The sequence below is a fragment of the Ixodes scapularis genome, unplaced genomic scaffold (assembly GCF_016920785.2).
Source record: "Ixodes scapularis isolate PalLabHiFi unplaced genomic scaffold, ASM1692078v2 PGA_scaffold4__175_contigs__length_147842914, whole genome shotgun sequence".
NCBI classification, from domain to species: Eukaryota; Metazoa; Arthropoda; class Arachnida; order Ixodida; family Ixodidae; genus Ixodes; species Ixodes scapularis.
In genome coordinates this window covers 102,634,733-102,764,828 of record NW_024609879.1, presented here as the reverse complement: position 1 = coordinate 102,764,828, position 130,096 = coordinate 102,634,733, and the positions used below count along the sequence as shown (strand labels likewise).

Genomic DNA, 130,096 nt, shown 5'->3' with positions numbered 1-130,096 from the left:
AGCGTTTCCGCTTTCAGAAATGCGGACCCTATACATAATGTGTATAGGGTCCGCATTTTACGGACCCTAAAAATGATGTGTCTATAAATAGGAAATATTATTATTTTTAGAGTTTAATATTTTCGGGACCCTTTTGTGTCTCTTATTGTGCATAGCTTTCAAAGTTTCCTAGAGATGACGCCTTTTTGAACGGAATTTGTATGGGCTTTTCTATTATTTTTTGAGGTTTCTCTGGATAGCCGACACATCAAATAAAAATGTCGACGCGATGCTGACTCATTCGGGCGTTAGAAATACGCACTTACGGCAGAGCCAGACTACGGCACTCGCACGAGCAGCTGACCGGATTCGAATGTGTAAACCAGAATATCTAGCGTGAATCTAACATTGTAGATCAGTGAAAAACGGCATGGAAAATTACAGAGCGTTCCTGTTTGCTAATATCCTAGAAACTTCATTTGGTGGTAAGTGGTTTTGTTTTTTCATGTCAAATAAAAGTTAAATTTAGAAGTTTTACGTGCCAACCCAACAAAAAGCCTCTGGCACGCGCCAGCCGAGAACTAAGGATTAATTTCGACCACTTGGGAATATTTTGACGTGCAACCGAAGGCTTGGTAACTCGGCGCCTTCTCCGCAATAAGCCTCCGTCAGATTGCGGGCACCTCGGCCTTTTATAGAACCGTTGAATTTGTCAACAGAAAACACAGAACGCGACAGCCCGTGTCGCAGGGGTTTGTAGTCATTCCAGTTGAGTCAACATATTTACTACCTCATGCCTTGCATACTAAGACACTCCGCGTCTTTAGAACTTCGCCAGTACGCTGCACGCTTGTGTTACGTTTTGTTTTCGTACTACCTAACTCAAAGATACCATCTGAGTGCGGATAGCATCCTGAATCCGAAATGCTATCTCTTTCCCCCAGATCCACTCTAGGTAATGAAAGAAGTGATGTTTCATTCACTGCCGGAACGGAAACATCGTTCTCCCCCGTGTTTCCCCAATTTCTCCCGCCATCCCGCCATCGGGCAGGGAGGCGCGCGGCCGGCAATCGAGTACTCTTGCCCTCGCCTTTCTCACGTCTAAAGGCCTGTCCAAACAGGATACTACAAAACTCACGACTCCGGCAAATCGTGCCGCGCTCTGCCGCGATCCGCTTCCGGCCGTCGGAGGGAAATTTCCCTCCGTCAATTCTTCCCGGGGGGAAACTTCCCTCCGTCAAATCTCCCCCTCGCTTCCTCCACGGCGGCCTTGCTCTGCTTATCACGTGGGTCCGGAGAGCCACTCACACGCTCTGTTGGCTGTCGGTCAATCGCTCAAGGCCTCCGCTCACAATACGGAACCGCGTCGGACGCCATCACGACGAAAGTGAATCTCGACAAAGAAAGCAGATCCGGGGCGGGCGAAGCGCACCCTTCGACGCAGGAATGTCCCAAATCCACCCGAAGCCGGATCCCCTTGGCCTTCGAGCCGAGGCGACAACGGTACGCGAGGTCGTTGGCGAAGTGAGCCAGATACAGGTGGCGTGTGACGTCAGAGAAAAGTGGAGGAGGCGAGGAGAGCAGTCGTGATCGTGAAAATTTTCACGACTCCTGCAAAAATTTTTACGACTCCGACAAATCGTAAAAATAAAAGCGTCCGCTTCGATTTTCACGATTTGTCGGAGTCGTGCGTTTTGTAGTGTCCTGTTTGGACACCCCTTAACAGCCAGGAAACAGGGGCGTTCGTGTTGCCTAAAGTTGATAATAATCTCTAGTTGCATAAAGTATGACCTTGGCTTACGTACTAAACTGTAAGAAAGTAAAAAAAAAAAAAAAAAACGGACGCAATTGAGATTTTGAGGAAACCGTTTGGCAACTCGATACGCTCAAGCCGTGGCTTGAGCCAAGGCTTGAGCGAACTGCGAGCTTCTCTCAGAAACTCGCAGTTACGCTGACAAAGGAAGATCAAAGCGTCACGCAATACAGTTTTCGAAAAATTACCCAAGCACCATGGGGAATGCTCGGAATGTGGGTACAGGTGTCCCACATGCTCGTCTTACCTAAAGAAACGTGCCATTTGTTTTGGATTAAAAGTTACTGTTCAAGACGCCAGCACGTGTAACTACTTTTGTAGCATGCATATGCTCCTTGGTGCTTAAGTAATTTAGCAAAATATCTATAGACCATTCCAGAAAAGCGGTTCTGGTTGGTGCCTTTTTCAGCGTATACGTGCGTGTGGCGAGTACTTTGCTCGCCTTCCAAAGCGGCGAACATGCGCGTGCTGGGCTTTGACCTAATCCATGTAGACTGAGATTTTCGAAAACACTGCAATGTATAGACGACTGAAAGCAAGGTGACTGGCTGTCGCCATGTCTCGGCTCGTGCGAACACGCCCGTGCAATTGCAATCTTCCCAAAGCAACGTTAGTGCTTTGGGAAGTTTGCCAATAGTGGCAAGCTGCACGTGTTCCACGCATAGGGAACCAGTAGGGGCACCATGCTTGAACTTGTCTATAAAGTTTAATGAACGGCATCCGTGGAGGCCAGATGGCAGGTCACTGTTAATGAAGATTGTGCTAAAATGAAAATTAAAAAGTCCCCAACCACCAAGCCAAACATCAAGGTGCAATGAAAGGCGTTTAAAATAACGTTCTAGTCATCTTCGTGATCAAACTGAGCTTTGGCATCTGAAAACCATTGTTTGGATTTTACTAAGACCTTAAGACAAGTTTTTTTTGTTTTAAATAGTGGTGTGATAGTGGGCCCCTTTGACCCGCCCTTTGGACACAAAGCCAGGACCGCCAGACATAGAAGGGAGTGCATCAAGAAACAAGTTGTGCTCAGGTTATCATCACTCCGATTACCGATTGCCACGTGGCCACCGTCATTTTAGTGCTAGGTGCAGAGAGGGCGCAATGAGCGATGGTTACAATTGAAAAAGATGCCACTTCCTGAGCTTCAAAGACGATGTCAGAAATCTCAAGGGATACTGCCTTACTCTGTCGCGAACTCTCCTTTGAAAAATCGCCGTAATTATTTTAAGGCCTATAATGACCTAAATGTCGTTAATTAATTCGTACTTCATTTAGTGCCTTGAGAGACATTTTCCCATCGGTCGAAGTGACATTAAGTAAAACAAAAAGTGCAGAATAACAATACAAGCTTTTGTTTTGTCCCCTACCGAATTAATTTCGCTTGTGTATAGCCTCTTAAAAAGCACGCTGAACATTCTACATGAGCATTGCCTCTTTTTAATGTGAAAGCATTAACTAGGCGGTCCCATGGAGCGAACCGGAGTTTTCAGCTTTCGAAGCCGCGCCCTAACGGCACCTAAATTCCCCTGTCCCATGGAGCGAAGCTTGTAGTTTGTATCAGCGAATTGATGGATAAATCCCATTGGCTGGGGCGCGGCATAGTTCCAAGGAACGCCACCCCACAGAGAAGCCCTCTTCGTGGCGCAGCGGCCCGGCCGCCGGTAAAAGGGAGAGGGTGGCCGGGCTCTGCCAACACCCCCTAGACAGAAGGCCTCCACACGCGTCATCATAGTCAGATCGATCGAGGCGAGAGATTGGGCACGAGTGCTGCGTCAGTGTTCGGCTGCGGCTCGTGGCCAATCAGCGCGTCGAAGGTCGGGCTCGGGTCCAATAGCCGACCGAGCGTGATCCGATTGTGATGACGTTTCATAGAAGAAGAGGAAACCATGGGGAGGCCTTTTGTCTAGGTGTTGTTGGCTTTGCAGAGCGGCCGGCCGCAGAGCCCGCCCGGGCAGCCTCCGCAGAGGTCGCCCGGCCAGGCTCAGCGCGACGCGCAGCTTGTGGGAATATGTTACGTATACGAATGCTTTCGCATTCCTACACGTTAGCAGTGTAAAGTATCGTCGCAATTTTTTTTTGTTTTCCCCCAACTAGTAAACGGTAGGTGGGAATGCTTTCAAAACCTTTAACTATTATTCTATTATACGTTATGTGAAAGTTTGTAAATTTGTGTATACGTGCATATGCACCTTGTATTAATGCGAGACCATCTTGGGCAATAACAAATGCAGCTGACTTGATTTTTTTTTATTGGAAACCCGGTATCTGTCTTAATATCTAGAACGTGATTAACACAGGGTGCTCTGTTTAGTTCTTAAAACCGCAATTGTCACTCCGCCGATTTTTTGGTAGACTTCGATTTGTCTGGAAATTTGCAGACCGCGTCAATAGCCCTTTCTCAAATGATAACCAAAATAGTTTAAGAAAATACAAATTTTCCGTGAAGTTATTGAATTTCCAAGTTACGCCGACCGCGAGGGTTCCAGGAGGCGACTCTCTACTGGCAACAATGAAAGATCCCTACTTTTCCCTACCCGCGTACGTCACGAATGCGCAGGCAGACGAGCGACTCGGGCAGCCGCGGCCCGCGAAGTGGCTTTCCGGACGCCAGCGATCGAGATAATTTTTCTGCAGCTTCAAGGTTGGAAGTTCCTTTGCAATGGGTAGCAATATGTGCTTCGCGATAGATTGTAGAAACTGTGCCGGGAAAAAGCTTCTTTTTTTACCCTTGTTTTCGTGGGAGAAAAAAAAAAGCGTTCCCCGGCAGCAATGTAGGCCAGCCGCGTCAAGTTGCTTTTGCGCGTGCTGTGTGCCGAGAAAACTAGTGTCACGTGAAACGTTTTCGCTTTTGCTCGGAATACTTTATGGGACCGTTCGGCTGGGCCAGGGGGCGCGCCGGAGCGATACCAGTGGCGCCGCGCCGTGGCCAAATTCGCCCTACTTAGCCGTACGCCCGTCTCATCGCGCTGCAAGATGCAATGGCGGGCACCGCGTTGAAGCTTTCTGTCCGTTAAAAAACTGCGATCGTTTTTTAGGGAGGCGAACCTCCGCAAAGAAAGGTTACCTTTGTGTCAGGTCTCCGGGGTGGAGCAAATAATCCAGGCATAGGAATATTTGTCGTTTGCGAAGTGTGTCTCGCAAGTGCAAGACAGCGTCGACTGTAACGTCCGCCTCGAGATAAATGCTCTTTTTCTTTATGGTTTCGCTAGCTCTTCAAAGTCAGGCCTATTCGGACAAAGATGAGGATGCAATATTGTTTAAATTGTCTATTCGCGCACAGCTGCGCTGTCGCATACGCACCTTGAACTCAGTTCCCTTCTCGGAGTTACCGGCTGATGGAAGCATGCCGCGCCTGATCTAATTCATCCGAATGAAGTTAATGACGAGGCGCGTACAGCCTGATCGCAACACTGGGTCAAGTTCTAATAAGAAACCGAAACGGTACGTCAATAAGGCCTCCGCTTTTATTTTGAGTGGGTCTAACAAAAAAAAAAAATATATAGTATATTACTCTACGCCGCAACACTTTGCTGTGTTTGCGCGCATCTGTCGCTGCCCTCAGAGCGGTAGAATCGCAATTCATGCACGTCCGTCAGTAACCCACTTTTAATTTTATTATTGAAGAAAGGGATCTCCAATCGACTTGCATTTGCGTTGTAAAGCGTCCCATTTTTTAAACTTATTTTTATGTGACCGCAGAATGATAATTTTGAACTGTTCCGGTCCACAACAAATAAAAAAAATTTGTGTCACTATTTGCTTTGTTAGCTGTTTAGGCACAATTAAACATGATATATCTTGAGTCTGCGTGCCAGGAGAGCATCGTCAATATTACTTTTCTCTCTCTCTCTCTCTGCAAGAAAATATTACTTAATTTTAAATTTCAGCTCTGAATGTTTAGTTATTGGCCTTTGTGGCGTGCACTGTCGTCGTCCCCTTTTATGATGCTTTCAATTTACACATCTAACATTGCCAACACACTCTTATTGGTTGACCATGGAATGTCCGGGTTTGATGTTTATGAGTTACTTGGAAAGTTATTATGCCTGTTGTAGGTTAACTACATCATTTTAATAATATAAAAAAAAAACTAGAGTACGGCCGTCAGTGTAAATCTCTTTTAGACTATGCGCTCAAGTCAGTGCTCAATACGGGTTATGATTATCTGCCTCCCCTCATATCTTTCGCTGCTTACTCGCCTTCTCTTGTAAGCATCGGGGAACAAAATTGATAGAAATTAATGTGAGAGCGCAGGCGAGCCGGTGTGTATATTAACAATTTGGATGAATCGCTCGAGACTGGGGTGAAAAATCTTAAAATATTAACCGTGTATGAGAGATGCCACTTTCTGTCAACGGTTGATTCTAGTTTTCTCGACCCAGTCTCCACTAATGTATCAAAATGAAAAATTGGCTAGTAAGCAAAGTGAGCTGGGTTCTCAAATTTAAACTTGTTTAATAAATAGTAACTGCATAATCGGGTTTATTTTGTCGACACCCACGGGGAACCATCCTAGCTATTACATTAGGAACATCTAAAATCGCCAACACGCTCAAATTGGTCGACCCAGGGACGTTCTAGTGTCTAATTTTGTGACGCCCTAAGGAAGTAATTTTGCCTGTTGTGGGCTAACTACATCATTTTAATATTATATAGAAAAACTAAAATACAGCCGTCAATTTGTTTTCAATTACGCGTTCAAGTCAGTACGCAATAAGGGCTATGATTATCTGCCTAATTTTTCCCCCCAAGTCTGTTGCCGCTTACCCGCTTTCTCTTGTTAGCATCGGGGAACAAAATTGGCAGGTAAGCAAAGTGAGCTTGGTTCTCAAATTTAAAGTATTTTATAAAAAAAAAAATGGTAACTGCAGATTCGGGTTTCGTTTGTAGGCAGCCATGGGGAACCATCGTAGCTATTACATTAGGGACTTATCGTAGAACGTCAGTGTCGGATTGCGGGCCCCACGGGCGCCAGCTCATACCGCCCCCAAGCAACGCAAAACCCCTGCATGCTCTCACGTGTGACCTACGAAAACTCCCTATTAATGTGACAAGCAAGCGTAGCTGCATTATTGAATCACGCGACAAGATAGAGAAACAATAATTAAACCTGTCCTCCGCACAGCTGGCGATTCATGCTTCTGGCGATCTTTCTTGAATCACCTCCCAGGAACTAAACAAAACTTTTCGGGAGACGGATACCTTTCTGTTTAATACGATGCTGTGACATCTGGGTGCCTTTTGCATTCGCTACATTACTTTACGAAGCGCGAGGCCAGCACGACAAGCGCACCAGCCTCCTGTGTCGTCTGCTCCTGGTACTTCTAACAAGTATCGGCGCGCCTCGCCAGGGGGAGGAGTGGCGCTGCGCATGCGCAGCGAAACTTCAGCCGCACAGCCCGTGCTGCGAGTTGAGTTTCCTTCAGCAGCTGGAACAGCTTCAAGAGCGGCAAGCGCAAACTCAAGCCGGCTGTGACCATTACGACACCCGTCTAAAGAAGGGCGCTAATAATATCGAGAAATATAGTACACGATCTAGCACTATAGTCGACATTTTGCACAGTCTCATTTGTTATTCACAATTGGTTCAGTGATCTTTTTATTTTTTTTTATTCGTTTTTTTTATAAACACTATATTTGTTTCGGACGTCGAATCTAGCTCGAGCTACTCTCGGAGTTCCACTCACGCGGCCGATATGTTGAAGACGATAAGTGAAACGTCTAAACAAAGTTCAAGTCTGAATTTAGACATGACTTTCGACATATGGCTATTCCTGTCTGATATTACAGAGGTTTATGGAGCAGGTGTTGAGCTCCATTAAAATACGACAGAGCCTTGCCTGGTTTGTTAAATGGTTGGCGTGCATTATTCTCTGCAGAAAAAGTGGTGAAAACGTCTTCGATTTATTCTATTGCGAAGAAAGTTTATATAGGGCTGAAAAGTTTTTTTTTTGTTTTAACTATGAAAATATTATTGTTGTTGAGGGGAGGCATTTCAGATTTACAGCTGATGAAAACTGTGCTAAACCAACTTAATTTAAAAAAAATCTTATATAAAATTACCCTTTTCCCAAGTGCTCTCGTGGATGGGTGCTTGAACGCGTTGCATTCTACTCAAAAAATAACGAGAAAAAATACGGGTACATATTTTTTTAGCAACTTTTGTTAACTTATTTTTAATTGAAAGATTTATGATGTCTTTCTGTACCTCACGCACTATTGTATCTTCAAGCAAATATTCTTTGTTTTGAGATGAACAGTGTATTTCTGTATTTTATACGCATTCCAAACCAGTCCCATGACCTGTATTCAACACTTCTACAATATCCTCGGGGGAGCAGATATTGATGTTTTTAACCCAAATTTTCTTGCTTTCAAGCCTGTTGTAACTAACCTGTGAACATTTTGTTGTGCATCATTACCAAGGCGTCAAGCTGTTCATGAGCACAAAAAAAAAAAATAAACAAATGATTGAATGAATGAATTCCATTACACCCTGATGTTTGGCTTGGTCATTTTGACACGATCTTCATGACCAGTAACCTGCCATCTGACCTACACGAATGCAGTTCATTCTATTCTATACATTTCATTGTTTACGAGAATCACAGTCTACATGTCTTAGGTCCCAGCCCAGCATGAACATGTTCATCGTTTTGGAAGGCGAGCAATGTACGCGCCACACGCACGAACGTTGAAAATGGCATCGACCAGAAGCGCTTTTCAGAAATGGTCTACAGATCTTTTGATAAATTACTTAAGCACCAAAGAGCATATTCATGCCACATGAGTAGTTACACGTGCTGACGCCTGCAACAGCAACTTTTCAAAAGGAGATCTAAAACAAATGGCAGGTTCCTTCAGGTCATACGATCGTGTGGGGCATCTGTACCCACATTCCGAGCATTTTCCGCGGTGCTTTGGCAATTCGTCAAAAAATGTATTGCGTGACTCTTCGACCTTGCTTCGCCAGCCATCTTCTAATAAAAGGATAACGGGTTTACTGGCGATATTACGAAACTAGCGAGCCGCGGCTTGAGCGTAGCGAGTTGCAAAAACGGTTTTATGAAAATTCCAATTCCTTCCGTTTTTCTTTTTTTACTTTCTTATAGTTAGGCACGTAGGCCAAGGCCATAATTTGTGCAAATATAGATAATTATCAGCTTCAAACAGCACGAATGGCCAGGTTCTTTTGCTGTTAGACGCGAGAAAGGCGGGCGCGAGCGTACCCGATTGCCGGCCGTGCGCCTCGCTGCACACAAGTGCTGTCACGCTTGGGCGGCGGGGAAAACTGGGGAAAAACTAGGGAGAACGATGTTTCGGTTTCGGCAGCAAACAAAATATCACTTTATTAATTAACTAGAGTGCATCTGGGAGAACGACGTAGCATTTCGGAATCAGGAAGCCATCCGCATTCAGATTAAGCCTTTGGATTAGGTAGCTCAAAATGTTGGCGGAGTTCCCCTTTAAAGAACCTAGGAAGGTTGAGAGTCGATGTTCCGATCAAATAACTGGCATTCAATTAAATTATGTTAAATTATGCAATATAGTGACTAATTACACAGCTGAATATCAAGTTCCAAAAAGTGACGCAATAGTTTATGTAAACACACAACGACAATACCATACACACAATAGACCCTTTTCAAAAGTTCGCACCGTTTGTTAGCTGCTACGCCAGTAATTGCAAATAGTGAATTACGGGGCTAGTCGGTGTATCGACATAATGAAAAAAAAAAAAGGATCTTCAAAAGCAGGCGAAAAAGCGCAAAAGTAAAAGTGCGAGCAGCGCCTGTCAGGTTTGTGTGCATTTCTCCGACTTTGTTCCGTCCTTTCTGCGCTTTTTCCATACTGTTAATTCTCCGAGTCCGTCATTTGTTTGGGAACGCAATCTGAGCATTGGGCCCGAGTGCTGAGTCAGCGTTGGACGCGCACTCGTATCCTATTATACGTTCCGTGCCTAACGACGAATTCGGGTGGTCGCCTCTCTCCGCTAACCTTGGTTCAACAGAGCACCCCGAGCTCCTCCCCTCCAGAACTACTCGGAATCCTTTTTAACTAATCAAAACTGTTGGTCTATAGAGCGCTCTGGCATTCTCGGACCGGTCAGGGAAATAAAACTTCTTGACATTAGCGATGGATACAGAAAGCCTCGAGGTACACCTTAGCACTTCTTATGAGTTGCGAATGCGAAAGCATGAATTTCGTTCTTGCGCTCGAGCGGACTCTCCGTGGGAGGCCCGGCTGCAGCCAAACGCCTCATTTTCCCGGCGCGCTCTGGTGCGGGCACGTAGCACCATGAGGTGGCTCCCATTGAAACTTACGTGCATCGGCCAATGGGAGCCTTGTTCCTTGAAATTATGGCGCGCGTCAGCCAATGGGAGCCCTGTCCAGCAGAATTCGGCTTCACTTGGAGAGGGGAATTTATTTGCCGTTTGGCTCTGATTTTGCGCGGCTTCAAAGCTGGGAGCCTTCAAATCGAGGCTTAACTTCGCTCCGTTGGAAGAGGGGAGTTTATTTGCCGTTTGGCGCGGCAGGTGATGACGTCGGTTCGCTCCATGGGACAGGTAATGCTTTCGCATTGAAGGTATTTTTATAGCGTACGATGGACGACTGAGCAAAATTTACACTCGCAACGTCATGAACTAACGGCTGTGACGCACTACATACTGTTCTACGCATCAGCCTGCTAAAAAAAAACAGCATGCGCATCGATTTTTGCAGAACGGAACGAACGCCAATGTTTGGAAATAGCTAGTTGTCAACACATCGCTTTTGCGGCAGTGAAAGCGATGCGATAGCAATCATGCGTACGGCAGAACTGGCAAATATCAAATGGTTAGTAAACTGCATGTTTGTTTTTCCCAGCGGAATATCGTGCAAGCATGACCCTCATGAAATAGCACGTATCGTCATGTAAAACAGTGCATTGTAGTCGTCTCTCTCTTTATTTTACAACACAAACCTTTGAACGCGCTTTTACCAAACCTGAAAACTCCTTGAAGCGTCAACAAAACCCTGTAAAACAGCCGTGAGCTCCGAGAGCTGTTTCTTCATCAGTTAGATTTAGCGGGTTTACCACCGTGAGATGAACAATCTCGTAAAAGCACTGGGAATAATTCCCGCGCCGAGTTATCCCGTCACTGTCACAAAAGAATGTCGTCCCGTCCGTTGTAATTCTCGCACTGTCAAACGCGCAAGCACTTTATAGAACCAGATTTCCAGCCCCGCACTTTAAAAAAACAGGTTTATATCCTTACACCCCACAAGCCCACAAACCTCAGATTGTAGACATATTGTCATTGATGTAATTCGCCGATATTCCACCGTATATTGCAGCGCTTGGCTTTTCCGCGTGCTTTGCGGGAGAGCAGGTGCTTTAGATTTTTTAGAGTGTAGTTTGAAATGTTAGATTTCGTCTGCGACGCAGGAAAATAAGCTATCGGAATTGTAAGAGTAATTGTTCTTCATTCCTCTGTCCTGTCGTCTTGCGTTTTCACTTACTGCCCTTGGTTGGCATTAAAGTATACGGATGCAGGCATTGGCGTCAAGGATTAGGACATACAATTGTTAATCGAACTTTTCTTGAAAAGGGTGAAAATGCCGACGTGGCTTTGATTTGATCAGAAACGACGGTGACGCGAGAGCGCAGCTGCCAGCCGCGGCAAGTGGAAACCAGAATTTATTGCATACGGGGCACGCTACATGAGGAAAAAACAACATGAGTCTTCACATCGTGCTCCTGCTTGCTTTACTAGAAGCGTCATTTGGTGGTAAGTGGCTGTTTTTAGAGCATCTAACACCATCAAACCGAAACAAAAAAAATTGGGTTGTGTGTATATTTATACAGCCTAGAACTTGGTCTGCATGGAAGGGCGACGAGTTTCCCAGCTGTAGATGAGAAATTTAGCCAGTGGGTCTTTAACATGCATCACGCAGTAGTGATACACGACCGCACGCCAGTACGATGCTCATCTAGAACTAGGGATGCCGCGAACTTTTTTCGAATCGAAGTTTCGATGATCGATTCAAGCGGTTCGAAAGATTTCCAATTGTCGACCTTTCCATGTCGAGAAATTCGACGGAAGTCGAATTTTCGAACTTACTAAACTAAGAAGTTCGACGCTTTTCAAATTTCCGAACTTATTACGCTGCAAAATTCGATGCTTGTCGAACTTTCGAACTTAATAGACTAAAAAATTTCGATGATTTTCGAACTTTCGACCTTATTGCACTCAAAAGTTCGAAGCTTTTCGTACTTTCGAACTTCCTACGCTAAGAATTTCGATAATTTTCGAACTTTCGAACCTATTAATCTAAAGAATTCAAAAATTGCAGAACTTTCGATTCCTGAAAAGTCAAAAGTTCGACGAACTTCGAACTTTTAGGGTAAAAGTTCGACCTTCGTCGAACTTCGAAAGACCGGCGGGCGGTTTCATTTGGATTCAAGCAGTGAGGTACATCCGTATTTCTTTTTTTCGCAATTTTACATGGAGTGCCGGATTCCTTGCGAAAGACAATGCGGTTTATTTCAATCATCTGACATGCTTGGTTTTACAAAAATAGATTCCCGAAGGAGCGAGGAAGGACGACGGGTTTTTGACAATTGTCGTTTGTGCCATATTTGACGCGCGCTATAGCCGAAGCTATTTATGGTAGAGATATTAAACTTCTTAAGAATGATCTATGTATAGCCTAGGTGAGTGTCGTGTTAAGAAATGATTATTGTTGTTCAAGACGAGTTTCGAATAAATATCCAAGCATGTACTTACGGACAATTATGCCCTAAACTTGGTTTTTTTTTTCGCCTACATTGTTTGGGGTATTGCATTTAAATTAACACCAGAGACAGTACATATAATTTCCATCTGCATAATACAAAATAATGTATTTATTGGTTTTTCACGTTGAGGATAAATTAACTCATGGGGGAAAATTTCTAAAATTGGTTCAAGTTCAGCGCGTCATAAAAAAAAAAATTATATTTTTTCTCATTTTACGTTTTTGGGACGTGTTCCTTTTGGCCTGTCCACATTTTTATAGGAGAAACTTGTTTTATAGTTCTGGGCCTCTGAATATGCAAGAATACAACACTTCCGACGGCTTCTTGATAGCTTTTTTTTCTCTCCAGCTTTTTTTATTTTTGCATGTATTGTAATGTTTATTTATTGATTATTTTTTTACCAATGGCACAGTTATTTAGGTCGAAAAGACATAGCTTTGAACTCTTCAGCCACCGAGCATGTGACGAGTAGTGCCTCCTGACAACGATTTTCTAAAGGCCTGTTCACACTAGGGTGGTTCACACATGCAGCGGAGCGCCAAAAGCATAGCGATGACCACTTGCTAAGCACGTGCCGACGGGAGCGTTCACCAGCTTTGTATCGCACCGTCAAAACTGTTGCTCATGGCATACGATAAGTACCTGACGGCACGTGAGCAGCGTTACATCAGCGCTTCGTTGCATGTGAGAAGCGGCCTTAACAATGGCCATCCACGCGATCTTTTATGCAGTGAAGAGCGACAGTAGCAATATAAATGCCTGAATAATTTCAGATTAAAATAAGCTCGACCATGCCCTCTTTCCCCGTATTGTTTTCTTTAACAGTCCAAAATATGTGGGAGGGGGAGGGGGGAGACTGGACCTTCCCCCCCCCCCCCCCCCCCCTTTGTTTTCCTCTTCGGACGGCACTGGTATGGTAGAACGCTCCTCGACCTCAAGTTGCGTCGGCTTCTGTGCTTTTTGCTCGGCGTTTCTTCCGCCCCAGAAAATAAACCTCCAAAGCAATTACAAACAGAAACATTGTCAAGTGAAGGCGAGCAGGTTTGTGTTGATCATGATGCAAAATCCCGAGACTGGGAATGAAATTCGCAAGAAATAGTGTAAGAAGAAAGAAAAAAGGGGACAGGACAACGTCTCAAACCCAGCTGAGTTGAGTTTGAGACGTTGTCCTGAGCTGAGTTTTCAGCTGAGTTGAGTTTGAGACGTTGTCCTGTCCCCTTTTTTCTATCTTCTTACACTTTCAGAGCGCAGCTCTTAGGGGCCCGTTCCCGGCTTGAGCGGCGTCGGCGTCGGCGTCGCCGTCGGCGTAACCGCAACCCTCGTAACCCTCGTGAGGGTTACGAGGGTTACGAGGGTTAATCTCATGAGGGTTACCCCAACACCTCCTAGAAGACAAGGCCGTAGCGCTCTTCTCGTGACGTCGCAAAGGAAGGCCATCGGGGGAGCGCGTCGAAGCGAAGGCAACGCGCGTGGATCGATCGTCGTAACGCGTTTTTAATCACATACGCGTGTCATATTAGCTAAAATGAAAGCTGCACATGGCAACGGGTCTAGAAAAATTTTATTACACGAGCAAAATATTACACCGCTAAATAATCGGTACGAAATGGCACGAGGTATGCGTATAAGACGTCTATAGAAAAATGTGATTGTTTTAAGTCGAAAACATTGAGTCATGCAATTATTGTTGTAGGAATGCATATTTTATACAAAAATACTTCGACAAAATGGCGAGACACGCAGTGATTTGGAAACCGCAAAACAGGACAGTTAAAAATCAGGTAGACGTATACAGTCAACGCGGACAAGGCAAGACAAGTGTTTCTCACGATCATGTAAGCGACGTTATCGCGTGCAGTCACTGAATTCTTGCATCATACCCCGGCCACATGGCAAAATGAATGTAATTTCGATCGAATGACATTATGGGGTCGACAAATCCGCTTACGGCGCTCGTATAATCACTCAATACCGCGAGCTGATTAAATCCTATATGACAGAATGAAAATATATTAACTTTTCCGTGTGGCAGGGGTACTAAGCGTACTACTTAGTCTACTAATTTACCTATCCCTGTGGGCTCGAGCTGCCTTAGAACAAAACATAACTTATTTTGTATATAGTAATAGTTAATACCTTAATAGTTAAGATTCTAGTATAAACGCGGTAAAGGCAATACAATAACCTTAGTATAAATAAACACAGAACCACAAACAACGCACTTTCAATAATCACACAAACTTCTTTTTCACCTTCCAGTGAAAACTAGATTACCGCGCATATTTACAAACGTCGACGCAATTGCATACGAATAACGAGAAAGAACAAAATTGCAATCTATCATGCGATTTAAAAACAAACGATTGCAGCATTTTACTTGCGTCCTACATGACCAAGAAAGCCCGTAAATAAGTTGTTTCTCACCTGTCGATCGTATCCATACGTCCCACAATATCCGTGACGAACACATTTGAACACGAACACCAAGCCTCTCTCTGTCGAGAGAGGTCTATCGATTAATCGACCAGAGTCTTCGTTGGCTAGTTGTCACACAAGTCACTCAAACCGTAGCAGGACTTGTTTCACGAATCCACGTAAATGCCATAGTATCAAGCGAACACAAAAAAAAACTGCCCGAGACTACGGTGATGACAGAAATACGACGGGAAACAAGTCTCAAAAGTACCACACACGAGAGCAGCGGCGACGAAAGGCTTAACGTTGTCGACCGATCTCTTGCTGGTGTGCGCTCCCGGCGACAATGACTGGATTTCTTTTCGGTTTCCTTCCCTTCTGAGATGTCTCAGCGTTCCTTTTCAGACAGTCAGCAGCTCACACACAACATAAAATCACCAGAATATTTAGAACGCAATTAAATGCAAAGGTGCAAGCGAGCTGGACAAGAATGATGAAAATAATCCCTGGAGAAGGGGAACAAGAGGGACAAAGGACAAACACAAATCTCCAAACACAGCTAGGTGACTGGTGCGCGACCGAAAAAATTAGCCTGGTCCGGGTATCGAACCCGGGATCTCTCCATTACAGGTGGAGCGCTCTACCAATTGAGCTAACCAGGGGTTAGACATCAGTAGAGCAAACGGGTTTTATCAGCTGCCACCAGTCTAACACCAACAAGGGTGAAGCTTGCAATTTAAGGTTATAATTAGAACGCAATTTTAATTGCGTTCTTTAATTGCGTTCTAATTATAACCTTAAATTGCAAGCTTCACCCTTGTTGGTGTTAGACTGGTGGCAGCTGATCAAACCCGTTTGCTCTACTGATGTCTAACCCCTGGTTAGCTCAATTGGTAGAGCGCTCCACCTGTAATGGAGAGGTCCAGGGTTCGATACCCGGACCAGGCGGATTTTTTCGGTCGCGCACCAGTCACCTAGCTGTGTTTGGAGATTTGTGTTTGTCCTTTGTCCCTCTTGTTCCCCTTCTCCAGGGATTATTTTCATCACCAGAATATGTCCATGTGGCATCGGCAGCATCCAACGTTGGCAGCATCGCAGCCGGTCCTTTCGAAAAGTGTGGGGTGCTGCGGAACGGCACGTAGTCCCGTGGTTACGGGGATACTCATAAATATAAATTTGGTACTCTCAACCTTGGTAGCGCGTTGTATATTACGTTTATATATTAATGTCGAATAAACGCGCATGAACGAACACCACCGCGCCGCTTGTCACGGAACATTTTTTTTCACGTCGATAGCGTATTCTCACGTAGTTGCGCCATGGACTTCCTTCCTCCGCCATTGTGACGTAACCTCTCAGAGCGCTATGGCCTTGTCTTCTAGGAGGTGTTGGTTACCCTCTCGAGGATCACGAGGGCCACGAGGGTTACTTACCCTCGTAACCCTCACGAGGGTTACGAGGGTTAGTTACCCTCAAAAGGGTTGGTTACCTTCACGAGGGTTACCCTCACAAGGGTCACGAGGGTTATGAGAGTTAACCTCACGAGGGTCACGAGAGTTACCCTTGCGAGGGTCACGAGAGTTACCCTCACGAGGGTCACAAGAGTTGCCCTCACAAGGATTACTAGGGTTACCCTCACGAGGGTCACGATGATTACCCAGGTCACGTGACCCCCCCCGGGTCACGTGACCTGGGGATACCCCCCCCGAGGCCACGTGACACCCCGTTAACGTCATAGCCACTGATGACGTAATCAGTGACGTCACTGATGACGTCACCGGCATCCGCATCGTCATCGTCATCATCACTGATGACGTCATCAGTGACGTCACTGATGACGTCACTGGCATCCGCATCGTCATCATCATCATCACTGATGGCGTCATCAGTGACGTCACTGATGACGTCATCGGCATCGTCACGTGGCCTCAGGTCACGTGACCCCCCGACGTCACGTGACTCCCACAAGGTCACGTGACCCCCAAGGTCACGTGACCCCCCGCCTCCCGAGGTCACTTGACCCACCCCCCAGTACCCTTCCCTCCTCCTCCTCAAGAGCTGCGCTCTAATTCGGCGTTACAGGGAGTTGTAAACGGCTTTCATTTTTCTTTCAAATTTCATTCCCAGTCCCAGGATTTTGCATCATGTACAAACGAAACTTACGATATGCCAGCGTCACTCGGGCGGCGTTCGATCGAATTACTACCAGCGTGCAAGGGGGTAGGGGGGCAGTTTACCAGATCACTTCAAGGTTTTTCTGAACCTCAACCACCTGCCTGCCCCTGGCCGTTTCGAACTGGATGAGTATCGTTAAACAGTGCGTTCGTAGGATCACTACTTCGCAATGCACGTTAATGACCACCCCGGGCTGGCGGTCACAATTACTGATCTATTGTTACACGTCATTGCACTGGCAAATATTCCAGCAGATCCGGGGCACTCGTCGCCTCATTTAATTGCCTGACCAACTTGGCGCAGTCTAAATATCACACCCGAACTTTTCTAAACCTGATTTCGTGAAAACCAGTGAGGTGTGAAAACGTTATTTGAAACTGAAACTGTGGCGGAACATGAAAACCGGACTTCGAAGTTTGCGCACTTGGACTTCAAAGAAATCAGAAACCTTCGAAGTTTTTTTTTCGATTTTAGCCTTAAAAGAGAATCGAAACTTTTCGACCTTTATGTAGAAAGAAATTGGAAATCTTCGAATTTATCGAACTTTATGTCTTTAAGAATTGGAAACGTTCGATTTTTCGAATTTTAGATCCAAAGAAATTCGAAAAATTCGAATCTCTCAATTTTCAAATTAGGGAAGTTCGAAATCTTCGAATTTATCGAACCTCAAGTAAACAAATATTCGAAATAATCGAACCCGAACTTTTAGAAACCGTGAAAGCTTCGAACTTTTTGAATTCAAAACCCCACGATTTTGGAAAGTTCCGAATTTTTCGAATTCAAACCTGCCTACGGTCGAAAATAGCGAAACTTTTCGAAATCAAACATCAGTCCGGTTCGAAAATATCGAAACCTTTCGAATTCGAATCTAGGGGGGTTCGCGGCATTCCCATCTAGAACCATCAACCGAAGACGAAGAGCAGTGTATGGGTGATAATTTCTTTCTTGGTTGGTCATTTTTTGGGAGTTCTGGTCATTTGAAAACATAATTCACCTACTATCTTCAGTCTTAATAAAAAGGAAAAATAGCGTATACAGGACTTGCACTCCCTCACACCAGCTGCCTTTGTGATTGTCTTGCTAGTGGGTGGGCACCTTCGGCAGCATGCATTTTGCACCATCGAATTCGCTATACTCATCCAGAACACGTAGTAAAGACTATCGCGTGGTGCACAAGAGAGTGACTTCTAGATAAGGGCACCTTCTGTAGCCCTTTCTGATAAGGAGCATGACTATAGTATTGGCAAAACCTCAGTCATGCATTAGGGTTTTCTGGCTTTTTTACTTCGTGTTTTTATTTGGGTATCTTTCCTTTGCGCATGTGTTGTTTGCGATGTTAAAGAGTCCTCTAATAAAAAAAAAAAGTTGAAAGTACACCTTGTCTTTTGCTACCTCTCACTCTTTGTCTCTGTGTCTGTTTTTTTTTTAACGTAAAACCTTAGTATTATGAATATGTGATAAGTATCACTGGGCACGGACCGGTGCCAGAATCGAAACAAAATTGGTCTGGACGCAAGGTTAGAAGCTAATCGATGCACTTGATTTTTTTTTTGTTTTCACTTTTTTTTTAGAGTTACGTACGCTTTACACACGCGCCAGATTACAGCCGCCATTGTTGACCTTTACTTGTCTCTTTGGGATCTCGAGCCACTGAAGCGGGCGTCGACAAGCCTTTACAAGGGCCTATGCTAGGGACAAGGACGCAGTAGAATCTAAAAGGGCAATAATTAACACGTCCTGTTGTAGTAATGGTGATGTAAAGTGAACGGAATAAGAAGAGACGAAAAATGAAAGACGTTTACAATTCTCTTTAATGCCGAATTAAAGCGCAGCTCTTGAGGAGGAGGAGGAGAGAGTATGGAGGGGAGGGTCACGTGTGACTTCAAACGTGACGTCACGTGGGACGTAATGAGAGTAAAATCTTCCCGCTAAATTGAGCGTGAAAATTTCCCCGCTGAATTTAGCGGAAACATTTTCCCGCTAAATATAGCGGGAAAATTTTCCCGGGTTAAGTGGCGTCACGTGTGACGTCGTTATAAGAAAGGTCCCATAATGCAACGCGCGGTTACGCCGACGGCGACGGCGAGGGTGTTGCCACTCAAGCTGGCAACGGGCGCTAAGAGTTGCGCTCTAAAACTTAAGGTCGGTCATGGCAGCGCCCATGCACAGCTGCCGCAAAGCTTCTATACACCTTTTCAAGAAACACTCGACCCCAGGGTCGGCAAACCATTTTCGAGCCCAGTCACTGGGTTTGAGGCTAGACTCTCACCGGCGTCCCTGGTAACCCTAATCAAGTGGACTGTGATTTCGATAGGCGCAGCCTGCGTAGGCGCAGTTTCAAACACTGCTGGCGGAAAAATTCTCGTCTTTTGCCGCTGTATTTTGTGTTTCATTGTGCATGTATTTTCCCGATGTCATTGAGAAAGCATTGTACCACATTTGAAGAAAAAAAAGTAATAAAAACCTATAAAATATTTTTGTTGTGACACGCGCGACAGAACGAATGCGACTTGAATGTATAGTTCCAGTTTTTTGTGTTTTTTTACGATAAGTTTTGACGGCTCCGCGCGATTCGCCGCATGACAAATGACAAAGCAATTAGCTGTCAAAAATGAATTACAACAGAAGAGAACCGAAAGGCATGCATTTTTCACCCTCACAAATAACGTGTTTACCGATGGACAGGACACGGACATACAATTTGGAAAGTGTTAACATTTAAACAATATATTGTACGTACCACACGATGCAGCATTATCTGAAAAGAATAAAAGCGCGAAACACATGTACGACGAAACCTTCCGATCCGACGTGCGGACTGCCGGAATGACCTTGGCGGGAGAGGGTGTTCGTAGCATCGGAGAGCGTTGAAAACCCTCGCCTCCGACCGTCGTATTGCGCGGTCGGACGTTGGATCGGACGGTTTCGTCGTACATGTGTTTCGCGCTTTATTTGAGAAAAATCTCAAATAACACAGTCACATTGGACGACAGTCACATTTTGACGATCGGATGGAATCCAAGATGACTTCGTTTTGGGCACGTTTTTGGGAGAGCTTCCTTTTTTCACAACAACACCAAGTCAAAGCAACGACCGCGACTGACCCGTTTCCCACCCCAACCCGGACAACTATTTTTGGAGATGACTGAGGATTCTACGCGGATTATCTCTGGGAGGGGAGAGAACAATGTTCGCAAAATCGCGTCGAAGGTCGTTGGACGTCCTTCACCTACTTCGTTTCCCGTGAATGTCAAGCAGAAAAGCTTGAATGGCAGGCACTTACCAGCCTTATTTCTCACAATGGAAGTTAACACGGAAAGGGTACGCAGCACGCATAAAAAATTAAGTGGTAACTTTCAGGAGGGGCGAAAAAACATCGAATACGAAACCCCAAAAACATATGTAGAGAACCGCGCTGAGCGGGTCTTCACAGTCCAAGAGAGTGGAAGAAAATTCCTAGCTGATAGAGGGCGCGAAAGTCACACCAGCCGCATCAGCATCACTAACATGGCGGCGGCCTAAGAGCGTTTTTTTGGAAAGGTGTATACTCTATTTCACCTTATGATGGGCTGCAGCGGATGCAGCAAGCCAACCCAGCCAATCCAGCGCTGTGAACGTGTCACGTGACGACGCGCTCTGCGCTTCACTGGACCCCTTCTGAAGGTCACGTGAGATTGACATGGCATGGGATTGTCTTGGTTGGCTCGCAGTGTCCTCTGCGGTCAATTATAAGGGGAAACGGAGCGTGCAGAGAAAGAAACCATGACCAGTTTCATATTTTATTACTATCAGCCATTATTAATTCTTGAAAGTATTTAGCGAAAACACTTTCTCGCGTGTCGTTTCTGGTTTGTCGTTTCTCGCTTGTGAATAGATATTTCAAATGGTTCGATTTTTTACTGGCTTTGTAATTCAGGCGTCTAGAAATGTTCCTAACCTTTCTTTTTTTTTTTTTTTGGGGGGGGGGGGGGGGGGGAGCGGGCGGGGGGCAAAGGTGTCATATTTCTTAGGTTAGGGTATGGTGCCTGGAACACGTCTTCGACTGGTGTGTTTAGCGTCCTATCCTGCCCATATAACAAACGTGGTCTGGAAGTGGCAACAAATGACATCACAGAAGCCGGAGTGTCATGTTGTCGGATGTCGAGATCCTGGCGGTTGGTCGTAGAAATGCTGGCGGAAAGGACGGGCGAACGCGAGTGTCCCTAGTCGTCATGGCGTCCCAACTTCTGGCTGCTGAAGCTTCCGTGGACTGTCACACCAGAGAGCAACCTGCAGTAGAACAGGCGTCTGCTACACCCACCACCGCTGCTGGCACACCGCCAGGATCGCGACCAGCGACAGCATGACAGTTTTATGACGTCACCAGGCGGAAATTGAGGGACCACTTTTTTGGACGCGGTAAACACACCAGTCCGAGACGCGTTCCAGGCACCATGGCTAGGGCTAAAGCTCTCTTGTTTAAATGGTTCTACAGATATGTTAATTTCCTGATGAAGAACTTTTTCTTTATAGTTGTGATTACATCAAAGCGGGCTCGGCCTTTTGATAATAGTTCTCTTTAGTTTATTTAACAGTAATGGTCCTTCGAATAATGAACACTTTTAACATAGTTCACTTTGTCTTAAAGGCCGGCGACCAGACTCGAGATTCTGCAAGGCAGAAGATCCTCCTTATTATGGGGGAGGAGGAAAGAAGCAACGGTGGACGTGGTAGAAGAGGGGACAAGAGGAAGTGGGAGGAAAGTAGAAAGCGCGAATTGCTCGTCGGTCTTTAAGCAGACCACGAAACTAACCTTCGGGCACAAAAGGAACTATTCTGCATTTTTGGTCAGTGCGACGTGATTGTCTCTCCAGGTGAAAGCATTTGACGTTTTTATAAGTGTTTAATCGTATACTTTATGTAAATCATAGCTAAAAAAGGACCTTCCTTGCAAAAATTATGTGTCGTCATTATAGACGTAAGAAAAAATGCATTAAACAAAAGTCGCGAATTGCACCTTCGATAACACTTTTTATTTTCCTCTTTTTCAATTGAAAGCGCCGCTCCTAGAACGTGTTGTCTATCCCAAGCTTCTCGAAGCAAGAGGCATCAACAGAGAAAAGTTACTGCATATCGAAGACGGACTTGTACTGACCTTGGAGAAAAGCACAGTCCTAGCTGAAGATTTTATCTTGGTTCATGGCGACGGCAGAAAGCAACACGTAGGTATATCTACCATGTAAATTAGATAATTTATTTATATATTTATTTCGTTATTTATTATCTTCAATTACTGACCACTGTGTAATGCCCATATTTTAGTACGCCAATACGAACATATTTGCACATAACGAATACCCTCAATTCTTGGGTTTCAGATGAGCGGGAAAGAGCTGGAGAAGAATCTGTACCATGACAGACACCACATGTCAGCTGTCTCGATAGGGGAAGTGGACGGAGGCTTGCAGGTGGTAAGTGCCACTGGTACAAATATTTTCGCTGATCATTTGAAATATGACTGGGGGTGATTCACGAAATATATTTCGAAATTCTTTATAAACAAAGCATCATCATAAAGAGAACAAAGTTCAGATTCAGTCAAAGGTAATTACATATATGTTTTCGGTAATTGCTAGAAAATGTTTACACTAACAATTGCAGAGAGGAGTGCTGACCGAGCATCTAAAAATAGAACCTTTGCCATTGAATGCGCGTTCTGAAGATGGAAGAATTGCGCACAAAGTATCCAAGATTGAGAAGGCAACGAATTACGAGAATGATTACAAAGGTAATATTGGCACGCATGCTGCATCTATTTATCACGTGTATTGTTTTATTAAGCCTAATGACTTTTTAGGACGGTGTCCAAACTTCAGTGTACCTTTCAAACCACTGAGAACACACGCACACAAAAATACTAATTACCAAAAAGTTATTTAGGGATTACGAATAAAAGGTGCACAACGGCACCTAAAAATTACCGCTTTAAACGTTTTGCAGGTATCTCTCCGCGGTCTCTCTAGTGGGAGTGTTCGTAAGTTCTCCAACCAGATGATGTGTTTTGGAGATATTGTCTGGATATCCTATGCTTTGGGTTATCTCTCGTGGTTCCTATTTGCACACGTTCATTACTTATGTTATACGAATACTACATTTAGTGTAATATTTGGGCACAAGAAACTTACCTCTGTGTTATTAATCGCGGGAAGGCTTTACAGCATAATATAGCAACATTCTACAAGATTCTACTGATATAGTACGATGCAATACGGTATAACACCTAGACTACAATATATTTAAATTAAGTACAATTATACTCAATTAACTTTACGTATAAAATACAATGCTAACGGTACGACGCTTTCCAGTGGCCCCTGATTACGTGGTGGCTGAAAGATCTGCAAACTCACCTCATAGTGAGTAAAATACCTGTTCAATTTCTTGCTCAATTTCTTTTCTTATTTCCATGCTCTCAAAGCTTGACAGAGATTATCTGAACTTTATTGAATTATCGTTCACACCGCCCAAACAGGCGGATAGCATGATGCACTGATGTCAACTCGGTGGAGTTACTTTTTCATCTTAAATATGTATTCTATAGGACGTCTTGTCCTGGAATGTTGCAATAATCATCTGTTTCAAAATTTTAAAATTCCCTAAGCCGTTTTAAAGTACCCTAATTTTCTTTCAAAGGAAGTATTTGGGACAATAGCTTCATCTGTTTTTCTAAATACAGGAAGTTTGCAAGAGAAACTTGTGTCCCATTTGACCCCCGCCTCCTTAAACTACCTAGGTCTGCCGACCCAGGAAGCTTGCTAGACACCTCTGAAGGTCGGTCCAGCACCGTTAACATGAAGGAGTCGATTGGTCCAGCAAGTCTTTTTCGGGGAACGTTGCCAACACTAAAATGCTCTACCATGTGGAGCTATCAACTGAGGGAGCAACATGGGTCCTTTAAGTGTCGTTAAAGTCGTTAAAGTCGTTAAAAAAAGTTTCGATTTAGACATTTTCGATATGACAGACTTTCTTAAAATCATCGTATATCTTGCCACATTACTTCTATACACAATGTAAACGGTAAACATGTTTTCAAAGTCATGAGAAGCATTCAAAAACTTCATCAGCATGCTGCGCAAAAAGTAGACTGCGAAAAGCAATGTCTTCACGTGCTTTGCTTCAGTGCATTTGATGAATGGTCCGAACTACAGAACGCAGGCGGAAATCATCCCGTAGTAGTTCTTTATTTACTGATTTTTATTGATATTGTAAACACAGATGGGCATTTAGACGAGTGGTAATTCATACAGATCCTACGTAATACTTCTTTTTATTCCATTGCGCGTGCTCAGAATTTCGCTGTCGTCCGCAAGCACCGGCCCCTTTGCCACCTTGTGATCACCCACCATAGCAAGAGGGTAATTATGGTGAACGTTCAAGCTTAAAGAAAAAAAAAAGCGAATTGGGTTGGGTTGTTATGTTCTGCATATGATTACATAAGACAGTTCGTCGATTTCAAAATATTACGGCTTGGGGACACACGAGGATTTGCGCACACAAGTTTGAAAATCAATGCAGCGTCCCTAAATGTTGCATGGGAATTGAAGCTAAGACTCTCGTAATAATGAATTGCATTGAATGACCCCTGTGCTACTTTATACCTCTGACGCATACATGAATGTCGGTCAAAATCGCTTTTGATGGGAAAAAGCGCAAGTAATTAGGAAGAGAAGGAGGGGGAAGGACAGAACGTTTACTTCCAACTTACATGCAATGAAAAAACAGAAAAAGACAAAAAGGAAGTGAGTGAATCATGAGTATTAAAGAAGAACCATCGAAAAGAAGGGAAAAAAACGAAAGAGAAAAAAAATGAGAAAATAAAAAGGAAATTAAACGCATTAAAACCATTTTAAAAAATAAAGAAAACTTAAAAGAATCATCATCAAATTGAAATGAAGATGTTGAGAAAAGTCATGTGAAGTGTTCCGAGTATAACTCTTTGTTGGCTGACAGAACCACAGATGGTGCTCTAATACAGGACGCTCCTTTTGACAAAATAGTCCGTGTCTCATAAAGTTCACGGGCTCTCTTGTTGTGGTAGCGCTTTAGGATCAAAATATTGTCGAACACTGTGGAACAACCTCAGTCTCGCACGTGTATAGCTAAGTGACCAGATGGTGACTATTTGAGCGAAGGGGCATGCTCCCGCAGTCTCACGTTTACACACCGGCCAGTTTGTCTCACATAAACTTTTCACCAAGTGCACGGGATTTTATATACGTTGCCAACGCAGCAGCTAGTATACTTGTGCACGTGTCTTGCGTCGCATTGGTAGGTGGTGTTTTTTGGGCGTGTTGACTTTGGGGCAAAGTCTCTTGAGTTTCTCCGGCGCCGAAAAAACAATAGGTATGCCAAATCGGGAGCTAGGCTATCTTCTTCAAGTTATGAGATACGCCGTGGATGTACGGTACAACGGCAGGCCTACGTTTCTTCTCAGTTCTTTCAGACCGTCTGTTGAGATACGCCGAGCAATCAGAGATGTCAAACAGAAATGAACTAGGATACCCAGAATCTTGGAGTCGTTCAGCCTGCGAGTCGAAGCTATTCTGGGCCGTGTGGTAGCATGATTTAATAAGTGCCGCGCTAAGACAACTTTTTGCAATTCCTCGTTTTATAATCTTGGAATGTGCCCAATCAAATGGAAGAAGGCGTTTTTTTGACCGTGGTGAATACATCCCGCAATTGTGGTTATCATGAAATGTGAGCATCAGGTCTAAAATTTGAAGCACGCTCTCTGCTGGTAACTCATGTGTAAACTTTAGCCCTTGAGCGTTATCGACGATGATATTGCGTATGCTCTCCACCACTTGGTATGCTCTCCACCATTCCTCACCACCACTTTTTCCCATTACGTTTTACGAACAAGCCCACCAGTTTATTTTAATACAAAATCGTCTATGTTGAAGTGATGATGATATGCGACCTTCCTCACCACACTCGTCGTTACTTCAAAGGGACAGCAGATGTGAACATGCTCTCGCATTTCATACACAACCAACAATAGATGTTTTTGCACTCAATTTTGTTCACCCCGCGACAACACGCAGCCAACGTGATGCACCGATGTCAACTTGGTGGTGTTAATTTTTTTTATATATTTTATTGAGATGTTTTGTTCTGTAATATTGTAATACTTGTCTGTTTCCATATCTTAAAATGTCCCAGCTCATTTTAGCACATTTTAGTTTTTATTTGAAAAGTATTTCGGATAGTATCTTCATATATTGTCCAAAATGAAGATTGATTACAAGAGAACCTTCTGTCAAATTAGCCCTTCATCATCCGCCCTAAGCTATCCAAAAGTTCCAACTCAGAAGGGTTGCTAGACACCACTAAAAGTCGATTCAGCATCGTTAACATTAAGAATTAAATTAGTCAAGCATATATTTATGTACTGTACACGTTGCCCTCACTTAATGTCTTACCACGTGGAGCCATCAACTGAGGGGGCAACAAACACTTAAATTTTGAGAAACCTTATGACAGACCTTGTTAAAATTCTCGCTTGTCTTGCTGCGTTACCTCTCTACACGATGTAATGGTAAAGATGTATGCAAGGTTACCATGATGATGTTAACCTGAGACTGGGGCAGAAGCAGGAAAATATATTACAGTGTAAGAAAAAGTAACAGGAACAAACAACGTCTCTAACTCCGCTGATAATTTTTATTCAAAAACCCCTAACACAGCCACAACCGCTACAGAACTACCGAACATCCTGTTCTTCAAGGTCGCGCGCACATCACAACCCAAACAAACAAACAAACCGCGGCAAAACCGGTAGTTTTGCCGCGGTTGTGGTTGTGTATATAAAAAGGATGGTTAAATAGTATTAACAGCTACGTTAGAGACGTTTTCTGTCCCCTGTTACTTTTTCTTCCACTGTAAAAAAGTATTCCTCCTGCCCCAGCCTCAGGCTAAAATTCTCGTGGCAAACATCTGCCAGCTCACCTGCACACTGACTGTAATTTCGACATGCAAGGTCGTAGTGGGGAATGTTCTGAAAAAAATTCCATCCTGCGCAAAAAGGAGGTTGTTAAAAGCAACGTCCCCTGTATGCTGTGGTTTAGAGCATTCGATAAATGATGGGAACCTTTCATGTTTTGATAAATGGTGGAAAGCTTCTCATAGTACTTCCTAATTTACTGATATTTATTGATAATGTAAACGCTCAGGGGCTTTTATAGGGGAGGGGGGGGGGAAGGCGAACAAATACCGCGTGCTACATTTTTTTTTTTTTTTTTTACTTTTGCGTATTAACAATTTTGCTGTTCTCTGCTATCAAACTTCCCATCGGCATTATGGGATCACGCACACAACGAGAGCGTAATCAGTGAGCGTTCAAACTTAATTAGGAGAGTGAAATGGGTTGGTTAATTACGTTTTGCATACGGATACATAAGACAGGTGATGTTTAAATATTAGAACCCGGGGACACGGGAGGTTTTATACACAAGTTTGAGAATCAGTGCAGCGTTCCTAAATGTTGCGCAAGAATTAAAGCTCGAATTGAAGTAATTTTTATTTGTATTGAATGACCTATGTGTTACTTACTTTCTCCTTTGATGCACACAGGAATATCGCACGATATCATCTTCGTCGAACTGCTGGTTGTATGCGACCTTCATCATCATAAGCACAGTTACTTCAAGGGTTCAGCAGACGTGATCCTCTACGTGTCAATTGCAATAAGTTCGGTATGAAGTGATCATTTTATAACAAGAAGCAAAACTTAACCGCTCCATGCAAAGGCTTTTACTGGTTTTAAATCTTCAATTCATACAAACAATTGGGGTTTTGCTACAGTGCTTGGAAGGTGTATCCGACTGTCATAATTTCCGCACCTCTATTCTGTTTTATAGTCTAATCCCTGATAGACGACACATAGGGCAAACGCAAAGCTGGCCTGCGCTCTAGCTTTAGTTTATTTTGCCTCGTCGATGCCTGCCTGGTGACGCCAGAATATGAACGACATATATTACTTTCTTTATGATGCACACAGGAAAGTCGCACAAAAACGTCCTTATCCCAGTGATGATTGTATGCGATCTTCATCACCATAATCAGTTACTTCAATGGGACAGCAGATGTGATGCTCTACATATCAATTTGGATAATTTAAATATGAAGCAATTATTTAATAATTTTATATTTATAACATATTGCCGCGTCCATGTTTCAGAAGATAGCTTTTCTGGTCATCTAGAAGATTCGCGTATACTCTTACCCTGAGCATAAAAGATAAGGAGGCCAGAATGACCTTGCCTAGCAAGACTCGCCCTAGCTCTTTCCTGAATCTAGGTCAAATATTTGGGATGACAAGCATCGTAGATAAAGAACCGAGCGCCGAACTGCGATTCATTCACTGATACTCTCTCGCAATAACCAGCTGTTACGCCGACGTACCGTCGCTTGCTGCTACCCCCGTCGACGCTCGCTTGTGCATTCTCGACGTCTATTCTTTTTTCCGTTTATGGCACAAGTTCGCTCTCATCAAACCTTTAGTTCATACCGTTTTCTCCTGCCTCATCGTCTGTCATTCGTGAGATATATTTAGTTGTTACGCGTAATTTTTAGCGTCTCCATGTTTCGGTGCGCCAGCACCAAGACCGTATAGTTGTTCCTGTGCACCTAATAAAATTGATGCTTGATTCTTGATAAGCCGGTTTCGACTACAAGTGGATTTTATTCCTTTTACATCTTCAATCAATAGAACGATTGGCGTTTTCCTGCAGCCCCTGGTAAGCCTTTGTTCCGTCTGATGTTCAAAACCTTAGAGTGAGGAAAAACGAGGCAAAGGGCAAACGCAAAGCTCGCCTGCACTCTACATTTAGTATATGTTGTATCCTCAATTTCTGCCGGATCGAACGTCGGAACGGAGGAACGCTGAACATGGTCGCACCGCAGTGTAGGAAGCGTTGCGAGTGATCACCAGACGTCCCTCTTCTAACACTCAGTCGTTCTCTATTAATGAGTTCAGAAAAAAAAAATCGCCTTGAACCTTACGAATAAAGTCGGTGTACACACTTTGTTGCCTTCTCTGGGCTTGTGGCGGACTTTGCAGTTACTTTTCTTTCCCTTAAGATTTTTTTTTCTTCGGGTATACGAATAGAAACTGAGGGAGAGGAGATAAGAACGCGCGGGGACTTTAAAGCAACGAGTTCTGGTTGTGGTAGAAAGTAAACACAAATCTGTTCGAAAACGAACGTCAAACTCCGACGTCTGGCGTTCGGCGTACGTGGTCTAACAATAAGTAGGAATTCTTATTCTTTTTTTTTTTTTTTTTTGTAGCGCAGTGGTAGATTTTTGGGCTCATAAAATACTCACGGGGGCGTCGGTTCGATTCTTTTCAGGCGGGCGAGTTTCGAGTTTCGTTCTTTCGTCTCAAGCAATTGCTGTTTTTTTTTTTTTTTTTCTTGTTATGAGATGCTTTGTATAGACTGTCAGCTGAAGTAGGCCATACAGTTCGTAACAGTTTCCGTGGTGTAGCGCCGCACTTTCCTCAAGGATTCAAGCTCTTAAATACACACGTGAGCTAGGAGAGAGCATGACGTCAGCCTAGTAGCTCTTTATACCCCCTTTCTTAGATACTTGCAAAAGATTTACGCATAGGTAAGAGCACGGTCAGCATATCTGTTCTTGTTCTTTTCTTTATATCTCGGTGTAATTCCTTGGTAAGTTGTTACACCATACCCAACGTGCTTACCTCAAAATAGTACCCTCTCCTGAGCTCTTATTACCTCATTAAAAATATAGTGGGTAGACCTCAAGGCATCTAGCATTGAGGTCTACCCATTATGATTTCAATCGAAGCCAGTCAGAATTCGACGTCGTTCTGACGTCACTGCAACGCTTGCGCAGGAAGCAGACGACTTGCTCTCCGCATACTCCGTGACAAGCTAGATACCCTTCTGCTAGAACTTTCTGCCTTCGATAACGCTTCGCCACACGCGCAGCTAAAATCCGGCAGAAGAGAGTTAGCAGGTGCTGAAGGTGGAGCATCTGCAGTGTTCTTCTTAACTGTCACCGACTTAAAGAGCTTCCCTTTATTGTGTTTAATTGGCGAATCTTCTTTCTGACGAAGGTAAACCGGCGATACGCAGCGCTAGATAATCCGAAAGTGAAGTTCGTTCTCACAGGTGTCACCCTGGCCGAGGTACGTACGCCTAATTGAACATAATCTCTATAAGCGTAACATTGGCACTTTTAAGCACTCTGTGTTTTACGTACGTCTTAAGCGCGAGACATATGCGCGAAAAATCCATCCGATCCGACGTTTGATCCGGCAATACGACTGCCTGATTCGAAAAGTTTGGTCGCTTCAGACGTCGCATCGGCGATGCTGCGTGCGTCCAACGTGCTAGATAGTTTCGCACGGCGGACGGACTGTCGGAATCGTCCAGCCAATGACAGCACAGCTAGCGCGAACGGCATGATGACGTAATGGGTCTGGCGGGACGAACAAGAAAACTGGACTGACCTGGGCGAAGGGAAGCCAAATGCGTGAATCCCGCTGACGCATTCGAGAAAGATGGCCCTAGCAAAAAATGCACGCGCTGGCTAGAAAGCTGAACCGTCAATCTGGAAGCAGAAGCGGACCTCCACTCAAACGCTTGGATCTCAAGCGCGGAGCCGAACGGATCGTCGTGTCGCATGCAAGGTCGGAAGCGCGTGTCTCAAACTGTCGCGTGCGGCAATTCGGAGCGGCGTTCGGACTGTCGGATCGGACGTCGGACCGGACGATTCTGCCGTCCATGTGTCTCGCGCTTTATACGTACGTCTTATACGTCTTATACATCTTAAACGTACGTCTTATATAATTCATTTCAGAACGACGCCTACGCAGTAACAATAACTCGTCCAGACCCAAGGAATTCGTTCCGTAACATCACGTACCTCCTCGCAGAAGATACGCTTGTGAGATTAGCGTGGATAATTAAAACAGAGTATCTCAAAGTTGTGGCGGACGTGGTCGTTTACGTCACAGGGTAAGCATGAAATTTCTGCACGCATAACAATTAAATAATCTTATTTCAACAAATAATTTGATTGCTGCAACTTCGCGGTTGCCTCAGATTTGGTTTAACTCATTAATAGGCTCATCTAAACTAGCAATCCAAACTGCAGGTCACAATACTTTTTTCTCACTAGGTTATGGATGTACCAAGCTTGATTTGAGAAGCTGAAAGGCTCTCCTAGTAACAGTAAAAACGTGACTTAAGATCTTTTTATACAGAGGTAAATTACAACTTGTTCCCGACGAGCTACAACAAAACTACCAAGATGACAAGGCCTGTGCCTTTCTCTCCCAAACGTCATCACTAGTGGGTCCATGCAGCGCCGTCCACCCTTGCGTCAGTGTCGACCCCAGTCCGTCTCGCAGCTTCTCACAACAAGCGCGGCGCTAACTGGTGGCGACGTCAAGACGCGTCAAGACGCTTTGCGGCGCCTCTCGTCAAGCTTCAGCGTGTTTTCCGCTTGGGGCAGGTCGGAGATCCACTAATGATGACGTCATGCGCGGGCCTTGTCTTCTAGCTGTTATTGGTTGCAACAAGGCATCGAGGTAGGAATAAGTGGAGGCGACATACCGGCTCAATCCAGCCAGACGAGAAAACTCCAAGTGAAGCCGGAAGTAGACGTCGCGGTCGATGGGAGCGCCCCCAATGGTGCCCAAGTCGGTCCAATAGAGTCTTTTGGTTCTTGGTCATCGTTGCGGGCGCGTTCCTTCAAACCCAAAGTCTACCCTGGCTTTACCTCCGGTGGCGTCATGTCGCCTCCAGAAGCTTCCTACTCACATGCAAGAAGGTTGGCGTCTACAAAACAGAAACAAAACACGCGCAAAATTAGTTTTTCTTTTACCGCCTGTTTGACTTACAAGTTGAACAACGCTCTCTCAATAGCTATTTTAAATTTATATATAGTAAATATCGTGCCGGGAAGACTAAAGACTGATCTTTCTGAAAATGTGTTTAGTTCGTGTAGCTTGAAAAATTACCGGAGCTCCCGTTTAATCTAATCATGCCGTTTAACACATAAAACTGGTGCAAAAAAGGAAAAAAAAAACTTTGAGTCAAGGGAACGAACACAGAAGGGAACGCTACTACCATCTCGCCTGATCTCCATTTTAAGCTTTTTCTCTTGAAGGATCCTATATTCTAAACCACGTTTAGCAAATATATCCAAGTACTGTGGTAACACACTAGGAATTATTTTTCAACACCAGTATTAAAATCACTTGCTGCGATCATCCGCTGGTTAGTACTAAAGTTGTTTAAAAGACAGTTAAATTCCTCGCAGAAGGCAGCTATACATTGTAGTTGGGAGGTCTGCATATAAGTATCAATATACAAATTAACAGGAACGTGTGATTAATAACGTGCGTTGTGCACGTTATGAATCACGCGTTCGCGTTTTGTTTGTATAGTGATAGTTCTACAGCTTCTGCATGAATGAGTGACACCTCTACAGTCTCTGACCCCCAATCACCCGTGACAATCGTCACCACGGCTTTAAGACTTTTCGTCGAAAGACAATTCGTAGCATTCCATTTGGTAGCACGGCAGTTCGTCACATAGGGCATTTTGCCATAGGGCACCTCATCGCGGTGACAGTATGTCAGATTTGAAATAACTGTTTTCCCGTGCCACTGTTCTAGTGCCTAGTATATTACTTCCAAATCAGAAACATCGGGGTGAGTGTATACTGACACGAATGGTTCGAGTCTCTTTCAATAGCGGGTCTAATCCCTGTTACTTTCGCAATCGAAGCTGTCTGACCCACAATCTGGGTACGACGTAACTAATCGGAAGAAAGCGGCTAATATGCAAGTTTGTCGAAATGTATTTAGAAAGGGTCACTTTACCATATAGATATATTAACTCATAGGGAAATGCTTCGGGCACACGCCTCGAAGATGTCTGGGCTGTAGGTTTCGTCCTAGCGTCAGAGAATCGTTTCAAGGCGCCTTTCTCCTGCTTCTTGCTTCCTCAGCACCCTTGTCGAGACGTCCGCTTGCGGCTTGGGTTAATTTCATTTAACCCAGCGCCCGACCTTTCTTGAGCGACTCCAGCAACATCCGAGCATTCGGTAATGCACAACCGACGTGCGCCCGAAACATTTCATTGTGAATATATTACCGCGCGCGCAGCTGGCGAAGTTGGCAGCGCGCGCGTGGCCTAACGGTTATCGAGTTTGCTTTCCACGCTGAAAGCCAGGGTTCGATTCCTGGCCGTGGAGGCGCATTTTTGTTGACTCTGTGAAGTAATGCTCTGGTAAATTCGAGAAGCATGTTGCTTGTTCGAGCTCAGAATGTTCTGCACGCCGAACCTTCTACGCCGATTATTCCAGAAGCCCACACGTGTACATAAGGGGCTCCGCGTGACAATCTGCTTTCAGTTTCGCCCCAGCGTTCGACTCTTCTGCTACGCCGGCTTCGACGCCCGCGACGCACTGTTATTATCGTTTTTACCCCTTTTATTTTTGGCACAAGTTCGCCACATTAAACGTTTATTTATTCCTGTTTATTTCTTGTTTATTGGTCACCACCCGTGACATTTTTGGTGGAGGTGGTGGGTACCGCATATCCGTGCAGCGCAGCCCTCCGAGTTCCCGCAGTACAAGTCCGAACCCAAGCTCCCGAGGACCCAACGAAGACCAGATCGAGACTCGATCAAGTCGCCGCACCCAAGGGCTACACCCGGAATACGGACTTTTACCACCCAGGACCAGGCAGCCAACGATGGCCAACCAGTCGCAGACGCCCGCCGCTCCTGCCGTCGTCTACCTACCCGTCGCTCCTTGGACACCGGCTCCATTCCACGGCGAGCAGTACGAAGACGTCGAAGACTGGATTGACCAGTATGAACGCGTTGCCCGCCACAATTGCTGGACCGACGAGCAGCGCCTGTACAATGTCTATTTTTCGCTTGAGAGGACCGCCAAGCACTGGTACGAGAATCATGAGTCTTCCCTGACGTCGTGGGACATTTTCAAGACCGATCTCAAGGCTACCTTCACCAACCACCACCGCCGAGAGAGAGCCGAGGACCTACTGCGAGCCAGAACCCAGGGCCCCAACGAGAGTGTCACCGGCTTCGTAGAGGACGTCCTGCGCCTGAGCAGCCGCGCCGACCCTCAGTCCACCGACGAAAAGAAGCTGCGTATCCTGATGCGCGGCATGAAGGACGACATTTTCGGTGGGCTCGTACGCAACCCACCGACGACGATTCAAGGATTAGTAACCGAGGCGACGAACATTGAGCGTGCACTGCAAGCCCGAGCCAGCCACTACCAGAGGCTACCCGGCGTCAGCGCGGTTCCGCCGTCCGCTTGCGACCTTGGCTCCAGCATCCCAAGCATTCGCGAGATCATCCGGGACGTCGTCCGGGAGGAAATTAAGAAGTTCCTGCCTGCTACTCACCAGCCGGCTTCGGTGTCAATAGCCGAAGTTGTTCGCGAAGAGGTTCAGCGGTGCAATTCAACTGGAGGCTCCTGCCAACGTAGCTGCACCCGAGGAGCCCACCGTGACCTACGGCGCAGTGGCCCGACGGCCACCGCCTCCTCCTCGCGCCTATGTCGCGCCGCCCCGACGCCAGACTCCTGCGCCGCAGCACGACCTACGCCGCGACGACCAGCCCCAGTACGCCAGCCAGGAGCCCCGTGCACCCCGGAAGACCGACGTGTGGCGAACGGCCGACCGACGCCCGCTCTGCTACCACTGCGGGGAAGCCGACCATGTGTACCGCCAATGCCCATACCGACGACTCGGGCTGCGCGGGTTCCACCCAAATGACCCGTGCCCCCGGTATGGTGAACGCCCTCGGGAGATCGACGAGTACCTGCGGCGACCTCAGTCCCCCGAGCCTGCGTCCCGCCGAGAGTTCCGGTCGCCGTCACCGCGACGTCCAGCTTCGCCGATGCACCGACCACGACGTGAAAGGCTGTCCCCCCTCGCTCCTCGCCGGGGAAACTAGGCGCGGCAACCCCTGGAGGTGGAGTGCCGAAGACGACCGACGCCAAGATCCTCCACGAACGTCAAGGGGCCCTCACTCGAACGCTACCAGAGACCAAAACGACGCCGCTGCAGTGGTGTCCAATAACCTAAACGTCGTCATCGACGGCCACGACGACGAGTAACGTCGAGATCCGCGGTGAGACGTGCCCTGTGAAGTTCATCGTTCTACAAGACTGTTCCAGAGACGTTATTCTCGGCATGGACTTTCTGTGTGAATACGGCGCCGTCATCGACCTTGGTGAGAACAGATTGACGCTGCGTAAGCCTGTTCCGTCTTCAGAGAAACCTCAAACAGCATCAGCCGCCGTCCGAGTCGCTGCCGACCACGTGAACCTGCCGCCGCGATCAAGTGTTGTCGTACCCGTAGTGGCTGATGCAGCTACCTGCGGCGAAGTTGTTCTTGAAGGCAACCTTCAATTACTCCTAGAAAGAGGAATAGGCGTCGCAAGAGGAGTGACTGAACTTCAGGATGGGCGCACCGTGGTCTTCGTGACAAACTTTCGACGAGAAGCGCAACACCTCACGAAAGGTGCCACTGTAGGCTACGTCGAGGAAATTCGGAACTCCGCCGAAATCGCCGCGATTGCTGAAGAATCATTCCCACCTCAGCAACACATTACGGCGCCAGCGTAGCTCGACATTGACCCCAAGCTTCCAGGCCCGAAACGACGGCAGCTAAGTGGCCTCCTCGCCGAATACAGTGACTGCTTCGCGACGTCGTCGAGGGTGCGCCAAACCGCCATCGCGAAACACCGCATCGTTACCAAGGACGACGCGCGCCCTGTGCATCGATCGCAGTACAGAGTCTCCCTTAAAGAAAGGGAGGTGATCCAGGAGCAAGTTCAAGAGATGCTGAACGACAACATAATCCAACCTTCAAGCAGTCCTTGGGCCTCCCCAGTCGTACTGGTTAAGAAGAAAGACGGGACGTTTAGGTTCTGCGTGGACTACCGGCAGCTGAACGCAGTGACGAAGAAAGACGTCTATCCACTCCCCCGCATCGGCGACACGTTAGACCGGCTGTGCCATTCTCGATACTTTTCATCGATGGACCTGAAGAGCGGCTACTGGCAGATCGAAGTCGACGAACGGGACCGAGAGAAGACAGCCTTCGTCACACCGGACGGGCTATACGAGTTTAAGGTGATGCCCTTCGGACTGTGCACGACGCCAGCGACGTTCCAGCGTGTCATGGACACCGTACTGGCAGGACTGAAGTGGCAGAGCTGTCTCGTCTACCTCGACGACGTCGTAGTGTTTTCCGGCGACTTTGACAAGCACTTGCGACGACTCCGAGCTGTTCAACAAGCCATACGGACTGCCGGACTCACCTTCAAGCCGTCAAAGTGTCGGTTCGCCTATGACGAACTGAAGTTCTTAGGTCACGTGGTTAGTAACGAAGTCATTCGTCCAGACCCAGAGAAGACCCGCGCCGTCGCAGCATTTCCAGTGCCAAGAGACAAGAAGGCCGTGCGAAGGTTCCTTGGGCTATGTGCCTACTATCGGCGCTTCGTTCGAGATTTCGCAAGGATTTCGGCACCGCTCACAAACCTCACGAAGGACGTCGAGAAGTTCGAATGGGCCGAGGGGCAGCAGCAGGCATTCGACGAGCTGAAGCGACGACTGCAGACGCCTCCTGTTCTTGGACATTTCGACCCGGATGCGGAAACCGAGATTCACACGGACGCAAGTAACGCAGGACTTGGCGCGGTACTGGTCCAAGTACAAGAAGGCACCGAGCGAGTCATCGCCTACGCAAGTCGGACATTGTCCAAGGCGGAGCGAAATTACTCCACGACTGAAAAAGAATGCCTTGCGGTCGTCTGGGCGATCACGAAGTTTCGTCTGTACTTATACGGAAGCCCGTTCCGCGTAGTCACGGACCACCAATCGCTCTGCTGGCTTGCGAACATCAAGGACATGTCAGGACGCCTTGCGCGATGGAGTCTCCGACTACAAGAGTTCAACATGACCGTAGTCTACAAGTCAGGCCGCAAGCACAGCGACGCCGACTGCCTGTCCAGAGCTCCCGTCGAAACACCTTCCGACAGCAGCGACGACGATGACGACGAGTGTTTCCTGGGCGCAGTGAACACCGACGACATGGCCCGACGTCAACGAGACGATCCTGAGCTGCGCGCACTAATAGAGCACCTGGAAGGGCGTGGGAGTGCCGTACCACCTCTTTTTTCACGAGTCCTGCCGACCTTCGCCATTAGACCAAGGTGTTCTCTACAAAAAGAACTTCGGCAACAACAACTCGACGTGGCTGCTGGTAATCCCGACCGACCTTCGAGAGGAGATCTTCCAAGCCTGCCACGACGACCCGACGTCCGGACACCTTGGTTACAGCGGGACACTGGCCCGTATTCGCGAAAAGTATTACTGGCCCAAGCTCCCAAAAACCGTCCACCTATACACACGGTCATGCCATGAATGTCAGCGACGAAAGAAACCTCCGACGAGGCCGGCCGGACTCTTGCAGTCAATTCCTCCGCCAACGGCCCCTTTCCAGCAGATCGGAATGGATCTACTTGGCCCTTTTCCGCCGTCAACATCGGGAAATCGCTGGATCATCGTTGCCACAGATTATCTCACGCGGTACGCCGAAACGAAAGCCCTTCCTTCCGGGACTGCTGTGGAAGTTGCCAAGTTTTTCATTGAATCCATCGTCCTCCGGCACGGCGCTCCCGAAGTCCTGATCTCCGACCGTGGAACCTCGTTCATGGCCCAGCTGACACAAGAAGTCCTTCGTCTCAGCCACACCAGCCATCGTCGCACTACGGCGTACCACCCTCAGACCAACGGGCTGACGGAAAGACTCAACAAGACCATCGCCGACATGATTTCCATGTACGTTGACGTGGAGCACAAGACATTTTTATTTATTTATTTATTTATTTACAGATACTACTGCCTTCTCAAGGAGGGCGTTGTAGGACGGGCTTCTAAGCAATGACTGAAACGTACAATATGGGACAAGGCCAGTGCAACGAACATATTAAAGAGCAGAAACCGTGAAACCGACAACCGAAATACTGCACAACAATGAAACGAAACAGTGAGCATCATTACACTTTGCCATGTACATTTTAGCATTTACGCTAGAAAGCGAACAAGACATTGAACGATGTTATATACACAAACGACCAACACAACTTAGTTCGAGATATATAGCTGCCAAACTATTTCAGGAGCAGTGCATTGAAAAATTGGCTAACAGACAGCAGTCACAACAAAATCAAAACAATAAGCAATAAGTAGTCTCGAGGTTATTTAAATAATGAAAAGAGCGAGGCTTTAAATGATTGGATGGAAGTCGTGTTTACGATGTCAAAAGGCAGCTCATTCCATTCAGTAATGGTTTTAGGAAAAAAAGAAAACTTGAAGCAGTCGGTATGGCATTGATAGTCTGTAAGTGATAAGGCATGGTAGCTACGTGTGCTTCTCGCAGATTTTAGAGTGACATAACGTGACCTGTCTATTCTAAACCCATCGTTTATCAGAGTGTATAGGAAAGTGAGTCTGTTAATTTTCCTACGCGTTTGGAGGGGCTGGATACCGGCTATGCTGTATAGGGCACTCACAGAATCTAATCTTTTGTATTTGTTGTAAATGAATCTTAGTGCCCTCTTTTGTATTCTTTCGAGTTTATTTATGTTCGATAATGTGTGTGGATCCCAAATAATGTCAGCATATTCTAAAAGTGGCCTGATGAGAGATTTGTAGGCTATTAATTTTGTTGCAGATGTAGAGTGTCTTAAGTTACGTTTCAGATACCACAGTTTGAACATCGCCTTCTGACACAGCGAGTCAATGTGGGCATTCCATCTGAGATCAGAAGATATAGTGACTCCAAGATATTTGAATGAAGAAACTTGTTGCAGAGCAGAGTTATTTAAACTGTATGAAAAGACCAACGGAGACTTTTTACGCGTTATTGTCATCGAAACACATTTTTCAAGGTTTAACTGCATTTGCCATGTCTGGCACCAGTCACTGATTTTTTTCAGGCTCGAATTGAGATGAGCTTGATCTGCGCCATTTTTAATTTCAGAAAATATAACCAGATCGTCGGCAAATAGGCGAAATTTTATGTTTATGTTATCTTTTACTACGTCGTTTATATAAACGAGGAAAAGGAGAGGGCCTAACACGGATCCCTGGGGAACACCTGAATGCACCGGCAGTAATGATGATCGTTCCTTCTTTACCTCAACAAGCTGTTTCCTATTGCATAGGTAGTCTTTAATCCACCGAAGCACTTTGCCATTTGGTAATAATTTAGATAGTTTTACAAGAAGTTTGGGGTGTGACACACGGTCGAAGGCCTTCGAAAAATCTAAAAATATTACATCCGTTTGCCCCCTTTTGTTAATAATTTCCGAAAAATAATGAACCGTTTCCGTAAGTTCCGTAGTCCTAGAGAGCTTACGCCTGAATCCATGTTGTTCAGAACAAATAACGTTGGTTGTTTCGAGAAAAGAAGAAATATGATTATGTACTATATGCTCAAGCAGTTTGTTGACCGTGCAGAGCAAAGAAATTGGTCTATAATTAGTAGTGTCATCGGTGCTCCCCGATTTGTGGATGGGAACGACTCTTGCGCATTTCCAATCATCTGGCACTGAACCTTCTCGTAGCGATTTTTCGAATAAACAGTATAAATATTTAGAACACCATTCCGCGTATCTCATTAAAAATTCATTCGGTATATCGTCGGGACCAGAACTTTTTTTAGTATCTAGACTGAGCAGAGAAGCGAACACTCCTTCCTCAGAGACGGCAATATCAGGCAGTGACTGTGCAAACTGAAAATCTGGCGAGCTCGGTTCGACACCGTTGTCTTGCGAAAACACACTGAAAAAGTACTGGTTAAAGGCGGTGGACATTTCTTTCCCCGCAGTTACGTCTACTCCGTCAACAATTATTTTATCTAGCTGTTCCTTCTTGGGAGAAATGTATCGCCAGAATTTCCTTGGGTCTGTTATTAAAAAACGAGGTAGTGAGACGTTAAAAAAGTTATACTTGGATTTGCGTATAGAATTGTTTAACACCTGCTTTTGCTCCCTCATCTTGTCAGTATATTCTCCTAGTAGAAGATTGTGTTTATTTTTGCGCAGTTTATGAATTCTGCGTTTTAAGTGAATAATATTACGCGTTAACCACGGTTTGTTATGATTTTTGGAGCGGAGAGTTCTTTTAGGCACATAAAGATTCAAACACCCATGAACTAGCTTTTTGAAATACAACCACATTTCGTTAAAGGGACCATGAAATGATTTTAAAATCGAGTTTCATCCACCGCACGTCGTAAAAGGTGTGAAAAGAAACACAAAAACACAAAAATAGGGAGCCCAAAAAAATTATTTGCTATAGAACTTTTAAAAGAAAACTGGACTCTTTTGCGCCTTCCTTCCTTCGCCTGTTCACTACGATGCATACGCAGAATCGGTGCACGTCAGCCGAATCCACATCGCCTATTGGGTAAGAGCCTACCTCACCAGCACCGCGATCGTAAACAATAAATAGCCGGCGAATGTTTCCTAAAAGTTTTGTTAAATAATATTCAGATCCACATTTTGTAGCATAATTAGAGATGTGTGGCGAAAATTGCCAAATTTGATAATGCTGAGAGCCAAGCGCCATCTATCGTGTGGTAAACGAAGCAACTACTGCGCGTGCGCAGTAGGGCAGGGCCGCCAGTTACTTGGGGGACGGCGACCGACGAACATTTATTTTCTTTGTTTTCCTTCCTCTCAAAACTCTGACTGACTGAACGTTTATTTTTCTACGTGTTCTTCCCGCGCGTGCCGACTTCAAGCAGCAAGAAAACAGTACTGAAAACAGACCACGACGAACAAGAACGCTGGATTCACCGACTCCGACGAAGCGTATATGCCTAGCAGGCATTCCGACTCGGCGCTGCGTTGCTTCGTCGCAAGACCGTCTGCCTACGACCGGCTGGCGTGCTAAATGGAATATGCCCGCGCGACCCTTGTGGACCCTTCCCGTATTATAGTTTGATCACTGACCTCAATTCTAGATTAAGAGGTGAGGAGGTCAATCTCTTCCCCTTGTTTTCCGAGGCAGTGTTGACGAACACTCGTCGAAAGGGGACTCTCGTCGATTCTATCTTCTTGTTTTGTGTGATATAGAGCTGAAATAAACGCCGTATGGATTGCCTTCGTAACACGGTATGTACACTTTGTTATTGGTATGCCATTTTTATTCTGACAGACTGCACGTCACTGTCGACCCCGGTCCAACCTTTCTTTGCCGAGTGTCGCGTCAGTATCGAGTTGCAATCGTAAAAGAACGGTCCCGAAGCGCTTACCAACAGCGCGAATACAAGACTTCCATCAAGCGCGCGCGTCCGCTCCGAGTGTAAACAGGTATTTACGTGGCTCTTGCTGACACTCGTAGTTCAAACGTATCTTTTTTAACGTCGGCTCGCTCCTGCATCTCCGAGGCCGCGAAAAACGCCATCTACGTCGCTTTGCAAACGACTGACACGGGCCGGCCCTTCTGCCAACAATGACGGGGTGGTGACAAGACTCGCTGCACTTCCCAACAGGCATACCGGCGTATGGGACTAGTCCCATGCTGTCGCTGTAGCGCAACATATCTCATTGAATTTCGCTCAGCTGCGATGCGGCGATGAGAGGCGCCGATTCAGGAAATACGTCGGTGACATCAGCGCAGTAAAACCTACCGGCGCACCCCAACTCGTTGCCGCTAACACTCCCATTCTCCTACTGCCGAGAGAACTTCCGGTTCCGGAAACGGTCTACGTCACGGCTTCTTTTGCGGTCAGTTGGAGAGAATGAAAAAGTCGATATTTCAATAATTTTTTGTGTAAAAGTTAATAAACCGAGACGAAAACGGATGCCTGTTCGGCATTCAGTGAACATTGACGGTTTAATGTAAAAGTTATCTGGAAAAAGTAAAAAGGTCATTTCATGGTCCCTTTAACATTATTTTCTGGCGAAGAGTACAGACTAAGAAAAACGTCATGTTTAATTGCAAATTGGTCAATAACACTTTCGTCGAGCGCGTTCTTAATATCGTACACTCTGCGTGTGCTCCTACGAGCAGGACTAGCACAACCTACACTAGAGGGATTATATTCAAAAACAACAATGCGATGATCTGAGATGCCTCCCGAGACCTCACATGAAAAGGTGCGCTTCGCGACATCACTTGAAACAAACACGAGATCAAGAGTATTTGACGATGAACCTTGAACACGTGTGGCTGTAGTGACGGTTTGATACAGGTTTAGATTGAACGACATTTCAGTTAACAAGACAGAATCAGTACAGTTGTGGTTCAAATGAGAAAGATTTTCCCAGCTAATATTGGGAAGGTTAAAGTCACCTGCAATAATAACGTGCTTATTTTTTTTTACAATGGGCGTGAGGTGTGAGTATAAATTTTCTAAAAACGACAAGTCAGCATTAGGGGGACGATAAACACCACCAACAATAATGGGAGGAGAAAATGAGTTTATTCTAGCCCAACAAGAGTCGGTTCCATCAACATCATTCATAACCGTAAAGTTCAGCGTATCTTTTAACATTATTGCGACCCCTCCACCTCGAGTGCACCGGTCTTTTCGAATGATTTTAAATCCGCTGGGAACAATTTCAGAGTCACTGACAGAGCTATGAAGCCATGTTTCAGTGATGACCAGTACATCGGGGTCATGCTCAGCTAACAAAATGTCAAGATCGTCAAGCTTGTTCAAAAGGCTACGAGCCTTTACGTTAATTAGCTGAAAACTACTTGGCCCTGTAAGTTGACGTCAAGGTTGGGAAAATGAAGAAGCTGCATGCAGCCTTTCACGCTGAGCAGTATCACAGTTCCAAACATAGGCGTCACCGTTGATAAGGAGCTTATCATAGACGAGTTTAACCTTTTGTTTGTTAGCTCTCTCGGCTTGGGAGCTCTCCCATAAGTTACGACGCAATGACTGTACACGAACAGAGTAATCTTCGCCAATAGCGATATTAGTACCTTTTAGCTTCGTAACATTTTTCAAGAGGGCCATCTTATCATTGTAGTCAAAAAACCGCACTGTAACTGGTCGCACTTTGTTTCTTTGATTTTTCCCTAGCCTATGCATGCGTTCGATGGAAGTTACCGTGACGCCTAGCATGCTTTCGAAGATGTTCACACTTACATACTCTTTTAAACCGTAAAAGGTCTCTTGAGCTACCTCAGGAATACCATAAATTATTAGGTTGTTGCGTCGTGATCTGTTTTCAAGATCGTCCAGTTTCAGTTCAATATGCGATACGGAAGATGTTAGACCTGTTATTTTCTCCTCGCAATCTTGTATTTTCTTTACTTCCATGCTCAGGTTTTCAATCGTCCGTTCGATAGAATCTAAGCGATTATCAAGTTGTGCAAGCGCTTGATCGAATGACGATTTCCACGTTTTGATGTCCGCTACGTCTTGAGCCATCTTGTTTTGACTCTCGAGAATCTGCGCAAGCAATTCCTGAGTTGTAGGCCCAGGGTTCAGTTCTACATCGCCCGACAAGGCCAACTTGATTATGGAGTTTATAGCGGAAATGAAATCAGAACATGCCTGGGGGCTTGGCAGCAGTAAAAGACAGATGTTATTGCTTTTGTGAGAGTCAGAATCAATTTGACCAACCTGCACGAGAACGAAGAACAGTTTAGGCGTCATGTTGGTTTGCTGCTGCCAAGCCCAGTGGTGGATGCTGGCCTCAGTCGCTTTTTTATACCCCGGAGGCGCTGGCGCTGTAGTCGAAGATGGTCTGGTGACTTGTGACGATGCAACTCTGGGGCTCACGCGGAGTGGTTGTCGATACGACGTGAAGTTTAAGGACAGCAAGTTCACACGCGGCAAGTGTACGTTTACAATCAGCGCTGTAGCGTGGTTGTTTCCTTGGACGAAGTGACTTGTAGAATGGTAGTCGACTGGCCACGGGGATGCCATGATCAGCAGCTGCACGAGAACGAAGAACAGTTTAGGCGTCATGTTGGTTTGCTGCTGCCAAGCCCGGTCACATGGGACGAGGTGTTGCCGTACGCCACCTTTGCCTACAATACGGCCGTGCAAGAAACCACCGGGGTTACACCCTTTCAACTGGTTCATGGTCGCAAAGTGACGACAATGCTGGACGCAATGTTACCCCACGAACCGACTGTCGACGGAAGCGACGACGCCCAGGTGGTCGCCCAACGGGCAGAAGAAGTCCGTCAGCTCGCCAGACTCCGGATTCAAGCCCAACAACGTATCGACACTGGCCGCTACAATCTTCGTTGCCGGGACGTCCACTTCCAGCCCGGAGACAGGGTGTGGGTGTGGACACCGATCCGCCGCCGTGGTCTCAGAGAGACTCCTGAAGCGCTACTTTGGACCCTACAAAGTGCTTCGTCGCCTCGGCGAGCTGAACTACGAGGTGATGCCCGACGGAACACGGACTTCGTCACGCCGCCCTCCACGACCGGAAGTCGTCCACGTCGTGCGACTGAAGCCGTACTACGCTCGATAGGACTGTGGACCTCATGTGTTCCAAATGACTATTTAGTTTACCGTTCTTTTTATTTGCTTTGCTTTGTTTTTGGGTTGCATCGGGACGATGCACTTTTTAAAGGGGGGAGTAATGCCGCGCGCGCAGCTGGCCAAGTAGGCAGCGCGCGCGTGGCCTAACGGTTATCGCGTTTGCTTTCCACGCTGAAAGCCAGGGTTCGATTCCTGGCCGTGGAGGCACATTTTTGTTGACTCTGTAAAGTAATGTTCTGGTAAATTCGAGAAGCATGTTGCTTGTTCGAGCTCAGAATGTTCTACACGCCGAACCTTCTACGCCGATTATTCCAGAAGCCCACACGTGTACATAAGGGGCTCCGCGTGACAATCTGCTTTCGGTTTCGCCCCAGCGTTCGACTCTGCTGCTACGCCGACTTCGACGCCCGCGACGCTCTGTTGTTATCGTTTTTACCCCTTCTATTTTTGGCACAAGTTGTTGTTGTTGTTGATATTTTATTTGCATCAAATACAGAGTACATGATACTGGAGGCTTGTGGAAAAAGCGGTCACAAGACCAGCTTGACAAAGCCACAGGCCCCCACATTGGCATTTGCAGCACTATAAAAAGAAAATTATCAACATACCATACAGATTACAGCATTAACAGAAAAAGCAAGATAAACAGAATAAAAAGAAGCAACAATGGACATACTCAAATTACGTAACAACCACGCGATTGTAGGATATCTTGAAAGGCACCATCAAGAAAAAAAAATAAAAAGATTACTTACATGCACAACTAGTTTCACGTTTAATAATATTACACAGCAGACTGCCAAGGTTACTATTTAGTAACCTTGGCAGTCTGTTTTTCAACGTATCTTGCCCGTAGATTGTTCTGTAAGTGCTAACATTCCAAGGCTCACCATGGCGCGTAGTGTAGGCGGTAGTATTGCTTTGAAAGTTAGCTAGTCCTTTTAAAAACGATGTTTTAGTTTTTACCTCTTGTTTAAAAGTTTTAGAGAGCCGATAATCGTACATTTTATGAATCGGCAATACATTATATTTTACGAACAACTCATGCGTGTGAAAGTAAGACGGAATATTTTCAACAACTCTTAGGAACCGTTTTTGTAAGACATGTATTTTATGTAGATTTGCTTGAGTTGTGGATGCCCAGACTAAGTGGCAGTAGTTAAGCCTAGATGAAAACAAACTATTATAAATTAAAATCATAATATTTCGTGGCAGAATGTGCCGATTACGATAAACAAGTCCGACTATTTGGGACAGCTTAGCGACTACGGAATCAATATGTGTATCCCACGACAAAGTTTCTTGAAAAACAACCCCTAGTACTTTAAAACTAGAAACAACTTCAATGGGTGTCGAATTTAGCATTATTGGTTGATTTAACATGACACTTTTATTTTTACTACGAAATAAGACGGCTTTAGTTTTGTTTATATTTATCTTTAAGCTATTTTGGCACGTCCATTCGTCTAGTTTTTGTAACGTCGAATTTGCTTTATCGACTATCTCATTATATACATTTCCGGTTATAAATATGCTGGTATCATCAGCGTAAATAATCATATTAACATCTGATCCAACAGAGACGATGTCATTTACATACATATTAAAAAGAAAAGGACCCAGAATACTCCCCTGTGGTACACCGCAAGAAACAGGAAGTGGATCGGAGAAATGATCGTCTATACGGACTGTTTGTAAACGATGAAGTAGATAAGAGGTTATTAAGGATGCAGCCTTCCCTCTAAAACCATAACGTTGAAGTTTTTGAACAAGCAATGTATGATTTACATGATCAAATGCTTTAGTTAAATCTACAAAGATACCAAGAACCAATTTTCCTTCCTCGAGTGCGGTCAAGATTAGTTCTTTCTGCGCGAGCAGTGCGGACTCTGTACCGAGTCCTTTACGGAAACCAAATTGAGATTCATTTAGAAGGTTATGCTTCTGCTCAAAGTCAATAAAACGGTTTAAAATTATTCTTTCTAACGCTTTTGAAAAAATTGGAAGTATCGACACGGGGCGGTAGTTTCCCATGTAATTTTTATCGCCTTTCTTATACAACACATTTATATGGGCAACTTGCATTCTTCGAGGAAAAACAGCTTGACTAAGGCAAACGTTAAATATATGCGTTATGTAAGGGGCAAGAAGTTCAACAGCGTGCTTAATTGGTTTTATCTGAAATCCATCAGCGTCTTTAGCCTTGCTGTTGCTTAAATTTATAATTGTAGTGATAACTTCTTTTTCATTTACAGGGTTAAGAAAAATAGAATTCGGGTTGGACGGAATGTTCACGAAGTTACAGTTCGTTACGGTTTTATTGACAATATTCACAAAATATTTGCTAAAAGCATCTGCAAGTGCTTTTCCAAATAACTCACCATCATCTGTGATTATCTTGTTGACTTTGTCGGGGGAAACATTATGCTTTAAGACGGCATTTAATCTTTTCCACATTAGTTCAGAGCACCCTGCCGCAGAAATGAATTGATTTGCGAAGTAATCGCGTCTTGCCTTTTTCAGTTCTTTATCTAGACGGTTGCGACAGGTTTTAAACTTGCGTAATATTTCTTGGTCTTTAGTTTTAATAAATTGACTGTAGAGCTTGTTTTTTTCATTAATACTTGCGAGAAGCTCGGAGTTAACTCATGGCTTACGAATCTTTCTGCTTTTCCTAATACGTACATAAGAAAAACTTTCTGCATATATCGGTTTTAAAATGCTGAGAAATTCGTCATAGGCGTCATTTGCGTCATTACTGTTCAGTACAATTTCCCAAGCTGTTTGTGCAATTTTATCACAAAAGATGGTCAGGTTTGCTTCTGTTATTTTTTGTACTGGGTATGCCGACTGCAATATCTTATTTTTTACATGCCCCTTCGTACAGATAAATATTGGTAGATGATCACTTAGGTCACAGGCAAACACCCCTGCTTTTACTTGGTTCGAGCTTATATTTGTTAAAAACAGATCAATTAGAGACGAAGAGTGCTCAGTCACTCTTGTGGGTAGCATAATGAGATTCCGCAAATTATGAGTCATTAGTAAAAGATCTAGTTTAGACCTCGTTGAATCACTTCTTAGCATATTAATATTCATATCCCCGCTGCAGATGAAATTGAAACGATTTTGTGTAATAAAGTCAAAAATTGATTCTAAGCAATCCAAGAATGTAGCTGCGGTACCACTAGGAGGGCGGTAACAAACGGCAATTACCGTGTTTTGTACTTGAATTGATAAAAGTTCACAATCACTCGTATTTACAGTAAAGTCTGACAATATTTCACAGTTATATTCTTTTTTGACTAAAATGCATACTCCACCGCCGCGGCTACTAGGGCGATTTAAATAAAAGGTACTATAGGATGGGCGACGAAATACATTTGTTTCGTCAGGTGACCATGTCTCGGTTAGCTATATTGCATCAAATTGCAGCCCAAAATTATCAAATAATAGACAAAGATCGGATTCTTTATTTTTAATTGAGCGTATATTCAAGTGAAAACATTTAAACGACCGCAAGAACGGTTTTCCTAGATGCCTTTCAAAAGAATTCGGAAGTATGATTTGCTGGCTGTACTTGCCATAGATAGTCGATTGCTCATCCACATTAAACGCCACATTAAACGTTTATTTATTCCTGTTTATTTCTTGTTTATTGGTCACCACCCGTGACATTATTGTCACGAATGGCAGATGACGAGGCGACGAATGAACAGAAACTAAAAGTGTAATTTGGCGAACTTGTGCAGAAAACAAATACAAAGAGTTACCGTCGCAGGCGTCGAAGGTCGGCGGAGTAGCACGATCGAGCGCAATAAAGAGACTGACTCCGGACAGCCACACGGAGCATCTTTTGAACCCGCGAGGGTGCCTGGAACATTGGGCGTAGAACGTTTGGCGCGTAGAACATTCGCAACTTAATCAGATAACAAGGTTCTTGAACTTAGGAGAACATCTAGCTGAAAGAATAAATAGAAGAGGATTTTGCTCCCCGGCATCAAACCTGGAGTCTCCGCGCCATAGCCAAACACGGTCACCGTTCGGCCACGCACGCACTCGCTCGGCGACGCGCGTGGCATTACTCCTCCTTTTAAAAACGCATCGTTTCGAAGCAACGTGCCAAAAAACAAAACAGGAAAACAAACAAAAAAGTTGCAAACTATGGAGGATTGTAAAACACTCTCCTATCGAGCGTAGTACCAAAACACAGTTCAGAGTCCTATCAAGCGTACTAGAAAATCGTAGTTCAAAGTCCTGACGTGCGTAGTATGGCTTGAGACGCCCGACGTGAACGACTTCCGGTCGTGGAGGGCGGCGCGATGAAGTCCGTGTTCCGTCGGGCATCACTTCGTAGTTCAGATCCCCGAATTGACGAAGCACCTTGTAGGGTCCGAAGTACCGTTTATATAGCCTCTCGCTGAGACCGCGGCGGCGAATCGGTATCTACACCCGTATACCCTGTCTCCGGGTTGGAAATGAACGTCGCGGCGATGACGGTTGTAGCAGCGAGAGTCAAAACGTTTTTTTTTTGGTCCTGAAGTCGGAGTCTTCCTCACTGCCAAGCCTCCTCTTCTCGTCGGCTTATCAACTGGGCGTCGGCGGTTCTGCCGTCTCCTGGATCGTGGGGTAGCATTGCATCGAGCACCGATGTCACCTTTCTGCCATGCACCAGCTGGAATGGTGTCATTCTGGTGGTTTCTTGAACTGCAGTGTTGTAGGCAAACGTGGCCTACGGCAACACCATGTGCCATGACCTATGTTCAAGGTCAACGTAAGTACATGGCAGTCATGTCGGCGATGGTCTTGTTGAGCCGCTGAGTCAGTCCGTTGGTTTGCGGATGATATGCCGTGGTTCGACGGTGTTCGGTGTGGCTCAGGCGAAGTATCTCCTGGGTCAGATATGACATGAACGACGACCCCCAATTTTTAATGAGGACTTGGAGAGCGCCATGTCGAAGGACACCGACTCGACGAAGAACTTGGCTACTTCCACGGCTGTTCCCAACGGAAGGGCTTTTGTCTCGGCATATCTGGCTAGATAATTGGTGGCTACGATTATCCAGCAGTTTCCAAATGTTGGCGGTGGAGAACTACCGAGTACGTCCACTCCAATCTGCTGGAACGCTGCGGTCGGGGGAGCAATCGGTTGGAGAAGACCTGCCGGCTTCGTCGGCGGTCTCTTGCGTCGCTGGCACTCGTGGCACAATCATGTGTAGAGGTGGACAGTCTTCGGGGTGCTTGGGCCAGTAATATCTCTCACGAATTCGAGCCAGCGTACTGCTGTAACCAAGGTGTCTGGACGTCGGGTCGTCGTGGCGGGCTTGGAAGATCTCCTCTCTAAGGTCCGTAGAGATTACCGGCAGCCATGGCGAGTTGTTGTCACCGACGTTCTCCGTGCAGAGTAGACCTTGTCAATTGCCAAAGATCGGCAGGGCTCTCGAAAATATACGGGGGAAAGTACCCCGTCGTCCTTCGAGATGCTCGATTAGCGAGCGCAGCTCAGGATTGTCTCTTTGCCATCGTGCTATGTCGTCGGTGTTCACTGCGCTTAGGAAGCACTCGTCGTCGTCATCGTCGTCGCTGCTGCCGGGAGGTGTCTCGACAGAGGCTCCGGACAGGCAGTTGTTGTCGCTGTGCTTGCGGCCTGACTTGTAGACCACAGTCATGTTGAACCCTTGCAGTCGGAGAATCCATCGAGGGAGGCGTCCTGAAGGGTCCTTGAGGTTCGCCTGCCAGCAGAGCGAGTGGTACTCCGAGACTACGCGGAACGGGCTCCCGTACAAGTACGGGCGAAGTTTCGTGATTGCACAGTCGACAGCAAGACATTCTTTTTCAGTCGTTCAGTAATTTTATTGCGCCTTGGATAGTGTCCGACTTGCACAGGCGATAACTTGCTTCGTGCCTTCTTTCCCTTGAACCAGTACCGCGCCAAGTACTGCGTTACTTGCGTCCGTGTGAATCTAGGTTTCCGCATCTTGATCGTGATGTCCAAGAGCAGGAGGGGAATGGATTCGTCGCTTCAGCTCGTCGAATGCCTGCAGCTGCTCCTCGGCCCATTCGAACTTTTCGACGTCCTTCGTAAGGTTGGTTAGAGGTGCGGAAATCCTTTCGAAATCGCAAACGACGCGCCGATAGTACGCACATAATTCAAGGAATCCTCGCACGGCCTTCTTGTCTGTCGGCTCTGGGATTGTCGCAACGGCACGAGTCTTCTCTGGGTCCTGGCGAACGCCATCGTTGCTAACCACATGGCCTAGGATCTTCAGTGCGTCATAGACCAACCAACACTTCTATGGCTTGAAGGTGAGTCTGGCGGTCTGTATGGCTTGGAGAACAGCTCAGAGTCGTCCCAAGTGCCTGTGGAGTCGCTTGAAAACACTATGACATCTCTGTTATTCTCTGTTATTCTCGTCCTGCAAGCACGGTGTCCATGACACGCTGGAAAGTTGCTGGTGTCGTGCAGAGTTCGAAGGACATCACCTTGAACTCATACAGTTCATCCGGCGTAACGAAGACTTACTTCTCTCGGTCCTGTTTGTCGACTTCAATCTGCCAGTAGCCGCCCTTCGGGCCCATCGAAAAATATCAAGGGTGGCTCAGCCGGTCTAGCGTGTCGTCTATGCGGGGAATCGGATAGACGTCTTTTGTTGTCACCACATTCAGCTTCCGGTAGTCCACGCAGAACATAGGCTTTCCGTCCTTCTTCTTAACCGGTACGAATGGGGAGGCCCACGGACTGCTTGAAGGCTGGATTATGTTGTCGTTCAGCATTTCTTGCACTTGCTCCTGGATAACCTCCTTATATTTGACGGAGACTATGTACGGCGATCGATGCACAGGGAGCGCGTCGTCCTCAGTAACGATGCGGTGCTTCGCAACGGCGTTTCGGCGCATCTTCGACGACATCGCCAAGCAGTCGTACTCGGTGAGGAGGTTGTTCAGCTGCCGTCGTTTTGGGCCCAGAAGCTTGGGGTTGATGTCAAGCTGTGCTGGCGGCGTATTTTCTTGCTGAAGTGGCGAGAATTCTTCAGCAATCGCGTTGTTTTCGGCGGAGTTCCGGAGTTCTTCGACGTGACCCACAGTGGTACATTTCGTGAGGTCTTGCGTTTCTTGTTTGAAGTTTGTCACGAGGACCACTGTGCGTCTATTTTGAAGTTCAATTATCCCACTTGCGACGCTTAATCCTCTTCCAGGATCCAGAAGAACTTCGCCGCAGATAGCGGCATCGGTCATGATGGGTACAAAACTTGATCGCTGCGGCAGGTTCACGTGGTCGGCAGCGTATCGGACGGCGACTGACGTTGTTTGGAATTTCTCTGGAGGCGAAACAGGTGTCCGCAGCGTCAATCTGTAGTCTCCAAGGTCAATGACGGCGCCGTATTCACACAGAAAATCCATGCCAAGAATGACGCCTCTGGCACAGTCTTGTAGAAGGACGAATTTCCCGGGGCACGTCTCGCCGTGAACCTCGACTCGGGCAGTGCACCTTCCGACGGCAGTAATGAAGTGTCCTTCGGAGGGTTCAAATTTGTGGTCCATCCCAGGGCGTTGCAACGTTTTTTTCAGGCGGCGAGAGAGCCTCGCGGACAAGACTGAACAGTCTTCTCCGGTGTCCACGAGGGCCGATGCGTCGTGGCCGTCGATAACAACGTTTAGGTTGTTGGGCACCGTTGCATGAGCGTCGTTGCGATGCGTGGCGTCAGTAGAGTGGGAGCGCTCCGGCGTTTTTGGAGGCTCTTTGCTTTGGGCGTCTTCGGCAACGCCACCTCCTGGCGTTGCCGCGCTTAGTTTTCACGGAGACGCAGGGGGGACAAGCTTTCTCTGCAGGACCGACGAAGGGGCGATGCCAAACGTCGTGGAGATGGTGAGCGAGATCCCCGGGAAGGACCCTGAACTGAAAACGGCGGACAGTACAAGCACTCCTCGATTTCCCTTGGCAAATTGGTCGTTCGCCGCAAACTCTCTCAGCCCCATCTGGCGAAAGCTGCACCGTCTAAACACGTGGGCGACCTCCCCGCAGTGGTAACATATAGGGCGCTGAGCGGCCGTTTGCCACACGTCGGTCTTCCGGGGTGCACGGGGCTGCTGGCAGGCGTACTGGATAGTCGTGGCGTCGGTCGTACTGCGGCGCAGGGGACTGACGTCGTGGCGGCGCGACATAGGCGCGAGGAGGAGGCGGTGGCCGTCGGGCCATTGCGGCATAAGTTAGCGTGGGTTCCTCGGGGGCTGCCACGCTGATGGGAGCCTCCGGTTGGATGGCTCTCTTGACTTCTTTCCGCACTACCGCGGTGATGGAGATCGAGGCGGGGCGACTAGCGGCGGGTAGAATTTTCTCGAGCTCTTCCCTAACGATGTCACGGGCCATTTCTCGAAGGTTTGTTGACGCCGATACCGTCCTGGTCGAATTGGGAAGAGGCCTGGGTCGAAGCAACAGGCTTACCGGCGAGCCGGTTGCAGTGGCTGGCTCGGATCGGACCGACAGGGCACCCTCGATGTTCGTTACTTCGGCAACAAATTCATCGACAGTAGTTGGTGGGTTGCGAACAAGGCCGCCGAAGATGTCGCTCTTCATGTGTCTCATCAGGACGCGCAACTTCTTCTCCTCGGTGGACTGAGGTTCGGCCTTCTGCTCGGGTGGAAGACGTCTTCAACGAAGCTGGTGGCTGTTTCGTTGGGACCTTGATCTTTTACTTGCAGTAGTTCTTTACTCGCAGTCGTCGTTGCTGGTTCGTTACAGTCCTCCTGAGTTCAACCGTGCAGATATCCCATGACTTAAGGGAAGCCTCATGGTTCTCAAACCAGTGCCTTGCAGTGTCCTCTAAAGAAAAGTAGAGGTTTTGCAAACATTGTTCAGCTGTTCACCCTTTGTGGTGTGCCACGCGTTCGTAATGCTGAAGCCAATCTTCCACGTCTTCATAGACGTCACCGTTGAAGGGTGTTGGTGTACGTGGAGCGACACGGCAGGAAAACGACGGAAGGTGGTGTGAAGGTCAACGTAAAAGACAACCGTAAATCCAAAGGCGCGACATACACAGGGTTTCGGTTTCGTCTTTCTTTTCGCTCAGTGATAACTTTAAAGTGAGCGACGTGGCTGTGGCTCGAGCGAGACATGGAGAAAGAAGAACGGAAGAAAGGGGCACGCGAATGGGCCGTGAAGAACGTCGGTCGGGCAACGATTCCATCTGTACTGTAAATAGACGTTTCTTTTTATTTTTCTCTACTTGATGGAGTCCTGTCAGTTATTTTTATGACCACCAACATCCGCAGACCATCGGGGTTTTTAGTCATCGGGTCCCTGACGCAATCGTAAGAAAAGAACGAACCTTCACTGGTGGCACCGGAGTTTGCGAGGACTGGTTGTTCATGGTCTACTGGTCTTTATTTGGTGTTTTTGGCAGTTGATCAAACTCCGGGGACGGTCCCGGGATGCTAGGGCTTCCTCAAATCTCAGGTTTTTCAAATAAATTTGTTTTGGTCGGGCTTGGGTTAGGACTCGGCTGATGAGTCCTCGGAGGGGTGTTCAATATGGGCAATCCTTACCCGCACCTCCACCCAAATGTCACGAATGACATATGATCAGGCAACGAATGAACAAAAACTTAACGTTTAATTTGGTTAACTTGTGCTGAAAACAAAAATCTAATGAGGTAGCGTCACAGGCGTCGAAGGACGGCGGAGTAGCACGATCGAGCGCGATAGTGAGACTGACTCCGGACCGCCACGCGGAGCATCTTTTGTAGCCGCGTGAGTGTCTGGAAACTTCGGCGTAGAACGTTCGGCACGTAGAACATCTGTAACTAGATCAAACGACAAGGTTCTCAAACCAGAACGTAAAGTTGGAAGAACAAATAAACGAGGAGTTCGCTCTCTGAAATCGAACCTGGAGCCTCTGCGCGTTAGCCAGGCACGTTAACCATTCAGCCACGCACGCGCCCGCTTGGCAACGCGCTTGGGAGCATGTATCTACAGGGTAGTGTGACCATTTCGAAATTAATTCGTTTTGACAAAACTTCTATATTTGCCGCTGTCTTCCGATTAGTTTCCGGGGCGACTCGTACCTGGATTGTGTTGGAGTCCCGGGAAATTAGACTGCGTCTATAGCAAAAGCAACGGCGATTCAAACTATTGTAAGGGACTCCCAACATTTGTGTCAGGACGTCCTCACCCGAGGTTTTTTACTTGGGAACAGTATACCGGAACTTGAAAAATGGTACGGAAGAACAACGTACTTTCAATAGTCTGACAAACTGTCACTGCGACGAATTGCCTTTATGGTGATATGCCCTACGTGACGAACTGCACTGCCACCAGTTGACCTGCTACAAATTGCTTTTGGACAAACTCCCATCAGCACACCTTCACAATTTCTTGTTTCGCTGTACAAAAAATAAGAACCAAAACCATTTGTTTCAGACCCTGAGCCAGCATTCTGATAAACATAAATTTATGTTATTTTTGCAGACTTTGTGTTCGTCCGTTTTTTTATCGTTCCCCATCTCAGGGTTTACAAGATGACGATTGATTACCAGCTCGCCTGCACTCTCTCACTGCTTACAATTTGAAGATTATAGTGCCATCTAAGCGCGCACTTTTCATCTGCTTTGCTGCTCTCTCCACGGGTGTCCCAATTAGAAAATGATTGAAATGAGCTTTGCTCTTCTACGAATTATGATGAAATTTATTGTAGTAAACATTTTAATAGATGCATTCTTTCTCCTCTGGAAAGATTTTTCATACAAATGCATACAAATTAGTAGGATATCTTCTTCTGGCCTCCTCCAAAACAAAAATACAACCTAAAACTGACATAAAAATGCCTTCGGAGTCTAGTTGTGTTCGATTTTTTGTCCTCAAGGTATTGCTCGCTTTCTCTGAAACCTAAACAGAGATCCGGGGAATTTTTTCTTCTTTGGCATAGCTAAGATTTAACATCGAGAATTTCGTGATTTTAAAAAGTAGTTGTTTGTGAATTTCGTAGGTTATGAGTGACCCTGCCGCAGTGATTGGTCGGGAATTTCAGCCGGAAGAAAAAAATTCCACGACTGGCCCCCAGTTGCTGTGTCGGATGTATCTCGCACATTGATATAGTGGGAATAGCGTCGTCCTGAAACTGACAATTTCGCCCATAAATTCCGATGGTAGCTTTTGTCGGGTGCCGCCTCAGAATGCTGTGCGAAACGCAGACAATTCAATATATAGCGATGTCATTCTGAGTTTTGTGGCAATTCCCCATTGTAGAGGAGGGTGGGTATACGGGACCGAAATTTTGAACAGATATTTTTATATGGTATTTATTTTAAAAAAAAACAAAAAAACTTTCTACTCTACACGCATAGACGCCTTTGAAGCAAGCTGCAGGCAATAATTACATTGAAAACTAAAATTAAACTGGTTTACCATATACCAAAAAGTGACAATATACCTGTTTTATAATCACAGCTTGGACATGGGAAAGCTGATAAGAGGTGAATTTAGTCCGAGAATGCATGGTAAGTATTAAGTGCATTATCTCTTATATATATAGTTCATTGTCAGTGAAGGTTATATTTTTCGGAAAATATAGCTCGATCGTTTTGTTTTATGTTTTTTTTTTCTCGCCGGTTTGTGATTTCTGGTTACATTTTGCCATGATGTGCAATGTCTCTTCAATTTAGTTGTTTTACCTATTAATACTTCGTGACAACTGAGTCTTCAGGGAAGATATAACAACTCTGCAGTATTTTATTTCGAGCCATTTTAATGCTGCTGTTATCTAATGAAGACGAAAACCGAACAACTGTGGTAATTTAAATTCCTCTGATCAGGTTTCTCGTTTCCCCTAGAATGAACTGTTGCACTTACAATAGACCTTTCGCCGCAAAATACCCAAGCACCAGTAAAGGAACATGCTGCGAGTGCTGTTGAACACGCTAAACATCCTGGCTTCTTCTGAAATAATTTTTTAAAGGAAAATTTTAAAGTAAATAAATATTTGCAAGTGCGTTCGTCAGCATTAGTACGAATTTTTCATGTAGATAAAGCGAGTGTGTGCAGTCATATGCCTACGTTCCTCCTATGTTCTTTGGTACTTGGGTAACATACCTATCTCACCAGTCAGTTTGACATACGCCACCGCTGCCACAATGTCTTGTGGGACCTTTAGTGTTTCTGCACGTGCGACAACCTCGCTGGAGATCTGAGCATGTATACACCACGAGACGGCACGAGTCCTCTTGTACACTGCCGTCCTCCTCCAATGATCTACAGCTATGTTGGGGTCGTTACCCCGCATGGTGAGACCCGAGCTGTACCATATTTCTCTTTTTTTTTTTTAAATCGGCAATGTCCTGCCTAGATCTAAACTTGCTTTCCAGGTTGAACATAATGGAATAAAACAGCGCGAAGATAGAAAAAGGAAGAAACAAACCAGACAGGACAGAGCGCTCTGTCCTGTCTGGTTTGTCTCTTCATTTTTCTATCTTCGCGCTGTTTTATTCCATTATGTACAACGATTACCAACTAGCCCAGCTTTCAACCTTTCCAGGTTGACTTCATGTTGTTCGCGGGAAGGGTTAATAAACGTTTTATCACTTACTCGAGTTATGTAGGTGTCATGCATGCGCCGAACGCTGAGTGAGATCAGTCAATATGATAAACGACCTATTTCTTTATTATGTAAAATCAATAAAGTTGTTGGCGATGTCTTCCGACCAGCTACGCTTAGTCCGGATTTGTAAAAAGTTACATTTTAGTTGGTCAGTAATGGAACTGTTTTTTGTTTTTTATTTAGTATTTTGCCTTTGTTAATGTGCTCTGGGTACATTTTTTTTTCCTTTTTTTTAACACGTTAGCGAATTTTGTAAACAACCGCCTCCCCTCCCCCTCCCCACTTAATCTTCGCCAACTTGGTTTTTTTTTTTTAATAGTAATAAAAGTAAACATGATAAAATGCGACAATATACAAAATATCTAATAAAAATGACAACGTGATTCTTTTTGTGCGTGAATATCTAGGGTGTCTGAAGTCACCAGGCTCGATCTAAAATGAACCGTGAAAATCGACGCCTGCACGAAACAATCTAAACTTTTCGTCAAAGATATGTTTCACAGGTCCGTTTGCTTTTTGTTGTTGTTGTTTTTTTTCATGCAAAATTGCACAGTGTAGCTCCCTTTTTGTGAAAAATAGGGCCAAGGAACGCCAGGTTCAACGGCGGGCTGCGACGCAGACGACTAGTCGAGCGACGGGGCGCGTTTCGCGCACGTATTGATAGATGGCGTTACCTCCTTATCGAGACTGCTCGTGACGACTGCGATTTATTAAAATGAAGATAATATTTTTGTAGTGTACCTTTGGTTGTAAACTAAATGCGAACAATAAAAACAAAACTTAAATTAAAAAAAAAAATAACGCGGTTGCATAACGACGGCGTACTTGCTACCGACGGATATCGTCGCTGGTTGGCTACACCTTCCGACACTGCTCCCGATGCCATCTATCAATACGTGCCCCAAACATGCCCTGCCACTCCACCCGGTCGTCTGCGTAGCCGTCTGCCGTTGACCCTGGCCAGTTTTTTTAACCTATTTTTTAACAAAACGAAAGCAACGATTTGTAATTTTACAAAAAAAGAAAAAACGGACTTGCGAAATATATTTTTGACGAAATGTTTAGATTGCTTCGTGCGAGCGTCGATTTTTACGATCCATTTTAGATCAAGCCCGGTGACTTCAGACACCAGGCACGATTTTTTCAAAGATCACTATATCATGTTCTTTATTTTTAGTAAAATCATGAAGAATCTAAACAAATACAATGCTATGACCGGCTACTGCACAGTAAAAAGTAAAGAGACCATGCAGACACCAAAAAGAAAGCTAAAAACAAAAACAAAAAACAAGCTTGAAAAATTGTGTGCAAATAGTAGTTTGAATCAACAAGCGCTATGACATTCACAGCTTCCTCAATGCAGTAAACATTCACGACAGACCACCGGTTCTCATTGCAATGTTAAGACTAGGATTGGCAATGCGCTATTCAATTTGAAGAAGGTTTGGCATAAAATATTTATGAACTACTATTGTGACGCAACGGCCTTTTTATTTTCACAAATCTTAGGACTAGCTTACAATGATGGTCTCTGTGGATCAAACAAAGTCGCCGAAGTCGAAGATATTCCAGGATCCTTTAGGTTGATCGACATCATGACGCACGAATTGGGGCACATGTAAGTCGATACTGCGCATAGCAGTAATAAGAATTGAACTTGGCAGAACAAAACAGAATGATGAATGAATGAATGAATGAACGTTTAATACAGAAAGTTACATCCAGCCCTTTTGACTTAAGATATCTGGGTCGGGGGATGATGGGTTAGGTAGGACATTGAGGGCGGTTTAGATGAATGAGGAGAGACCTGCTGACTTGATAAAGCCCAGCGGGTAGTCCAGGTTTTCCTTGGTGCTTCGCATCTCCAGTTGGGATGATCCATTATGACCATATTGTTGGTCTTCGAGCACTGGAAATTTGTTTTTCCCAGAACATGTGATGTACGCCTTTAATGACTTGGCATTCGTGGCATTGGCTGTCTCAATGAGGTCCCGGTTTCTTTCTGTTGTGTATTCTTTTCCTTGACGCATCGTGGCTGTCCCGGTGTGGAGTCTATGTAGACAGACCCTACCCCATCGGCCAACGAAACGAACGCGGTTAAATCATTTCGCTGCCGTGTTGCTCCGCTTTAATATATATATTCATTTTTACCCGTGCTGTACACACTCCCATTCTAACATTACAAATAACAAAGTACCCCAAAACCAGCACATAATTGTTGAAAAAATATTTCCATTTAGGAACACGTAAGGTTTAAGTATACTGCCATTATTTCGATTAAACATGTGCACCACCCCTACGGGTTCGAGCTGAGCTAGTTGGGTCATGCTTCTGAATGGTGCTAGCTGAACCTATCAAGAAGTTCTGAGAAATGGGTGGTCGCTAAACTAACAACTCTAATAATTATAATAATAATAAAAAAAAAACACTTTCTTTTTCCACCTACCATATAGGCGCTACTTTCCGGATTGAAATTTCTATGCCATGCGTTTAGTTTTAATTTATAATTATGATTTATTATACGGTAGATATGCTATGTAGACTAAACTGGACGTTGCATTAATTAAAGAACACGACAACATGCTTCATCATTAAACTACCTCTCAACAAGACACCTACCAGTCCATTGTAGAGACTGCCAATGAACCGCAAGGTTCACAACATCAAAATCATTGAGAAAACAAAGACAAGCTTGTCCGCGACGAGAAAAAAAAAAAGTTATTTCGTGGGACCACCCCTCCGGGAATATAAAAAAGTTTCGCTTTTTAGACATTTCAAACAGGAGTGTAGCGAATACACAGCAGTGAATAAAAATAAGGCTTTTATTAGTTACACAGTTCTTAGGCCAGCAATCATCAATTTTTGTTTCCTTATAAATTTATGGGATCACAGAAGTAAAGAATTTATTAGAGGATTAAAAATATCAACAAAAAAGTCACCAAAGACAGCGACTCATTCTGAAAAAAAAAAGAGAAAAAGAAAAAACAGTCACACGAACCTTGCGGCACAAGTTATTTATCCTAAGCAAATGCCTGTGGCTTGTGGTGCGAGAACCTTCACCGGGTATCTAACATGTGCGTCTTTCAAGCCTGGCCTAAAGGGGTACGGAAACGAAATGTCAGATCTTATTTCTTTGTTTAACCAGAAACTACGTTGTGTCAGCACCTTAGAAATAACAGTCTTCCGCTCGTAAACGCACGAAAACTAATCTTAAAGCGACTAAAACGATTCCTCAATATTTCATGGTAGGTTGGATGCCAATGTAGTTATGACGTTGAATTCCTCCCGCCCCAGCGCCACTCACGGAAGTACAACGCAAATGTATTGTCAACTCGGACTTGAATGGCATCGCAAAGCTTGGCGAAGAAATCCACTGTGGTTCCGCAACGTGCGTTTCACACCATCAGGATCAACGTTCTTAGCAAACTCCTCCAGCAAGCGCCTTTAGGACGTCGTAACAGACGCCGTCCAAGACGCCATTCTCGACGTCGTTCTCGACGTCGTTCTAGACCTCGTCCTTAAGGTCGTCTTAGGCGTCCTTAATGGCACATGGCGGATGATTAGATTATCGTCGCACTCCGCCGCTGCTAGCTTTGCGTGTGTTTCACGAGTGGTAACGGGGGATCGGTGGCCGAGTGGGCTAGCTTACACCAGCTCAAAGCGCGTGGAGCGAAAGCTCGCGCTGCTGAACCCAGGGATACCTGGGTTCAATCCCCCCCCCCCCCCTACCCGTTTCGACCTGGATGAGCATCGTACCAGCACGCTGTCGTGTATCACTACTGCGCGGTGCACGTTAAAGACCCTAGGCTAGCGGTTGTACTGCACTGGTTAAATTGTTCAGCTACGGGGGGTGACTCGTCGCAACTTTGAAAATGGCTCATCAACTACACGGTGTATAAATATCCACACAATTCTAATTATTTTCACGAGTGGTAACTTTGGCGCGCCTCCGTGTTTCCCACGAGCTTCGAGCTGCTCTAAAAAGAGTTAGTTTAATGGTTTTGACGACGCCCAGTACGTTTCTAATTTGAACCTTATGCATGTTTTCACTAATTGAAAAGTTAATGAACGAATTTTTATTAATTAGCCGACTTATCGCAAAGATTTGCCACCCACCTGATGCCCCCCGGCCGTATAACTCACTTGCACGAACAGCATAAGTAACTTTCAGAGCTTTTTCTAAACAAATCTGTAAAGCTTAAAAAAAAAACTCTATATTAAATATTTGCATGGCCAAAATCTGAGGTCTCAAAAAAAAATATTACTACTTGCACTTACTGACTTGTGGCACAGTCACACATTCTAATCCCTTCCAATTTGCATTGAAATTAGCGTGAAAAGTACGAAATATTCTATGAAATTACGAATATTTATTTGTAACTCCAATGTATTGTGTTTAACTTACGAAGATTCATGCACTGAGCGTTAGGTTTTTAATGCGATAGTGTTAAGGAGCTCTTTTCGCAGAAAAGCCGGCCTAGGTGGCGTGACAGAAAATCCGACCTTGGTGGCGTGACAAAAAAGACGGCGTCGGTCGCGTGACGCGAAAATCCTGATTGGTGGAGAGGGTCATGACGGCACAGCCACGTGACCTTACGCGTGGAAACAAAAAATAAGTATTCCATTTGCCTGAAAAACACTTGGAGAATTTCAGGCACGATTCAAACCCACGACCCTTCCGGTGCAAGCAAGACACACCACTAACTAGACCATGTCCGTTTTTTTTTGTTTTTTTTTAAGGATATTTTTAAGCAGTTTGTGTCGCAGAGAATCCGGCATCGGCGTCGGTGGCGTGACGGGAAAATCTTGATTAGTTGATATGGCGATGACGTCACAGCTACATGCCATCAAATGATTTCACTTTATAAAGTAATTCATTTGCCTTAAAACAAAATCTTACGAATTTCAGGTGAAGGCGGGATTCTAACCCACAATTTTTCGGTTGGAAGCAGACACGCTACCAACTAAGCCTTTTTTTTTAATTCAAATCTTATTATGTTTTTTTTTCTTCTTTTTTTGTGGCACAGGGTGTCACAAAATACATAGCAGCGTTTTTTTTACCGCAAAAAATAAACTAGGCAACGCCGAACGCTCATTCTCCGCCCAAAGGTAGCGGTAGAGGTCACAGCCAGATGCCAAAGTTTCAGCCCGATCCGATACCTTATTCAAAATTTATAAGCGCTTTTCTGAAAAGTTCAATGGGAAAACGGCGGCCGACCGAGTTTTTGAATGCATGGGGCTCTATGGGCACCAGAAGCCGAAAACGGGCAAAAATGAACTCCATTTTCCCATTGAAATTTTCAGAAAATCACTTATAACTTTTGAATAAGGTGTCCGTTCTGGCTGAAACTTTGGCATCTGGTTGTGACCTCTAGCCAGACTTAGGAAGTATTCTGTTACAAGCAACAGATTACTTGTAATCCATTACTTTTTCAAGTAATCTTATAATTGCCACGTTACTTTTTTTCGGAAGTAATTTGCAATGTAATTTTGTTACCAAATATTGTTAACGGATTATTACTTTTTAAAAATATGAGCATAATACTAGAGCAATACGAGCAGCACATTCAGCAGCATAAGGAGAGCAAGTTCAACAAAAGAGAAAACATCAGGAAGGCGTAAATAGCCGAAAAGAAAACACGATTTTTTTTTTATGACCGGTCGCTATAAAACCACTAGAAAAACAGGCAAAGCATGTACAAATTTACAAAAGACAAAGGTCAAGTAAGACAACGCCGAATAGGCTCTCCGTCGCCTTCCATCGTGTTTTTCTTCTTCTCCCGGGCAGGAGAAAGCACTTAGTGTTTTGTTTTTGTCCTTTACACCATTTCGCCCTTTCCAACTTTTTCGACGTCTCCCACCACCTGCACAAACATCAAACGCGGGTGCGTACCCCCGTAAGCTAGCGGGATGGCGGGTATGGCTGCAGCTTTTGGTGCCTTCGGTGCCTTGTCAAGCTTACAGGTGACCCGAGTGCACCTACATTCTTTCTCTTAGATACAATATTTTATTTTTACAAGGACTACCATAATACGGGTGTATGAGAAATGAAAAGTGGTGTTTCAGAACATTTTGAAAAATATCAAAATTGTTTCTATTGTTTTATGGATAAGAGTACGGAAAAAGTAATGTGAAAGTAATTTGTAACGTAACGAGTAAAGTAATCCGTTGCTTTTCAGCGAAAGTAATTTGTAATGGTAATTCCTTACATTTGAAGCTTGGTAATTTGTAATTGTAATCCATTACATTCTGCAAGTAACGAGCACAAGTCTGCCTCTAGCGCTACCTTTGGGCAGAGAATGAGCGTTAGGCGAAAGTTAGTTCATTTTTGCGATAAAAAAAAAGCTGTAATTATTTTTTATGACACCCTGTCCATATGAAAAGCCCCAACTCATGTGAGCGGAGGCGGATCGCACTTGGCGTTCAAACTGTTCTCAGAGAGTATAGGGACCACGAACAGGTTACATACCCATACAGAAGTGACCCCAGTGGGCACCATAAAACGTTTAGAAGCTCTATCAAGACAAACGTTTTTGGAACGCCTTCCAGTCATATCCTGCCCACTCTCTTGCACTGAAGACTGAAAAAACGTATTGGAAGTCATAAACAAAATAGCGCCGCGCAGGTTTCCTACCAACTGCTACCAGGTGATGATCTGTCCTTGAGCGCCAGATAGCATGAGACCAAGGAGGTCTAGCGTCTCGAGACAGCTTCAGTCTATGTCATTGCCGAACTCCAAACTTTTACAGCTTTCCTATTCTGGGTAGAGCTGGACCTGAAGCGTTTGCCTTAGCTGGGCCCAGAGCAATTGAGCATTCGTGCAATCAAAGAAGACATGTTTAGGTCCTCGCCGTAAAGGCATAGTGCACAATTCGTTGACCATGGAACAAAGAAGCCCTTCTTGTCCAGCCATGTTTTGACGGGTAAAGCCTCAGTGTTGAGCTTAAAGAAAACGTCTTTTGGGCCAGTGTGAACGGGATAGCACGAAAGCCTTTTAAAAACACTGCATGATGTGCCACGATGGTTCGCGCGGTACATGGGCACGACGCGAAAGGTTTTCGATGCTTGCTTAATATCTTTGTAGAATCTAAACGTGCAAGCTCCCTTGGACCATTCATTATGCACCGGCATCGACGGAGCTGTGCTTTTTCCGCCATGCTTTTGAATTGCTTTCTGTAAATGTTCATTGCGTTGACTGAAAAACAAATCTTTGCACTTGGAGCTTGAGTTTAACATTAACTGGACCAAGACCACACTTCTCCGAGCAGAAAAACGAATTGCTGCGCCGCATGCGCTCGAACTTAGTCTCATTTGTAAACAGCACAGACCCGGTTCACTTTCTGTGTATCAATCCTTTTACAGACATCGCTTGTGCCTCGTACCAAACGGTAGGAACAAAATCCAGAATTACAAACCCTACTACGGTTAAAGAAAGAGAACTATTTCCCAAATCAGTTCTGTGCTTTGGCATGCAAACCTTTCAGATGGATACCCGCGGCACCAGTCCTGAGGCACCCGGGGGTAGAGCTTATGCCCAGATAGTTAGTCACTGAGAAGCTCCATGAAATGTCCAGGAAACTCTCTCCCAGGCTCCCAACTGCGCACCGGTCGATTTCTTTTCGTTCAGTCGAGCACCCGAAACACTACAGGAGTCAAAAACGTGTTTCAGTGCTAGACTAACCTCACTGTGTGAGGAGCACAACAGAGCTAAGTCGTCTGCGTATGCAAGTACCGTTAGCAGACTTGGTGCACAGTTGAATCCTGATGGCACTGTCGTTGATGGCGCGCCGGCATACTGGTTCAAGATAAAGTGAGAACAACACCGGCGACATAGGGCAGCCCTGACGAACCGATCAGTGAACAGGGATAGGTTTGGTGAGGCCTCTGTTGACCTTGATGTTGGTCGATATTGTAACCGATGGATTGGCGAGACGGGGACTGACGAAGGTACTTAACGTTAAATAAGGCGAACTTGTACCAAAGCAAACGTTTAATAACAGGCGTCGAAGGTGAGCGTCGATGACGGCGAAGTGGCAGGATCAAACACTGGAGAGAGACTCACTCCGGCTTGGCACGCGGAGCCCCTTTTGTACACGCGTGGGCTTCTGGAACAATCGGCGTATAAGTTCAACGCGCAGAACATTCTAACCTAAAATCAGCAACACAGTTCTCGAATTTACCAATTTACCAGAACATCACATTACTGAGTCAACAAAAACCTGTACCGGCGGCCAGGCATCGAACCTTGGCTTTTTGCGTGAAAGACAAGTGCGTTAACCGTCAGGCCACGAATGCGTTGCCTACTTGGTCAGCAGTGCGCGCAGCATTATTCCCCCTTTTAAAGAAAACGCATTGTCCCGATGCAACACAAGACGAAAACAGAGATACACAACAAAAGGACCGCAGAATCATGAACCACAGTTCACAGTTCACTCTTTGACGAGAGTCCAAAGTTCCATCGTTCGTAGTATACGGCTTCAGCCGGACGATGTGCACCACCTCGGGTCGTGGCTGGTGTCTTGCAGATGGGCGCGTTCCGTCGGGAAAAACTTCGTAGTTCAAATCGCCGAGGCGTCGTGTGATCTTGTAGGGTGCAAAATAGCGTTTCAGAAGCTTCTCACTGAGACTGCGACGCCATATTGGTGTCCACACCCAAACCCGGTCTTCGGGTTGAAAGTGGACGTCACGGCGACGAAGGTTATACCGACGTGCGTCGACTCACTGTTGTTCTCGCATCTTGATTCTTGCCAGTTGACGAGCTTCCTCCGCGCGTTGACAAAGCAGTTGAGCGTCGTCGTTGTCAAAGTCGGTTGGCACGTGAGACAGCATGGCGTCGAGCATCGTGGTAACCGTCCGGCCGTGTACCAGTTGGAACGGCGTCATTCCCATGGTTTCTTGACCCTCTGTGTTGTACGCAAACGTAACGTACGGCCACACCTTGTTCCACGTCTTGTGCTCTACGTCGACGTTAGCCCGTTGGTCTGCAGGCGATAAGCGGTAGTTCGTCGATGGCGGGTGTGACTCAGCCGAAGAACCTCTTGGGTCAGCTGTGCCATGAAAGATGACCCTCGATCTGTGGTTAGCACTTCAGGTGCACCATTTCGAAAAAGAATGGACTCAACGAAACATTTGGTGACTTACAGCGCTGTTCCTGATGGAGGGGCTTTCGTCTCGGCGTATCGTGTAAGATAAACGGTCGCAACGATAATCCACTGGTTTCCTTACGTCGATGTTGGGAACGGCCCAAGTAAATCCATTCCGACCTGCTGAAGTGGCATAGTCGAGGCAGATATCGGCTGCAGTAGTCCTGCTTGCTTCGTCGAAGACGTCTTACGTCGTTGGCACTCATGGCACGATTGTGTATAGAGATGGACGGTTTTCGGGAGTCTCGGCCAGTAGTACTTGTCACCAACCCGGGCGAACGTCCTGCTGTAGCCAAGGTGTCCAGCCGTCGGGTCGTTGTGGCATGCTTGAAAGATTTCTCCTCGCAGGCTGGCCGGGTTGCTGGCTCTGAAGTTCTCCTTGATGAGCCTGCCTCGCCGCAGAATGAAGCTTGAGAAGTCTCGGGCCCAGGCTCGCAAAATTAAGGTTCTTTGACCATCGAGGTGCTCGACCACGGGGCAAAGTTCCGGGTCGTCTCGTTGAAGTGCTCCCATGTCGGTATCTGTAACTGCGCCGGAAAAACGGGCGTCAAGGTCGTCGTCGGTGCAGTCGGGAGGAGATTCGACTGGGGCCATAGACAAGCAGTCGGCGTCATTATGCTTGCGGTCAGACTTAACCACAGTGGTTACGTCGAGTTCTCGCAGTCGAAGACCCCAGCGAGCGGGGCGTCCTGACGGGTCCTCGAGGTTGGCGAACCCACAGAGAGCGTGGTGGTCCGTGACAACGCGGAACGGGATCCCGTACAGGTACGGGCGGAACTTAGTTAACGCCCAAACGATCGGTCGTTGACTAATTTTGCTCTGCCTTGGACAGTGTCCGGCCTGCGTAAGCGATCACCCTCTCTGCTCCTTCTCGTAGCTGAACGAGTACCGCACTGACACCAATATTGCTGGCGTCCGTGTGGATTTCTGTCTCCGCCGACTGATCAAAATGCCCGAGGTTAGGGGGCGACTGGAGCCTTCGCTTAAATTTCTCGAACGCTTCTTCTTGCTCCTCTCCCCACTAGAACTGCACGTCGTCCTTCATCAGATGCGTCAGCGGTGCAGACATCTGTGCGAAATCACGAACGAAACGTCTAGTAGGCGCACAACCCAAGGAATCTTCGGACGGCCTTCTTGTCTGATGGCTTTGGGAATTCGGCGACTGCGGACGACTTTGCAGGGTCAGGGTTTACACTCTGAGCACTCCCGACGTGGCCCAAGAATTTCAGCTCACCATAGGCGAACCGACACTTGGAAGGCTTGAGTGCCAGCCTAGCAGACTTGATAGCCCGTAGCACGGCTCGCAGTCGTCTCAGGAGTTCGTCGAATTCGCTTGCGAACACCACGCCGTCGTCGAAGTAGACGAGACAGCTTTGCCATTTCAAGCCGGAAAGGACGGTGTTCATTACGCGCTGGAATGTTGCCTTCGCAGTGCACAGCCTGAACGGCATTATTTTAAATTCATACAGTCGGTCCGGCGTGACGAATGCCGTCTTCTCACGATCCTGTTCGTCAACCTCAATCTGCCATTACTCTTTCTTCAAGTCCATCGACAAAAGGTATCGGGCGTGGTGTAGCCGGTCCAGGGTGTCGTCGATGCGGGGCAGCGGATAGACGTCCTTTTTTGTTACTGCGTTAAGCCGGCGATAGTACACGCAGAACCGCAGGGTTCCGTATTTTTTCTTCGCCAGGACTACTGGGGAAGTCCACGCACTGTTTGAGGGCTGGACAATGTCGTCATCAAGCATTTCTGACCTTGCTTCTGGATGACTTCCCTTTCTTTCACGGAAACTCAGTACGGTGGCCGATGCACAGGAAGTGCGTTGAGTGGTTATCAGCAACTATTCGATGCTTCGCAACCGTCGTCTGGCGTACCTTTGATAACGTGCAAAGAACTCATTGAAATCGGCGTGGAGGTCGGTCAGCTGTCGTCGGTGGGGAAGGGGGAGGGTTGAGTCAATCTCGAGCTCTGAGTATGACGCTGTCTCTCGTTGCCACGAAGGGTATCGAGTCTTCATGGATTCTGGCGATTGCGGCTGTATCCTGGAGTTCCTCTGTGTTCCACAGTGGTGCCTTTTGTAACGTACGCTGAGCCTCTTGTCAGAAGTCCGTTACAAGGACAGCGGTGCGTCCATCTTGGAGCTTTGTTGAGCCTCTAGCGACACCGATCCCTTTGCCTAGGAGCAGTTGAACATTACCTTCTAGCAGGGCGTCTCCGCAGATTTCTGTTTCAGTTCCGTCGGGCACTAGCACACTCAAGCGCGATGGCAAGTTCACGTGCGTAGGCAGTACACGCACTGTGGCTGAGCGGCCGACGTTGTTTCCTGATCCTCGGCCGTCATGACAGGTTTCCACACCGTCCTCTGGTCGGCTTCCAGGTCGATGATGACGCTGTATTTGCAGAGAAAGTTCATACCGAGTATAACTTCTCTTGCACAGTTTCGTAGAACAACAAATTTCACCGGGCATGTCTCACCGTGAATCTCGACGCGAGCGGTGCACCTCCCGACTGGTGTGATGAGGTGCCCACCGGCTGCTCGTATCTGTGGACCATTCCATGGCGTCGTCACTTTTTGAAGGCGGTGGGAGAGCCTCCCATTGAAAACGGAGTAATCTCCTCCGGTGTCGATTAGAACAGACGCGTCGTGGCCGTCGACAACAAAGCTCAGGTTGTGTGGTACCGGTGCAGTAGCGTCGTTTTTTCGTGCAGCGTAGTTACAGTGGGGGCCTTCCGACGTTCGTGGAGGACGTTTGCGTCGGTTTTCTTCGGCAACACCACCTCCAGAGGCTGCCGCGCTTAGTTTCCCCGGCGAGGGGCCAGAAGCGACAGGCTTTCACGGCGGGGCATGTGCATCGGCGAAGCTGGGCGTCGTGGTGATGGCGATCGGTATCTTCGGGAGGGAGCAGGCGCTGGAGACAGTGCACGATGCAGGTATTCTTCGATGTCTCGCGGTCGTTCTCCGCTCTTTGGGCGTCGCCCGTGGGGCGTCCGGCGCGAACCCGCGAAGCCCGATCTGCCGGTGGGGCCATCGCCACAACACATGGCAGCTTCCTCTTAGTGGTAACACATCGGGCGTCGGTCGGCCGTCCTCCAGATGTCCGTCTTCCTCAGCGCAGGTTGCTCTGGGAGGACGTACAGCGGTTGCCTCGGTGCCGGAGGCTCATGTCGCAGCTGAGGCGCAACGGGCGTTGGTCATCGCGGGCTATTCCGGCTTAGCTCAGCGCCGGTTCTTCGCGAGCTGGGGCGGTGATGGGAGTCTCCGGCTGGAAAGCTCGCTATACTTCCTCTCGTACCGCCTCGGCAGTCGAGATCGAAGCCGGGTGGTTGGGAGCCGGCAGGAGCTTCTTGAGCTCGTCTCGGACGACTTCGCGGATGATCTGTCTCAGGTGTTCGATGCCAAGACTATCGACATCGGAGCGAGATGGTGAAACAGTCGAAACCGTTGACACACCGGCGGGTCGTTGATAACGAACAGCTATGACCGACAGCGCTCGCTGGATGTTGGTCCCTTCGGCCACGAAGCCGTCAACCGTCGAGGGGGACAGCGAACAAGGCCACCGAAGACTTCGTTCTTGACGTCCCTCATGAGGAAGCGCAACTTCTCCTCTGCGGCTTGCGGGTCGGCCCGTGTACACAGTCGTAGCTCGTCTTCAACGAAGCTGGTCACGCTTTCGTTGGGCGCTTGAGTCCGTGTCTGGAGCAGTTCCTCCGCCTTCTGTTGCCGGTGTTGGCTCGAGAAGGCCCGCTTCAACTCGGTGGCGCAGATGTCCCACGAAATGAGCGACGCCTCGTGGTTCTCGAACGAGTGCCTCGTGTGCCTCCCAGCGAGAATTAGAGGTTCTGGATGCGTTGCTCAGCGCTCCATTCGTTGTGGCGGGCCGCCAACAGTGCCATCTGTCATATTTGCACATAGTAGGGTTCTACGGTTACCGTCAAACGGCTTGCTCACACTCACTCCAAATGGTCCAAGTCATTATCCTTATATAGAGAAAACGCATTTTAGTACTGTCAGATAAGTGTACATGTTTTATCTTCCCTTAAATACTCAAGGGCCACTCTATTATTCGGCTCAGTTAGTCACGAACCCAATCGCAATGACGCCATCTTTTCTTCGAGGCGCGGGCCGATTTCGATTTGAAGCGCGCCAGTTTTACTGAGCAACTTTAGAATGAATGAAACCCACGGTAAGTGACCATGTGCTTTATGCACTCTACCATAAATGCAGTGCATGAATTTTAATGTCTTACTTCTTTGAAATTATATCCTTCAGCAACGCACAGTCGGTACCTCATAAACACTTTTCGTGAATCGTACACTGTTGATTGCAGTTGATTGCCCAGCATTTTAGCCCAGAGATGTACTTTATATTTCCAATAATAGAGCATGAGAAATATATGTAGGATGGCACTACCTCAGAATGTCCTGCAGCCCTCCGGGATGGTTTGTCATGTAGCGCTGCTAACGCCCGTCAATACCTTCCAATATCATTTCACCAAAATGTTGCAGTAACCCCTGACAAGACAAGTACATCCAAAGGCCATCCCTGGAAAATCCCATTGTAATATGGCAATATCAGAGGGTCATGTAGCAATATACAACAGATATTCTGGACACATCCTTAGGATATACAAATGGCTACTTTGAGTTTGTCTCAGGAATTCTCCAGATATTCTCAAAGTGGCCATTTGTATATCTTACGAATGTCCCAGAATACCTGGCGTATATTGGTACACGTTCTTCGGATGTTGAAATATCACAATGAGATTTCCCAGTGACGGCCCTTGGATGCACTCATATTGTCTGGTGTTACTTCAACATTTTGATGTAACGTTACTGGAGGGCCGTTAGCAACGTTTGGCAACGTTAGCTGACGATGTTCCAGTAACGATGTAGTTAACATCTGACGATGTAAGTAACATAACTGACGATGTAGGTAACGTAACTGACGATGTAGGTAACATCCAGGTAACGTAAGCAGTTACGTTACTGCAACATTGTGGTGTAGCGTTACTGGATTGTAGAATCGGCACTCGTTAGAAACGTTAGCTGATAACGTTCCAGTAACATCGTGCAGCTAACGTCCAGGTAACGTGTACAGTTACGTTACTGCAACGTTGTGGTGTAAAGTTACTGAATTGTAGATTCCGCGGTTGCTAGCAACGTTTGGCAACGTTAGCTGATAACGTTTCAGTAACATTGCGGGTACATTTTGTGCTACTTTGGGGTCCGTGATGAAGTACAAATATGACAGAGTGGCGTACGCTATTTACGAGTGGCTGTTATATATATCATGGTATGGGCGACCATATAATAAAATTGCGAAGGCTGACCTTATGTACTCAGGATAATGCCTGTCACGTCAACTGCACTAAACAACTGAGCCGTTCAACACAGCTTATACTACAGGACCTCTATATATTTCAAACTTCCCAATCGAGCTCCATTTTTCCCATCATTTTTTAGAGTATATAGGTACGTAATTATTAAAGGCTCTGCTTTAGTGAAATAGCCAGACTTGTGCCGAAAGCGTTAGAAGTATTTTTTTGCTTTTATGTATAGCATGTAGCCTAACACATTTAAAATACTTTAGACGGTCCGCAAAATAGTTATTTCAACGTATCGCGCTGCAATTTACTACAGAGGTTCAAGCAGTTCGCCTCGTTCAAAAACGAAAAGAAGTAGAAAAACTTGTTCTGGGCAATCTACGCCGCCGCTTCGCAGACGATGTACGGGTAGAGAGAAGTGTTGCCGACCGATGGCGTACGCCGCGTCGAGGGAGAGCCGGCCGATTCGGGTTCTTTAGCGAGGTCGTCTGCTATCAACCCGAATCGGCCGGCGCTCCCTCGACGTGGTATACGCCACCTGTCGGCAGCCCTTCTCCCTACGCGTGTATCGTCCGCGAAGTGGAGGCGTAAATTGCCCGAAACAGTCTGTCTTAATGCGAAAGCATGAACTGTCCCAGTGAGCGCAGTCGGCGTTGGCTGTGACCGCAAAAAACAGGCATCTAAATAAACGACAGTTAAAATGGCTGCGACGCGTCATATCGGATGCTTCGTCACGGAAGTTGGCGGGGAGCTCAAGGTCAAAGCGGACGTGTTCAGAAATAAAAGCACAAAGAAAAGCACAGCAACGCAGATGCATCGTCACGGAAGGCGTGGAGGCGGCGGAGTTCGCCGGGCCTGCGCAGGGGGGGCGTGATCTCGCCGCCGCAGCGCCCTGTGCGATAGGAAGACGTGGCTCGGAGCTTGTAGGAATCCGCTCCGTGTAAGAATGCTTTCGCATTCCTTCATCGTAAGCAGTCTTAAGTGTCATCCTGTAATTTCTTTTAACAAGGCAAGTTGAATTTCTTCTTATTGCAAACCTTCGACATTTGCTTGCACACTCTTTAGTAAATTGCAGCGCGTTACGTTGAGAAACCGATTTTTGCGGCCGTCTAAAGTGCCTTAAAAGCGTTAGTTTACACGCTATGTTACTTTATTTCGGCAACTACGTGAATACTTGGTTACTTTTTGAGATAAAAAAACGAGTAATATAGTTTCGTTCGTGTAGCGGGAGTAAGGAATAATGTAGTTAGTTACTTATTCTTCTGGAGACTAACGTCTCCAACACAAGTACCCAACCTAGTTTTCACCCAAGCTCGTTCCTGGACTTTCAAGGCAAAAAAAAGAAAACGCTAAATAAACAATGCAATATATGTGCACAAGGTAAGTCACTATAGTTACAGCTATCGCTGAGCGAATGCTTTAAAAAGCGAGGAAATATTATTGATGCCGAATATTGAAGGGCAGCTACTGCTTCAAGAAACGACACATTCAGAGTAATGAGAATTTAGCGCGGTCAAAAGGCATGTTCACTGAAGTGGTTTAAAAGCCTGTCGCAAGCTATCGGCAAGAGACGAATAAAGCGAGTGCTGCAGATCTCTGTTTTTACTGCGTAGAATTATGAAAGAGAAGTTGCGTCGCACAATAGAAAAGCGTAACCTCCTTTTATTCACACAAATTTTAGATGTGGCAGCCGCCATGATGGTGAATATCCAAATACATGTGATCCTTATCAGGGATACATTATGGCCCCTGTTGGACGTGGCGTAAAAAACTACCTATTTTCCGACTGCTCAATACAACAGATTACAAGTTTTATGAGGTAAGGGTTTTAATTGTGTATAAGTATCGTACAGAATTTGCATGTTAGCAAGATGATGCTCGTAAGTGTTTAGAGCTTGGATTTACCAGTTAGCTAGTTAGAATTACATGACATAAATTTGTAATATCACCTTCGCAACGCATCAGAGATGAATATCTGCTGCGTTTTCGGACGTACCTATTCCATTTATTTTTTTTACTTTTTTTTTCTTGTATGCATCGAAAACCCGCAGCTCCTGTAAAATCATTAATGCGGGGGACAATGTTTTATAATAAAGATGCGCAATCTCGAGGAACATAAGGTCTGCCGGTCGTGAGTTCATTTCCGTGATGGTCCGCGCAAAGGAAAATTGTATATAAATGAGAAAACGATAAAAATCTACATATTACCCAAAGAGCATAATACGATTCAACCGTTAGGTCCCATACGGTTGTACCAACATACGTACGGTGGTGCCGTGACAGCTAGTAACCAATTTGCACCTGTAACCTTAGGTGCCTACGACTTGCATATCTAGGAGCAATAACTGTTGTAGTTTCCTTAAATATTTTTATTTTGAGCGTTACCGAAATTTGTGCTGCAGGCAGCATCGGTGTTTGGAGTCGTTTGCATTATAACATAGTGGATGAAGTTGATAAATTTAATGAAAACAGACGATTAAGTTGTCACTGTTATTTTTATATTATCAACCTTGTATAGAAACCTGACCGAAGACTGCATTAACGTGGCATCCAATGTGACTATCCCGACTGACTCCCGGGAGCTTCCAGGAACCAACATGAGCACGTCGGTTTTATGCCAGAGGCTCTACCCCAATGGAGGATTCGCTGCGCAGGTAAGACACAGAACACGATGAGGGCTGCACTATTGTTTTAGTACACCAAGCCCGTTTATGAATCTTCAGGGTGGAACACGATAGCTGCTAGTAACAGAATTGAGTTGAATTTTATTTAGATTCTTTTAGGCTAATCCCGGTATCAAGATAGTGATAAACAGCATTTCTGCCCGTCTGAGGCCTCTATTCCACGTAATTTGCAGCAGCTACATGAAATTGTAAAAAAAAAAAAAGTATTTAGACTAAAAAAACATATGGTGCATTCATGTCTACTAAATGTACACGCTTCTCTAAACAAAAAATAAAAAAATGTTAAGACTTGTTCAACAAAAAGTCGTCATAGCTTTTCTTTGCATATTGAAAGAACATAGGACACAAACAACTATTTGGACAATCATTGGAGAAAAATGTCATGTTGAAGAAATCATTTCTAAATTCTCAATAAATAATAAATATTTTTTTCTAAATAAATAAACTACTGAATAAAAACTTCGATCTTAAAACAAAAGAAAAACACAAAACAAAAACCATCATTGAGAGTGCAGGCGGGTTGGTGGGAGTTTACCCATTAAATGGACCCTGAAATTAAAAAAAATCGTTTAGGGGCTTGGATGGGACACATAATTGTTTTGCAAAATTTTCAGAGCAAAAACTTTCTTTTAGCCCTGCTCTGGGTTTTGCCCAGGGCTTAGATCACTAAGCACCTTTTCTCGACTTTCGTTGCTTGGAGAGTTGAGTTACGTGTCAAATGGTGGTTGCAAATTTGTTTTTCCGTGCCGTAATAGTATCAATCGACAACTTTCTTATGGTGAATTCCGCTCGCAGATCTCGAGCGCTCCAAAAGCGCTCCATTTGGAGCGCGCATATTCCACTCGCAGATCTGGCTCGAGTTGGTCATCTTCCGCTCGTAGATCTCTGGCAGCGCCCGCTCCACGGAGCGCATCAAACCCCGCCGAACTTGCTCTGCGGAATTTCGCAGATCTCTCCGGAGGTTGACAGAACGGCCCACGTGATTTCCGTCTAAATCAGCGGTGCGCATGCGCGGCGAGGTTGGAGAGATCGGCGGGCCGATCGGGTCGTGGAGTTGGATCTGTGCGGGTGCGTCGGTTGTTTACGCGGGATTGTGACGGCTCGAACGTTCCTACCTCGCGTAGATCAGGGATACAAAGCCGGGACTGTGGAGCGTGGTAAATCGTAAGCGCTGACATCTGTGATCGTGAGAGGAAGAACGACAGAAAAGCCGGAGGCAGACGCAAGGTTAGGCCTGTTCATTCTGCAGCCATGATTGTATACCTTTTTACACTGCATTCCGCCGGCGTTTTACCGTGAAATAAAGCAAGAAGTGATTAGGCAACGACCGCGCAAGTGATTGTTTCTTACCTCTGTGTTTATTAAAGTCGTACCAGAAATCTGAACTCCACCGCTGGCAATCGCTGTCCGTGCCCCGCCGCTTCAAGGCGGCCGAAAGGTATGCGACGGTACCGAACGCGGACGTATTCGTGATTTGCGACATGGGCGCCGTGGTATACGTATAATTTCGCCCGGCCTGTGTCGCGTGTTATTTCTGCATCTAAGCAGTGACAATCGTCACTGGTCGTCGGAAAGATCGGTCGGTTGAGGCGTTGGTGGGCTTGTCAAGTTCGAGCACTGGCCATTTGGAACGCCGGAGGGGGAAGCCGGGAAGCGGTGGGGAGAGGTGTGGGGGAGGTCGCTCCAAAAATGCAAGTTTATCTTCCCCTCGTCGATTCGGAGCGGGTCCCACGGAGCGGAATTTTGCCTCCCTCGCGGATTTTTGAAAGCGCTCCGGATCTACGAGTGGAATTCACCATTAGAGCGCAGCTCTTAAAACACATGTACCGCGAAACCGTCCGATCCGATGTCCGATCAGGCAATACGACGGTCGGACGCGGCTTGTTTGGTCGTGTCGCAACGTCGGAACGGCGTTGCGGCATCCGACCGACTGTCCAGGGGTGGTTGTGGTGGTCGGAGGCCCGCAGCCAATGACGACGCAGGTAGCGGGAACGTCATGAGGACGTCACGTTTTGGGGAGCGGGCTATTCAGGAGCAATGATCCGGTTGCGAGTCCCTCTTTCTTTTCTTGGCATTTGCGGGGAGAGGAGGAGAGTCCGCGCACAGCTTTAGTCAGCGCTCAAAATGGGAGAGCGAACGCGTGCCTGTACCTTCCACTGCATTGCCAAGAAAGGGTAGGAAGTCAGGCGACACACATGGTCACGGCACTGGGTGGAGCCGGTCGGAATCGTCGGAACGACGCGTCGCAAGCTCGGTCGGAAGCATGTGTCTCGGATAATCGTTTGCGGCCAGCCGGAGCAGCGATCGGACGTCGGATCGGACGGTGGTCGAATGAGCTAACACACACCAGCTGGGAGCACGCGTTGCGAAACCTCGCGCAGCAAAACCCAGTGATCCTGGGTTCTACTGTTTTCATCTGGATGAGCATCGAACCAGCGTGCGGTCGTGTATCACTACTGCGTTGTGCACGTTAAAAATCCCAGGCTAGCGGTTGTACTGCACTGGCTAAATGTCTCATCTACAAATGAGACACCAGACGCCCATTGGGGCTGACCAACTTCCGGCTGTATAAATATACACACAACATTTTTTTTTTCTTTTGCACAAGTTTTAATTATTTTAGGTAGTGCTGAAGAGCACGATACTGTCAGTGCAAACAAGCGAACCCGGTGCTTGCTATTATTGTTTCTTGGAATCACGAAGCTGTCATGTAAATTACCAATATGGTGGGAGGGTCTCATTTGTGGCACCAACCTGAGACGGAAAATCAGTACCCTTTCAAAACAAAACAAGCAAAAAAAACGCCTATATATATATATATATATATATATATATATCAGGGGCGCCCAACCGAATTAAAACAAGCTCACAAAAATATCAACCCCCCCACCCCGGCCTTTTCTCCTTTTTTTCCTCTATTTTAGTTTCGCCCTGAGAAACAAATGCGTCCCCGTAGAAATACAAAGTGGCAAAACAAAAGGATTGGCTGTCGTAGAGCGCAAGCCACGTCTAATTCAAAGCGTTCAGCGGCATCCATCTATCCTTGTAAGCACTACGCATCCATGCATGCGTAGTGGTCACAACTTTCGAGGCAGAACCGGAAAAAAACGTGCTTGTTTATGAACAGCCAGTCATAGTCCGTTGCTACTCGAGAACAGAAGGACACCGAGGCATTTCCTCTTTCCACGTTAGCAGAGCGAGTACTGGAGAGGAGGAGAGCGGATTGCAGCGTTTCCTTTGCAAATGTGGAAAGAGGGAATTGACCCGTCTCCTGCTCTTCTTGAGTTAGCATAATAAAAAGTTCAAGAAAGCTTAGAGATTTACGTTTCAGTAAAGCTATCACGCAACAGATAAGTACACTAAATGGACTCATCAACTTTGACTAGCAAAAGACATTCAAATTTCTCGATGGTAACCGCATCTGCGCCGATCGCCGAAACGCTCGCACTGATACGCCATCTGTCGACACAGTTCGAAACTCTCGCTACAGTTACTGCCGGGGGTGCTGATTTACTCTCGAGCCAAGGTCCGAGAGCAACTCCTTACCGAGAGGAGATTAGCATTCAAGGACTCGGGGGGAAAAGAGTGCTGATCCGTGGAGGGAGTTAAAGGAGTCATGAAACGCTTTTTCAACTTTTTTCTGTTTAGCTTTCCTCCTCAACTCATAAATCACGCATTGTTCCAAACAGTTCAAGAAGTCGGAAAGGGGGGAGTCCCCTCTTGCTCGGAATCTCGCTTGACTAGCCGGACACAGCCATTGTCCCCCTAGAAGATTGGCCCGTCGCTCAAAATTCCGACTAGTTGCTTTCCCCACCCCGTTCACCCCGAAGCTGACAGTGCTGTGGAAGCTACGTGCTCGTTGGGCCAGCCACACATTTTCCACGTGATCATGCTCTCTCGCGCATACCGACCCGCAGAGAATGAGGTCAGGTGATGAAAGGGAGACGGCTGATTGGTCCGGCAAGCGCGTAGCTTCCACCGCCATGTCAGCTTAGAGGTAAAGGGATTAGGTGAGGTCCGGTGTCGTGTGACGTGCGCTTGGGCCCTGGTGACGCGCTGCGGGGGCCCGGTTATGGTGGCTAGTAGCCCGGTGACGCGCTGCGGGGTCCGCGGATGTATCACAGTGAAAAGGCGGAGAGTTTACGAAGGGAAGGAGGTACGAAATAGTCCGCTATGTTTTGCAAATTTTCGTAGCGATAGTCAGGCCTCTGACTTTCTACCTTTGTTCTTTTGGCCCACTGAACGATGTGCTATTAGTAAAATCCCAATATAAATTGATTTACTCCAGCCCAAAATTCGTTTCATGGGCCCTTTAAGGCAGTGCAACTTCGCCCACTTACCCTACTTTTACGCCCTTTTTTTTTTTTTTTTCTTTGAGTGTGAACAACCCTGCCGAGCCTGCGCAGACGCTCAAGGACGTGAGTCGAAGCGCGAGGGCGTTAAACTCGAGGTGTAAGCAACACGTCACATTGAAGACATTCGGTATAACAGTCAGGTCCTTCAAAGGAAGTGCGAATGTGACCGTTTCCAGAGATCTTTGGGCGCATCCGCCAACTCAGAGAGGGGAGGAAAGAAAAAGGCGCCTTCTTTGGGGTTCTTTCGCCCGTTCAGTCGCTCAGGCAGTGCTGGTTCGGCTTGACTCCCTCCACTATTCCCGCGGCTTAAGGGCCGTTCACACCCTTGCGACCGAGTAAGACTGAGAGAGACCAGACCGGTTTTTAAGCCTTTTGCGACTTCTTAGGACCGGATGCGCAGCAGCGGAGCTGGTCCTAAGAGATCGCAAGAGGCTTAAAAACCGGTCTGGTGTCTCTCGGTCGTACTCGGTCGCAAGAGTGTGAACAGGCCTTTACCTTCATATAGTCTTCATGCCTCACCACTGCGCAGATGTTTAGTTGTACAAAAGGCGGAAAAAAATGGTTCAAATGCAAGATTTTGTAGAGTCCAAGCAGCCTTTTCCAGCCGATGTTAAACACACCGCGCTTCTTGTCCCGCTTTCAAAAGCCCCCTTTCAGAAACCTACGACGCGAATCCCCCGTGTCAGGTGGCTGGGTCCTCAGCGTGACTGTGGGACGTTTTGCTTCTAAAAAAACAGTAAGTGTTCATGCGAGATTGTGTAACGTAATCATGCCCTGCCCGGTACCCAAGTAAAGAATAAATGGATAAAGCTTTCCGTTCTTCAGGCGTGCGCTATACACCTTCACGTCTTGCGACGTTAAAAGAGAAAACAATAAAATATATACATATCAGTCACTGTTAAAACATTTAAAGCGTGCGAAATGGATTCCTTACCACGACAGAACCCTGACGAAACGCCTTGGTAACCAACCGTGAACTATCCTGTTTGCAGTGCCCACTTCGTCGAAGGTTCGTACACGTGCTGAATTCAAAGAAAGTATGTTTCGAACGTACCGTTACTTACCTTTCGACGGTGCAGGCGAGCCTTCGCGATATCAAGACTGCCCGGATTTCACCCCGCCCGAGTTTGTTTACACGGCCCCGGGTACGGCGATGCCCCGTGCGCTCGCGCGGCACAACACGACGGCGAAGTGACGAAACGCAAAACTGTCGTCTAGCAATAAGCTTGAATAATTTAGACGCTGAGTATGAAATCAGCTGTTTGTAGTGGCCCGGCCTCAAGAACGAAGTGCACTATCTCCGCACAAGGTGGCTAGTTGGGTCGGGATTGAAACTGGTCACCATTAATTCCCCTACATAACACTCTGCCTTGAAAGTCGATACGTTTTAGGTTACTTGCACGACGCGACACCGAGGTGACGATTGAGCGGCAATCCGATCATTGGACGACGTTTCATCGACAGATTGTTTCATCGACAAATCGTTTCATCGACAGCTCAAATTAGCTTTTTCCCTTTTTTTTATTTTTCTTTGTAATGGGCTACATCAGAATGTTGCCGCGGAGTGGCGTGTGCGGGTGGGTCAGGTAGGTTAACATTATTCATAATGAGCCGCCGCAGTGTGTCACTGCGAAGCGGCGTAAACAGGGCGGCCGAAGGGGATGACACGCACCTCTGTGATACACGCGCAACGAAATGTCTCTACGGCGTGCAATAACAAGTGTCGATGAAACGATCGTGTCCAAGAAACGTGCGTGCATGAAACGTGTGTCCACCAAAAGTTTCCCGCGAAAAGTAATACCACGAAACAAGTTTCGACGAAACGAGCGATCCACGACTGAGTGACTCCGAGTGGACGGTATGAATCGATGCGGCGTTGGCGGTTTATCTATCTTAAAGGTATTAGCCCCGAGAAGTTCGCGTGGCGCCCCCTTACGGCGAACCGGGGTGACGTCACGGCGAGGAGAGAATTTTTCTCCGACTCGGCCCGCTCGCCCTGTGGAGGCTGTGACGACGCTAGCTGACGGCGCGCTCGTTTCTATTTAATTTTTTTGGCGTGTTTTTCGTAGGAAGTGTAAATTTTTATATGTGCCTTTATTGAGGTATGGCCTGTAGCTACAGGCGAAACTTCAACCAACATTTTAAGCATGGTTGACAGGGCAGGCTACGCATGAATCACAGCCGGTATATGAAAATAAAGAAATATGGCCACAATTGCAGGAGCATCACTATAGATTTACATTTTGCACAATAAATGCTGCTGATGGTCTGAATGAATTGGCAGGTTATGTATATTATTTTTTTTTTGTATCTCTGTTTTTAAACAAGATCGCCGAAGCAGAAAAGCTGCATGCTGCTCGAGCAACATGTTAAATACAGCCTGGGCCATGAAGAGAGGATTACAAGTAAGACAGCCCAAGTGCAGGGGCAAAGTAAAAAAATAAAACAAGGAACATTTATTATATACATTGCTCGCATTTGACCTTTGCTGGATTCGGATAGTATTTCAATGGACTACACGGGTGGTATCTGTGGACTTGTTTATATCAACACTCAAGTAATGCATAACAAACGTAAGCGAAGGTGTCTAGCTCGTTATTAGCCCCTTAAGCCCTAAAATTGACATTTTACTTAAATCGAATTGTCCTGAAGCTAAAACACCTGAAGCTTTTCTCCCACAGACTGTCGCCCTTCACAGGTTCCACATTTTCTGCTGCTAGTGCTGCATCTACCACTGGACAGACGTTCAAATGCTTGATTTTACTCCTGTTTTCCTCTGATGTCAGAGAGTCCAGCTCTAGGGAGTTTGCAGGCTGAGGAAGCTTTTGGGGACCTGCAGCGGTGTTTCTTTTAATTGGAAATGACAATTCAGACTAAACGGTGTATTTTCGGAATACCCAAGGCGGGAATAAAGAATGTCAGGAAAAAGTTTAAACATTCCATATTACGGCACTATTGCCGTGCATTGTTTGGCAGTTCAATACATATACAGACAACTGGGGGCAATTCGACCGTTTTTGCTGCTACCATACAAACTAATTTCTAGTAATTGTGCAGCTTCTAAGAAATATTCCTGCATGCGTGTGTAAACTATATAATTAATTCACGAAGAAGCTACATTTATTTAAAACAACCCTGTTCCATGAGCACTTTCAAGATCATCAGACGCAGGGCCTTTAAAACATCTGCGAACCAGCGCATGCAGAGAGGCAGCGCAGAGTCAGGGTCGCGAGATAATTTGCCGACCACCCAAAGGCCCATGATATAAATGCCCCTTCAAATGCCTTGAAAGCGGGATGTAATATCGTCTTAAATCATGAACGCGCAAGGAGCAGAATCCCAGCGTCTGAAACACTCGCGCCACCGCTTCACCGACCCCTCGCAAGATTGCCTTGTGTCGTGTGGACGGACGGGGAGGTTCATCGGCGGAATTGCCTCCGCCGATAGCTTTCGGGATTTTTAACCCAATTTTAAGTTAAAAAGGACAAGCAGGCTTATAAAATGTACGGAAGCACGTCAATATCGGCCTAACTCAACGTCCTGTACACCCGGTAAACGAAGTCCAGCTCCTCGAAGAGCTTGCGGCACACAACGCCAAACCAGGAAAACCGGTGCTGGGAAGCGAGCCGATGCGAGATCGCGGAGCGGAGTACTCCCCCTGACGTCACGGTACACCTCACCCAATCCGGGCGCGGCGACCGCAGCGACGCTTGTGTTCGCTCTCGGGGCTAATAAAGACGAACAAGGAGTCCGCATCGTAGACAACGGCTTTCGTTAATCCTCGAGGGTCGTCCCCAGCAATATCGAAGCAAAGAGGCGCCCGAAACGGCGACAGAAAGTTACGTGCAGAGTGGCGAAAGTCGGAACAACGCCATCAAACATACAGATAAACTCACGGTCCGGGAGGCACGCGCGCTGGCGTGGACGACGGAGTGACGATTCCGGAGACCCGAAAAGTGTTTCGAGCGATTCTTGCGAAAGTGCACCCCGATCATGACCAAACTAAGGGCATTAGACCAAACTCTGAAAAAGGCCCATTAAGAGGACAGGAAGTTCAGGAAATCCGCCACCAGGATTTCTTTTATTTTCTCGACTCCTAATGCGCCTCGTTCAGAGTTTGCTAAAGTTTGACTTTTTCACAGATGCTAAAGAATGCTGTCGAATTCAAGAGCTTTTAAAGCAGTAGGTCTATAGACCCAACCACGCTCAAGGTCGCGTTATCAAGATCACGTAACTCTCATGGCTGAAGTGATAATGGCTGAAACGAAGGCTGCGTTCTCAGGGTCATGTAACGTCCCGTGGCTGAAGCGAAGGTTGCGTTCTCAAGGCCACGTAACGCCCCGTGGCTGAAGTGATGGTGGCTGAAGCGAAGGTTGCGTTCTCAAGGTCACGTAACGCCCCGTGGCTGAAGTGATGGTGGCTGAAGCGAAGGTTGCGTTCTCAACGTCACGTAACGCCCCGTGGCTCAAGCGAAGGTTGCGTTGTCAAGGTCACGTCACGCCCAGTGGCTGAAGCGATGGTGGCTGAATCGCAAGCTACGGTCGCGTAAGCTTCTAGTAGATCATATGCGAAATGTAGAGCGCCACCTAGTAGCGCACCGAGAACTACTCCCGCCATCTTGGTAGCGGTGAGGAAACGAAACCAGTGACCCGACCGCAAAGACCCCATGTAAACGAGCGACCGCGCTTCGTGCGAGAGAGGCGATGCCAACGCGTTGCTGCCTACCACTGCGGATGCAGCGATAAATCTTCGATTCGTGCGTGGCGTGAACGCAAACGTGATCAAGGTTCACAGCTTTTTTTCTTATTTTATTGATTACATAAGACGCAGCTTTTGATTGAAAAAAATCGGTGACAACGCGAAAACAAAACATGCGGACGTTATCGCGCGGCGGGAAGCCATTTACAACTACTAAACTGGAATCTATACTTTTCACGATGTTGTAACAAATTTTTTCTAAATTTTTTTCTTGTTTTTATGCGCGTTGTAGTGTCGGCTGGCGTTTTTCTTGTTGCGCAAGGAGCTTCATGTATGCGGACGAGACCAAGGCGAGGCCAAAAGATGACAGTTAGAATAATGTACGCCACCAACCATAGTTGAAGATGCGTATGGTTAGCAGAGAACAACAGAAGCTTAAAGCACCACAAAGCCTTCATCTTAATGTTATATAATTTGTTTTAAATGAATTACTTTGGAAAGCCTGAAAACAATCTCAGTGCTTCGCAGCGATTTCTATACACTTGATCTGGCGCCGGTAAACCAGGTTTGTAAAAGAGCTCTAAGAATAAATAGGAAAGTTTGTTGATATGATATTCCTGAACATTTAAAGCGCGGCCATACAGAATAGAAAACACAACAGACACGGACGACGTGTCTGTTTGATGTCTTTTTTTTCGAACGCCGCGGTGGCGGCGAAAACGTACGTTGCGGCCGTCGAGTTACCACTCGACGTCCGCACACATTCCACCACGGACCGTGCCAACTTCATTTCACAATCTTATTTTCTGTTTTCTTCTTATATTGGTCGCAACTGAGGTAAATATTTGTTTAGTGCAAAGAAGCTCGGTAAGTATAGTTTTGAGAAAGTCAATTCAACTTTGCTTGAGGTCAATGCTATCTGAAACCAATTTGGGTTTTTTGCAACGCCTGAAAAATATTTCCCAGGGCACAGTTTCCTTTAAAAAAACCACAAAGCTTTCCATCAAAGCTAAAAAAATCTTTCGCTAGTATAAAAAAAAATAATGTTGATTTGCGTGTATTGATGTGGAGCTGCCCACCCCTAAACAGTACTACTTCATGCTTATTCGCATCGAAAAAAATACTTTCAGCCTTTCCACTCTCGTTAAGAAGGAAGACCAGCGAAGCTGTACTATGGTGTAAATGAAGTATTTATAAATGTAAGGATTAAGGCGTGATGGGGTATTTGGTTATGTGATAACCGTTCTCTCCCCGGTTGTCTTTAATTGTTATACCACATCAACCGCCGAAGGCTCGTGAACGGAAGTCGAGGCGCCACTAGTCGTCCCTCCAGTACGGGTGGGTACTTGTAGCCGTTCACGGTCGCGAACCGGGGCACCACGCCTTTGAGCAGGGAATCCCGGCAGGTTCTGCACGCCGGTTCTTTGTAGACGTCCGCCGACTCGATACACTGCCGCAACGCGCACGCGCCCGTTTCCCGCTTCTTTTTGTCCGACACGCCGCCGGTCGTGGGTCTCCGGCGAATCAGAGTCGGTCACACACGGCGCACGCCACGTGCTCCGTGTGCGATCGACTCTGATTCGCGACTGACTCTGATTCGTGGAGAACCTGTTTGGCGTCACGCCGAACAGGTTCTTCACGAACTCCCTCCGGAACCTCGCCGTCGCATCCGGGAACTGTTCAGCCGGCGTGGAGTGCTGTCGTCGCCGGGCCTTGCGTTTGCGCTTGCGCTTGGCCTTCGTGGTACGATCATCGTCCGTGGCGTTGGCCCACCGGCGCCGTTTACATCGCTGGTTCTGTTCTCGGCGGCGGCTTTCCAGGCGAGCGATGTGCTCTTCTTCCGCAAGGGAGTCTGACGCGGTGAACGCAGTGGAAGTCGAGGCGATAGCGGCTTCGCGTCGGTTACGGAACCATTCGCGCTGCTGCGTACGTCGTCGCTCCTTCCGCACCCATTCTTCTTTCCCCCAAAAGGGCACGCGGCCGACCCATTCTCAGTCCAGACCGCAACTGATAAGAGCGCAGGAAAAAGCGCGCAAAACAGACGAGGACGAAGAAACACACGTGACGAGCGCTGCTCTACCTTTTTTGAGTAATTTGTACATGTCTGCAAAGGCTCGCCCAATCAGTTATTGCCTTACTTGCGATATCAGCCTCCCGCTGAATGGCGGCGCACGGTAGGTTCTCGCATCCGGAGGATGATTTTCATGAGTTGGAGAAGCGTCAGGTGCGATCCTTTGAAAAAGAAACCGCTCCGTACCGAGACCTCGCCCCGGCACTGAACTTTGACCGGCTTCCTCTTGGGCACCTCACGAGTCGCCCACACACCGCACCCCCCCCCCCCCCCCCCCCCGTCCCCATGTAGCCATCCGCAGATCTAGCGCGGACTTGCAGCTTGTCATCGCAGCTTCGCACTCTGGACACGCACGAAAACCCAGGAGCCAGGAGCAGGCCAACGCGCTGAAGCAAATTAATTGCTTCAAGAGGGTCTTTCATGGCGCCATGAAGACGGCAAAAGTTGAACGCCATGGCGCTGCGATGCTCGCCTCTGGAAGAATAAAGCGCCGAGGGGGAACCGCGCGCTTCTTTGCATTTATTATTTTTATTTCATCCGCCATTTTATACCTCGTGACACAATTCTAACAAACTCATTGGTTGATCGGTCGGACCACACCATCGCGTGACAAAACAAACGCCTAACGTATGTCCACAGGCGGTATCGTCACAGAGAAGTGAGCAGTCGAACCCAACAACAACATGAAGTAACGAAGTGAATAAAAAGAAGAAAAAAATAAGAAGGGAGCCGTTGGAGTTTCGGACGGCGTCTTCTTTGATGAGAGGAGCTGCTCTGGCCAGAGCAACCAGAGCAGCCGTGCAGCTCTGGCTGCTCGGAATATTCCTTTTTCATTTTTTTTTACTCTACAATGTGCCACGACCCTTATTTGAGGTTGATTTATGAAATTAATAATAAACAGCGCGTTGGAACGGAAGAGGTAAAGAGTCTTGGCGTCAGAATTTGACGTGGTAGAAAAGAAAAGAAAATAACGGATGCACAATACATACCGTATGCCAAGACCGTTATACTCCGCACTTGGCGAGGCCTTATGACGCCGCCAACGGCCGTTAGGCTATTTATTTTGTTTCTTTAGATTTTTTATCGTGACGACTACTCCACTGTGCCTCGGAGTCTCCAGCGGATATCCGGCAGTTTTTAATAATTATTGTTATTGTCGTTTGAAGGGCACTCTTGTTTGAAGGGCACTGAAGGGCACAAACGCCGTCCGAAACTCCAACGGCTCCCTTCTTATTTTTTTTTTAATTTTTATTCACTTTGTTACTTCATGTTGTTGTTGGGTTCGACTGCTCCCTTCTCTGTGACGATGCCGCCTGTGGACATACGTTAGGCGTTTGTTTTGTCACGCGATGGTGTGGTCCGACCGATCAACCAATGAGTTTGTTAGAATTGTGTCACGAGGTATAAAATGGCGGATGAAATAAATATAATAAATGCAAAGAAGCGCGCAGTTCCCCTTCGGCGCTTTATTCTTCCAGAGGCGAGCATCGCAGTGCCATGGCGTTCAACTTGTGCCGTCTTCTTGGCGCCATGAAAGACCCTCTTGAAGCAATTAATTTGCTTCAGCGCGTTGGCCTGCTCCTGGCTCCTATGTTTTCGTGCGTGTCCAAAGTGCGAAGCTGCGATGACAAGCTGCAAGTCCGCGCTAGATCTGCGGATGGCCACACGGGGGGGGGGGGGGGTGCGTGTGCGGTGCGGTGTGTGGATGACTCGTGTAGTGCCCAAGAGGAAGCCGGTCAAAGTTCTGTCAGTTCAGTGCCGGGGCGAGGTCTCGGTACGGAGCGGTTCCTTTTTCGAAGGATCGCACGCACCTGACGCTTCTCCAACTCATGAAAATCATCCTCCGGATGCCAGAACGTACCGTGCGCCGTCGTTCAGCGGGAGGCTGATATCGCAAGTAAGACAATAACTGATTGGGCGAGCCTTTGTCGGGAGGTTGTGGTAAATGCCGTCTTTGAGCATTCAGATATGATTGGTGGCGAAGGCGTGACTGTAGAACAAGACGAGAGTATAATCGGTCGGCACAAGTACCATCGCGGGTATTTAAGGCCTGGCCAGTGGGTTTTCGGCGGTGTGGCGCGTTGCAGCGGGTGCTGCTTTTTTGTCCCCCTGGAGACCCGTGACGCTAAAACCCTGCAAGGGCTAATAGCCAAGTGGGTCCGCCCTGGAACAAGAATAATCACAGATTGTTGGGCTGGCTATCGCAAGCTTGCAGATGACGCTCGCTTCACGCACCTCACCGTTAACCACAAGCTGCACTTTGTCGACCCGAACACTGGTGCGCACACCAATACGGTGGAGGGCACCTGGGCCCACGTCAAAAACTCTCTTCCACCTGGACGGCGCGAGAGCCACCATTTCACTGCTCACCTTGCAAAGTTCATGTTTTGGAGGAGAGAGAAGGCGCGCGGAAACACTGATAGATTCCAGTCGTTCGTCACCGCGGCCGCCAAAATCTAGAGCCCCGACGCAGACAGGGCGAGGATTCTGACGGCCCCGGTGACTTCGAGGGATCCGCTGCGCTGAGCCCGTCACCTGCCTGCATGCATGCATAAAGACGACTTATGCGCCAACCGCTCGTCAAGTGCTCGTTACGTCAGTTATAGGTTCTGGTAGCGGTCTCAACCGTCTCAACGGTCCTTTTCAGGGCCCCCATATTTTGCAAACGGAGCTGTGTTTTGAATGCGGCACCCCGTGTCTCTGTGAAAAGTTCACAGTAAAGACCCAGCAAAGGTATGTGGTCCCCAACTTGGATATCGGGTGTTATGATGCAAATAAAAATTGTTCTTGCTTATTTCGCGCCTGTGATCAAAATAAATGCCGCCGTTGCAGTCGTCCGGCGGTGCTGTTGCTCGCCCATTCGCCGTCGGCGTGCCTCAGCTTCGTTGTCTTTGCTAGCGGCGCACCGGCGAAGGCGGCCTTTGATCCAAATAAATGCCGCCGTTGCAGTCGTCCCGTGGTGTTGTTGCTTGCTCGATCGCCGTCGGCGTGTCTCAGCTTCGTCGTCTTTGCTAGCGGCGCACGGGCGGAGGCGGTTGATCTGACACACCGCGTTCGGCTTTGGCTAGCAGACGGCGTTCGTAAAATGGCGTCAGCTGCTGCTGCCTTCACGCGGCGGTACTGTGCGTGCTTCTATTCATTCGGTGTTCGTTGCCATGGTGACGGCGAGGAAAGCAGACGAACTTTTTGATGCGGAAGAACGCTGCGGCGCAGCGATACCAGGCGCGTTCTAAGGCCCTTGCCGCATGCTTTTCAATGGGCGGAAGGCGAACAAAAAGAGTTCGAAATAAGGACTTAACGCAGAAGGCTGCATTTCTCCAGCGCCTCATAATTTGACGAGCCTTGCACGAAAAGCATGTTTTTTTGGCCATCCCGCGTCCTGTTTTTTCTATCCGGAACATGGGTCTAAAGTATCAAACTGCCAAAGAATTAAACGTGTTCTCGGAGAAGAAAGGTATGAGATCCAGTCCTTTGCCTACGTTGGGTGATCGGAATTTAGAAAAAAAAAATTAAGTTTCCGAATCGCACTTTGTGGCAGGGTGTCGATGCCCTGGAAATCCTGAAAAACCGAAACTCACGATACTTGACGCTACCAAGATGGCTGCGTGCACAGTGCTGCCAGACCATGAAGCAGTTTCGCATATCGTATATTGCGCCTGAATTCAATCCCCGCCCCTCCCCGTTTCTATCTGGATGAGCATCGTACCGGCGTGCGGTCGTGTACGACCGAGAGAGATAAGACCTGTTTTTAATCCCATTGCGACTTCTTAGGACCGGGCGCGCTGCTGCGGAGTTGGTCCTGAGACGTCGTAAGAGGATTACAAACCGGTCTTGTCTCTCTCGGCCGTACTCGGTTGCAAGAGTGTGAACGAGCCTTTAAAGACCCCAGGTCAGCGGTTGTACCGCACTGGCTAAATTGCTCATCTACAGCTGAGGCACCAGAAGCCCACTGAGGTAGACTAACTTCCGGCAACAATTTTGCTTGCTATTGCGCCGGTCGCATAATGCCAGTTGCTGACGTGACGCGACCTGGAATGACCTAACATCGTCCTAGAGGTCGTCCTTGATGTTGTCTTAGAGGTTGTCCTTGAGGTCGTCTCAGACGTCGTCCCTGACGTCGTTCTCTAGGTCATCGGCCTCAAAGTCATCCTAGACGCCGTCCTTGACGTCATCCTCGACATCGTCCTAGACGTTGTCCTAGAGCTGGTCCAAAAGGTCGTCCTCGACGTCGTATTAGACATCTTGCTTGAGGTCGTCCTAGACGTCATTCTCGACGTCGTTGGAGACGCCGTGCTTGACGTTGTCCTCGACGTTGTCCTAGACCTCGTCCTTGAGGTCGTCCTAGGGATCGTCCTAAAGGTCGTCCTGGACGTCCTTCTTACGTCGATCTCAGGGACATCGTCCTTAACGTTGTCATAGAGGTCGTCCTTTCATCACTCTACCGTTTCCATTCCTAATTGTTTGTAATAATGGTGTCCCTGTAAAGCTACCACATTTTATCGCGTTTACCGAAATGATCAAACATGCAGCTAATTTTCTTCATTTCTGTGTTTTCGTAAATGGCCTCGAACAGGGGTAGAAAAAAAATACGGGGAAAGGAATCCTTCCGCTCTCGACTATTTCTTGTCACAGACTCACAGTTGCAGGTTATTTAAAGGGATATTTACAACCCCAACATAGATATCTTGTAGAGCGCAGCTCTTATTCGCCCGTTTCCGGGTTGAACGGCGTCGGCGTCGGCGTCGGCGTCGGTGTAATTGCGCGCGTTGCACTATGGAACGTCAGTTTCCCCGCTAAATTGAGCGGGGAAACTGAATTGGTGTTCAGGTCATGCAACGTCAATTTTCCCGCTAAATTTAAATTTTCACTAAATTTTCCTTTATATTTAGCGTGAAAAATTTCGCTAAATATCCCGCTAAGTTTAGCGGGAATAATTTCCCGTTAAATTTAGCGGGAAATTTTCGATAAACTTCCCCCAAAATTTAGCGGAAATATTTTCTCTAAATTTCCAACTAGATTTAGCAGGAAATTTAGTGAAAAATTTCCTCTAAATGGGAAGGGGAGGAGGAGAGGAGGAGGGGAGAGGAGGAGGGGAGAATACGAAGGGGAGGAGAGGCATACCCTCCCCTCCTTACCCTCCTCTCCTCCTCCTCAAGAGCTGCGCTCTAATTTCTCATTACAGAGAATTGTAAACGTCTTTCATTTTTGTTGCTTCGAACGCTTCCGAATGACGTCCAAAAAGTTATTTTTTCGTTCTTTCTTTTTCCAGAGCTACGAGTATTATCCCGATTGTCGAGTATATTGCTTCGATCCTCTGGTCAATAACTATGTTTACGACGCCTTAATAGATGGAATGAAGTGTGGAGAAGGGAAGGTAAGCATGCATTTGGGGACTGTAATAAAAAGGATCTTGCACTCGGAGCAGTCCGGAGCGCCTGCTTTCCCGTAAGGTATTTGGGGAGAGATCCTAGAGGCGCCCACAGTGTCATTTCTTAGGCCTAGCTGGACGTCAGATCATAGGGAAATTCCGTTTACTTCCGTTATCTTTTTTTTATCCAAGTAACATCGTGTTCTCAAACCTTCGCGCTCTATTCCAACCGATAGCGTCACATTCTCACGAAGTTTTAGCTTTCTGCGATGTATAATTTATTTACCCGGGCCGAAAGCACTGTTCCTTTTTCTGGACGACTCCCTGTATAACCACTCCTCTTATTGGCAAAACTGCGTTTTCATGGCTAATGTTGCGAGTACTTCGCGGTTCGGTATAAAGTCAGGAACTTCCTAGAATGTAGTACATGAACTCAGTTTTTTATGAACCTAAGCATACCTTTATCAAGTACAAGCTCAAGTTGGAATAATTGGACGTGCGTCCCGGCTAGTGGTCGCTTTGAGCTGTTTCCTAGTTCCCAGAAACCAAAAAGGCGGTAGCATATAATCTAGAAAAAAAAATAGCAATTCTGACCTTGTGCGCGAATGACTATCCGGGTCACAAGAGCCGAATGTCCCACTCGCGTGTTTCGTAAGTGCAGTGTTTCGCAGACTGAGGGTCTTGACACCAAGAGGGGTCGCGAAGCGACTCAGGAAGTTGAGAAACTTGGCTTCTTTGCGGTGGCGTCGGTAAAAACAAGACACGGGCAGCAGTTCAACTGAGAGCCGGAACTGAGAGTGGCGTTTAAACAAATTTTGCTATTAAAGCAAGGTAATTTTAGTCATTAGGAAAACTAATTTTGGCTGGCATGTGTTTTTTTTCTTTTTGTTTTCCTCGATGGTTTTTAGCTTAGTTGAAATACTCTGACATGTAAACCGCCGCTCGTTCCCAAGCCTTGCAAGCGTGCTTACGTGGCCTCCTCATTCCACTGCCGGCTTTCACCGAGTACGGAGGTGGGATACCAGGCTCCTCCAGAGCAGCTTCAGCGGCCTAGCCGGGCCGCGGTAACAGGAATGACTCGGCTTCAGCTGATTATAAGATTATTCTGCCGCCTCTGCCAACTGGTTTTGCGGTTTTGAACAGAGCTTTTCTGCACGCCGACGTCCGGATCCGCCCGTAACATGTGGAGAACTTCCGGGACACCCTGAGTCATCGGCACTGCTCGCCGAGGTCCGTGACCTTCAGGTCACTTGAGGAAAAACGGAGGGCCCTCGCGGCGGGAGACCTCGTCGTCAAGGGACGCCGTTGTATCGTCATTGACCCCAGCAACCGGGACGTTCGCATCAAGCTGCACTGGTTGCCTTTTTATCTTCCCAACGACGAGGTGAGGGCGGCACTCGCACCTTACCGCAAGGTGACCGAAGTGGGAACTGAGAAGTGGCGGGTGCAAGGCGTTGCGGGCTGTGGTTCAATGACGCGTAAAGCCATCATCCGGCTCAAGCCCGGGCTGGGTTGGGACGACCTGCCGCACCAGCTGCGCGTCGCCGCGGGGATGGCACTCGTCGTAGTGCCGGACAGGGAACCGCTCTGCCTGCGCAGTCAGAAGACCGGTCATAGCCGCCGAGAGTGCCGGGTGCCGAAGTGCGAAGCCTGCTGCCGGTCCGGTCATGATGCCGATCACTGCGTGAAGACGTACGCAGCGGCCACGGGCTACGGAAAAGGGGATGGCAACGCCAAGCTCGTCATGAGCGAGGCGGACGCGGAGGCGGCGATCGAGGGGGCGGTTCCCACCACTGAGACTCTGGGCGGCGTGACCAAGAACGAAGCTGTCCGACCCGCGTTAGTGCGTCCGCTGGCAATGACTGACAGGCTGTCGATCGTCGTGAACACAGCGAGACCTGAGGAGGACACCTCGCGAAAGGACGAGCGAATGGCAACGCCAAGCAAGGTGACGTCGACGGAAAAAGGTGAGGAGCAGCATGCCAAGTCCACATGGCCGACCCCAGCGTGATGCACACAAAGAGACCCAGCAAGACCGGGCGGTTCAAGGAACGAAAGTGGAAAGCGATGAAAAGCCTGCTGGCGCCTTTCTTGTGTTCCTTTCAAGTTTACATGTTGCGCGCAAACGAAATGTTTGTCGATGTATGCTCTTTTTAAGAAAATCGCTAAATGCGCAGGTCAGATCTGTCGTTGCAAACAGTGAAGGTCGGTTCGTAATGTGTGACTGTAGCATTACTATTGTGAACTATAGAATTATAAATGTTTAAGTGCCAAATTATACTAATAATAAGAAAATATATCTGATGCATTTGCCCGTACTTGCATTGCCAAAGCATGATAGTCTTGTTAGGAGATTTTAACTATAATTGTCACTCAAGAGACCGAACTAGTTGAGGGCGGCAAAGCGACAGTACTACGCAATTGTTACAGGGAATGACAACAAAATTTAGCTCGTAAGATGACGCGAATTTTCAAAGAAGTTATGCGGATTTATGGTACATACAATATAAATTTGCAAGTCGTGCTCGCCATGGCAGAGCGTATCTGTACATTCAACTTTTAACTGGTTACGACGGTTATAATGTGTGACCAGTCTTCTTTTCCGGTCATGCGTTGGTCTATTTTACTATCGGAAGGGAAAATAAAAAAGGCCCAGGTTTCACTAGGACCTGTAGAAGCTTAATAACAGCCTTCTCATGGATAATTCCTTTAGTAAAGCAGTAGGCGAATTGTTTATTAAAATTCTTAAGTTCCAGCGCGAGTGGAAAATGGGAATGGTTTAAGTGTGAAGTTAAGTTCAGTGCAATAAAACGAGCCAGCGCAATTGTGTACTGGAAGAAAGCTGAGTGAAACTTGCTGCTCGAAGATCTTCATAGAGTTTCTAAGCTTGAAAGCGAAAACTTGTGAAGGTTTGCAAAGCAGTTTAGATGTGTGAAGGGAAACATCGCAGAATCCGAGAAATATAAAGGTACCCTCGCACGAGCTCATGCTGAAAAAATATATTATAGACGAACGTCCAACTAAAAGGGGCATTAAGCGCTGAAGCTAAACATGCATAGTGAAAATATCGCCGAAACCGAGTGTTGCACACAGGAAAATATCGCCGAAACCGGCAAGGTTCCGGGGGGAGTTCGTGGAGAACCAGTTTGGCGTCACGTGCACCGTGTGCGACCGACTCTGGTTCGCCGGAGACGTACCCACGATCGGCGGCGTGTCGGACAAGAAGAAGCGGGAAACGGGCGCGTGCGGGTTGCGGCAGTGTATCGAGTCGGCGGGCGTCTGCAAAGAACCAGCGTGCAGAGCACGCCTAGTTTCCCTACTCAAAGGCGCGGTGCCCCGGTTCGCGACCGTGAACGGCTACAAGTACCCACCCGTACTGGAGGAACGACTAGTGGCGCCTCGACTCCCGTTCATGAGCCTTCGACGGTTGACGTGGTATAAGAATTAAAGACAACCGGGGGGAGTACGGTTATCACATAACGAAATACCCAATCACGCCTTAATTCTTGCATTTATAAATACTTCATTTCCACCATAGTACAGCTTCGCTGGTCTTCCTTCTTCACGAGAGTGGAAAGGCTGAAGGTTTTTTTCCTAGGGGTGGGGATTGCTTTCTGTGTAGAAAAAGCAGAAACTATTGAACACGTAGTTATAGACTCCTGCGGTACATTTCTAGTTTGGGACTTTCTCCAGGGAACCACTTAAAAACGACCGTCCCTTTACTCCGCGTGACATTCGCGTTCTTCCCATCGAAAGGGATGATAAGATCCCTATTGATTCTGTCATGCTCCTGGGCCTACATGCAGTATGGCGGAACAGAATGGCCGTGAGACATGCGGACGGTGATACGCGTCCCGTACGTTTGTCTCTTATAGATTCTGTCCGCCTCTTGAAGTCTGTATACGCCACGTTGGAGTGTCCATCTGACTGGAATGCGATTTTAGACGTTCTTAAGAACGTGAAAGAATTTTAAAATGTATACTCACACATAGTTTGTCTTTTGTGTATGTGACTCTACTATTTTGACTCTATGTATTGCATGTCAAAATAGGCAATAAACAAAGTGTCTGAGTGGCATCAATAAAGAAGAAGGAATGAAATGTCTGACTGGCCTAGTCCATAGCATATCTGGCTCGAAACCGAGGTATCGTGGGTTCGAATCTCTCCTCCGTTTAAAATTCTTCAATCCTTTTTTTTTTTTTTAAGGCAAATGAATAGATTGATTTTACTACCCGCCGGTTTGGTTACGCCGCCGCTGCCGCAATGCATGGAGGGAACTTTAGTCTTTCTGCGCGTGGGACAACGTCGCTGAAACATTGCACGTGCAGAGCGTGAGAAGTCACAACGCGTCTCGAGACCTGCAGCCTGCCTTCCTGTGAACAAACCTTACTCAGTTCGGAGACTGCCATAGAGCCTGCTTTGAAAAAGTGGCTTCGAGCCGCACTCGAGAACCGAAATAAAGGCGATTGCAACGCCGCCAATTCTCGCGTAGCGGCCACTCCGGGAACTGCACGTCTACACGCGCACCATGCTCCACGTGCAGTTCCCGGAGTGCCCGGAGTGCAAGAACTGGTGGCGCCAACTCGCAGTGCCATTTCGCAGTAACAATAACATTTATGTTTTGACTCGTCGCTAATGGGTGGCGCTGTTGTGTTCATTTTGGTCTCGGCGGACGCGAGCGGTCTGGGTTTAAGAGTGAGTTTCCCAAATGAGGTGTTCCGTTGTAACGTTGCTGTGAACTAAAGCAGTGATTACCCTACACACGCCCTAGAAGGGTGTACACCCCCCTTTGTTTTTTTCTGAAGGCACCCCCTTAATTCGCAACGACTCTATTATTAATGCCCCCTAGCCTCCCCCCCCCCCCCCCCCGCCACACACACACACTGACACACACACACACAACCTGGACATCCCCCTTAATTTCGATTCCTGGGGAAGCCCCTGAACTAAAGTTATCGCAACGTCAAGCATGCGCTAAACGCTTCGTGAAATCGGTCTATTGCTTTATTAAGTGAAATTATTTGAGACATGCGGCGACCTTTAGTTCCCATTGCATGTCACGTTTCATTCACTTTCATTCCACACGTGACGTCACGTTTCATGTGAGCGTTGTGGCTTGTTTGAAATTCCCGCGCGAGGTCATGTGGCCGTGACGTCATGGCCCTATAGTCCAATCAGGATTTTCCGTCACAACGACGCCAAGAAGGTTGACGCATTCTTGTTCATTCACTGAAATAAAAAAAAACCTTGTGCCACGGCGAAAAGCCGGGGAAGGGGAGGGAGAGTGGGGGAGAGAGGGGGGTTGCGACTCGATATCTTATATTTTTGATGGGTCGCAGAGTTCGGGAAGTACTGGTTTAGAGGGCTAACTAACAAGACACTCGGGATGTCTCTCGTTAGAGTACCGATCCTATACAGATGAACTCAGACGACACGAACAAAGGCACGGAGGTGTCACCTTTTCCCACTTCCTGTTAGAAGGCACTTCGAAGTACATATTTGTCTTTGTGTTCCTGTTGTGACATGTCACACAAGATCGTGCCTCGGATGCCGCTAACCGCGTTTACTCGCAGTGTTGTGCCCGTTACCGAAAATAAGTAAGGAAATAGCGCTACATCATGTTTTGTTCAAAATTAACGCGCCACTGAAATTCGCTACTATCCTTCAAGGGTAACAAAATACCGTTACCGTTACTTCCAAAGAAACTCGCGGGTGTTACATTTTTTGTTACTTTAGATATCAGTATTATTTCTCAGCGGTAAATCGTGTACACCAACTCCACAGCAATTAAACTTTTGCACTAATTTCATACTGCTTAGTATAGTTTTCTTGTTAGATTAGTAGAATGTAACTTGTTGATGGCCCAGAAGGATTTCTAAAGGACGCCGTAGAGAATTGAAATTTCATAGCCCCTTTTCTGTGCGACTTACAGGATGCGAATGAGCCTGTTTCTAAGCCAAGACAGAATAATTTAATAGAGTGACAAACAACATAATTTGATTGACGATATGGAAAAAATGGTATCAAAAATATTTTACTAGTGGTTAGTCAATTAGAAATTTAAAGAGAGCATTAGCGCATTACTGAAAAAGCTAACGCGTTTACGGGAACGTCTTTACTTGTAATGCCTTACTTCCAACACTGCTCACTTGTGACACATGTTCTAAAAACGAAGGTATTTTACGTCAATCTGTCAATTATCCTGATAAAAGAGGCGTTTCATTGATGTATATGTATGCAATACGCTGCCAGAATTAATGTGGTTCGCAGAGTTCAAAACCGGCTGTCATAAACACTTTTTTTTTTTTATTCTAGTTTCTACCTTTAGGTCAGCGCTTGAACTAATAACGTAGACTTTCCATTTTCCCGGGGGCGGGGAGAGAGAGAGAGAGACAAGGCTGAGAAGTTCTCCGAGGATGGGGGGGTGCTTTTTTGCACAATTCTTTTTACACCGGCAATTATCAGAAGTATTTTTAGCTGGTACATTTTGCAGCGTATGTATATCGCCATGTGTCCGTCGCTGTGTGCATTATTTTGTTTACATGCCGCTACTAGAAGTTCGTTACATGGCACGTAAACAGCGTCTCGGTAAGGATCATGGCCCGGGAGGGGAGGGGGGGGGGGGGGGGGGGGGGGGGGTACGAGCCCCGATGCGCTTCCGTAGTCTACGCCTATGGCTGGGGTAGTTTAATTATACTGAATATTGCGTTGTACCCGGCGTCAAATATAACGAAACCTCATTGCTCATAATGAATTTCGTGCATTCATTGATTTTCGTCCACAAATATGCCACTCAAACTCGTTCTTTTTCTACAGATATGCCTCAATGGGGTGTGCGTCCCTTTGCCTAACTGACGGTGTAACACAAGGCAGAAACAAACAGTTGTTGACTGCAAGTAAAAACAAAAGGCAAATAAAGTCTAAATGTATAAAAACAATGCACAGTCAAATCTATTTTTCTGAACTCAAAAATAATCGGGCTTGGTAAGCCCGCCACCTGTTAAGGCCCATGTGTATATTCGCGCTTGAACGCGTTTGTGTGCGCGGTAAGACATCCTTGCTGCAGGGTGAGGTTACTATACTCTGTTTCACCTTATGTTGTACCACAGGAAAAGCTACAAACGCGAGCTCCCTGCTCTAGGGCCACCGTGTCTAGGCAACACCACCTAGACAGAAGGCCTCCACACGCGTCATCATAGTCAGATCGATCGAGGCGAGAGATTGGGCACGAGTGCTGCGTCAGTGTTTGGCTGCGGCTCGTGGCCAATCAGCGCGTCGAAGGTCGGACTCGGGTCCAATAGCCGACCGAGCGCGATCCGACTGTGATGACGTTTCATAGAGGAAGAGGAAACCATGCGGAGGCCTTCTGTCTAGGTGGTGTTGGTCTAGGGCACATCTCGGCGGCTCAAGCTCTCGTGCGTTAAGAGTAGCTCCCAACGCTATGAGCTCGCGCTTCTAGCCTTGTCTGCGGTACAACATAAGGTGAAACAGGGTATAGTGGAAATAAGCGCGCCGTCGCGCAACGCGCCGCAAGGGAGTAGAGACCGGCTCAACTTTGGACGCGGCAGTAGCGCCAGCGGGTTGCGTTCCAAACCAACGCTTCTTTTTGCGCCTGTAGGTCGTGCGGCTGCGGATGTGACGCATTTCGTGGCGTTTTTGCTGTTTCCGGACGCGCTTTCTGAGTCAGAACCGTGCGCTTTGGTTTTGACGGGCAAAACTTCGGGCGAGCGCGCACGCGCGCACGCAGGCACGAGCGCACAAGCAAGGTGCAACTGCGACAGACTGGCCGGCCAGACGGCGAGAGAAAGAGAGAAAGAGAGATCGCGTTGTCACGTTGGAAGAGAATAAAAGGGGGGGAGGAGAGGGCAGCCAGACGGCGAGAAACGCGGAGCCGGAAGTAGCTTGCCCTCCACCGATTGGCCGGGACACAGGAGCGCCCTACTACGTCACCGCGCGTTTTTGTGCGCGTTGAAAAGAAGTTGAAATCATCCAACTTTTTTATGCGCGCCCGGAAGGAGCGAAGAAGCGGCGCGACGTCACGAAACTACGTCACATCCGCAGCCGCACGACCTACAGGCGCAAAAAGAAGCGTTGGTTTGGATCGCGCTTTAGACCTATCAGAAAGCGAGAAAGGAAAGGAGGGTCACGCGTTCATCCGTGCTTATTTATTTATTTATTTATTTATTTATTTATTTTCATACTCTCAATGCCCGGAGGCTCTACAGAGAGAAGTGGGTGGTACAGATGAAATCGTTGGCAAGCTTCTTGAAGTATGTGACGTCCTGGATGGACACGATGGAGGCAGGGAGGTGGTTCCATTCGCTAGATGTTCTTGGAATAAAAGAGTCAAAATAGATGTTCGTATGACATGTCGGCGTGCCAACCTTACACTGGTGATCGTGGCGAGGTGACACATATGACGGATGAAAAAGTAGTTGATCTTTTAGAATTGGATTAGAATAATAGACTTTATGGAAAAAGTATTTACGGCGTAAAGCAAGGTCAGGTAAGTCCAAAGTTGTCTTCATTGATGAAACACTAGCAGTACGAGAATAATTAGAAAGGATAAAACGGGCTGCTCGGTTTTGGACTGATTCGAGAATGTGTGATAATGTTACATGACCCGGATCCCAAACGGAACAGGCGTATTCGAGTTTTGGCCTGACTAAGGCTTTATATAATTGGAGTTTGACGGGAAGATTAGCGGAACGAAAATGGCGCCGCAAAAACCCAAGCATACGATTAGCATTATTAGAGACATAGTCGACGTGCATGTTCCAGGAAAGGTTATGAGTTATGTGAATACCAAGATACTTGTATGAAGCAACAGCATCTAATGGTATATCATTAAGGATGTATATGGCAGGGTCAGTGTTTTTAGAGAGTCGCGAAACACGCATGCTTTTACATTTAGTAACGTTAAGCTTCATTAGGGATTCAGCGCACCAAGAAGAAACTACGTCGAGGTCTGACTGTAGTATAGCACACTCTTGGGCATTAGTAATTACGCGATAAAGTACACAGTCATCCGCGAACAATTTAATAGACTACGCCTCCTCCCTAAGCCTTCTCGTAGCCGGCTATGCCCCGCCGGCTACGAGAAGGCTTAGGGAGCCTTCTCGTAGCCGGCGGGGCATAGCCGGTTCTTCCTTTTTTGTTTTGGGGAGCGGTGGGGACTGCTTCAATTTTCCAAGGCTGCAGTGGTTGAAACTTGACAGAATGTCAGGGAAGCCAGCGGGATTGTCCTAAGATAGACCACTTTGACGCTATCGCCGGGCGCCCTCATGTTGCCGTAGATTTCGCTTAGTATTGGTGAGCCGCTAGCGGCGACAGCGCGTTTTTATTGACTCTTGACTGCGGTTGATTGCATGTCAAGGCAACTGAGTGTACAAGCCTGGCGCAAGCACTCTTCGCAACGCAACGCGTCCGCTTGCCACTACGGAACGCACGGTGCTCAAACGCAAATGTGCGGGGGTTTTTACCGTATTGTGCCCGTCCCGTTTTATGCAGGTTGAAACTGAGGGACAAGAGAAGACCAGAGAGTGGGGTGACGCCACAGCGCCAAGCTCGATTTTTTGGTCTGTTTTACGAATGGTGTTTCAGCTTTCCTACTTCTTACGAGCGCTCCTAACATGTTAAATGACTATAAGAATCATGAGTTTTTTCTTATGTTAACCGAAAATAGTATTCTGGGCGTCAGTAGCATTCGTTTTGATGAAAAAAGAAGTGAGGCTTGTCAGGCACGAACAAAAATCAACCTCGATCGTCTTTCTTGCTGACAAACATTTTTCTATGTAATAAATGCCACTGGCACCCACACTACCTTTTCTTGGCTTGACGAATATGACGTCCAAGAAGACGTCGGCTCGTAGAGAAATTTCTTTTTTCATGGTTATCTCTTCATCCAGGTAACGTCATGATCTTGAACTTTCGCATCTTATCCCCACTGTTACCGTCTCATGGCGTTTCCGCTTTCTGCAATCCGTAGTTTATTCTATGGGGCTGTAAAAACAGAATTTCGCTGGGCTGTTATTTTCTTTTTGTTCTCATAAATTTTATACGTAATATGACAATAGAGAGAAAATGTTTCCATTTTCAAAGTTTAACGTTTTCCGATCCCTTTTGCACCCACCATTGTGCACGGCTTCCAAAGCTTCCAACAGCTGACGCACTTTAGTACGGAATCTGTATGGCCGTGAAGGTTAAGCTTGTCCTTAACTATTGTTTGTTGGAGTTTCTTGAGAAAGGTCAAATGCATCAAATAAAAATGTTGACACGATGTTTACTGGATCGGGCGTTAAAAATATAGGACGACAGCGGACTGAATAATTCGAAAGAACAGCTGACAGCAGTGAAATGTGGAAACAATAATATCTAGCATAAATCTAGCATAGTAAATCAGGGAAAAACGACATGGATTATTACAGAGTATTCCTGCTTGATATTATGTTATAAACTTCATTTGGTGGTAAGTGGTTGTTTTTTTATGGTCAAAACAAAGACTTTTTTTTTTGTGGGGTTTGCGCCAAACTGGCGAAGGGTATCCGGCACGCCTCAACGGAGGACAGACTGATTATTAATTTCGACCATCTGCGGATCTTTCGAAGTGAAACCGTAAGGCTTGGTTCTGACGGTCGGACATATGAAGAGAGCGTAGTAAAGAAGCAAGTTAAGCCTTGGGTATCAGCTCCTCATGCGGATTACCCTGTGGGTGACGCGTCATTTCGGTGCTAGGTGCGAAGAGGGCGCAAGGGAAAATAGTAATAGCTCTATTTCCAACAATGAGATACAGTGTTGGTGGAAGCTTGGCAAAAACGGCTGTTACAACAGCTTGACTTATGATAGCCAGGATTCGAAAATGCGCTTTCCCCGGTCTTCAGAGACGGCGTAAGAAAGCTCAGACGATATCGCCTCGCTCTTTCGAGGACTCTTTTAACATTTCTGGAAGACGAAAGATTCGGGCAAAACCAATTGTGTTGCTGTCTGATTAAGCGATTAACTGCAGACATAATTCAAAAAGCCGCGGCGGGTTACATGTCGATTTCCCCACTAAATTTAGCGGGTAAATTGAATTTGCGTGTAGGTCACGCGTCATCAAGCTATGTGACGCCATTTTCCCGGCTGTTTCTCGGAAAACTCTAAATGTCGGTTTTCCTTATCAATTTGAGGGGGACGTATCGACTCGTGTAACCGAAATAAGAGACCTTGGTGTTGTATTTGATTCAAACCTAAGGTTTCATGTTCACGTGGGCAAAATGGTTTGCGCACCTTTACGAACGCTCGGCCTTCTATGTCGCCTGACTGGAAAATTCAACAATCCATGCGCGTTTTAACCCATTTCTGCTAACTGGGCCGCTCGCAGCTAGACTATGCGTCGATGGTGTAGAACACAATCTGTAAAACAAATTCAGTGAGAATATAACAGTTGCAGCACAAATTCATCTCAATTTTTAAGTATCGCTCTTTGGCTAGGGATGAACAAAGTCTGGATTATAAAGCCCTTTTAAAACGTGTTAGATTGAAAGATGATTCTGTATTTTAGAGCGCAGCTCTTAGGGGCCCGTTTCCAGCCTGAGCGGCGTCGGCGTCGGCGTAACCGGGGGGGGGGGGGGGGAGGCCACGTGACCCCCGAGGTCACGTGATCCCCCCGAGGTCACGTGACCCCCCAGGTCACGTGACTACCCGCAGGTGACGTGACCCCCCTCAGTACCCTTCCCTACTCCTCCTCAAGAGCTGCGCTCCAATTCGGCGTTACAGGGATTTGTAAACGGCTTTCATTTTTAGAGCGCAGCTCTTAGGGGCCCGTTTCCAGCCTGAGCGGCGTCGGCGTCGCCGTTGGCGTCGCCGTCGGCGTCGGCGTCGGCGTCGGCGTAACCGCGCCCCTCCCTCTCCCCCTCCTCCTCCCCTAATCCTCCTCCCCCTCCTTCTCCTCCTCCTCCCCACTCATAGTGTAGTATGGTCCGGGCGGGTCACGTGACCTCGGGGGGAGGGGGTCACATGACCCGTTTCCAGCCTGTGCGGCGTCGGCGTTGGCGTCGGCGTCGCCCCTCCCCCTCCTTCTCCTCCCCCTCCGCTCCTCCTCCTCCCCCCTCCTCCCCCGCCAAGGTCACGTGACCCCGGGGGGTGACTCCCCTCCCCCCGCCGAAGTCACGTGACGGCCCGCCCAAGGTCATGTGATCCCGTCCCCTCGAGGTCACGTGACCCCCCGGACCTCTGCCCTCCTCCTCCTCCTCCCTCTCCTCCTCCTCCCCTCATTGTCTAGTATGGTCCGGGGGGGGGTCACGTGACCCCCCGCTGAAGTCATGTGACTTATTTTCAGGAAACAAGCTACACAAGTACTCGGAAGAGAGGGAGGGGGAGCAGGAGGGGAGAAGGACTAGCAGGCATGATCACGAGGGAGGAGGAGGAATATACCCTCCACTCCTCCTCCTCAAGAGCTGCGCTCCAATTCGGCGTTACAGGAAGTTGTAAACAGCTTTCACTTTTTTTGTTTAAAATCCTGCATGGCCTAAATGACTCCCCAAGTCTCTTATCTGAAGTAAATATTAGGATTCCCAGAGTACTTACAAGGCTCAATTCACCTTTTTATTCGTTCAGAGAATTTAGATCTAGTAATTTATGCACACGCTGAGAAACTGGGCATATCTGGCTCCAGCCGAAATAATTTCGACCACTCAATCACAATCCTGTTCAAATTAAGGCAGAACTGAGGAGTACTCAGATGTTACTGTGAATCGCACACGAATTTTTATTCTTTGTTGTGACTTTGCAGACACGTTCTTTTCCTAAAGTTGTATTCCGACATGTTACTATTACTTTTGAACTGTCTGAGAGTGATTAGACTTGGTATGACCACTAATATTTGCAAGAAACTTAGTCAGATTGCATTTTCTTTTTTTTTCTCTCTCTCTCTGCATGATGTACTCTCCATAGTCCTCCAACCTACATGCATTTATCTTCACAGCGCACCAACGTATGGACTTCTAACATAAATACTTACCCCATATTTTATATGCCGGTCATTTTGATCTTTGTGTTCTTTGGCAAGCTATAATTTTTCGACATCTTGTAAACCCTGAGATGGGGAACGATAAAAAAACGGACGAACAGAACAAAATCTCAAACGCAGCTCGCGTTTAAGATTTTGCTGTGTTCTTCCGTTTTTTTTTTTTTTTTTTTTTTATATCGTTCCCTATCTCAGAGTTTACAAGATGTCGATTAATTACCAGGTCGCCTGCACTCCATTACTTCTTATAATTTTTGTTTTATCTTGTAATGTGAGTGTGATCCACGTTTTTAACTGTTTGACTATCCGGTGTGCCAGCACCACAGCACTAAGACCGAATGGTTGTTCCTGGACACCCAATAAAATTGATTATTATTATTATTATTATTATTATTATTATTATTATTATTATTATTATTATTATTATGTTAACGTTTTATCTGCGGGACAGCACGTTCAAATGGTTCTCAAAGTAGTGATGCAAAACTATCGGTAGTACTATCGATAGTCGACTATCGAAACACTGTATCGATAGTCGACTATCGAAACACTATCGATAGTACTACCGATCGTACTATCAATAGTCGCCTATCGATAGTTCTGCGACACTATCGATAGTTTTTAAAAAGCTATCGATAGTATCGATAGTTTTGCATCACTACCTCAAAGTCAATTGCACAAAGCAGTGAAATAAGAAGCGAAAGTGCGGGTTAGGAGGTATTATAAACTAGATCCTGAGCTACGGATAAATAAAGTAAAAAAAAAACGGACAAGACACACCTCAAAATATCTCAAGTGGTTCAAAACCCAGACAAAAAGCAAAAAGTCGCATTTTATAACAAAAAAAATATATATATACATATATAGCAGAGCGTGGTTTCGATCCACGGACCTCTGGGTTATGGGCCCAGCACGCTCCCACTGCGCCACTCTTTTTTTTTTTTTTTTTTGTTTTATTACCTCATTTTTCAAAACAAAGACACACAAACACACATATTTACATTACGCACACGTGGTTACATGACATGGTTACATCACAGGTATATACAAATGAGGAAGAAATATGAAATCGTCATCCCTTCAATGGCTGACGTTCACACCTCAAAATTCCATTAACGTTTCGATCGTTTCAATTCTAGGTAACCAATTAGGTACGGTCTCTTGTGCTCTACAGTTTGCAATGTACGCCCCAACACTTTGTCGAAAATGCATCCTGGCCGGCTGAGCATCGACGTCATTATGGAGCCTCGCCGTGCGGGAGAACCAGACTGTGAAGGCCCAGGAGCATTAACAAATCAAAAGGCACCCCGTCCTCATTATCGATGGCCAAAAAACGAATAGCATGTAGGTCTAAAGGAAATCTTTGTGTAGAGTTCTCTGAAGCACATCCCCCCCCCCCCCCCCCCAAAAAAAAAAAAAGTCTTAACAATGCAAAAACACGTGTTCAATTGTCTCCGGGAGTTTGCAAAGGTAACAGTTTGTTCCCCAAGGTACGAAAAGATCTGCTCTTCCTAAAATAGTTCTAACTGATAACGTGTCTGTATGAAGTTTAAAAAAGAACTTTTTAACCCCCGGCTTAACTGGCCTCCTTTTCACTTTCTTCAAAACATCCTGCCCTGGGCCTTCACAATATAGGGCTCTATACCTCGGTACAGAAAAAAACGCTGTCTCTTAAATCGTTACATAACTTTTTACGTGTGACGGTACTTAAATAGTCCATAGAAAAACGCGTCTGCAAAAAACGAAAAGAGTCTACAATTCCTCGAAAATAACCGCGAACAGGGCCGGGTATACACTTTGTGGACGACACTATCAGCTGAGGCAGCGCGCGCGCCAACCTCAGCTGACACACAGTTCTCAAGAATGGGTCGGAAGTGTCCCGAAGAAACAAAAATCTATTTACTACCTGACGGAGAAACAGGTGGGTTAATCTGAGTCCCCCATCCCGGACTCGTCTGAACAAGTTGTCCCTCCCACTCCGTTCCCAGGGTGACCCCCAAATAGAAACAGCGAACACTCTATGGATTTTCTGAACGTTATAAGTCGTGAACAATACAACACTTGCATCACAAACCATATTTTCGACACGAAAAATAAATTCCACACTGTGGCTCTCGCTCTTCCAATATTCATCGCTACTTTTATAAGCCTCAAGCGGCACTCCCAAGTGCTTTACGGGGGTTGTTTCCCATCTAACATTTGCGAAAAAACTTGGGCTAGAAGTCCAATTTCCATGCCAAAAACCAATACTTTTATCCCAGTTCACATTACTCCCAGTGGTTGCAGAATACTCCTTAATTTCCTTCACTACTCCTTCGATACTTTCTTTGTTGGTGCAAAAAACAGCAATGTCGTCAGCGTAGGCCAAAAGCCGAACTTCAGACCTACCCAGTTGAAGACCCGTAATCCCCCCCCCCCCCTCCCCCCCAATACTCAATCCTTAAACATAAAGCTTCGATGTAAAGACTATACAAAAGAGGACTGAGGGGGCAGCCCTGGCGCACCGAACGTTGTATATTAATGGGGGCCTACAGACTCTTGTTTATAATCAGTCTTGTAGTGCAACTTCGGTACGCCAGAGCCACGCCCTCGCGAATTACTTCACCCACATTCACATGGTCCAAAATCGCAAAAAGAATTTCATGCGCCGCACAGTCGAAAGCCTTCTCGAGGTCAAGCTGTAGGACGGCTACCCGAGCATCCAAGGCGTCGCAACACTCCAAGACATACCTCGCCTTGTGTATGTTGGTAAATATCGTGCGTCCTTTTATGCCGCACGTCTTATGTGGGCCCACTATTTCTTGAATGACCGACTGCCACCTTTTACCTAACACTTTCATGAAAATTTTATAATCTACATTTGTTAATGAAATGGGCCTATACGAGGTTACCTGTTTAAGTTTTTCCGTGTTATCCGTTTTCGGAATTAAAATGGTATGTGCCTCCGCAAAAGATGGGGGCGGCGCTTTAAGGTCAAGGGCTTCGTTAAACACAGCGGTCAAAAGGGGCGATAATTCATGTTTAAATTCTTTATAAAATGCCGCGCTCAACCCGTCCGGACCGGGAGCCTTCCCTGGTTTTAAATTCAAAATAGCAGCTTCTACTTCATTGTCCGATATGGGCTGTTGTAGCCTTTCTTTGTCCTCATCGTCCAGTCTCGGCATTGTTCCGATAAATTCCTTTTTGAATTTTTCATCACTCTACCCCCCGGCAGGAAAACAAGGCCTGATAATATTAAAAAAAAAGCCCGCTCAATGTCCTCTTTCTCATCTGATAGAGCACCTTTCCATTCGACCTCATGTATCTGATTTCGGTGGGCGTTCGTCTTTTCGATTCCTAGCATACGTTTTGTGGGCATCTCCCCACCCGCCAATTCTTCCCTTCTTGCCCGCACAATTGCCCCGCGATAGCGATCCTGGTCTATGATTTCTAACCGTTGCTTAATTTGCTGGATGTCATCCTTAAAAGCCCCTGGCGTTTTGTTTTCTAGCTCTATCAATTTTTCCAAATTGCATTTTAAGGTCTTTTCCCTAATTCCTTGCTCATACTTCAAGCGACCATTCTATGGCTTCCAATTTTATGCCTTGTTTACATTCTTCCCATTTACCCCCTAATTTAGTTTGGTCTCCCTCTATTTATTTGATTTTGTCGGTAACCGCTGCAATGAACATGTCATCTTTCAATAACTTTGAGTTTAACTTCCACAACTCCCATGTAAAACCGGTCCGTTTTGCCTTTCCTATTGTACACTGGACCAAACAGTGATCGGAAAAAGAGACAGGCTTAACACTATGATTTTCACATTGTCCTATTAGATCAAAAGAAAGATAAATCCGATCCAATCGGGCGTGGCTGTTACTACCCTGAAAATGAGTGCACTGCACTTCCGGTGTTCCTTCTAGGCATTCTTCTACATCTACCAGGTTACTGTCGCTAATTACATTGGTTAATACTTCGACACTTGCGTCACTGTAGGCTCTCATACTAAGCGAATCACGCGGAGACAAGACACAGTTAAAATCCCCCATTAAAATAGTTGCCCTATCTGTAGTTAGGTGAAGCTGGCTATTTTCAAATAAATTCGCTTTGTCTGTAGGCTGCTTTGGTGCATACGAACATACAACACGCCACTCGACGGAATGATAAATGAAATCACAACACACAAATCTGCCCTCCAGGCTCGGCTTCACCTCCTGCACAACCAACCCTGGCAACTTTCTAACAAACAACACACAGCCCGCCGACATCCAAACTGCGGGGCTTACACACGTAAAATACCGCGGCGAAAAGCGCTGCACCATGCTCCCGCACTCCTCCCCCCCTTCCACCTTCGTCTCCTGAACCGCCAGTACGTCAATATCTAGATCCGTCACCAGACGGTACAGCTGGCTCTGCCTTCGCTTCTGAGTCAGCCCTCGGACGTTGAGTGTAGCTAGGTTCAGGGACCCTTTAAAAGAAGCCATGGTTTGAAGACCCGGGAGCATGGTGCCGACACCTCACGCCGACCTTAAAGTTAGTTCTCCCCACCCCCCCCCCCTTCCCACCCCCCGCGTCACCGTGTGGTGGGACTTCCGTGCCTGGCTGCTCCTCTGCAGCCCCCCGCAACGTCAGAATGTTCTTTCATGTCCGTCGCAAAGGGTCAGCTTTGGTCGGCGGCTCCTCTTCTTTGCTGGACTCTGACCTGTCCCCCCCAGCGAGCTCGGTGTGAGACCGCTTTGCGGCCATGCTTAGGCTTCCTGCCCTTGACCTTTGCTGGCTTCCCGCCTCCTGCGTCGGCGTCGGAGCCTCGTCAGTTGAACAGGTGGCTTCATCTTGCGCCGATTCATCTTTTGGCGCTGGTGTCGGCTCCTCAAGCTGCCTCCCCGAGTCGTCAGTTTCCTGCACGTGCTGGATGCTGGGTGGCGACGTGGTCGTCGTCTCTGGCTCCCGGGTCCCTTGGAATGCTTTCTCCGCCTCGGTCGTCAGTGGCTCCCCAGTACCTTGGGCTGCTTCCTCGGCCTCGCTTGTGTCCATGAGGTTGTCGGCCACGTCATCTCTCACCGGTGGCCCCGTCACTGACGCGTATGAGCGCACGCACTGGGCCTCGACGTGCCCAAACCTCCGGCACCGAAAGCAGTGCGGTACCTTACACTTGCGGCGGACGTGGCCAGTTCCGTGGCAGCGCAGGCACTGCACTGGTCGGCCTGGCACCACCACTAAGGCCAATTTGTACTATTCCACCTACGGGGCGCTAAAGATATGAAAGACTCATCGAACAAAGGTGCCAGTGTTCCATGGCCGAGCAGGAGAAGCCGTCTTCCCGAGTGAACCCTGTCTGGTTTACCCGGTGGCGAAAGTAAAGACAACCGTCCTGTTCGAGTGTTGGCAAACGTCTGACCGAGCGCTGGCCTCGAGGCCGCCAGCGCGTGGCACCTTCTTTTATAACAAAACTGATGTCCGTTGTTATGCCATCTTTGACAAAACTAAAAAGACCGACAAATGTAAATACTACACTCTCCCTTCCTTGAACGATTTATGAGAGAGGTGTGGAATAAGAACGTACGTTAAACGCTTTGCGACCTTTTAACAAATTACTAAAGTTAACACGTCTCCGAACTTAACGAATATACAAAATGTCCTAAGTGAAAATGTTAATCACCTTGCGGAAAATGTTCATTATCTATAAAGTCTTGTGCACTTTAACACGAAAATGAAAAGAGTTCCACCTCTCACTCGCGACCTCTCAACACTCCGCAAAGTTCAACCAGTTTCATCATCTTATGAAGTCTACATATAAAGCTTTCCCCCTTTGTTGAAAAAAAAAAAAAGAGAACATCATGCGTATACGAACCCGCACATTCCACTTATTTCAAAAATGTCCAGGACACATGTGCAGTATTGGTTGTTATTTTGTTAGTGGTGTTATATGTTGGTAGTTTTGTGTTTGTCATGGACATTTCTCCTTGGCCAAGGATTTTCTATGACAATGACTGATTCATTTCCTATAGCAAGTAAACATAGCTCATGACAAATGACAACTATCAGAAAACCTAACTAGCAAGAACTACAAAACCTTTCTAATTATTGACACTAAATTCAGAGTCTGAGTCCAAACTACCATTACCAACTGCGAGGATGTAGTCCCTAAATTTCAGTGGAAGTCTTGTTTTGCGTATTGGTCGACTTTGTGCTGTTCGTGGCTGAGAAAATATATTAGGAGCTCTAGATGACTCAGAGGTCGAAGGTGGTGCGTGTAATTCCGTTGTGGTCTCGTCACCAGAGTCTTCAAGTGGAGGCGTCGACAATGGCGTGCTGGAACGTGCGTCCAGAGGACTACTCGTCCTCGGCAAAGGAACACTGAGAAGTTCTTCACGGGGATCTGGGAAAGAGTCCCGATCGGAGATGGGCAGTTCAATATTTTCATGCACAGGCTGCTCAAGCCCCGGAACAGGAATAAGCATGGGGACAGGCCCAAGAATTGGAGCAGGCCCGGGGACAGGCCCAGGAACGGAAGCAGGCGCGAGGACAGGCCCAGGAACAGGAATAAGCCTGGGGACAGGCCCAAGAATTGGAACAGGCCCGGGGACAGGCCCAGAAACGGAAGCAGGCCCGAGGACAGGCCCAGGAACAGGAACACGCCGAAGGACAGGCCCAGGAACAGTAGCAGAAGACCCTGGCACTGGAGTGCTGCCGGGCGCCACAAGATGCCCGGGGTCCACAGCGAGACCTTGACCATGGACACTAGTGAATGCAGCAGGAAGATATTGCCTCTTGGGAGAACCCAGAGTTGCATGGCGGGCTGTACCTGCCACCAGTGCAGCAGGAGAACTGGGTCTCCTCAAGAGACCAGACGCTGCGAGGTCACTAGAGCCTTTATCGTCATCATCATCATCGTCATCCCAGCCTTAGTCAGAAACTTGTATCGAAGGCAGTTGTGCAGCTTTTGTGAGTTTCACTGCATTCCATCTTCTACCATCAGCTAGTTGATATGTTGCTGGTCCTAGCTGTGCTTGTATCATTTGTGGTTCAGTGTATCTACTGTGAAGTTTATTCTGATGAGCGGGCTTGAAGACACGGACAGCTTGGCCCGGGTAAAACTGAGGTGTTCGCACCGCTCTACGATGATCCGAGTAAGATTTCATGTGTTGCTGACACCTGTCGACTCTTTGTTGGAGTTGAGCCCGTCTCTCTGGAAAGTCAGCAGGAACTTCGCGAGTTGGCATACCCTGTGCATCTAGTCTTGACCTGTGAATTCTTCCATGCAGAAGAAGAGACCGTGCGAGCCCTGTTGTTGGATGTACCGTACGACGATATGCTTCCAGGTGGTCCCGCACGGCGTCTGGAAGGGAACGACCTTGCACAACAGCCAACTGAAGCCAAGATTTCAAAACGCGATTAAACCTTTCAACCTGCCCGTTGCTTTGAGGAGGATACAACGATGTTTTCTTATGTTTAATACCATTCTATCGTAGAAAATCCTGAAACTCTCGAGAGGTGAATTGGACCCCATTGTCAGAAACAATCACACAGGGAAGTCCTTCACGTGAAAAAACATTCTTCAGAAAGCTGATGACGGTCGCTGACGTTACCGACGACGTGGCTTGAACTTCTGGCCACTTAGAGTGGTAGTCTATTAGGACAATGAAAAATCTTTGACGGGGCGGTGCACGATCAATCGGACCCACAATGTCAATGCCGAGCTTTTCCCAGGGTTGACTAGGAAACTGGATGGGCTGCAGAGGAGCCGGCGCAGCCTTCAATGTCTTGTCAGGTGAGTGGCACACTGTACAGTTTTCTATCTTGTTCTTTATATGTTGGTTCATGAGAGGCCACCAGTAATGCTTACGGATCACACTAGTAGTTCTCGTGATCCCTTGGTGTACTTCGTGCGCCACTTCCATTATCCTGTCTCGGAACTGCATAGGAACAACTAGCTTCTCTCCTTTGTACAAGATGCCACCGTACAGGGAGAGCTGATCTCGTACCTGGTAGTATGGTCGCAGGTCTGGATTCATTTTGCATTCCTCAGGCCAAGACGATGTGGTATATCGGATAACGGAAGGCAGAACTACATCATTGGCCGTAGCCTGTTGAAAACCACCCTTAGACAGTGGAACCATGACAACAGAAACAACCTCCTCGTCAAATCGCATACCCTCTTCCGTGTCAGGCACTGGCAACCTTGAAAACGCGTCAGCAACGACGTTGGTGGCGCCCTTCTGAAACTCCATCTTAAAATTATAGTTCAGAAGTCTGGATGACCAACGGGTGATTCTAAGAGGGCGGATTCCAGATCCCTTGCTTGAAAGTAACGTAACCAGCGCTTGATGGTCCTTCTGAACTACAAACGACCTTCCCCACAGATAGACATGCCACTTTTCGCACGCCCATAGACACGCTAGTGCTTCTTTCTCACCAGTAGAATACCTTCGCTCGGCATCGGTTAGCGAGCGCTACGCGAAGGCTACAGGACGAAGCTGATTTCCATACTGCTGCTGAAGAACAGCGCCAAGACCATACTGCTGAGCACCTGTTGCCACGACGATAGGCAACGTTGGGTCGAACATAGCTAAAATTGGCGTTGCTTGAATGGAAGCCTTTACTTTCTGAAAACTGGCCTCAACTTCCGGGGACCATTTGAAAGGAACTCCTTTACGGAGGAGACGACGCATCGGTTCTACGACCGTAGAACAACGTGGTATGAATTTACTATAATACTCAATAAGTCCCAAAACGCTCTTAGCTTCACTGAGTCAGAGAGAGTTGCAAAATTCAGGACTGCATCTACCTTAGATGAAAGGGGTGCTAACCCTCTCACGGAAAGATGGTGTCCCAAAAATGAGAGCTCCTCTACTTGGAAAACACCTTTGCGGTTTAACTTCATTCCCGCTTGGGAAATTCTAGATAAGACACAACGGAGATTCTCATCGAGCTCTTTCAAAGTGGATCCATGCACAATGACATCATCTAAGTAAAACTGGACTCCTGGACAATCCTTTAGGATTTTGGACATTATTTGCTGGAAAGCTGCGGGAGCGGATGCTAGCCCGGAACAAACTCACTTAAAGCGGAACAATCCCTCATGGGTAATGAAAGAAGTTAGGTCACGACTCACCGGGTCGAGACGGACCTGATGATAGGCGGAAGCCAAATCCAGTTTGGAGAAAAACGCTGCTCTACGCAAAGAACTCAAAAGTTCGTTGATACATGGCAGCGGAAAGGAATCGATAACAACGGCTTGATTCGGCGCTCGTAGATCCACACACATACGAATGTTGCCATCTGGCTTGCGGACAACAATCGGCGACACCCACTCAGAGGCTTGAACACGTTCGATAATACCCGCTCGTTCCAACTTGAAAATTTCTTCAGAAACTTGATCCCTCAATGTCATCGGAAGACGACGGAGTTTTGATTGGACGGGTTGAACTGTATGCCGCACCTTAACCTTGTGTGTATGATTCTTCACCAGACCCAAACCTGGGCTAAAGAGATGTTCAAACTCTTCGAACCCAGGCGGTAACTTTGATGTATCCGTTTTTGTGGAAGCAGGAGTCCCATGATGACTTGTTGATGTACACGTCTTTTCAGAATGACGTTGAGGACTTGACTTGCACAGAATGGCTTTAGGTATAGTATCTCCAGAGATTGATGAAGCAGGGGATATGTCAGGAATGTTATTCCCAGCAGAAAGAAGACTGGAACTCGCCGCAGGGGATGAACCAAGTGGCTGCGATGCTTGACGGCACGACACGGTGAACGATTGTCGCTGCGGATTGGGCGTGGCCCTCACATTCCGCTGCGGTGCTCCTCCTCCGTGAGCTGCATTAGCGTACAAACATTCTTATTTAGCACCATTCAGCACAAGTTTCATTTTACGGACCGCGTCGATTCCGAGCAACGAACGTCCCGTCCTGGTTACATAAAATTCCAGCGATGCCCAGCAATCCTTAAAGTTTACTTGTCCCACAAAACATCCGAGCACAGGGATGGTGTCTTGCATATAGTGGACGAGGGTCCTCGACGGTGGGTATAACCTTATCTTGTTATTCTTGTTAACTTCCTTAAAGGTACGCTCATTTAAAATTGATACGAATGAACCAGCATCAACAAGAATGCGAAGAGGTGTGTCATTTACCGTGATTTCGGCCATGAATGCATCTCGACGAACGATGCCACCCTCTCCTCTCTCAGTTGTCTCGACGGGCAGTGGATCCTCCGCGAACGTAACACTTGGTAGCATCTCTGGAGCCGGCGGCGGGTCGACCATGCCCACCAGGTTGGACCTGACTCCTCGGGACTGTCGCTCAGCGAAGCTTCGCCGGGAACCTCGGCCCTGGACAGGAAACGACGCTTGTCTGCGGTCGTAGGCGAAGGCCGCCGACGGCGGGCGACGACTCTGGCACATCTCTGCAAAATGTCCCAGCTTCCCGCATAGGAAGCAAGCTGCCTGGGACGCCGGGCAAAGCGCCCGGTCATGGCTGCGGCGTCCGCAAAAATAACAAGCGCTGCCGTCTGCGTTTCCACCAGTTCGAGGAGGGGCAAGGTCACGATCTCGTCGAGGCTGGAACACCCGCGCCGGAAACCGGGGCACGTGACCAGCGGCCAATGGGAGCCAAGGTATTCTGGGTCCAGGCTGGGACAGGGAACAGCCAGGTTGATGCGACGAGGGGTATCCGACGTAGCCATCTTGGCGATGCTCGAATGAAGGTGACTACGCTGTGCCGCCATTTTGGGTTCCTGGCAGACGTCGTTCCCCGATTCGCTGAATCTCCGCCGAGTCTCGGTTTTGCGATTGTTCTCGTCTCCGGAAACTCGCGGCCGTTTTCGCCCTCTGCTCAAACTGTTGTGCTAACTGAATAGCTCGAGATTAGGTCGGTACCTCGCTGCCCTCGCATTCCCGCAGGAGGCGATCCTGAACGCGTCTGGATTCCAAACCCTCCAAGAACACCTCACAGAGCCTTTCGTCGAGAGCGTTTCCATAAGCGCAGAACGAGCCTTGACGTCGTAATTCGGCAAGAAGCTCGGTGACTGACTGACTGTCCGGGACGCTGTACCAAGGCGCGCAGTTTCTGGCGCTCAAGAGCAACACTACCAGAAAATTCAAAATGCCTGCCAACGGCCTCTAAGAAAATCTGGAACTCATCGGTTCCTTCCGCAGAAGGAGACTCATACAATTGAAATGCGTCTATGATACGCTGGGCTTCCGTACCCGATAGTGAAAATAAAATCGCCTTTTTCCGACGCGGTTCGACACACTGCAAACCCGATGCTTCAAGGTATGTCAAAAACCCACGCTTCCATGCTGGCCAAGCAACTATCGGTGGACCAGGAACAGCCAAAAACACGGCCGGCGGTGGGAATGCCTTCGAACCAGTGGCGTACCAACTTGTTTTTGAGTGGGGGGGCAAACCAGACCCTCCCCCCCCCCCCCCCCAAATCGAAAATTCGGCGCAACTTTTGTCCAACTTTTCTAAAGATTTGGCAATCATTCGGCAAAATTACAACGTTACGAGACTTAACATTAATATTTTGTTTTTTCTCACGAAAAAAATTTTGCTTCTTCTTAAAATAAATACAACTTGTAGTGCCTATTGAAAGAGTTATGACTAAATAAGGTGATATTCTAGAAGATAATTGTATCGATGTCGCTTTTGTGTGTTTACTTGTAATTTTGGTGTATGCTTCCAGAAAGTGGCGTGACAACGAGGTTGGGTAGTAGCCGGCACAGTCACGAATCACACTACGAGAGCTTTGATTTTGAGGCTTCATCAGCGCACGCCTGCAAGTGTGTTTACATTGTTAAAATAAAGGCAATCACTGCGTTCTTACTTTCTCTGGTAGTCGCCGTTTCGTGCGCGAAAACGGATGCAACGGTTGCTGAGCCTTCACCAGAAGAGATAACAATATTGTAAATATGCATGTTTTTCGATTTGAGTCACTTGACGTCAGCTTTGCATGAAAGTGCGCGTTCCATATTCGCAACGTGCCGTTTTTAACCTTTAAAATTCCGGTTTCTGGTGTTCGGACACACACGGACGTTTAGGAAGACGGGGAGAGTTAGGAATGGTCGGATGTGCAACGTCGACCATGATAGTTCTGTGTTTAACGAATATTTTTCACCAGTGTTTACTAACGAGTGCTTGGACTCCGTCCCCACTCTCCCTGAAGAGCTTTACGAGCGCATGCATCCTATTAACGTTAACTCCGCCGGTATTATAACATTGATTGATAAACTAAAACTTACTTCGTCCGCTGGAACCGATAACATCAACTCTAAAATTTAAAAGAAACACCCGTGTTATTTCTAGTGAGTATTTGAAACTCATCTTCATTCAGTCCTCATCTCAAAGCTGCCTTCCATCTGACCAAAAGGTGGGAAGGGTAATTCCCAGTCTTTAAACAGGGCAGCCGCTCTTCCGCATCTAATTATCGCCCTAATTCATTGACTTCAATTTCTTGCAAACTACTTGAGCATATCCTCTACTCCAATATCATGAGGCACCTATCATCCCATTTCTTTTCTTTAAACAGCAGCACGGTTTTCAAAAAGGTACACTCTCCGGCAATATGAAAGACCCACTGGGAGCGCGTGGCCGAGGCGATGGCTGGCGGGGGCGCTGCGAGCCCTCCGGGCAATTCCATTCTGCTTCGAGGGGAGGACGCTCACTCGGGCTCAGATAAAGCGAAACGCGCTTATCAGTTTGTGCCGAGTGCCGAATGAGCGTCCTCCCCTCGAAGCAGAATGGAACTGCCCGGAGCGCTCGCAGCGCCCCCACCAGCCACCGCCTCGGCCACGCGCTCCCAGTGGGTCTTTCATATCGCCGGAGACTCTACTTTCCTGCGAAACACAACTCTGCGACTTCATCCATGACTTGCACACTAACCTTAAACCTTGAACCTTAAAATGAAAAAACTGACGCAGTTTTTTTTTTTTTTTTTTTTTTTTTTTCCAAAGCGTTCGGCCGTGTTTTTTATCAACGCCTTCTTTCTAAGCTATCATCTTTTTGCCTCGACCAAATAACCGTTTGCATAGATTCGTGACTTTCTTTTTTCCCGTGTACAGGTCACGTCCATGATGATCATGAATCTTCCTTAATAAATGTATCTCCTGGTGTTCCCCTGGGGTTCGTACTTGGGCCCTTACTCTTTTTAATATTTATTAATGACATCCCCATTGGGATTTCTTCAAAAAACCGCTTTTTCGCCGACGACTGCGTCATCCATAACAAAGTAACTTGTGTGCAAAATAACAACCAGCTTCAGGAAGATATAGAGAAAATTAACAATTGGTGCAAAGAGTGGATTATGTCATTAAACAAGTATAAACGCAAACTAATCCACTTCACCAAGAAAAAAAACAAACACTGTCATTTAATTACTTCTTGTACTCCGATCTAATTGAGACCGCTACTGTGTATAAATGCCTTGGTGTAAGACTAACATCTGACCTTCCCTAAAATAACCACATTGAAGTCATTACTGCCGATTCATCTGGAACTCTTGGACTAAGCAGACGTAACTTAAAAAGGGCTCCACCCTTTGTTCGTAAGCTAACCTTGGACACGTACGTCAGACCAAAAATAGAATATGCTTCAACCATCTGGAATACCCATCGACTGTACCTCATCAATACCCTGTAGTGGCAGTTCAGAACAGAGCTGCTCGCTTCATTTCATCCACTTATGACTTTTTTTTTCAGTGTCTCAGCGCTAAAAACTGAACTAACCATGTCCTCTTTGCAGCTTCGCAGAAAAGTCTCTCAGCTGTGCTTTATTCACAAAATCTACTACCACATTCCCGACCTCAAAACCACTTTGTTATTACCCCCCGACCGAACATCTTCTCGCCTCAACAACGTCTGCACCATCAAGCACATTTCTGACTCTACTAACGCTTTCAATTGGTCATTCCTTTCTCAAGCCATCAGCCACTGGAACAGTCCCCCATCCTCCATTGTCACCATCTTGGACCATGCTGATTTCTCCTCTGCAGTAAAACTACACCTTTCTTGGCCCATGTGATGGTGTGCGGGGCTAGGCAGATAGGTGAAAACCCTTACGCAGAGCGCCTGCCGGGCCAGACTTGTAAGTAGTTCAACTACTTTACTCAAGTTACTGTAGTTTGACTACTTTTCTGGGTAGTTTAGTAACTTTTAATTACATTTATATTCTAGTAATTCGTAGTTTACTTTAACTACTTTTCCGAGTGACTTCCACTCAAATTACAAATTACTTTCTAATTTTAGTGGTTGTTTTGCCTATCAACACAGAAAAGATGTCGGAAGGTCAGCTGATATTTGCAGAGGGGGAAGCATGCGGAGTAGAAAAGGGGGGGGGGGGGGGGGGGGGGGGGGGGATGGGAAGGAAGAAAGTGACTTAGATAGTCCAAAAAACCCCAAAATTTTAACGAGCCCCCCCACTGCAACAACACTGCTACGAGGCGCGGGGAGCGAACAGACACGACGCAAGAGAGGTCGAGTAACTGTGGGATTAGCTCCGAATAGTGGCGTTTCTTTGTATTCCGAAGCTCAAGGAGACTTGACGCATTTGAAGAAAGGGCTTGTCCCCGCTTCTCTCCAATGTAGGAATTCTTGCCCACTACAGGAGGTGCACACACTGCTCCTTTTACGGTGCAGGCGATAGAACCCCTAACAACGACGCTCACGCCGGATGGGCTGCTCGTGTATCACTCGAAGCGCGTTAACCCACCCCCGCGCCTGCGTTCACGCCGCTTCGCGGTGACGGTGTGCGGCTGCTAATTACAAATCTATTAACCCACCTAGCCCCCCCCCCCCCCCCCCCCCCCCCCCCCCCCGTACACGCCGCTTTGCGGCGTCCGGTCGGCAACCCAAGCCCCGCTGCCCCCCATGCACTTCCGTAAATAGAGTCGATACGATTTAGTTTAGCGATGTTTCGTCAACAACATTCGTTTTTTTAGTGTTAATGGTAAAAAAGAAATGTAAATATCGCCAAATGCCTCGACAAAACAAAATGTTCGAGAAAAAAAATAAAAAGAAGTAAGCCGGCCCACACCATAAATAGAACCCGGGTCTGACACGTATGAGGCAGACATCTCACCACTAAGTTACGCTACCTCTTCGGAAACTCGCATTGCATCCGCTGCCTATGTTGACGGCGGCAGCGCCTATCTCCAAGCAAGCAAGCAAAACTTTATTTTGTGTAAGGGCCTACGTCCTGGTCTGGACGGCCCGTCCGGCCCATGTCTCGCGGATGGATTCCGTTAGGTTACCGTGTAGCCTTGTTCGTGGGGCAAGGCTCCACAAACCAGCCAATCCGGCGTGCGTGAGCACCGTTGCTAGGGTTTGTATCGCCTGCGCGTTAAAAATATGCCCGCGCGGGTCGGGGGGCAGTGCCCTTGGTATTCCTTGGGCGCCGCCGGCCTGTGTCTGCTCTGCCCAGTGGCGGCCGTTTCAGGGGGGCAAAACGCATGCCTTGCCCCCCCACTCTGAGAACTGGGGGGGCAAGTGCCCCCCTTGCCCCCCCGGTTGGTACGCCCATGCTTCGAACCAACCACAATGGAAGAGGACGATGAAGTCATCTCGAAGGTTGGAACAAACTGAGAACCCCAGTGAAGATTGAACAAAATAATGTCCCACGCGAACTGATCGCAATAAAGGAGGAGAACGCAAAAATCATTTAACGTGCGAAAATCTCGAAAACCAAAAAAAAAAAGACATGGAAATAAATATGGAACCAGGGAACGAAAGAAGATCTGTTACGCGCCGGTATTCCAAACCACTGGACCGGGACGCGGAGCGCTGCCAACTACTCGAACAAGGTTACGAAAATTCAGGTCAAACTAAAGAAATCCCATCCTCGTCGCCAAAATGTACTATTCCGCCTACGGGGCGCTAAAGATATGAAAGACTCATCGAACGGAGGTGCCGGTGTTCCATGGCCGAGCAGGAGAAGCCGTCTTCCCGAGCGAACCCTGTCTGGTTTACCCGGTGGCGAAAGGAAAGACAACCGTCCTGTTGGAGTGTTGGCAAACGTCTGACCGAGCGCTGGCCTCGAGGCCGCCAGCGCGTGGCACCTTCTTTTATTACAGGACTGATGTCCGTTGTTATGCCATCTTTGACACAACTAAAAAGACCGACAAATGTAAATACTACACAATTCACCTGCGATCTGAATCTGGTGGGGCACGTCTTCCACCTTCGTCCCAACCATCAGCTTCAGGAGGACCGTCCTCGTTGTTGACTCTTTCTGGCTGACGCCATGTATGCGCCAGCGTTCTTTGGCGACCTCCGTCACTTTGCCGTAGGCGTCCAAAGCCGTCCTGATGTCGTCATCGGTGACTCCGTGGAGCACCCAGTGGAGCTTCAGCTTCAGTTACTGGTTTTCCGGGTCGATTATGAGGCACCGTCGCCCCTTCACTTTCAGCTCGTTGACGGCGAGCAACCGATTCGTCGCCTCCGGGCTGTTCAGGGTCACCGCCCAGACGTGGTTGATTTGGTACGCCCCCAAAGCCACGACCTGGGGGAGCGTACCTGTCTGGGCGGAAAGATCACCAGTCGATTAGACCGCCGCACTCCCTGTCCACCACCCGATCTCGAGCGTTCTGGAAAGGGCGCCCGAGAGCGCGCAAGAAGAACCTCGCGAATTCGTCATCAGTAATGGCTCCCACCAGGGTTGACTGATGGGGTTTTGAAAAGGGTAGATTCCTCCGTTCCTGCTTGCACGAAGGGATACCGGTGGTGGCTGTTGATAGCAGACACAGATTCTCAGCCCTTGAGCTACAGTCACTGACCACTTTGGAGACGCAGGGTGTGGTGAGTCGCGACCATCTCATTATCGTTCTATAGCCAATGAGATTGCGGCATTTGCCAAAACAATCGCCGAAGAACCAATCACGACGCACGAAGCGTAAACATAATGCCACACCCTGGGTTTCTCAAACTGTCAGGGACTATACACTCTAAGTTATTTCTACCGCCTACTTTTCCGCAAACACAGGTGGGAAAACCAATCGCTGCAATCTACAATGGGATCATAGCCTCCAATATACTGACAAAGTCGGGCAGATCACCACGAGAAGCGGACGCCGAAATAGAAAAGGTGGAGCGGCAGACAAAAGATGAGAGGAGAGTCATGTAACGGGCGCTCCGCTGCGGCGAGATGCCGAAACACACTTCTCTCGAGCGATGGAATGTCCACTCGTGCTCCTCGCGTTCCTCGCGCTACCGCTTCTTTTCTCGTCGGGTTTAAAAACCATGTTTCTGGTCCTCGCCGCTGCAAAAGCTCTGCGCTGAATACCAGGTTCCCAAAGAAATGCTCTCTGCTACCAGATACCCGCGCTCCAAATCTGCGACCCGTCACTCTACGGCTCCGTCGTCGAACTGCCAGGCTTTGTGAGTATAGAGGAGGCTACCGATTTAGTAGATTAGTTATCAATCGTTACAATTTTCAAGATCAGTAGACTCTCAGGTAGATAATAAGGGTTTCTCAAAGATTTGCCGCTGTGCGACCCGCCTCGGTCATGTCTGCGCTCGCTCCGCCCTCTCTTTGTCGTCATTCCAAGCGCGAGTGCCTAGTTTCCTTTCCTTCCGCTCTCCCTGGGTTGCAGTCTCGTCGCGCGTGTTCAGTTTCCCCCGGCTCCTCGGGCGGGTTCGTGTCGTGTGCTAAGCAGTTTCGCTGGTCATCCACCTTTACAGAGTGAATGGCTCATGATTTCTTTAAAGAGCCATTTACAACCCCAACATGTACATATTTTTATTGCATCAAACGCCTCTAAGGAAGTATTACGAAAAAAAAAATGCACCGGAAAGGGAAGCAATATTTACCTGAAAAAAAAACAGTTAATTTAAAAAAGCTTCGTTTTTTACTGGACCCATTGTACTTTCCAAATTGTCGAGTGTATTGCTTTAATCCCCAAGTCAATAACTATGTTTAGGATGCCGCGATAGATGGAATGCAGTGTGCAGAAGGAATGGTAAGCATGCATTTAAACATTTTTTTTCTTTTAACTAAGAAACCTTTGACCTCATGAGAGGTGAATCATTAGTTTTAAAAATAGGCATGGTTAAATTTAGAAAAAAAGAAGAGCAGATTCAAGCATTTTCGATTTCGCGCGACCATTATATAATAGCGTAAACATGGTAAGAAGAGTTGTTTTTTTTTTTTTTTTTTTTTTACGGGAATATGTAGCAGTTTTACTGCAGCTTTAAAGTAACCTTGTAATCCGACCAGCCACATTACATGACCAAAGAGCCCCAAAAGCTTCAAACATGTACTAAATTATGACAAGTGATTAGCACTGCTTTGTCAGAATGCTGCCATATATTCCTTAAATGTTTACGTTCTGAGCTTACAGACGCAACGTTTTTTTCCGCAACATGTCGGCATGCCCCACCACAATGGACGCATACCAACACTCATATGGTGTCTTTTAGTCAGTTCATCCAATCAGAAGGACGACTGATACTAGTATGTTCCAGTGGCTAAAACATTAGACGCCTTCTTTCCCGCTAAGACAGCACGCATGCACTCTAAGCAGCCTGGAGCGTCTGTTTTATAGAAAAGTAATTTAGAGAGCAAACTGCTGCAATCTGCCGACGAAGCTCGGCGAATGACGAGGCTAACAAAATGTTTAGGCCCCAAAAACGGTCTGCTTTATGACACTCCGCATGACTTTTCACTGTTCAGCGTCACAAGGCTAACTATTCTCCTCGGTTTATCTTTTCAGCTTTTTCATTCGCCGAGCTCCCTCCATACTGCAGAGTGCATTTATGCAGAGAGCAAGTCGTCTGCTTTTTGCGCAAGAGTTGTGGTGATGTCATAACGACTCCGTGCTTTTATTGGCTAATTAAAAAAACAATAGTGGGTACACCCCAAAGCATTCAGCACTGAGATCTACCCACTATTTTTTTTTCAGGCAGCCAATAAGAGCTCGGCTTCGTTCTGACATCACCGCCACTTCTGCGCGAGAAGAAGAAGCAGACGACTTGCTTTCCGCATAGAATCTCTCGAATGCTTTTGCTGGAAACTAGAGGCTCCAGATTTCTTAGAGTGCAGGTTTAATAATCATACACTTCGTTTCATCTTAGGTCTAGGCGCAATCGAAGCTACAATCTCATGGGACGAATCATACAGCATCAAAAGCGCACCAACATGGTGCTCGTCATGTTTCTGTGCGTGTTATATATACTCGCTGAACCAATCATGTACAGAGACGGCCCAGTGATTTCTGCCAGCTTCTAGCTTTGGCTGCTTCAATGCATTGAAGCACCTAGAAGACAAGATCCGCGCCTTTCCACCTAAGCGTCATCACTATATAGTGGATCCATTAAGCTGGGCGGCGCCTCTGATGCACGCGGCGTCGCCTAGCTTGCTTCAGCTTCGCCGCCAGCGTCTTAAACCCATATAGTTATTACAATGTACGCTAGAGTTTCAACTTGCGCTGCACTCTAGAAAAATCCTCTGCGTCTACTTTCTCGCACAACACTCGGAGAGTTAATCACCGCCACTTACGGAGACAGCTCAGGAAGTGACGGTGCCAACACATATGTTTGGACCAAGAAACGCAGTCTGAGTTGTGACATTAAGGAATGCGAGCGTGACATTTTGCATTGCTTCATGTCACAACTTAGACTGCGTTTTTTTGGTCTACACATATGCTTCGGCACCGTCCTTTGCTGAGCTGTCTCCGTAAGTGGCGGTGATTGACTCTCCGAGTGTTGTGCGGGAAAGTAGACGCACTGGCTCTTCTTAAAATGTAGGTCTATGTGACTTCTGGGATGCAAATTGAAGCCGACAGCAATCAGTCTACTTTTGCGGGGCTCCTGTGCATTCTGTGGGAAAACGCGCGTGCATTTTTTCTTTTCGCTGGAGAATAACATAGAATACTTTTGTAATTTTGGGTCGTGCTAAATAGTATGCACCTATATTAATATTATAAAAGTGTAATTGCTTCACTTAGTGCATTTTTCTTTAACAGTGAACGAACGATGTTTAACTTATTAGGAATGAATAGCGGGAAGTTCAAGTACACACCGGCGCAAAAGCAAATTATTATGTGTGTGTTTATAAAACCGGAAATTAGTCTGTCTCAGTGGGCGTCTGGTATCTCAGCTGTAGATGAGAAATGTAGCCAGTGCGGTACAACCACTAACCTGGAGTCTTTAACGTGCACCACGCAGTAGTGATACACGACCGCACGCCGGTACGATGCTCATCCAGATCGAAACGGGCAGGGGCGGGGATTGAACCCAGGATCCTGGGTTCTGCAACGCAAGCTCTCGTTCCACCTGCTCCGAGCTGTTACGCGCTAGACCACTCGGCCACCCTTTTTTTTTTTTTTTAAGTATGTTTATTTACAAAGTTTTAAGATTATCACATTGGTTGCCATACACGTACCGTGTCAGTGAGCACTGTTTGACAGGCGAGGACCGCGATTCACACAAATTCAAAATGATCCCGCCCTACACACTGACGGAACAAGCGCTAACTCACAACTGTAGTTTTAATATTCGTACAGAGGACGAGGAAGAGGTACCGTTTCTCTTTAGCCTTTCTTTTTCGCGTATAGACGCTTTGCAGCAGCTGTGCATGGGCGCCGCCATAACCGACCTTCAGTTTTTGTTTCCTCTTATTTGGTATACTTCCCTTCGTCATTAACATAGCAGGCTAGGTCATTGTCATTTTAGGTTCTACTGTGTCCTTCTCTCCAGCGTTGTCCTTTCTGGAGACTCGTCAACGCCCGTCTTTGGCGGTTCGGTTCCGGTAAAACAAGAGGAGGTCAGCAATGGCGGATGTAGTCTGGCGCGTGTGTAAAGCGTCTATAAAAATCTGCACAAAATTAAATTGCCCTAATGGAAGGAGGAAGTTATGTTGAAAGAACAGACTAATAATATAAGAAGCAAGAGGAGGATGTTACGCGAAAAAATACATGAGAAATAGCAGAAAGAAAGAAAAAGTTGCTGACAGTAAACCTCTGAAACAACCTCAAGTAGAAAGGTTAAGGTAATGAAGTTCTTTGTCATTTAATGCCACTGATGGTGCACTGACACAAGAGTTCTCTTTTTCTTTGATGACCATTGCCTCGTATAGTTCCCTTGATTTCTTCACATGGGACCTTCGAAGGACATTTGTCTGTGTCAGTATCGGTTTGCAGTGACAGTCTCTTACGTGCATTCCGAGATGCCCCGCTGGTGTTGATTTGAGTAAACAAGCATGTTCACGTAACCTGGTGTCTACGCAGCGGCCTGACTGACCCACATTTACTCTGCCACAGTCGAAAGATATTTCATATATAACCAGGCTTTGGCAAGGCACATATGTTCGCTTGTGTCTCAAGTCACATTCATTGTGACGTTTCTGTGGGGAATATACCTTAGGACAGTTTCTTGAGCTTGTCTGCTGCCGAAAATACGACAGGAAGGTCATACCTGGAAGCCAGCTTTCTTCAAGTTGTGTTCACAGCCGGGCGTTGTCCTTTGTACTTGGCTTTTTTTTCTTCTGCCTGTTGGAGTTGACCATTCGTTCTACAACATCGTTGAAGGTGGTACTTTAAAATCCAGAGGTATTGAGTCGCTGCATTTGTGCCTCAAAGCTCTCTCCCACCTTGTGGTCACATGACTTCTTGAGGGCTGCGCTAAGACAGTTGTTGATAATTGCCATTTTAATGATTTTTGAGTGGGAAGACTCATATCGGAGTAAATCTTTTTTTGCTCGTGGCATGTACATCCAGCACGTGTAGTTCAGTTGGAATATTCGACGTAGATCGAGAAATTGAATGCTGTTGTCTGTGGGTAGCTCGTGTGTAAAGTTGAGTCCTTGGGAATTTCCAGTGAAGATTGAAAGTATGTTGATGATTTGTTACTCGTCATTTGCATTAGGTAAATTTTTTAGTAGCACAAGATAGTCGTACACATATATGTATATTCTTGACACCTCGTTGTTGGATACCCGCTGGGCAATGGCCCTATCGCACTTGGACAAGAAGATATCGCATAACACTGGTGCCACACATGATCCAATGCAAATTCCTTTCTTTTGCAGGTAAGTATTTCAGTTTAATGAGACGACTGTAGATGCTAGATAGAATGCCAATAGCTCCAAGAATGACTCACGATGTAAACCGAATTCGTTCTGGACGGGCGCTGTACCATTTTCCTCGATACATTTTCTTACAGCTACTAACAGATGGTCGTGAGGTATTGAATATAACAAATGTTCAACGTCGAGAGAAAAAAAAAACATTTTCAGCTAGCATGTTATTATTTCCTACTTACTTATAATCATACTCGTTCTGTGTTGGGGATCAAGAAGGGATCTTCCAGTCGGAGGTTTGATAACTGATTAAGTAGGAACCTTGACATAGCTCCTTGCATGAACCTTTTCAGTTACGACTACACGGAATGGACTTTCCACTTGATGTGTTTTTGCCTTCAAAAACATATCCAAACAAATGTTTTGTATGAGGTTATTTTTTTTTTTTTTTTTTTAAGATTTGTCAACTCAAGCTTGAAGTACTATTGAAGTGCTTTAGTTTTCACTTTTTTGGTCTTATTATCTTGCAAATGGTTGAAGTTCTTTAGTATGGCTACAGTCGCCTTTTGCAAATATATTGGGGCACACTACAAATGCCCCTTCTTTCTCGAACTAGGAGATTGAAATAGTGTCTTTTTTTTTAATAATCTACCACTCTAGAACTCGTTGTCTTGCTCTAAACATGTCGGAATTTCAACAAAACATCAACATCTTCTCTTCATCAATACATCTGGTTCTGTCAGTTTCAGGGAGCATGTGCGGAGCCGTACAAAATTGGGGGCCTTTCCCCAGGACCTTTTCGATGTCTAGGTGAGCAAAGGAATCGCCCAAAAATCTGACCGACTCGCCTTGGTGTTCCTTTTGTTTGGCTCATAGATATCGTTGGTGTGGTATGTAGGTCCTCCAGTGTGATTCTTTCATCCTGGTTGCAGTGTGGAGGAAGGATTTCTATCTTGATTCATGGAATGTTTAGAAATGTTTAACTTCGCTATATTTTAGGCCCAAACATATGTTCCCTAGCAGTAAAATAGTTTGTTGTTGAGCGAGTTGGTGAACGTTTGGATTCATGGTTTCGCGCAAAAAAGACGGACACAAGAGTTTCTCTGTTTGTTTCTCTCTCTTGTGTCCGTCTTTTTTGCGCAAAAACATGAATCCAAACGTTCCCTAGCAGGTATGTAAAAACGAGCGACGATTCTAAGCAAAATAGCAATCGAAAGGAATGTGAAGTGTGTTTCAGGTTCGCCAGCATTTCGGTAGCGCTTACACCGGGTGAATCAAGGAGACGGTAGGCTCTTTAAATCGACCGGAAAATTCGGTTTTTTAACCTATCGCGCTACGACTTTGTGCAGCGTTGCCCACAGATGGTGCATTTTTTTTGTAAAATTTGCAAAGAGCGAACTTACCTGAGGAAAAAGTAAAGAAAGAAAAAGGCTTAGCTCCTATGGAAACGCAGCGACGCCACCGGTCTGCAATCAACACGGCGCCGTTTTGCACGGTAGACAAGAGATGGCGCCACGAACGCCGCCAACGAACGAGCATACGGGCGACGGGCGCCGAGAGCCGGCCGAGAAATTCCGCAAAGGCTCTTTAGCAGACTATGGTGGCTCTTTTCGACTCAAAAGCGGCGCGCGTTCCGCAGGCGGCGACAGTCGCAGAAACAAAAAGACAGGCGCGGTAACAACAAGGAACTGCAGTTCCTTGTCTGGTAATTACGCCGGCTCTCGGCGTCGTCTGCTCGTTCGTTGGCGGCAGTTGGCGTCGCGACCGCTTGCGCCATCTCTTGTCTACCGTGCAAAACGGCGCCGTGTTGATTGCAGACCGGTGGCGTCGCCGAGTTTCCATAGGAGCTAAGCCTTTTTCTTTCTTTACTTTTTCCTCAGGTACGTCCGCTCTTTGCAAATTTTACGAAAAAAATGCACCATGTGTGGGCAACGCTGCACAAAGTCGTAGCGCGATAGGTTAAGCAACCGAATTTTCCGGTCGATTTAAAGAGCCTACCGTCTCCTTGTTTCACCCGGTATATTTCTGATACGCCAGTCCTGTCACGATATGAAAATGATCCCGTCGTGCATCTTTACGAGCGGTTAAAACATTTAAAACGGAAAGATTAAAGTATGTGGACAATAAAAGGTCTGTCGTTTTATTATTTCTCATGCCAGGCAGCATTTATCGAGCACCTGTTTTCTGGCTTTTCCTTATTTACAAAGATCTTGAATCAGCCAGTGATCATTTTGAACGCAGAACAAGCATCTTCGCACATATAAGCACGAACAGAAAGAATAAAACGGTACTTATTTATTGCAAATCGAACTATATTACGTAGGCTTCAATTTATTTTGATCGTAGACTTGCAGAGCGAGTTACTGATGCAGTGTTACTGCGCTCTTGGTTTTCCATATGTCGGTCGTTCGTTTGGCATGTATATCCCCTCTGCTGAAAAGCGCCGACGCCTTGTTCGCGCTAACAGTGTCCGACAGTGCACATAACACATGTATGAAGCTGTTTTAACACTGTATTTTATGCCCGGAAGCTGAGAGAAAAACGCCGTAACTGACCAATTATTTCGTCTTCGTGACTGAGAGATATTCCAAGCTGCTTACTATAATTATACAAATTATTCGTGATATTTGGTTTTCTCTTATAATCATGTGCACGCAGAAGATGCACTCATTTTTTCCCCATAGAAATTACATTACCGGAAGTTAATTTTCGACTGTTTGGTCTCTGCTTCAATTTGGAACAGCACACTGGCGATAGTTGAACCTCTAGCGTACATCATATTCTATGCTCACACCAAGCGAGACGCTAGCAGGTGGTGACGCCAAGAGGGAAGGGTCTGCAGCGTTAGCAGCATGGAGATAGGAAGATTATGGAGGCGACCTGGACGCCACCAGAGGTGAAGCCGGGGGAGACTTCCGGTTTAGAAGGGCACGTCCCCAATGATGACCAAAAACCAAAATACGCTATTGCACGGAAAGGACTGCTGATTTGGCGCTAACGACTGTTTGGTCACCCTTGTGGGCGTTCCAGGGCCGTTTATACTGAGAGAGTTTGGCATTCTTAAGATTTTGACAGCCTGGCAAACCACAGCAGCGTATAGTCTGACAACCGGGGGATGTCTACTTCCGTCCGCCATTTAGTGGCTCTATGCGATTTCTCAGGAATAAACAAGACAAAGAAGCGACGCCATTTTGTGTTATCGCGAGATCCGCTGGTTCTAGCGGGCAACAAGCTCCACCCATTGGCAAAACTCTCTCAGTATAATCGGCTGTGGGGCGTTCCCACCGACCGCGACCTCTATCTTCCGGCTTCACTTTGGATTGTCTCGTTTGGCTGGCTTGAGTCGTTATGTCGCCTCTTCTTCTTCCTACCTTCATAGTTAGCATAGACTCTTGTCGAGCCTCACGTGTTTGCCGCTTGGGGCGGGTCGGGGATGACCTAACGATGACGTCATGTCCAGACCTTGTCTTCTAGCTGGCATTGGCTGCGTACAGGGAGTCAATGGGAAAAAAGAACCGTGTTTTAGGGCCCGGGCTAATGAAATATGTATCCTAGAAAGCTCAAAATTTGCAAGAATGTGACGCTGGCGGTTGGGATAGAACGCGAAAGTTTGACAACCTGACGTTACCTGAATCAAAAGATAATTGAGAAGATGAAATTTCTCTGATAAATGTTGTGACATGGGAAGTCTTTCGTTTTAGAGTATACCGAGCCTGTACAAATGAACCCAGACATAATAAAATAAACATGGAGGTCTCGCCTTTTCTTACTTCCTCTTAACCGGCACCCTGAAGTCATTACTTATTTTTACTTTTTTTTGCAGTGATATTTCAGACAAGATCGTGCCTTGAACCGCACTTACTCAGTGTTTTGCACGGTACCGAAAAAGAGTTACGAAATTGCGCTGATCGGTATTTCGTCAAAAATTAACGCGTTACTGAGATTCGCTACCATCCTTCAATGGTAACGAAATATGGTTACCGTTACTTCCAAGAACTAACGATCGTTACTTTTGCTTTTCTTTACATTTCAGAATTATTTTTCTTGTAAAATTTGTGGAATAACCTTTTGCAGTCTCAGAAAGATTTCTAAATGATGCCATGAAGAGCT

At 46.8% G+C, this 130,096-nt stretch overlaps 1 pseudogene; it reads left to right on the top strand.

Annotated features, from left to right (window-relative positions):
* The first annotated feature begins 22,103 nt into the window (after nt 1-22,103).
* Nucleotides 22,104-97,912, top strand: LOC8052822 (annotated as a pseudogene).
* The last annotated feature ends 32,184 nt before the right edge of the window (nt 97,913-130,096 follow it).